The sequence below is a fragment of the Myxocyprinus asiaticus genome, chromosome 10 (assembly GCF_019703515.2).
Source record: "Myxocyprinus asiaticus isolate MX2 ecotype Aquarium Trade chromosome 10, UBuf_Myxa_2, whole genome shotgun sequence".
Classification (NCBI taxonomy): Eukaryota; Metazoa; Chordata; class Actinopteri; order Cypriniformes; family Catostomidae; genus Myxocyprinus; species Myxocyprinus asiaticus.
The window spans coordinates 1,132,974-1,277,152 of NC_059353.1; the positions used below are offsets into that span (position 1 = coordinate 1,132,974).

At 38.8% G+C, this 144,179-nt stretch overlaps 2 protein-coding genes and 1 long non-coding RNA gene across 5 annotated transcripts; 2 read left to right on the top strand and 1 right to left on the bottom strand.

Moving 5' to 3' along the window:
- Positions 1-1,411: 1,411 nt before the first annotated feature.
- On the bottom strand, positions 1,412-5,020 carry LOC127446859 (uncharacterized). The gene is made up of 3 exons (XR_007898255.1): positions 4,925-5,020; positions 2,276-4,555; positions 1,412-2,162 (listed from the first exon to the last, which is right to left on the bottom strand). It is a non-coding gene; the product is annotated as an uncharacterized LOC127446859 (long non-coding RNA).
- Positions 5,021-12,976: 7,956 nt separating this feature from the next.
- Positions 12,977-103,933, top strand: LOC127446843 (activin receptor type-1C-like). Of its 2 annotated transcripts, none has more exons than XM_051708131.1 (9): positions 12,977-13,116; positions 23,430-23,660; positions 35,495-35,737; positions 38,585-38,815; positions 45,021-45,188; positions 63,907-64,063; positions 69,464-69,588; positions 72,154-72,284; positions 103,838-103,933. In XM_051708131.1, the coding sequence occupies exons 1-9, from the start codon at positions 13,053-13,055 to the stop codon at positions 103,838-103,840; spliced, it is 1,353 nt and encodes a 450-aa protein (XP_051564091.1). In that variant the 5' UTR covers positions 12,977-13,052; the 3' UTR covers positions 103,841-103,933. The 2 variants fall into 2 exon arrangements, with proteins under 2 accessions (XP_051564091.1, XP_051564090.1); XM_051708130.1 differs by lacking the exon at positions 103,838-103,933 and adding an exon at positions 77,393-77,533.
- Positions 103,934-108,912: 4,979 nt separating this feature from the next.
- LOC127446851 (cytohesin-interacting protein-like) lies at positions 108,913-126,850 on the top strand. 2 transcript variants are annotated; one of them, XM_051708143.1, is made up of 8 exons: positions 108,913-109,371; positions 113,084-113,133; positions 113,223-113,277; positions 113,551-113,653; positions 114,950-115,043; positions 116,701-116,767; positions 122,067-122,133; positions 123,840-126,850. In XM_051708143.1, the coding sequence occupies exons 1-8, from the start codon at positions 109,210-109,212 to the stop codon at positions 124,253-124,255; spliced, it is 1,014 nt and encodes a 337-aa protein (XP_051564103.1). In that variant the 5' UTR covers positions 108,913-109,209; the 3' UTR covers positions 124,256-126,850. The 2 variants fall into 2 exon arrangements, with proteins under 2 accessions (XP_051564103.1, XP_051564101.1); XM_051708141.1 differs by having other exon boundaries at positions 108,914-109,383.
- The last annotated feature ends 17,329 nt before the right edge of the window (positions 126,851-144,179 follow it).

Here is a 144,179-nt window from a genome sequence, read left to right on the forward strand (position 1 = left end):
AGATGTTTATATTTCGGTTTTCATCATTGTCTCCTGGTTTTAAACAAGCCATTGCGTCTTCTCCGTACCTCTGATCATGGACAGGATAACTCAATGGAATATCCACTCTTCATTTCACTCCACTGGCTACCTGTAGCTACCCACATCAAATTCAAGGCTTTGACTCTGGCCTTCAGGACAGCCAATGGAACTGCACCCTTTTACTTCAATTCACTTCTTCAGGTCTATGCTCCAACTTGCTCTCTGCGATCTATGAACGAGCGGCACCTGGTGATCCCATTACAAAGAGGCTCACAATCTATTTCATGATCGTTCAATTTCTCTGTTCCACTGTGTTGAAATGAACTTCCAACCTCCACACGATCTGCTGTTGCCTTCTCAACATTCAAGAACCAGCTGTTCCTTGACCCACACTAAATGCAATTACTACTGCACTTAACCTTCACTTAATGTACAAAAATAAATCCTTTGTCTCTTTTTTTCTGCACTAACACCTGTACTACTCCAGCCACCTTGAGAGCTTGGCAGTACAACACTGTAGATGTTGTTGAACTTTGTATGACAAATTGCTTGCTATGTTCCTTATTTGTAAGACGCTTTGGATAAAAGTGTCAGCTAAATGACATGTAAAATGTAAATGGAATATGTGCGTCTCTGTGCTGCTTCATGTTTGAAGCGAGCAACAGAACTTCGGCCAGCAACCATGCTCGCTCCGGTACGATTATCGACCGATTAGCGGTCCATTCTGACGAGTGATTCCGATCTCACCACGGTGTTTAGTGTAAAAGTCTGCTCTCATATCTGGGCCAGGAACCACTGTCACATCCGTGTGTGATTTTGAATTCTCTGCTGTAATGCGAGCTCATCCATGAGGCAGCGCTGAGATTGGATGGAAGTGTTTCTTCTCATGAATAATGTGGAGAAATGCTCCTAATCGAATGACATATATTAGCGTACTCAACTACCAATCACAACTCAAAGTGTACGCATATACATTTGTTTTTAAACTGGAAGACCAAAATGTCTCAGGAAAAAAAAAACAAACAAAAAAACATTACCCATGTTACAAAAAACAGGAGTGCAATAATTGTTTTCAGTATCTGTCAGTCATTGTCCAACCCCTACTTATGATTGTTTTCATGCGCTTTGTCTTTGTCCATATATGAAAAACTTTAGGTTGGAGGTCATGAGTAGGCTGTCAGAGATTCTTGGCAGCATCCTAGTGTGTCCCATAATTGTGTTACTTGGAGACGTGTCTACATTAATAAGAATGAATTGAGATGTTTCGAAATGTTTAATCTCATTGACTGTTGCCAAAAAAAAAAAAAAAAAAAAAAAACACATTTTACTCAATTATAAAGAGAGAACAAAAATTCAACTTCAATAAATCACTGACTACTTTGTATCCATGCACTGGAAAAATTAACTGTATCAATACATGATATGTGGTCCCCATTTTTTTTTAATACTTAGAGAACTGAATACTCCTCCTGACATCATAATAAGCCTATGACTACAACTATGCTGTGTTTACTTGTATTAATTGAAATGGAGTGTGTTAGCTTATAACGCTTATTTCGCTAGACCACATTCACTTTTTGCTATTGTTCTTTTTCCCTCTCTTCTCTCTCTCTTTGTTTTTGTCTCTCCATTCTGTTATTGTTTTTGTTCATAAAAAACAAACACTTAAGGCCACGTCAACACTTATTCATGTACATTTAAAAAAGCATTAATTTCGCTAAGTTAATGGCTCTCATCCACACAGGGATGGCACTGAAAATGGAGTTTTCAAACTTAAACCGATAAGTGTGGACGTGGCCTTAAGAACTTTAATGAAATTTCAATCATGCTGTTGAAAGGGTCAAACAGATAATAGTTTATATTATATAACTGTAACAAAGGTTCGTTGTCTGGCAGATACAGGAGGAAGCAGGAGCTGGTTTCCACGATCCAGGTGAGTCAGATTTTATTAAAATAAAACAGAAATCACTTTCCAGTATATATCAAACAAAAGACTGCTTTTCAGCATTAATTGAAACCAAGTCAAGCTTTTCTGCAATAATCATAAAAAGTCTCTGATCACAAATACACAGTCTCTGGTGTGTCACTCTTCTCTCTCTCTTTCTGTGGACTGGGCTGTCTTTTTTCTCCCACGACTCTCACTGTGAACATAGAAACGGTAATTAGTCCTGTCCGGTGTGTCTGTCTAAAAAACAAAAAGGAGAGAGAAATCAGGGGAGTGCAGAAGTGGCCCGCCATAAAGTGCTGCTTTTACCTGTGTGAAAGCCTGTTGGCACAGCTCTGTCCACTGGATTGAGTCTGGAGCTCCCTTTTTGGTGAGATCAGTCAGCGGGCTGGTGACATCCGAATAATTAGGCACAAACCTTCGATAATAGCCAGCCAGCCACAAGAAATGTCTCATCTCCTTTTTTAGTCTTAGGTCTCAGGCAGATCACAATCGCTGCGGTTTTATCAATTTGGGGTCACACCTGCCCGTGCCCCAAGTGGAACCCCATATATCGTACCTCCACCCATCCAATTGCGCACTTCTTCGGGTTTGCTGTGAGCCCCACTGATCGCAGTGACCTCAGAACCGCCCCTGATGCTGCATGTGCCACTGCCAATCATAACTGTAAATAATAATTTCATCCAAATAAGCAGCGGCATACGCAGCGTGCAGTTTGAGGACTCTGTCCATAAGATGCTGAAACGTAGCCGGAGCCCCAGACAAACCGAATGGAAGGGTCACAAATTGGTGTAATCCAAATGGTGTGGAGAAGGCCGTTTTCTCATGGGACATCGGAATTAAGGGGATTTGCCAATAGCCCTTTGTTAACTCCATTGTCGAGTAAAAGAGGACTGCACCCAACCGATTGAGCAGTTTGTCAATATGAGGCATTGGATATGCATTCAATACGACACTGCATTGACTTTTCTATAATCTACACAGAATCTGACCAAGCCATCGCTCTTAGGCACCAGAACCACCGGGCTGGCCCAATAACTGTGGGATTATTCTATTACTCCCATATCAAGCATGGCCTTTAATTCTTCCCGTACTACCTGTTTCTTGTGTTCAGGTAAGCGTTAGGGCCGACTACATACCACTACCCCTGGGGTTGTCTCAATGTGGTGTTCTATGAGATTAGTGCAGCCGGGGAGAGGCGAGAACACGTCAGAGAAACTTTTTTGCAATCTGGCAACCTCTGTACATTGTGACGGCGAGAGGTGGTCTCCACAAGGGACTGGAGTGAACTGATTGGCTTTTAGACTCACCTCCAGACTGAGCTCCCTCTCTGGAACTACCATCACCAAGGATACGGGGACTGCCTCTCTCCATGGTTTTAGTAGGTTGAGGTGGTAAATGTGATGAGACCTATCCATATGCACTAACTCATAGTCGACTTCCCCAACTCACCATGTGACCTCAAAGGGCCCTTGCCACTTCACGAGTAATTTTGGGCTCGATGTGGGTAGTAATACAAGTACTTTATCTCCCTGTGCAAACTCCCATAGCCGAGCTCCCCAGTATACAGCCGGGACTGACGTTCTTGCACCTGTAGTAAATTCTCCTATGATAGACGCCCCAGTGTGTGGAGTTTTGCTCTCAGGTCAAGAACGTATTGAATTTTATTTTTGCTTTGTGAAGGTCCCTCCTCCCAATTTTCCTTCATGACGTCTAACATGCCACGGGGCTCACGCCCATATAACAATTCAAATGGGAAAAACCCAGTGGAGGCTTGTGGGACCTCTCGTACTGCAGATAACATGGGTTCGAGCCACTTATCCCAATTCCGAGCATCTTCGTGCACAAACTTACGAATCATATTTTTAAAGGTCTAATTAAAACGTTCGACCAAGCCATCTGTTTGAGGATGGTACACGCTTGTCCAAATCGATTTGATACCCAATAAATCGTACAGCTTGTGTCGTGTACATGACATGAAAGTAGTGCCCTGATCAGTGAGGATTTCTTTTGGAATCCCCACTCAGGAGATTATTCTGAAGAGTGCCTCAGCAACACTACATGCTGAGATGTTGCAAAGAGGCACTGTTTCCAGGTATTGTGTTGTGTAGTCTACCAGAACCAACACAAAGCGATGCCAAGGCTTCCCCCTCCCTTACGTCATCCTGACGCAGAGATGACGTAGATGGGCCCGGTGCATTGCACACACCACACTGTCCCACTGTATTACATGACCCATCCACACACAACCCCTTTAACAAGTCAGGAAAAGCCGGCCAATTAGTACCTAAAATTAGTTGATGGGTGAGGCGGGAACTAACCACAGCCTCAATGTTATTCTTTTGACGTCGAAATAGAATAGTGACGGTCACTGCAGGATAATCTTAAATATCCCCGTGCACACACCTCACCTTCACCCGATTATTTGTATTCAATGCCCATTTTGAACCAAGAATTGATGAATGGATTGTTCTGCCACCCCATTGTGCCTTGCTTAAGTTGATAGACAGATAACTTCTTTACCAATCACCACGCTGAAGCACATACCCAGTTCACTTTGTTTAATGGATGACTGGAAGTAGGGTAAAACTGAAAAAAGGAATATGATACAAGTTACAAATGTATGAATCTAAATGCTTTGAAGAAAGAAAGTATCTCATAAATATGAGTGCACATAAAATAATACCACATGTATGATCAGCATACATATATATGTGAAATAAACAGACATCTGAAACGTTAGCGCTTTCAATCATATAGTAAATAAATCAAATCAGATTGCATCAGATAAATGATTAATGACAGGGGATTACATCATAGATAACGTGTCTGGAACATGAAATAGTTAGGGCGTGCTAATAGGACTGAAAGATAGTTTTAGACTCAAATGAAATCTTACACTGAACACAAAATACTATCAAATATAGTTAAATAACTTGTTAACATGAATTTACATACCAACGATACCTCTAAAAGACATGAAATGTAGCAGAAGAATTAGGATGAGAAGAGCTGCATGAGAGCCTGATACCTTCCCATAACAACTGACTGAAGCTGGTCTAACATTGATGACATCATCAGTATGCAGCAAACTCTTAAAGGAGCCAACACACATTTGACTTGACCTAATATTAACATATGACCACCAAGGCTTGGTATGTACCTCGGGGACCGGGATCAACATCCCCACCTCCATCACCAGGCACTGTTTGTGGATGTGTCCCGGCTCCCCGTAACTCCAACAGACCGGCCCAAATCTCACGTCCACACCAGTGGCGGCAGCTTCCCCCACCTGAGAGGAAGAATGGGTAGAGCCGGGGGAGAGAGAGACAGGAGTGTTAGTACACCGGGTCACCGGTCTCAGGGGATTGTTCCACCATTTCCGGGGTAAACGGAATAGGTCAGAAAGAAAGGGGTGGAGGAAGGGGAGGGAGAGGGTCCACAGAGAGAGAGAGAGAGCGGGGAGCATTGGCCTCCAGGTATGCCGCTAAATGGTCCTCCGCCAACGGCACTGCTTCATCGCTGGGCTCCTCAGCCAGCACCTACCGCCGGCAGGCGTCACGGAGCTGTTGAGTGAAGGCAAACGGGCAGCTGACTTCGCTCAGCGTCAGGGATCCGAACTGCTGGCGATGCTCTTTGGGACTGCGGCTGACCCACTGCAGGATGGCTTTCTTGAGCTCGGGGTACCTAAGGAGGTTGTCAACAGGGAATTGTTGGGCCACGAGATGGGCCTCCCAGTCAGCAGCGGTAGGAGGTGGACTGCCCATTGCGCCCACGGCCATTCCAGAGCTTGGGCCGTGTGCTCGAAGAGCTCCAGAAAGGCCTCTGGGTCATCTTGTGCCCCCATCTTTGCCAGCATCACGTGGGGGTTCGCTGCTGCTGGGGTCACAGCGTAACCAAGCTCCGCAACACCCATCGGTCATCTTCTTGGTCTCGAAGGAGCACCTCGAAGTGCTGTTGCTGCTCCGCCCGCAGATCCATGAGGGCCTGGTGTTGAGCCTGGTGGATGTTGGTGAGGGATCGGAACACTTCCTCCAGCGGCAAAGATTACTCCATAGCAGCGTACCCTTCCTCCTTATCCTGGATTTCAGCACCAGTGTAACAAAGGTTAATTGTTGGGCAGATAAAGCAGGAAGCGGAGCTGGTTTCCACGATCCAAGTGAGTCAGATTTTATTAAAATAAAACAGAAATCATTTTCCAGCATATATCAAACAAAAAACTGCTTTTCAGCATTAACTGAAACCAAGTCCAGCTTTTCAGCAATAATCATAAAAAGTCTTTGATCACAAATACACAGTCTCTGGTGTGTCACTCTTCTCTCTCTCTTTCTGTGGACTGGGCCATCTTTTATCTCTCCCAACACTCACTGTGAACATAGAAATGGTAATTAGTCCCAATTCATCTCAGGTGGATGTCCTTACCGCTTTCTCTCTCCCCCAGATGGACGCGCGACCACGCCCTCACCTCCACAATAACTAATAGTTCTTACTACAAAAAACATGCATTTGTGCCTCTAATGATTAAAAAAACATCATGAGACACCAAATTGTACTGTATTCATGGAAAGTTCCACAGTTCTATATCATGTTTAACATTTAGTTCATCCATTGGACAGGTACATGTATCAATATATTTAGAGCATTTCTTTATGGCTCAATAGAGACTCAGCTCTTGTATGCATAATGGAGGATTAAATTCTGTGGTGGTTCTTTAGTAACATTTGTCTGTATTTGAAGCTACGTTTCACAATGAAATCTTAATCACTGAAACAAAGAAATATGCTGAGTATTCCGGTCTTGTGTAAACTGAATGCACTCTTTGAGCCCAAATAAATAATTTCATGAATGTATTTGTGCCTGTAAATGTCAGATGTCCTGTTAAACTGTAAATCGAACTGCTTAGAATATGGAGCACGAAATGAGGGGATTAAAAAATGACATGCCAAGTGAGCCTGTAGAAATCTATATTAATGATGGGACATTTGACTTTGAAAGGGTAGAGTTGCACATATGAGGTTTTAGATTGCATATCCATTCCCTTAAAAAAAGACCTGAAAATTGTGTCACTCTAGTCCTTCTGTGAAATAAGTTTTGAGTACATGGTTACAATGAGAGGACAGATTCTGTGTTATTAGATACTTCAAGCAATTATCTCTAGCAATTTAAAGGCAGTAATTATTACAACCTCAAAAAAGATTTATCCTGACTATCACATGACAGAAAATGTACACGTTCCTCTCTTTTGGTATAGATTGCAAACGTTTATATTAAGTGTATTTAAATACTATGTACCTAAGCATTTGATACAATGTACTAATTATGTAAATACATGTTGTTGCATTTTATTACATTTAAAGTACCTGCATTTAATTACATCTTTAGTTACACTGTTGACCTTACCCCTAATCCTAATCCTACCCCAACCCTAAAGTTTAGGGTTAGGGTTAGGTTAGGCCCTGTCTAAAACCTTACCCTTATCACTAAACCCTTACCCTTATCCCTAAACTCTAACACGAAACCTACTCGTAGTTCAACTACAGTAGCAGCAAATGCAAATCTTGTGAGAATTTTGCAGAACAACATGTAGTTACACAATAAGTACATTGTATTATATGTATTTTAAATGATAATACATAGTAGTTAAAGACAAAGTAGTTAATATAAAGCGGGACCAATGTCCGTATGTGTTTGAATGTAAAGTATGTGCAGTTCTGAACATAACACTCTGTTTAAACCTTCAATGTAAACCTCGGGTCTCACCTCTTTAGAATTCCTCAACCTTTCTCTTATGAATAGTGTAACAATATGTTATAGTGTCACAAATATTTTTGCACTTCCACTTCCAATTTTTGTATTATTTCATATCTATGTACAGTAGCAAGAAAAAGTATTTGAACCCTTTTGAATTACCTGCATTTATGTATATAAATATGTCTTAAAATCTGGTGTGATCATCTAAGTTACAATAATGAACAAACACATTAGTTTTACTAATAACACACAAATTATTGTATTTTTCTGGACTTTTCTGTTCTGTATTGTACACATTGAATACATCATTCAAACATTCACAGTGTATGTTGGAAAAAGTATGTGAACCCCTAGGCTAATGATGTCAACAAAAGCTAATTAGAGTCAGGAGTTGGCAAACCTGGCATTCAATTAATGAAATGAGATTGAGGTATGGGTTAGAGCTACTTTGACTCAAACATTTTGAGTTTGCTATTCACAAGAAGCATCTGCTGACGTGGATCATGCCTCGCAAAAAAGGATTGTTTCTTTGTATAACACTAGAAAGGGTTGCAAAGTTATCTCAAAGAGCTTAGATATTCATCAGTCCACAGTTTAACAAACTGTGTATAAATGGAGACGATTTAGTACCGTGGCTACTCTCTCAAGAAGTGGCCGTACAGCCAAGATGACTCAAAGGGCACACCGCAGAATGCTCAATGAGGTAAAAAAGAACTCTAGAGTGACATCTAAATACTTGATGGAATCACTGGAACTGGTTAACATTTCTGTTCATGAGTCTACTATATGGAATACATTAAACAGGTATGGTGTCCATGGCAGGACACCACGATGGAAGCCACTGCTTTCTAACAAAAACATTGCAACGTGCCTGTAGACTTCACAACGCTACTGGGAAAATGTTTGTGGACTGATTAAACTAATTCTGAATTGTTTGGGAAGAACACGCAGCACTACGTATGGCATAAAAAGGGCACCGCATACCAACATGAAAAAAATCATCCCAACGGTGAAGTACGTTGGAGGAAGCATCATGATTTGGTGTTGCTTTGCTGCTTCGGTGCCTGGACCGCTTGCCACCATCGTTGGAAAAATTAATTCTGAAGATTATCAGGATATCCTACAGGATAATGTTAGGGTGGCTGTGCGCCAGCTGAAGCTCAGTAGAAGTTGAGTGTGGCAGCAGGACAATGACCATAAAATTTAAGATAATCCGCTACAGAATGGCTTAAAAAAAAAAGTAAATCCACCTTTTGGAGTGGCCCAGTCAGAGTCTAGACCTTAACCCAATTAGAGATGCTGTGGAATGACCATAAGAGAGCTGTTCACACCAGACATCCTATGAATTTGGCTGAGCTGAAGCAGTTCTGTAAGGAAGAGTGGTCTAAAATTCCTTCTGAACATTGCGCAGGTCTAATCCTCAGTTACAGGAAATGCTTGGTTGAGGTTATTGATGCCAAAGGAGGATCGACCAGTTATTAAATCCAAGGGTTCACATACTTTTTCCACAGCACTGTGAATGTTTAATGGGATGTGTTCAATAAAGACATGAGTGCTATATTCAACAAATTACCTATATATTGTGTTGTTTTTTTCTGCACAATGATGATGAATTACCAGTATCCCATTTGCGTGCACACATACCTGTTCCTCATGCTATTTGTTACTCAAGGTGGAGCTGTTGTTTCAATTATTGAGTTGATTTACATTTGATATTGACAAAAAAGTAACATGGAAGTAAACTATAGCAAGTACAACACATGAACAGTACGATATAGCTATTACCATTTGGGTGTACTACTGAAATGAATGTCTATTTAGACATAATAAGTGCCTGAGTAAATAGCCTACATATGTGTAGCTTATGTTTTATGTGTAGCACAATATGTGTTTGACAGCCAGTTGCGTCTCATAAAATTTCAGCATGGAAGTAATAAATCTTATTTTATTATTTGTTGCATCATCTCTTTAATATATGAAAAATAAAACATTAAAATATAACACAATATATTCTATTTTATTATTTTCTAATTGGCTTGAAAATGTTTCACTATCTGCGCATTTTGCAGATCCATTTAAGGTAAATATATGTGTTGGGTCACAAAAGACCCGAGGTATGGTATAATATTTGGCGAAACACCCATGAATTTATGAGATTATATTGTCTGTCTGAAGCTGACAGCCTTGTGTTTGAAAAGAGTGGGATCCCCAAAGGGGGGTCTGGCCAAAACACCGGATCACAGCCAAATTGGTGCTCTCTACCGTCTGCAATACTTGTTACTTATGAGCAGTTAAGCGACTTAATCTAAGCCAGTTTTGAGCTGTCACAGATGCTGAGATATTTTTAAGCTTGATATTATCGACACATAATCTTGCAGTGTGAGCGATGCAGTGACAATGGCGAACTGCTCTTGTCAATCACATCTTATTATGCATCTGTATGTACAGGAAAGGAAAGCCACAACTTGATCATAATTGTTTTTTATTGTAATAACTTACAAGAAAAAAATATTAACAAATAAATATATAGTGTAAACACTCTACCTGACATTATGCTATATTTTATTTTCCTCCAACTCTTTTTGCAAAACAGACACAGACAGCCTGCCCACGTCTTCACGATTATTATTTCTGCCCGATTTTATTTATTTGTTCTTTTTTGTTTTTCAGCCAAAATCAGTGCACAGACAACTTAGACAGAAAGCTGATCGTGGCCCTCCATATCTTCTTCCTAGAATTTTATATATATTTTTTCTGCCCTAAAAGTGTCTGGGCAGCAAAAACAATAAGTCCTAGAGAAATCAAATTTGGCAGAATGGTCCCAAATCTCCCACACTACTCAAGTACACACACACACACACACACACACACACACACACACACACACACCAATTCATGGGCTTACGTCTTCTAAACGATTTGATGAATAATTTTTTTTTTTCATTATTTTTTTTCATGAGTTTCTTTAGATGATACATGCTACATTTAGTGCAAATTGGACCAATAATCTAGGAGGAGTTATGAAAAGAAGGTTTCTCTCAAAATGGTGGATGAAAATAAAATCTTTGACACTATTTGTTTTGCTTATACTTGTAAGTCTGCAAAAAAATCATGCTAGAGTATTTAGTAACTAGTAACTAAAATATTTAGAAAGCTGAAGTACTATGCCCCTGACAGATCTGTTACATTTTGGTCATTTTATCCACTTTTCCAAACTGTTTAGACACTGTTAATTGTGCTGTGTGTTTACCGTTGTTGATATAGTTAAACTAGCAGTGGATGCCCTCATCGTTGAATTTTTTGATGAGTTACACACTGTTAAATATATAAAACATTCTGTGAATAATGTTTGAACAGCACTATCATGATGATCTGACACAAATTTTGGGAAGACCAGGGGAATGCTGTATGACAGTTTAACAAAAGTATGTTTTAGACCAATTAAAAATGGCAGAAAATTTAGTTCAGTGGTTCCTAACTCTGTTCCTGGAGGCCCCCCAGCACCACACATTTTGGATATCTCCCTAATCAAACACACCTGATTCAACTCATCAGCTCATTAGTGGAGATTCCAAGGCCTGAATTAGGTGTGTCAGAAAGTGTTGGGGGGCCTCCAGGAAGAGGGTTGGGAACCACTGATCTAGTTGAACAGAAACTGACATTTTTATTTGGCATGACCCAAAAATCAAAGAAAAAAAGGAAATGTTGTTTATAGGCCCTTTGGTTTAAAAGTTAAAATGATAAATGTAAGTGCAAATTGGACTGTTTGTGGTGCTTAAAAATTGTGGGGTTTAAAATTGCCTTGGTAGATGTTGAGCTCTTTACCATACAGCTCCATGAGCTGCCATAGACTCCCATCCAGAAGAAGAAACAGCAGAAGAAAAAAGACTCCTATATACTGACGGCGATGTTCTTCTTCATTTTTCACTCATAGCCAGAAAGAAGGTCGAAATAGCTGAGCTACGGTATACTGTTTACAAACATTTGGACACTGCCCATGCCACTGGGGCCAGCGTTTAGAGGAGCATTTATATTTTAGACGTGTGTTGTCCTGTCAACAGACTACGACCCCTTTTCCACCTGGTATTAAGATGCGTTTCGGGTTTTAGACGGGGTCTAAAACACTTTGTGATTGGATCACAGAAACCACATACGAATGCGTATGTAACCACATTGCATTTGAGGTGTAAACAATAATCTGTCCTGAATGCGTCCCGGCTGAGCGAAGCACCTCCCCTCACCTGTCAATCAACCACTGCTAAAACAAGAGTTTAAACTTTGCCGTTTATGAGCGGCTTTAAAAGGAAATAACCGACCGATCGGAAAATGTTATAAAGCGGCTATATACACAATCACGAGAGCTTCATGGATCTTCTTTAATGAGTCTGATATCAACACAGATGACAAGCATGAACACCTGAAGCTCCTTTAATACAGGTAATACAACTTAAATAATCAATAATTCTGCTTGACATGCTGCGTTTGTGCTTAGATTAAATTTAAATTGCAAATGGGAGAAACAAAACACCATTTTTTTCACGCTTTCTTTGACTTTTCCGATTTTGTTGTGCTTTATTATCATGCAGTAACACACTGCCGTAGTGAGTGATGTATGTCGTCACGAAACAGAGACTCTCCCCATCCGAACACAAGTGGTCACAGGAGACGCATTTAAACGACCAGGTGTAAACAGTGATGTGTCTCACCTGACCACTTCTGATTGTATACCAGGTGGAAATGGGGTCTCCATGTAAAACATTTACCAATGTGACATTAAATTGTGTTATCAATGAGTACCTGCCTTATTCTATTAATAAAATGCACATGAAATGCACATTAAAGTAAAGGATATGCAGTAGATCAGTGTTTCCCTACCCTGGTCTTGGAGTACCCCCAACACTGCACATTTTAGCAGGTTCTGAAATCTAGAATCCCTCATGAAAATATTACATAAATATATAAAATAAATAAATTTTAAATTCAGTGCGTATACATCCTTGCATCACAGAATCCTGGAAGTGTTTACTTTCTATGCATGAGGGTTGATGGAGATTCCTGGTCGTGCTGTTTGGCTTAACTGGTGCAACCTCCCTTTCTGTCTTTCCCATTCACTCTCTCTGTCTGTCTCTCTCTCTCTCTCTCCCTTTCTCTCAGTAATCCTCTTACATTGAGCCATAAAGGGGAGGAGCGAGTCTCTCTCTGCGTATTCAGTAGCCGTAGGGTTTATTTAGAGTGGAGCAATGCTTGGAGTGGCTGTGGACACACAACAGAAAAGAGTCGTGATGATTTTGTTCGTAAAGGTGGATGTGATGGTGTGTGGAAAGTGACGGAGGTCATGCCTCATCTCAGGTGTTTGGAAGCGGCGCTTTTACTCTTCACATTTGCGCAACTCACTGCAGGTACAGTTTCTGCACTGCGAGCTCACTCTGTACTCTATTAAACACATTTTCAGACCAAACTGAAAGTGTATTTGCAACATACTGCAACCTATGTTAGTAAAGTCGAGTTCATAGTGATAATAGCATGATGCATAATCTTCTTACAGAACTAAAATGTGCTTACCGCCTCATTCTGCTGTGATTATGGTTAACTAATTGTTATAGATGGACTATGACCATTATGTAATAAAACTGTTGAAGTCAAAAGTTCAGAGGAGATCATAAAAGTGTTCACATGTGGATGTCTTTACTGCACACATTTGGATATTTGCTCATGTAAATGTGTTTCTAAGAGGGAAATACTCACTTTTCAGACATGTGTTCATGACTAAATGACCAAATATGACATTTTTATTTCAGTGCAGTCGGTACAAGCCTATATCTAAGAATGGATGGTTATTTTAGTGAATGTTCAAAGAGTGTTTAGATTTGGAGCTTTCCACAAAATACATAGAACATAATATCATTTATTTACAGTTACAATAAATACCCAACTACAGCTTATAGTGTATATTTAGTGTATAATTGATGTGCCCTGTGGTGTAACATGCTACATTCCTAAAACTATTTTAAACAGTATTTCTAAAAGAGAATGCTAATTCTTTTATAACATCATGCTTGCATCATACAAAACAATTATATATGACAATATATGTAAAACACATATATGAAATACATGTTCATATATGGTTTTCACTGATATGAAAAGTCACATAATTTAAATACAATAAAGTTGGCTGTTTTCATTTATGTTACATATATTTTCCCAAATACTAGTGGAATTTGAATATGACATTTATGCTAAAATATATGAACCATTTATCAGATTTTTGTTTGCTTTATGAGCTCTTATAAACTGAGACTACATGGAATATTTGTAAATTCATTTGAACAAATAAATGAATGTTATTAACATTTAAAATACATTAGTGGAGGAAATAAGGTATTTAGAAATGATAAAAAAGGTGACCAGCTACAGGACTAAAACTTTCCCTTATATATTTATACATTTTAAATGATGTTGATTAAAAAGAAAGCCCATGGACCTGTTATGCGTCAGCTATTTATTTAGTGTTTACTTTCTACTGTTTCATACTCTATACATTCTCACTAGACAACGTATAATAAAAATCATGAAAGTATTATTTTCTTTATTTTTGCATTTATAATTCTTATTAGAGTTATAACGTGGAACTAAAAGTGAATCCTGCTGCGTGATTAATGTCTAAATATTTACAGCACGCATAGACTGTCAGCAGTAAATTCAGCTTGTTGCTGTCTGACAGATGATCATGTTTCACTGTTATTCCTCCACTCACATACATTCATGCTGCTGATACAAGTCTTACTGGCTGGGGTTTTGATTGCGGTTGTAGTTTAGTGGTTGTTTGTGATTGTAGCTAATGAGCTGAAAGGATTCAGTTCTCAGGCTGTGGCATTAGCAGAGCTTTACTTAACTTTAACTTTATTAATCAATAAAGTTATCAAGGTAATGAGCAGTGTTGTGTAAGTTACTCAAAAAGAAGTCCATTATAATCACTAATTACTTCCCTAAAACAAATTCAAAATAATGCCTCTATTTCCGTGTTCATTGTCACACGAAATTCATACATTCAGCACCAAAAGTTTCTCCCTTGTTATAGGGCGCACACTCTTCAGCTGTCACATGAACACAAACAGACATGAACATAATTCATATTTTAATTTTAATTTCATACTTCACATGTTTTCTACATAAATAATATTATTTTAGAAATGTGTTACCCAAGTAATGTACTTAAAAGTTATTTGATAACTGTAATCTGGTTACGATAATTTTAAATGTAATTTGTTACATTACTTTGAACTTAAAAGTAATTATATTACAGTAATTAATTACTTTTCAATCAGATTACACCCAGCACTGGTAATGAGCGAGTTTACATGTACATGAATGCCCAAAAAACTACCAAAAATCACAATTTTCAAAGATTTCGACAATGCAAGAAAAACGTGTTGAGATATGAAATTATCAGATTATTCACTACTTCTGATGTCAAAACATAATGTTTAAAGAAAAACATTGTAATGTGTTTAAATGACTACACATGTTGTCAACTTACTAAGCATAATCAATGTAATATAATATTTGCACATAAAATGAATAAAATATAGAATACAGATTTGAATGTCGAGCACATTTGAACAATCACAATAATGTCTGTTAGCCGTGGTCTTTCAGAGTGCTTGTCAATTGTTTTCTTTTTGAATTTTCAGATATGGTATTTATTTAGACTGTACTGTAACCATCTATGGAGATATTTACTCCATATCTATGTTTGTGTAGCCACAGCAGTGTGTTACGTTGAAGACCTTAGACATGAGATGGAGAAAAGCAGACTGGGTCAGTGGTCTCACACTAATCTCACACTTTGCTAGTGTTAACTCTGTTATAGGTGCTTAAGAAGTCGAGATTTCAACATTGATTTCATTTTAAAAGGTCAATGAAACGAAGCACTAAACAAGTGCAGTAAACATGTGTACTGTACACAGTCTTTCTCTATTAATTCAAAGCCTTCAGAGTCTGTTGTAAAAGTAAAAGGTTTATGTTGTCGACAACTGGCATGGTGTGATAGCAGTTTATAAAGCTGAATGGAAACTAGCAGCTTAGATCAGTAGAGGAGAGTGTAAACATTACCAAGAACAAATGAAAGGTTAGTTGTTTTAGATATTGCTACTAGAATGCAGCAATTAGTACTGTTAAAAGCAGATACTAAAATATCATATTCTACCCACCAACCACCATATAAAAGGAAAATAGAGCAATATCGTTTACATTTCAGTGACTGACTTTGTCACATACTGAACAATAACTACATAGAGGTTAAATTTACAAATGTTCTTCTGGATGTGAAAGATCCAAACTCCCCTCTTGGTCAGAGCAGCATATTTCAGATAGCATCATAAAATTTATGAGCTTGTTTTCTACAGTGCATATGAGCTCTTTAGAGAGAAAGACATTTCAGCCAGATGTAGTGCTTGTGTTTGAACTATATACTATACATCTCTGTGATGCATGTAAAGACAAACGTGTGTTTGAGTTTTTCTACTTTAACTAGTATTAAACAGAATATATATCTTAAATGGATTCGTTTTCATTTTCAAAGACAGAATGCAGGTGGCTATTTATACCATGGAAAACAAAATGATGCTGTTTAAAGTTCTGCTCCACCACAGAAATCAGTTTGTCTTGTTTTAAATGCATGGTTTACAAGTACATTTTACCACACTGATATTGTACGCACCATAATGTGTTTGTAGAGAAAGATTTTAGATACTGTACACCCATCAAATCACCACCTAATATAAAAAGGTAGATTTCCATGGTAACACCATGGAAATAACTTTTATTAATGACATTAACAAACATTATAACATTGTAACCAGTGTTGATCTACTTTCTCAACTAACTACTTTTACATCCTTTGCCATGTACTGAATTCATTGTCTGACAGACAGAGCTTAACATTTGGTTAAAGGTACTATAGTGGAAAAGCTAAAATAATGCGTTCAAAACTAAAATTTAGTTTCAACAAACTAATCTGATGAAAAAGTGTTACGGGAGATCGAATGCTGTGTCTGCTAAAACTTGTGTATGTTTCTGAATGTCTAAACTGCTGGAACTACAGTTGTGACATACTGCACAAGCTCAAGAATAATTCTTTGAGTGGATGTGACGTGAAAAGCACAACGCATCTGATTTTTGGAAATATTTTAGTATTAATGACATTAATATACTCCTAAGCCAAACCCTAAACCTAACCCTAACTATTCAGTAACCAACAGTACAGAGCCCAAAACTGTTTTATTTAATTTACTTTTATGAATGAATGTGATGTGAAAGGCACAGCGCGTCATTTGAGTAGTAATTACTAGGGGTGTGACGATTCGCTCTGACAATGATTCAATTTGATTACGATTCTTTACCTAATGATTATGATGCATTGTGAAATCTGAAATTTGGTCACGACTCGATCCAATTCGATTATTTTGGAACGATTAATAATTATGTAAAAAAAAAATAAAGATTTTACTGAACATTCATAATTTAGATAGCACAGAAATGCACCTGACTTGAGCACTAGAGTCACAGATGCATTTAGGACCAAGGAGGTTTTGCTTATGTGGCTGCATATATTAACAAAAAATGCATTACATGATATGCATTATAGATATTAAAAATATGTTACATTTAGACATATTGTGGTTCATATACAGATGTTACATGCATAATAGATATACAGTAGTAATAAAGAATAACATAACGTCTGATGCAACATAATGACTTGCAAACACACACAAACAGACAGCAAACCGTTAATGAATTGTCATGTGCAGGCAGATAAGATCCATGTTTAAATCGAGCAGGTCATTGATTAAAAACTGTCTATTAGTAACATGTAAATGCTGCTAGACGGGATGTGGTAAGCATGAGTTCCCCATTCATTTTGGGACAGGGAGAGAGGTGTGAGGCGGCTCAATGGAGGTGCTTCCGCTTGTCAAGCTCGTTACGAGAATGCAGGACTGTTTGCGGCACACACTGCGAAAGATGAAAATGCTTTATATTTTCGCGGCTGCTGTGTGTTATTGACCAATCACAGGTGATTGTAATCAATTGGTTCCCTTCAGAACAGTCTGAAATCACTCCCTATTCCCTGTAGCATTCACTATAAAGAGAACGAATGAACAAATGAGCATTTTTGTTCACAGCCAATGCTGCCCACCTATCACATTTATTTAAGATATGTTCTATTCATGTTTTAACTGTTTAATGGAGATATAACACATTTTATGAAGATAAAAAAGCAATATTAGGCTAACATAATATATCGTATTCGGGGAAGAAGGCAACAACAATTAACTTAGTTTTGTTACTTCACTCTTTTTAGTAAAACATGATCAGAATGTAAAATTATTTGGTGGCATTTAGTCCAAACGTGCCCACACAGTGTATGCGTGCAAGAGAGAGAAATTTAGGCTATTGATTTAATTGATTTTAGATGTATAATTTTGGGGATATATTTAATATAAAGAATACATTTATTGAAAATACATTATTTTATATAGGCTACTGTATAGTATGCCTGTTATGATTTCTATTGACCTGTGCTGTGTCAGTGTGCTGCACTATGCGATGCAAAAAAAGTTGTATTTCTATTTATAAATCTTGAAAAAATGATACTGCTGTTTACTTACCAGAGCCAAAACATTCTTTTTTTAAGTATATCTTTCAAGTGGCACGGCTTCGTTTTGCCCAGGTCAAGCAGCGGTGAAAGGGGGAGAGCATGGATAAACACTTGTTGGATTTTGCTCATTCATTTCAGACATGTATTTTCATTACATGTGCCATTAAATTTATAACATATTCGAGTTGGATATAATTAAACTGGAAATGCACATAGGACGTTGTTAAATTCATTACGCCCAGACTGTATAAAGGTATGTGATAAGTGTACCACATTGAAATAAATAAAAGTACTATGTCAATATACAGTATATATTTAATGTGTATATACTAATGTGAGTCAATAAACAACATGCAAGATTATGAAGCACAGAATTTTTTTCAGCAGACTACAATGTAATGGAAACATATTAGTCATATCTGCACAGCAAGTTGATATGGAACATACAAGGCAATATATTTTTAAGTTAACTTATAACTAAATTTTTAAATATGCTCCGAAAGAAATAAACAGTTTTTAAATGCATGACAACAAAGGTAAATCACAATAGTAGTTAAAGTCCAGGTACACTTGCACTGTAATCACCATGGCTGCTTTCTTCACAAGCTAAAAGCAGCTCTTACATTCATACAGATGGGATCATCACAGACTTTTTTTTAATATTGTGACCAAATAAGAGAAGAAAACAACAAAAAAACATTTGTAACGTCTGATTGAGAGATGTTTACGGTGATGTACTGCTGGGTGTATCAGACTCGCCGGCGTACGGAGATGAATTGTGGATAAAATATTAACTGTTCTTTCAATTTATTCTAAATGATTACCATTTGCAGAATGCAGGAGTGGAATGAAAAAATACTGTTTCTGACATTTTGGTTTTAGTCCCTCGACTTTGGTTTTGGACCCCCGATGAAAGACCTTAAAGAAATGTCTGTGTTCACCATCAGTCGTGTGTGTCTGAGAAGCAGAGAAAGGCATGGGGTGACAGTGAGCGCATGTACAGCCACACAGGTGTGCTACAGCACCTCAGATTAGACTAAGCTGTATTACAGAGCTTTCCACTGCAGTCTGAGAGCATGAATCTGCTTACACAACCTAAAGACCTCCTCTCACACAACACAAATAGCTACATGCCATGAGTTCTGAAAATATAGGTTAACAAGATTACTGCTGTCTTCCACAAGTTTATTGAAAGACTTTTGTTGTTAGATTATGTAACACAAAATTGGAAAACAATGACAGATAAGAATCATTTTTTATGCACTGACCAGATGCTGGAAACAGAATATTTGAATAGTTTATTTTGGAAAACATTGTCTTGAATAAGATTATGTTCTTAGAGGCAAGATATTTTTGGACATCAAATCAAGTTCAAGTTTACCTTATAAGCTCATCAATAATGAGTAAAGAAAATTCACTCACTGATTCTTGAGACATGGGACCAAATATGTCCAACAGTTTTACCCGCCATTAGTTTAGAAAATAGAGATATTTCAATTTGACATTAATCAGAGATAATCAAAAAAAAATTTCTAAATACAGCTATACCATTTCATTTTACTTATTTTCCCACACAATTATGACATTCTATGAATAAATATTAAAAATACTTAAACATAAATGGTAGTCTATAGTCTTTTTTTATTGACAACAAGTGGTTGAAACATTTATAACATATATAAGTGAAAGTGTATAAAAAAAAAACCCATCAAAAATGGGCAGAAAAACATAATGATGGTGAATAAAAACAGTTTCTAAAGATGCCTCGAATGTTTTCTTTCTTGTATAAACTCATCATACGTGCTGTAGCTTGTAGAGGTATTATTCTAGGCTTGCTAGACTAGAGAACTTGCTTGCCATGGTTGTTTTGCAAACTTTTTAAATAGTTTTTCTTCTCATCCGTGATTGTCAGAAAGCAGACTAGCCAAAAGATGTGTTGAGCCACCTACTTTCCTGGAGTAAAATTGATTAATGTGTTAACAGTGAGTATTTGTGTCGCTTTTGGTGTGAGTGGGCCATTTGTCTGCAATTCGTCTCTCCTAACAGCATTTCACCAGATGTGGAACACTGTAAACTGTCAAATACACACAGCACTTTCAGTGTCAAAATAAAAGCTCCAGGTGAAGGTAAAGTAAATAGGACATAAATATATTACTTTTATATAAAACAAATATAATCCTCAAAATAATAATTATGGCTTAGTGTTATATTATAATAATAAACTGACTGGGTCCTACAGTAATAGTATTATGTAATATTCAGCTGGGTTCCAAAAAGTAAGTGAAATTTTGCACACCTTGTTCATTCACAAAAAAATGTTTTAGTTAAAATATATGAAGGGAATATAAAAGTGCATATCAATAAAGAATGTGTTCATTTAATGATAAAATGGGGAAACATGTCTTCATTATTTTTAAATAGATATTTATTCTATGCTTTAAAATACTGAATCTACTTGGCTACAATGTCTGTTTGGATGAAATTATGGTACCTCTGATTTAAAAAAAAAAAAAAAAAAATACCTTTTGAGCCATTTCAGAATGAATACATTATTATTATTATTAAGATATGTATTGAATATTGTCAATAGGCTGACATATATCGAGATATAATTTTTGAAGCCATATCACCCAGCCCTAGTTCGGAATGAACGCCCCTAATACACAAAAAATGAAAACGGCTTTAATACAATGAACAGGAAGAACCAAATTTCTGTCAATCTTCACTTTTATAAATACTACTTTTTGCCAGAAGAATGAAGCTGCAATCAATGAAGAAAGCTAATAATTTTCTGTCAAGCATTTTCTTCCCCATATTAATCAGATGCACAGGTAAATGTCTAAACCTGCTGGGCATTACTGCCTGCCGCACCTCCACCGGTGCCTTCAGTTGTCCAGCTACAGGGACTTCAGCTGGGTGCCACCTATCATGGATGTTTCACCGCATTAATCCCAGAACATCTCCTGGTGGTGGGGTAGCGGTCAGGGACGTCACACTGCTAAACCCTTCAGCTGGACACCGGATCCTTTTGATCGCCTCTTTCCCATCGAGACATACCATACAACCCCCTACCCCCCCCCCCCCCCCGAATAACAGTGTTGTTATTTTGGCAGTAGTGATTATCACAACGGAAATGTAAGAAAATCACACTGTGCTGTACTGCAATTTTGTACAAAAATTGCTGCAGTTTTCTTACTGTCATTTAGTGTCTCTTCCAGAACAAGCACTGTCATATGCAATGCAATGTAATGTTCTGTCATGAATTCCACATCAGCAGATGCTTTTTGTGAATAGCAAACTTAAAATTTTTGAGCACTTTTTATAAATCAAAGTAGCTCTAACCCACACCTCCAATCTCGTTTCATTAATTGGATGCCAGGTTTGCCAACTCCTGACTCAAATTAGCTTATGTTAACATTATTAGCTTAGAGGTTCTCATCAGTTTTCAAATCTACACTGTGAATGTTTGAATGATGTATTCAATGTGTACAAGAACAATATAATAATTTGTGTGTTATTAGTTAAAACAGATTGTGTTTGTTCATTATTGTAACTTAGATGAAGATCAAACAAGTTGCAGGTAGAATTGCAGCAAGAAATGCAGGTAATTCCAAAAGGTTCACATATTTTTCTTGCCACTGTATAGCTACAGACAAGGAAAACACACACATTTTGTGAGGAAATGGAAGAAGCAGGAGATTGTACCCAAACATATGTGAACACCTCTGAACATGTTGAACAAATTATTTCAAAATAATTCTTTAATACTTTTCCCCACTGTAGCCTGTTTTGTTCCAGTACTCAAGAATCTGTGAATAAGGATTAAAAGATTTTATTTAATAATGGTGAAATATAATTTTTTTTGCTGTGTCTGGGAATAATCTCAGCCTGGAATGCTCCAATGTATGGCAGCACTTTAAGGCCATACTGCTGACATTGGAGGCTGTTCCAAAAGGTAGGCATCTTAATTTTGCTGCCTCCTAAGTCACGTTCTTTTGGCTGAAATTCCAAGTGTCCAGAGTAGGCCATTTCAAAATGCATTAAGACAGCCTCAGTGAAAAAATAATCCAAGATGTTGGACAGGGTGATAGAAATTGCTTAAATAAATATGCATATATTTAATAATGTATTTCATACTGAAAAGTATAGATAAAATTTAATAATAAAAAAAAAGACTGTTGTACCCAATGTTCATATTTTTATGCGTATTTTGTGCTGTTAGCTTAACAAAATCTTAACGTCAAAATGTTTTTGTGAGTCAATACCCCTGTGGAGCGCTTTTTTTGTGTGACATGTGGGCATGGCGTTATGGTCTATGTAAACCGTACCAAATCAGTCACTACACCCCGTCTACAGTGAACGCGTCCATTGACATGAGCCAAAATGGCTTGAGGATGTCTACACTGGATACGTCGAAGTGAACATTGTAAATGATGTGCAGAAAGCACAGACCAATCAGCCGTGAGGTCGAGTAGACTTCAGCAATGGTTAAATGGGTGATAAGCCAGTATCATACATTATTTTCAACATAAATAAAGTACAATACTGAGAACGTTTACATATGTAAAGTAGATTTTACTTCATACAATATAAATGTATACAATTATATATTATTATTAGAATGGTATTGTTGCTAAAACAGTGTGTACATGTGATTACAAAAAAAAAAAAAAAAAAAAAGAAACATCACAAGCTTTAATGTGATTGTGAGAAATTATATAAATATATATAGAATAAAATTCATGGCAAAGATTGACATGGAGTTCTTTAACAGAGTTCTTGTTATATTTGGTAAGAAAACACTGGAGTAGCTCTGCAGCACATCAGAAATAGAACGGGGCATCTTTCAATGCAATGCACTGTAATGGACAATTGGTCACTTTTGAGGTTCCATGAGATAAGGATGTTGCCTTAGAAGGCAGCTGCCGGTGTATGCAGTAGGTAATGAATAAGGCAGGTCACTAGGTTTTAGGTCAAAAACTCAAGTCAAAGCTGTGAATGTTGAAATTATGCTAAATATTAAATGTAGGCCTATATGTTTTCTTTCAGCCTTAAAATGTATGTGCCAGCTGTGTGTGAACCAAACCTGTGAGACAGAGGCTGGCGGCGCGTGCTGGAACTCTGTGATGCTGATCAATGGGAGGGAGAAGGCGGTGAAGTCCTGCCTGTCTGCATCTCAGCTGAAGGGACAAGTGTTCTGCTACAGCTCCAAAAATGTGTCCAAACGCAACTGCTGCTTCACAGACTTCTGCAACAATGAGACACTGCACCTCAGTACAGGTACGACACACAACAGTGACCCGCTCCCATTCTGAACCAGTCCACTTCTACTGAGAGTGGAGAAAATTATATATACGGCATGGCACACAAAGTTATTTTAGGAAAAAGCCATGGAAGTTCAAATACACGGGCCCTAAAACGTAACTGAAAACTTAAAACACACTTAAAAAATGTATGAGCCGCTTTGTCTTTGCATTACACAAGATATCAACACAAGTAGCATTTATTTTTAAAGAAATATAGGTAACACGACATTAATGTTCCCTCTGTTAAGGGTTTATAAAGGGTTTATTAATGATTAATAAACCATTTACAAATGCATTATAAATCATAGTTATGTGGTAATAACAATATGAATAAAAATAGAGACTTTCATTTAATACAATGTATGCTAAGTGGTGAGCCATTTTACCTCACATGTTATAAATGCTTAATAACAACTATTTGACATTAGCTATGAAAATGTACCTTAATGTAAAGTGGACACATATGAATCATGTATTAAGGAGTTGCCAACATTAGAAACATATGTAAATAAAGTTCAGTATGGTTTAATGATTTAATGAGCTGTAAATGAGCATGAAGACCTGAAAAGTGTTTTTGCAGAGGACTAGATAAAACCATTCTTTTGATATCAACATGACAAGGAAAGTGACAACACGAGTAAAGACAGTACTGTAATTAATATAAACACAAAGTGGGCTGTAGCAAATAATAATGCTTTCGTTTAATGTCACTATAATAGTCAATTTTTGCATTGTGCATTGTGGAATATTATGTTTTTGATTAATATAAGAATGAATAAGTGTTTTGTTTTAGCATTTATAACATGTAAGTTAAAATGGCTCACTATTAAGGCAAGTTTGGCATGAAAGCCGCCCTTTTTATTCATGCTGTTATAACTGCATATCAGTGATTTCTAATGCATTTGTAAATGACTTATTAGTCATTTATTAACCCTTTTATAAACTCTTAACAAAGGGAACATTAATGTAAAGTGTTAATGAAATATAGCACAAACACATTTCTCAAAAATAAGTTTAAGTTTCAAATGATAAAACAGTAGATACAGGCAACTGTTCAAAATGAAGACATGCAGTATTGTGACACTTCGTGTTTGTCAAACATTAGTGGAACATGTTTGTTTGATTGTTAATGTGATGAACTCCACCTGTGGTTACTCTGCTAGGACACCTTTATGAACTTGAGGAGAACTGAGTTCATACCTCCACTTAAAAATCATTGCAAAAATTGCTCAGAAAAGTGAGCCACAAAGAAAAGCTCTAGATCATTTGTTTTGCAGATGGCACTTGCTTTGCTGTTTTTATAATCTTTAACATGTGACTCAAGTGTCCAAAAGTGTGTAAATATTTTTTGGAACTACTGTATTTCCAGTGGTGTAAAAAGTACTCAGAAATTATACTTAAGTGAAAGTATGGATACTGAGTGAAAAATGTACTCAATTAACAGTCCAAGTATCTAGCCAAAAACACACTTGAGTGAAAGTAAAGAAGTATTCACATTAAATTGTACTTGGGTATTAAAAAAGTAAAAAGTAACTTTTTTCCTAGCTAGAATGAAATCAAGAGACGAGATTGTGTGAGAGAGGATGTTATTAAATTTGATTGGTTTGTTAAGTCACGTTTTTACTGTCTCCGACGACGTCATATTTCTCCCCCAGTGGCATTCGCAACCTGGTCAAAGAATCATGTTACAATAACTACATTTTTGCAAAATGATTTTTATGTGGCCTTTTGTATGTAACATGGCAGTTTCCTGGTGGAATGAACACTAGAGGCGCTACAACAACAATTACCTTTATCTCCTTTCACTCAAATCAGAGTAAAACAGTAGATTATCAGTTCATAAACACTAACCTTTCACTCTGTTCCTCACACAATGCTATCTTATAACATATAAACACTTTTACTATTTGCACGGTAACTCAACTAATAAAGCGTTACACTTGTGATACAAAGGACCAGGGTTCGACTCCTGAAGAGCATGCGAGTCCACACGTGAGCCAAAAGTGTCATAAAAGCACCATAAAATGACGCAATTGTGTGTTTCATCTCACATCTGCTTTTTCTGACACTTCAGTTAGGTTTAGGTTTAAGGTTTGGGGTAGGAAGGTTGGTTTTGTTGATTTAAATCTTGATAGAACATTAACCTTAAAAACCTCGTCTGTTCGGGAGAACATTTCACTCTTTTTTAGTGCCACACAGTGGACATTTCTCTTCAGAACTGCCCTGAGACGTGAAATGAATTTTATTTTGCAAAAATGTTGCCACAGTCACGCAGTGTTCATTGAATGGTAGAAGGCATTCACGAACAGCAATGTTAGAGAAAAAAATAAACACATAAAAATAAGCTTTGAAGAAAGTCAATGATGTTGTTGGTTTTGTGAATTGTTTTTTGAGGTTTGCTACCAAACCTGGGTGTTGAGCAGATGGATGAATTCAATTAAATTCATAATTAACATTCACTCATATTCCATTATTTTTATTATCATTATTATCATCATTTTCATTGCTGGTTTTTATAATTATATTATAAATAATAGTTGCCTAACAACAATTTCAAAAATAACAATTCAGCAAATAGGGATTAAAAATTCATAGATATGACTTAAATATGAAGGCAAGTGTATAAATAAATGACATGAACACATTTAATCATAAAATCATTTTGTTTTATATACAGTGGTGTGAAAAAGTGTTTGCCCCCTTCCTGATTTCTTATTTTTTTTTGCATGTTTGTCACACTTAAATGTTTCAGATCATCAAACAACTTTAAATATTAGTCAAAGATAACACAAGTAAACACAAAATACAGTTTTTAAATGAAGGTTGTTATTATTAAGGGAAAACAAAATCCAAACCTACATGGCCCTGTGTGAAAAAGTGTTTGCCCCCTAAACCTAATAACTGGTTGGGCCACCCTTAGCAGCAACAACTGCAATCAAGCGTTTGCGATAACTTGCAATGAGTCTTTTACAGCGCTGTGGAGGAATTTTGGCCCACTCATCTTTGCAGAATTGTTGTAATTCAGCCACATTGGAGGGTTTTTGAGCATGAACTGCCTTTTTAAGGTCATGCCACAGCATCTCAATAGGATTCAGGTCAGGACTTTGACTAGGCCACTCCAAAGTCTTCATTTTGTTTTTCTTCAGCCATTCAGAGGTGGACTTGCTGGTGTGTTTTGGATCATTGTCCTGCTGCAGAACCCAAGTTCGCTTCAGCTTGAGGTCACGAACAGATGGCCGGACATTCTCCTTCAGGATTTTTTGGTAGACAGCAGAATTCATGGTTCCATTTATCACAGCAAGTCTTCCAGGTCCTGAAGCAGCAAAACAGCCCCAGACCATCACACTACCACCACCATATATTACTGTTGGTATGATGATCTTTTTCTGAAATGCGGTGTTACTTTTACGCCAGATGTAATGGGACACACACCTTCCAAAAAGTTTAACTTTTGTCTCGTCAGTCCACAGAGTATTTTCCCAAAAGTCTTGGGGATCATCAAGATGTTTTCTGGCAAAAATGAGACGAGCCTTAATGTTCTTTTTGCTCAGCAGTGGTTTTTGTCTTGGAACTCTGCCATGCAGGCCATTTTTGCCCAGTCTCTTTCTTATGGTGGAGTCATGAACACTGACCTTAACTGAGGCAAGTGAGGCCTGCAGTTCTTTGGATGTTGTTGTGGGGTCTTTTGTGACCTCTTGGATGAGTCGTCGCTGCGCTCTTGGGGTAATTTTGGTCGGCCAGCCACTCCTGGGAAGGTTCACCACTGTTCCATGTTTTCGCCATTTGTGGATAATGGCTCTCACTGTGGTTCTCTGGAGTCCCAAAGCTTTAGAAATGGCTTTATAACCTTTTCCAGACTGATAGATCTCAATTACTTTCTTTCTCATTTGTTCCTGAATTTCTTTGGATCTCGGCATGATGTCTAGCTTTTGAAGATCTTTTGGTCTACTTCACTTTGTCAGGCAGGTCCTATTTAAGTGATTTCTTGATTGAGAACAGGTGTGGCAGTAATCAGGCCTGGGTGTGGCTAGAGAAATTGAACTCAGGTGTGATAAACCACAGTTAAGTTATGTTTTAACAGGTGGGGCAAACACTTTTTCACACAGGGCCATGTAGGTTTGGATTTTGTTTTCCCTTAATAATAACAACCTTCATTTAAGATCTGCATTTTGTGTTTACTTGTGTTATCTTTGACTAATATTTAAAGTTGTTTGATGATCTGAAACATTTAAGTGTGACAAACATGCAAAAAAAAATAAGAAATCAGGAAGGGGGCAAACACTTTTTCACACCACTGTATATATATATATATATATATATATATATATATATATATATATATATATAAAACAAAAGGATTATATACAGTATACACACTGTATTTGCAACACGAAGGATTATTTTTTACTTCGTAACTGTCCAATCTGTAAAAGTAGCAGGCGTTTAGAAACCTTCAGTGTTTCTCACTTCGTGCTCAGAGTTTTGAATGAATACATCACATTCAGTTGGGTGGTCACATACGATCTAGTCGCACAAATATTTCAACGTATCCGAAGCTCAAATCAGATCTGAAAAACTGCCTCTGCAGATGGTCAGAACTCCACACAGCTACCGTACGACACTCCATTTAAAATGACTGACCTCTGGTCTGTCATCTGTCATTTTTTTGGATACAGTAAAAAGGCGGCTTCAGTCCAGTAAGACAAAAGAAAATTATCTGCAAAAATGTAAAGAGTACTTTTCAAGTTACTTGGGTAAGGAGTAAAAAGTACTATTTTTTTGTTTGTAAATATAATTAAGTAAAAGTACTTGTATTCCATTTAAATTGCACTTGAGTAAAGTACAACCCCCAAAAAAGTATTTTTACTCAATTACTTTACACCCCTATGCATGTCCTCATTTAGGGTCTCATGACTGAGTGGAAATATTAAATAATTCTATGCTAAGACAGCAAAAGTAGATCAGAATAAAAAAAGAGCAAATATTACTGGTTGTAACCATGCGATTTCCTCCAAGCAATTGTAACAGTGTGTGGAAGTGTTTGTTTTGTTTTTGACTGGAAGGCTCTTGTGTGCTGAATATCTTAGCTCAGTGAATGGAAACCACAGAGGTCTTTAAAACAGGATTTCCCTGTGTGTGTATGTGTGTGTACGAGAGAAGCCTTGATCCTCTTCTACCAGACGTTTGTTGTAACAGGGCTGACTAGGTTACCAGCGAGCAGCAGAGGGTTATTAATACTGTACGTGTTTTCTAGCAGGACGTTTGATAAGCTCTGAGCAGCTGTTTGTCTAGCACACAGATCCAGGAGAAGATAGATTACTGACCCATTCTCAGGAAACACTGCCCTCTGTGCCTGGCCATTTCAGAAAAAAAGCATTCTTACAATTTAACATTTAATTTGAAAAGGGCTATTGCTGAACTTTGAAGAGATCTTATTTTCCCAACTCAGACCCAAAGTACCAGGGTCGTAAACGCCATAGACGGCCATAGACAAAAACAATTGCCAAACTATTACATTTGGACTATCCCCACTTCCCATATTTGATATGTTGTTACGGTCTTACTGATTCTCGTTATTTATTGAAAAAAGTTCAACATTATTGAATATGATTTAGGTTTGGAGTTTGGGTTTTGTTATTGTGGTGATGAAGTTTAGCAGCGAGATCCTTTAACTGTGTATTGAGAGTAAAAGATTGCTTTGACTGTTCCATTTAATGTGCCCGAAGTCGAGATCCAGCTTATATATATATATATATATATATGTGTGTGTCTCATCCGTTTGTCAAATACGTCAATTAAGTCAAATAATTAATGTGAAATCTCAAGATTGAGAATTTATTACTTCTTATTCTAAGAATTATATCAACACCAACTCCTATTTTATGATATAATATGTACAATAAGCCTCCAGGTGCTCCAGTTTCCCCCACAGTCCAAAGACATGCAGGTTAAGTGAATTTGGTACTCAAAATTGCCCATCTGTGTGTGTTTGTCCTGAGGCTCCAGCACTACCTGTGACCATATAGAGGATAAGAACTATAGAAAATGGATGGACATATAACAAGGACTGTAATAGAATATTAAGAACTATATAAGATGTTACAAATAAAAACAATGGAATTCATAATGAGGGCATTTTTTGCACCCACATTTTGAATTAACAGGACATAATAATAATAATAATGTCTTGCAATTGGACAATTAAAGGAAATCACAGAGGGAGATATAGAAGTTTTAAAATATTTAAATTAAATTTGATGTACTTAATAGTTTTGATTCATTTAATAGTATTAAATTACTTTAATAGTTGTTAGATTGAGAATTATGTGTTTTAAAGGATCTAGTTTTAGTTTTATGTTAGAAACATATAAGAAAATTCCAACAATTCTCTGTACAATCATGTACACATTTCTTTTGGCTTTTAACCATTTTTGACTAAGCCAAATTTAGAGTCATGAAATTAAAGAATGCGTTTCTTGTAATCAAATTAAGATATTGGCTGAAATGTTATTTTCTATATACATATATGGAATGTCACACAGGGAGGTTGTCACAAGGGTACAAGGGAATTGTCCAGTTGGGGCAAGTTGTCCCATGTGGTTTATATGTTGTTATTTTGTTTATTTATTTATGATATATGTTGTAATTATTATTCATAATTTTGTTATAATCTACTATATTGTATTGTGTTATTTTCCAATAACACTGGAAATGTTCAATAGCTTTTTTGTAATTAAGAATAGGTCTAAACTCATGGCTTTCAAAAATTGACCTAAATATTCACTGTAGTTAAAAGTGTGACAACTAGCCTTGGTCTACTCTATCTGTATTCCAGTTCTGTCAGTCTTGGCTGATAGCCTGTCTTATTGTTGTGAAAATGTGCTGGAGTTTATTAGGCTGTAGGTCAAGTGTTATGAAACTGAAGGCTCAGTTGTGAACATGATCACACAGCATGTGAGTGTAACATCACAGCGCATAACACTGTAATTTATGTTACGGTTACTGCAACCCGTCATGTAGCAGGAAGGGCCTGCATGAGACCTGAAAGCCTTTGAAATAATCAGCGTGTAGGAGACTGAAATTCTGTTGATAAGAATGAATGTTTAATAATAAAAAAAAAAAAAATAAAAAAAAAAAGGCAGCCAGACCGTGCATTATCTGACTTGACTCTTATCTCCAAAACTTTTCCTTTCAAACCAGGTAATTTTACAGGAAAGAGTAGCAGACATTCACTAGCTTTATTTCCTTTTTATAGCTGGTCATTGTACATTTATAGCAGTATAAACAACAATTATATTTTTGTATGAGTTGAAATCCCTATTCCTTAGTATAATCATGAGTCTTCCTTTGCCTTAGCAAACACCACTTATTACCAATCCCTAAATTCTTAATAGTTTGTCTTTATTTTTCAAGCAGTCTCATGTATGTTGAGCTGCAGGCAGCTGAACACATCTATCAAACACACCCCTCAGTAATATGTGCTGACCACTTATCTCTACACATACTGTACTTTATAAAGGGTCCCGCATTGGCTAATCGCCCTCTGGTGTCCCAAGCGCACTTACTGTCTGTTGTAGCAGACAAGGGAGGCAAAAGGGAAAATGCGTTTTGAAATCCTCAACTCTGGCTGTTGTCACTGGTGACCCTGTACAGATGTTGTCAGCTTAGCTCCCACTGGGCAAAGGATGTACCAGAACTGACTTTTTCAAAAACTAGATTCAAGCTGCAGCTGCTTATGGTACAAAGTGCACTTAAGAATTCACGAATTCAGATCTTCGAGCTAATACATAATTCTTTCTGTAAATGTTAAGAGCAATTTAAACTAGATTTTTGTGGCGTTTGCACATACAAAACTTTCTGCTACGCTGCCAGGGTGTTCTGAGTGTTTGCTTATGGGCCCAAGTTAAAAGAGTCTCATGATATTCTGGTCTCTATATGTGGCCTGGGGCTGCATGGTTTGAGGCATCATTCATGTCTGTAGAACACATTTTGTGGGATAAGTTACATGGCGAATTGTCATACTAAAGCAATATCACATGAGCAAGAGTGCTGTATGGCCCTACATCAGCACAGCTGTGATTTGGCCACAGGCACGAGGCACGAGTGCCACAGGTAATCACAGCCATGCTGATTTATGGCCATACAGCATGATTGCGAGTGTGATATTGCTTTTATATAACATTTCAATGAACAAGTATATTAAGGACAAAACCGCACTTGTGCATGGAACTACTTTCTTACGCAGCAGATCAGGATCTGCCATTGCTAGTTCAAAATATGCACCCAAGCCTGTGTTACTAATTCAAAAACAAAACTTTAGAACTAGTAACGATGTCTTTGGCTGTTTTTAACAAGTTATTGGAGAAAAAAGGATGTGTGTGTGCGCACATGTGTCTGTGTTTGTGTGTGTGTGTGTGTGTGTGTGTGTGTGTGTGTGTGAGAGAGAGAGAGAGAGAGAGAGAGCGATTGGGCTATTAGTCTGGTTTCCGACCGCATCACAGCACAGAGACGGCACTCATAAACATACTTAATGATTTTCGACTAAATACTGATTCAGGCAAAATATCAGTGCTGATATTTCTAGATAAATGTGCTGCCTTTGACACTGTTGACCACAGCATTCTCCAAGACAAACTGGAAAACTGGGTAGGGCTCTCTGGGACGGTCCTTCGATGGTTCAGGTCATATCTAGAAGGGAGGGGTTACAATGTAAACATAGGGGACTATGAATCTGAGTGGACATCCATGACATGTGGAGTCCCACAAGGCTCAATTCTTGAACCACTACTGTTCAACCTACAGTATATATGCTCCCACTAGGCCAAATTATGAAAAATGAACAAAACTGCATACCATAGCTATGCAGACGACACCAAGATTTACCTTGCCCTATCGCCTAATGACTACAGCCCCATAGGCTCTCTGTGCCAGTGCATTGATCAAATTAACAGTTGGATGTGCCAAAACTTCCTACAGTTAAACAACGACAAGACAGAGGTCACTGTATTTGGCAACAAAGGCAAAATTCCCAAGGTGAACACATACCTTGACTCCAAAGATCTAAAGAAAAAAATCAAGTAAGGAATCTTGGTGTCATTTTAGAGCCAGACCTTAGTTTCAGTAGTCACAGTCTAAAAATAGAGTGAGAATTAGATGTTTTGTATGCAGTCAAGACTTAGAGAAACATGTTCATCACCAGTAGGGTGGATTACTGCAATGGACTCCTCACTGGCCTTCCCAAAAAGACCATTAGACACCTGCAGCTCATTCAGAATGCTGCTGCCAGGATTCTCACCTGAACCAAAAAATCTGAGTATATTATTCCAGTTCTCATGCCTTTATACTGGCTTCCAGTTACATTTATAATTGATTTTAAAGCACTGTTACTCGTTTATAAATCACTCAATGGCGTAGGATCTAAATGAATTGCAGATATGCTTGTTGAATACAAACACAACAGACCTCTCAGATCATTAGTATCGAGTCAGTTCAAAACAAGGTGAGATTGCGTTTAGCTATTATGCCACCCGCAACTGGAACCAGCTTCCAGAAGAGGTCAGGTGTGCTCCAACAGTAGCCACATACATGTCCAGACTGAAAACACATCCGTTCAGCTGTGCATTTACTGACTGAGCACTGTGCTGCACTTACTGATTGCACTGCATCATTTTATTTCTGTATTCCTTTTCTTTTTTTATTCATTTTAATAATTTTCTTATTACCTTTTTATTCTTATTTCTTGTTCTTATATATGATCATGACATTTACAACATGAAAAATTACTATTACAATTTAAAAAAAAAAATCAGATCCTTGGCATTCTAGCTGTCAGTTTGTCCAGATACTCAGGTGACATTTCACCCCACGCTTCCTGTAGCACTTGCCATAGATGTGGCTGTCTTGTCGGGCACTTCTCACGCACCTTACAGTGACACACAAAAGCTCAATGGGGTTAAGATCCATAACACTCTTTTCCAATTATCTGTTGTCCAATGTCTGTGTTTCTTTGCCCACTCTAACCTTTTCTTTTTGTTTTTCTGTTTCAAAAGTGGCTTTTATTTGCAATTCTTCCCATAATGCCCTGCACCCCTGAGTCTTCTCTTTACTGTTGTACATGAAACTGGTGTTGAGCGGGTAGAATTCAATGAAGCTGTCAGCTGAGGACATGTGAGGCATCTATTTCTCAAACTAGAGACTCTGATGTACTTATCCACTTGTTTAGTTGTACATCTAGCCATCCACATCTCTTTCTGTCCTTGTTAGAGCCAGTTGTCCTTTGTCTTTGAAGACTGTAGTGTACACCTTTGTATGAAATCTTCAGTTTTTTGGCAATTTCAAGCATTGTATAGCCTTCATTCTTCAAAACAATGACTGACTGACGAGTTTCTGGAGAAAGCTGTTTCTTTTTTTGCCATTTTTGATCTAATATTGACCTTACGACATGCCAGTCTATTGCATATTGTGGCAACACAAAGACAATGTTAAGCTTCATTTAATGAACCAAATAGCTTTCAACAGCGTTTGATATAATGGTAAGTGATTTTCTAGTACCAAATTAGCAATTTAGCATGATTACTCAAGGATAAGGTGTTGGAGTGATGGCTGCTTGAAATGTGGTCTGTCTAGATTTGATCAAAAATGACTTTTTTCAAATAGTGATGGTGCTGTTTTTTACATCAGTAATGTCCTGACTATACTTTGTGATCAGTTCAATGCCATTTTGGTGAATTAAAGTACCAATTTCATTCCGAAACAGCAAAATCTGTAAATTTTTCCAAACCTTTGGCTGCCAGTGATATATATATATATATATATATATATATATATATATATATATATATATATATATATATATATATTAATCATTTTATGTAAAGCACTTTGAATTGCCATTGTGTATGAAATGTGCTATATAAATAAACTTGCCTTGCCTAATACCACCTGTCACCGACTAGCAATAGCAAGTAACAAATCATATTCATGTCTGTGATGCAAACTGATGCCTATTGGCTATTTAAAAAATGTGGGACAAGCCTTTCGATATGTCCCATGCAAACTTCCTGTTTCAATAGAGTAGAATACAGCAAATTAAGTTTTTTTTAAGAAACTTCCATGAAGATCTTGAGTGTATCTCAATCAGCACTCAAGTTCAGTAGTCAGGGCTCTGATCAGTAAGGCGACCATTTTCTAGGGCTGTCTCAATCACAAAATAGTTCCACTGAAACGTTCGCTCCCTAAACATTCTCAGAATGCACCATAAACACCAGGTCGCATCGTTGCTAACTACGCTCCCTTACCAGAAACGTTGTCATGTCTTCTGAAGTCTTTCAAGTTGTTAGAAGATGAGCACAAGTGTAAAACTATGAAGTCAAAGCCTTACTTTCTCTTTAAAAGAGATGTTGTTTGTAATATCTTCCATCAATAATGTTCATGAAAGGGAAACAATCTTGTAAATATAAGAGTTGTTAGAAGAAGGTTAAAAATACACTACTTACTGTTTTTATTTCTTTATTTATGTCATTTATTTTATAGTAAAACTATAGATTTGAATATCTACCACGAAAACACATGACAATGTCATTAATACAGCGATGTTGTTGATGAATACCAGCTGTGCTGATTGAGTCATAAGTGTCCCAATATTAAGTAGATGAACACTCTTGCCATTCATGGCACCCTGAATTTGTGTTCATGATATACTGATTCATGATAAAGGAAGCTGGGGAGCTGATTGAGACACACCATGTCATGTGTTTGTTTTACATGAATAATGTCTGAACATCATATTATTTGTGTGTGTGTTTGTAGGGCGGCTGTCTGAGGGCTCTGGTTGGACTCAGCTGGAGTTGGCAGCAGTAATTCTAGTGCCGTTGTGCCTGTTGTGTGTATGTGTGGTTCTGGGAGTGTGTGTGGTTCAGAACCTGCGCTGCACACACATTAAAGCTCACAAACAAGATCCAGAAGAAGTGCTGGATGACCAGACTCTAGTGTCAGTGGAAAAATGCCTGAAAGAACTCATCTATGACATGAGCACCTCTGGTTCTGGATCAGGTGAGCAGCGACTCTGTTCATCACAACCACAATATGAGCATACAACATGTTAGTTATCACACGTTATTATGTTATTAGTGTTATTATCGTCATCAATAGATTATTTTGGTAACACTTTACATTATTTTTCCCTTTGTTAAGGGTCTATAAATGGTTCATTAATAACTAATAAGTAATTTACAAATGCATTATAAATCATTAATATGTGGTTTAAAAAAACATACATAAAAAGGGTGACTTTCATGCAATTCCTGGCTCACTGATGTGACATGCATTTTTTTTTTTTTTTTTTTTTTTTGGTCCATCAATAAAATAATTTAAAAATACATTAAAAATGCAAGTCACACAAAACATTTAATTGAATAAACATCTTCTGTGATTAAAGTTTTTTTCTGGGGCTTAAAATAAAAAAAAAATTGTGGTGTAACTGTACGCAGACAGTAAAAAAATTACTCTCATTTAAAGTGGAAATTAAAAAAAATAAAATAATGTTGGCATGAGTAGTGCAGAATAATCTTTTATTCATATTTCTAAAAAATAAGCAGTGAAACAATTTTGTTTTAAAATATGATTATATTTTAAAAACTTTTTTCCACCAAATCAAAGTCATGTGGTGTGCCATCTAGATTTTGTTGTCATGTGACAAAACCGTGTGAAGTTTAATATATATATATATATATATATATATATATATATATATATATATATATATATATATATATATATATATATACATAACATGTATTTAAATGCTTAATAACACTTATTCAACATTAGAAACCTATTATTCTTTATCTTAATGTAAAGTGGACACATGTGAAGCATTAATTAAGGTGTTACCAACATTTGAAACCATGTACATGAAGTTCAGTATGGTTTAATGGTGATCAGGCTTTATTATATGATATACTGTATGCTGTGAATGATCATGAAGAGCTGTAAAGTGTTTTTCCAGAAGACTTTAGGTATAGGACTACATAAAACCATTCTTTTGATATCAACGTGACAAGGAAAGTGACAACACAAGTGAGTCAACACATTACAGTATCTAATATAAACACAAAGCGGATTGTAGAAAAATCACCTAATCCTTTCTTTTAATCTCACTATAATATAATTTTTTTGCTGCATTGTGACATAAAATCATGAATTAGGGCACAAATAAGTGTATGTATAAAGCATTTATAACATGTAAGTTAAAATACTATTTGGCAATTATTGCATGAAAGTCTGCATTTTTATTCATGTTGTTATAATTGCATATAAATGATTTATAATGCATTTGTAAATGACTTATATGTCATTAATGAACCCTTTATATAAACATTTAACAAAGGGAACATTAATATTAAGCAGGGGTGCTCATTATGTCAATTGCAAGACAACAGGCAGTAGAGAGAAAAACTACACAAACAATGAGAATGTTAAAGATTACTTTTTATTTCTTCATTTCGGCTCCCAGGCGCATGGATTTCCAAAAGGCAGGATGGCAGAGGAAGACGTAGTTATATTTATGAGGAAAGCTCTAGCTGATTGGTTACGGTTAGGTTTAGGAGTAGAGTTCGGGTTGGGTTATAATTTCTCTGACCAATCAGTTAGTGCTTTCCTGATAAATATTACTGAATCGTTCAATCAGGTACTGCTTTCCTCATGAATATAAATATAAACTCTTTCACTGCCATCATATGTTTCAGAAACTCTGAATCCTATCAATCTCCACTTTCACATTCTTCTTCTTTGTTTTTGGCGATTCACATTCTTCATGCATATCACCCCCTATTGGGGAGGGAGGAGAATTTATGGTTAAAAGGATTTAAATATTGATCTGTTTCTTACCCACACCTATCATATCCCTTCTGAAGATATGTATTTAACCACTGGAGTCGTATGGGTTACTTTTATGCTGCATTTATGTGCTTTTGAACCTTCAAAGTTTCGGTCACCATTCACTTGCATTGTATATACCTACAAAGCTGAAATATTCTTCTAAAATTCTTTATTTATGTTCTGCTGAAGAAAGGAAGTCAAAAACATCTAGAATGGTGTGAGGGTGAGTAAATGATGAGATAGTTTTCATAACTGGGTGAGCTATCCCTTTAAGTAAAATTTCATTTGGCCTACGTTTTTTCCATTTCTAAACATTTACTTGAATATTTGATACTACTGTTAGAAACTTTAAGCATGGTTTTCTTAATTTGTTTATTTTTCTTATTTTATTACTGACTGTTTTCTTTGTCTTGAATAATTACTTGAAAACTTGAAACAATGTTTACCTAATTAACAAATTAGTATTAGTTTTGGTATGGAGAATCATCAAATTTTACTGGTAATGGTTCGGACTACTAACATGTTGGTTTCATGACAACACTGCCAACAATGTACAGTATATTTAAATCGTGCATGGTAGATCTTACTCTAGTAGCCTTAAGAAAAATGTAATCTCGTAACCCTGATGTTAAGTGTTTCCCTACTATCAATATGTTATTCTGAAATAACAAACTCCTCAAGGGACGAAATCATGTTAATAATATTAATATCTTTAGCACTGGAGCCACATTTTAAAGCGATAGTTCACACAAAAAATTACAATTCTGTCATCATTTAATCGCCCACATTTTGTTCCAAACCCATACCCCATTCTTTTTTCTTTTTATTTTCAGGACACAAAAGGAGATGTTTAGCATGCCAGGCTGCTCTTCTCCATACAATAAAAGTGAATGGGGACTTTATTGGCATTTTTTGATGCTTTTTCTAAAACGTGGGTTTGGAACAACATGAGGGTGAGTAAGTGTGGGACATTTCTGCTGTTGTTCCTGTAGCTGATAGTATGATGTGGTATTTTCTCAGGATTGCCTCTGTTGGTCCAGAGAACAATTGCTCGGACTATCGTGCTGCAGGAGAGCATCGGGAAGGGCCGCTTCGGGGAGGTGTGGAGAGGCAAATGGAGGGGGGAGGACGTCGCTGTGAAGATCTTCTCCTCACGAGACGAACGCTCCTGGTTCCGTGAGGCAGAGATATATCAGACCATCATGTTACGACACGAGAATATTCTTGGGTTCATCGCCGCAGATAACAAAGGTATCACATGACAGGGGTTTTAGTGTTTAAATCACAATGCATATTGTTTTTTTGGCCTTGTTTTCTTTGCGGTTCAGCTAAATAAGCTCAATACAATTAATAATGCCATCAGCATATACAACCCCAATTCCAAAAAAGTTGGGACAGTATGAAAAATGCTAATAAAAACAAAAAGGAGTGATTTGTAAATTATATTCACACTTTGCTATATTGAAAGCAATAAAAGTAATTTCAAATAAGTTGATTGCAACACGCTCCAAAAAAGTTGGGACAGTCGATTGTTTACCACTGTGAAACATCACTATTTCTTCTGATAACACTGAAGACACAAGTTTGTTAAGTTTAGAAAGTGGAATTTTCCCCCATTCATCTATTATGCAGGTCTTCAGCTGCATTATTGTATGGGGTCATATATGGTGTGCTTCATAATGCGCCATACATTCTCAATTGGATACAGGTCAAAACTGCAGGCAGGCCAGTCTAGCACCCGCACTCTATGCTTACACAGTCAAGCACTTGAAATCCGGGCAGTATGTGGTTTGAAGTTGCTGAAAATGCCGGTGCTGGATGGGAGTATATGTTGCTTCAAAATTTGTACATATCTGTCTTCATTCATGGTGCCCTCACAGAAGTGCGAGTTACCCATGCCATGGGCACTGACACACCCCTGGCCTATACAGACACTGGCTTTTGGACCTGACGTTGATAAGAGCTTGGATGGTCCTTTTCCTCTTTGGCTCGGAGAATATGACAGCTGTGAATATAACAGTGGCGAGTGGTGTTAACTAACAATGTTTTACTAAAGTAATCCCAAGCCCATGTTCATGTTCATGAAATCCATTACAGATGAATGATGTTTTTTAAGACAGTGACTTCTGAGGGATCAGAGATCACACACATTCAGAAGTGGTGTTCGTCTTACCCTTTACGCACCGAGATTTGACCAGATTCCTTGAATCTTTTAAATATATTGTGCTTTGTAGAGGGTGAAATGCCCAAAATCTTTCCATTTTGTCTTTGGGGAACATTGTTCTCAAAATGCTGGATTATTTGCTGAAGCATCTGTTGGCAAATTGACAAGTCTTGAATGATCCTTGCTCTTGAAGGACTAGGCTGTTTTTGGAGGCTTATGATATACTATGACACGATTGCCTTGCCTGTTTAACATCTCCTGTTTCACATTGCCTTGTTATTTCAACTTGTCAAATTGTTATTAGTCTTAAATTGGAGTGTGTTGCAATCATCTGATACTGTACATTTTTAAAAAACAATGCAATTCACAAGGTAAAACATCATATAATTTTAGCTGTAGTACTTTCAATATAGCAAAGGGTGAATATAATTTACAAATCACTACTTTTGTTTTTTATTAGCATTTTTCATACTGTCCCAACGTTTTCGGAATTGGTGTTGTAAATCGCATTTATCATGTTATTGTAGACAGCTTATGTGCATTTGTGTAGGATTTCATTTAAGGAGATTAGTAAGTTAAATAAGTTCTTACCCTGCTCATTTGTGTCGTTACTGTTAAAATGTAATGCTTTGGGTTACCAAACCAAAGCAAGCGTAATTTTTTTTTTCTTGTTTTTAAACAGGGCTGACAATATAATGCATTATTTCAGTGCGATTAATTATACAAAAATTATTAACATAATTAATCATTCCCTCGGACCGTAAATACTACATTTTCCCTACCATCTGACAAATTCAAGCTTGAAGCACTGTACCATCTTTGTGTTTTTATGAGTCCCAGTCAGCAGGGGGCAGTAAGCGCAACTCCAGCTGTACAAGCAACAAACCACACTTACTGACAGCAAACAGCTCAGGATGAAGACGTGTTCTTGTGTTCAAACACACCTAGACAGAGTGCAACTCTAAATGTTTCAAACTATGTTTAGCTTGACACAGTAATCTTAAAAGCTGTGTTTATGACACAATGTAACCAAAGTGAAACGCTCCAAAAGCATCTGTCTGCCGCAGGTATTCATTGACCTGTCCTTAGAAAAGCCCTTATAATAAATCTACCTCGGACAAATTGAAAAATGCAATTGCAAGATGGATTGCTGTGAACTGTAGGCCAATAACAGGGTGATGTTCAATGACATTGAGATAAACAATATAATGCCTTCTAAAGCCATGCACTTTTTGTATTGTTTTATCAATGCTGTACTTATCTGCCACAATAATGTAACGTATTTTAATGATCTGAATTATTCTAATAATTATATATATTATATTTATTATTATTTAAATATAGGGTACAAAGGGGCTAAAGGCCCCCTGGGGTAAAAGGCACTTTTGATTTTATTTTCTCCCAAAACACCTGTTTGTCAGTATACACTGCAAAATATTCCTGATCCATGAGATAATTGCGTGCAATGTCTAAAGTTTGATTTTTAGGCAATTTCTAGGTAATTTGTTTGTGGTAATAATTCTAATATTGGATAAACGTTTTAAAATGTTGCAATTTATGTAGCTAATTAGAATCCCTAAAATTAACATTTATTTTTATACAAAATATTTATAATTTTCAGTTTAAAGTTAAAAATTTTTAATAACAGTCCAGCACATCAAAGGATAGTATTTGGGCTAAAAAGCCCCCCTGTTGCTGGGGCTAAAGGCCCCATAAAACATGTTTTTCTTAAGTGGGGTGAATATTTGTTATGAAGAATTTCAAAAGGCTCCCTCGCCACCTTTTTTAATAATAATAATAATAATTATTATTATTATTATAATCAAAATAAATTACCATCTGTTATTATTTCTTTTCACACAAATTATGTTGTTCCATCAATATAAAAAAAGAGATTTATTTTTTTAATATTGGTACACTTTGTGACAAGAAAAAAAAAAAAAGCAATTTTTCCTTAAGGTGTGTCTTTAGCCCCGCTGTACCCTAATAATTTATAATTGTTTAATCATATATTGAATTATTTTTATTTGGGGGCCTTTCTCTACAAATATTTTTGTATGTCATAGACATTGCTAGACCCTAGGGCTTAAGCCCCCCCTAAAAAATCTATGACTTTGCAATCAGCACTCAAATCAGCAACAGCACTGCAGTAGTTTAAAGCATGAAAGTGCTTTGTTGGCTTTTCCCACCTGTAAAGACAATCAACCTGTATAGCAATCGAGCATGGGCTGTGATGGAGCATATGATTGGTTTGATACTATACACCCCTTCACTGAATTAGTTGGTCATTTGTGCTCCAATGAGACAATTCGTGACCAAGCGAGGATCAGTGTCTGATGATTGACTGAAGGAGAGGAGGTTCAGTAGTTCGTATGTTAATGTAATCTTGTATAGAAGAGGTAAGCTTATTTGGCTTGCTGTCCGTATACTGGATGGCTCGGAGCTCGAGACTCAACTCGAGTCCTGATTACCCTTCCCGGACTTTACTTATTTAGATAGATGATGAATCTAGAGAACATGTGGAGATGGGGTGGAGGAGGGATGTCAGGAGAGTTGTCGCAGGAAGCAGGTAAGCAGCGGCTTATTTACTCCTACTCGCGGGCCATGAAATTAACATGCTCCTCCCGAACCTCTGTTAATTAACTCCATAATGTCGTTTGTTTAGTGGCTGGATAAATTATGAGTAAAACTGACTAATGATGACATTATAATGATATCAGGACATAATTGAAACGTATAATGTTTTTAGGCTAATATTGCAGGCTTTTTTTATAGCTTGATAAGTATGCACAAAAGTTTACAAAATGATACATTTGCTTTGTTGTCTTTTGTGGGGAAAACGCTTATGATGCTTTAACACTGCTGAAGTCTCTTAGTAGATCTGTAGACAAGCAAATTTTAATAAAGTATAACTAGACTTGTTTCAGTCATGAATGACTCTGTGCTTCATCAATGTTTAATGACTTACTCAAAACACAAAAAATACATTCATTTATTGTCAATAGGTGTAAAAAGTTTTTTTTTTTTTCCTCTCTTAAAAGTGGAACTAATTTTTAAACAGATTCAAAAGACTCGTGTCACGTGCTAATGACAGACAGAGAAACATCTCCGGAGTTAATTCACTTCACTAAATAACAACTAGGCTAAATGTGACATTTATTGTAATAAAAGTTTTTTGCAGTGTTTGATATAACTTTAGAAGTTGCAAAATTGATTAATGTTCTATAATTTTTTTTCTTCAATAAATGGAGAACAAACAAAGGAATGATTAGGACAGATCAAATGTTTTGCCAATAATTAGACAATTACGATAGTATGGCTATGGTTTTGATTATTTTTTATCTTATTATATGTGTTTATTATAGAAATAAATTACAATATTCTGAATGAATATGAGCTGGCTAGCTTGAATGATGTAAGTTGAGTGTAATTATGTATAACAGATGTTTAAATTGTGTTGTGTTAATTTGATGTTTTAAGTCGAGTTTAATTATGTATAACAGATGTTTAAATTGCGTTGTGTTAATTTGATGTTATTGTAAATTGGTATATGTCTCATCACTGTCACGACTGCTATGTTGATCGGAACTGCACCCAAGAATTTCACACACCATTGCACTTGTGTATATGGCTGTGTGACAATAAAGTGATTTGATTTGATTTGATTTGATTAAACACAGTTTAAAAAAACAAAACACTATTCAGCAACAGAGTGGAATGCATAAAATGTGCAAATATTACAGTGCCATTGGGGCCTGAGCCCCCCTAAGATTTAAATCCTAGAATTGTATTAATTAATTGGCAAATCATGTAGTTAATTTGATTTTAATAAATGTAATCGATGGACAGCTCTAATTTTAAAGCTTAGATGTTTAAAAGCACGGTTAAAGTAACAGTTACAATACACTTTTTTTCTTTTTCTTTTTTTTTTTTTTTTTCCAGGATCTATTAATTTATCCAAACATTAGATTGATTAGATCTAATCCTTAAAAAAAAAAAAAATAAATAATAATTATTCAGTATTATATTATAATAATAAACTTGAATGGGTCCCACAGGAATAATTCAGTATTGTATAGTATTCATCTGGGTCCCAAAAAAAAAAAAAAACAGTGAGTGAAGTTGTAGTTTTTGCACACGCTGTTCATTCACAAAAAAATGGTACTAAAAATAAATGTAGGTAAATAATGCTCTTTATTACACTAATATGTATAATTGTAGATGGGTGCATATAAAATAAAATTATTAAATAAATGTTGTATTTATGAAGTTAAAAAATGTGGAAAATATGCCATCATTATTTTAAACTAGATTTTTACTTCTTGCATTAAACATTTTGAATCTTGGATGGATGTTTAGTTGAAATTGTGTTCCTCTGAATAGTAATAATAATAATAATAATAATAATAATAATAATTTTTTAAGCCATTTCAGAGCAAATACATACTTTTGAAAATATATATTGAATATCATCAATTGCTGAAAAATACAAAGATAACGTTTTTGTTGCCATATCGCCCAGTCCGAGTTTGGAAAGGCTGATTTTATGCAAATGCAGCATGTGAGACTTGAGTCGCTAAAATAATTATCAATATTTCTGGTATAAAACAATAATGAACAATTTATTCACCAGTATTTTGTGTGAACGTTATACAGTAGCCTACACTGTACCAGCAATTTGAAAAACCTGTTCTATCTTTTCTGTTTTATTTAATGTATAGTTCCAAGAAATTAATTTCCCGTTTTTTTCCAGTAATTTACCCTGCAATTTGTTCACCCTCCACCTATGAATACATTTGTCTGCCATATCAAAGTCATTGTGATATAGTCATTTGTCATGTGATAAGAAAACTATTAAACATCATAGAAAGGACCCAGTCAGTTAGTTTCAGTAAGGTCGGTGTTTATAAAAATATAAAATATAATTTGAGCATGGCAGTTTTTTTTCTTCAGGTTGTCAACTGTAATGCTCCCAAGAAAACCCATGAAAATGTATGATATTTGTGGAAAAAAATATTTTTATCCTTAAAAGATTGTTTGAAAATGTTTGTGTACACTTAATGTACAGTATTAAAAGTTTTTCCAAAACATTATATAATAAATATTACATTTCTACATTCTTGGCACATGTGTTTAAAACTAGATTTTTCCTTTCCATCATCTTGGAAATCCTTATTTGCCATGGATCCTACACCAGAGTGCTGTATCACAAATACCATATACAGATATCTGTGTATGTTTGATTGTGTTTTTGAAAAAGCTATGAGCATTGACTGTAACGTCTCTCTTCAGATAATGGCTTGTGGACACAGCTGTGGTTGGTGTCGGAGTATCATGAGCATGGGTCGCTCTTTGATTATCTGAACAGATACACAGTCACAGTGGAGGGCATGATCATTCTGGCACTGTCTATTGCCAGTGGCATCGCACACCTACACATGGAGATCATAGGCACTCAAGGTGGGAGAATATGCAATCAAACTTCATTCATGCATCATCAGGTCTTGTTTCTTTGTTTATTTAAAGATTTATCATCATTCATCAAAAAGGCTCCATTGGTTGTCTTATGACATAGTGCCATTTCATTTAGTACAATTCCATAAAGAAGTCAAGGGGTTCTCAACTTTAAGTTAAAAAAGTTAATTTATATATATAAATATATATACACTGATGAGCCAAAACATTATGACCACCTTCCTAATATGCTGTTGGTCCTCCGCGTGCCGCCAGAACAATACTGACCCGCCGAAGCATGGACTACAAGACCCCTGAAGGTGTCCTGTGGTATCTGGCACCAAGACATTAGCAGCAGATCCTTCAAATCCTGAAAGTTGCAAGGTGAAGCCACCATGGATTGGACTTGTTGGTCAACGGCACACACGTACACGGCTGTCCATGTGATGTAAAAGAAAACGGTACTCATTGGACCAGCGACCTTCTTCCACTGCTCCAAGGTCCAGTACAGATGCTTGCGTGCCCATTGTAGGTGCTTTTGACGGTGAACAGGGTTCATCATGGGCACTCTGATCGGTCTGCGTCTATGCATCCCCATATGCAGCAGGGTGCGATGCACTGTGTGTTGTGACACATTCCTCCCATAATCATGATTAAAATTTTCAGTAAATTCTGCCACAGTAGACCTTCTGTCGGTTCGGACCAGATGGGAAAGTCTTTGTTGCCTTCGCACATCGATGTGCCTTGGGCGTATGTGGTTTGTCCCTCCTCAGACCACTGTCAGTAGGTACTTACCACTGCTGACCAGGAGCACCCCACAAGCCTTGCCGTTTCAGAGATGGTCTGACCACGTCGTCTGGCCATAGGGCTGAAACAATTAGTCGACGTTATCGACAAAACAATTTCATTGTCCAATAGTCGTTTGATGTCATTTAACGTAACATGAGATCACATTAAACTCTAATGATGACGCATGAGAGCAGCACTGCAGCTCACGGCTGACTGTTCAGATGCTCTCTAAACTTTCCAAACAGCTTGGTTTCCACTGAAGCAAAACTTGTGTGCGTTACACACAACATCCCGGTGTTACATCTTTAATGCAGTTATATTTAATGTGTATATTTAATGTGTTATAGCTTTATTAAAGTAAAAAAAAAAATAAGGAAGCAAGTCATGTAAATAACAACAAACTCTGAAATTGGCATTTCTCTGTGTGGTCAGCGCCTCTTCTGTGAGTTGCGTGAATGTCATTTTATCTGAGAATGTTGAATATAATATTAAAAATACAAATATTTAAAAATATCTAAAAATCCTTTAAAAATGGTGCATTCACCTGAGAAGCAGCATATAAGATATTTAGACTTGCTTTTAGAGAATAGATCTTGAATATAAGTATAAATCTTTACTGCACTCGCAGAAGTATAACCAAGTGAAAAAAATACACATATACAAAATACACATATTTAAGATACATTCTCTTAAAGCAAGTCTAAATATCTTATGTTACTTCTCAAGTAAATGTATCTTGTTTTAAGGATTTATAGACAATTCTAAATGGTAAACAAGACAAAAACACTTGATAACAATAGGATTTTTTTGCAGTGAATTTTTTACTGAATTAAACTTAATAAAAAGTATTTTTTCCCTTTAATTCAGTGAATGTCATTTAGTGGTATTTTTAAAAGATGATTTTGTCCTCTGTATTGTTAGTAACAGTGGTGGCCCGTGCATTTTAAGTCTTGGCCTTCATTGCGATTCATGCCATTGTTTCACAATTAATAAGACGCCCTATGCCTATGGACATCATACATTACATCGCGGCCAAATAATAATACCAATTGACATTTTTAAAACACGTCCACGCACGAAAGCCAAAACCAAGAACGTCTAATACCAGGAAAAAGCTATCTAATAATATTTGCGATCTAAATGTTGCTTGCAATACTTTTTTTTGCAAAAAGCACTTACTTGAAGTGAAAATCAGCCCTCCTTTCCTGTTTACATCTCAGGTTTGTAAATCCATAAGGATCTCATTCTCAATGGCGATAGTGGCAGTGATGACAGCTGACTCGTCAGTAAGATCTCGCACTCTTTGCTTTCAAATTACGTACATCACTTAAAGCGTGATTGTGTCACTCAAGGCCAGCTAGTAGGCCTCCACTGGGACATATCCTAAAGACCACACCCACCAAGATTGACTGATGAATCTGACAATCTGACTTTAGGTGCCTATTCACTGTACTGTTGAGGGATTCTGTGGAAATTCTGAAGGCCTGACGGGGTGGAGCTCAGAATCACATGCTGCTTTGGCTAAGGAGCATGGCTTCGGGCATGCGATTTGTGAACCAGTCATCACGCTTCGCTTGTAAGGATCAAGGAATAAATTCTGATTGGATAAACTATTTGTTGTTTGCTATTCATTATTAGATGAATTAGGAGTGGAAAGCGATTGAAAATAAATAGGCAAAAAGGTGAATGAGAATGAATGGATGAAAAAATATTTATTTATTAGACATGTTAGGCCAGCAGAGAAGGCTTTGCTGACCCTGAGAATTCACCACTGGTTAGTAAGCACATTTATTACAATCTTTTAAGTTGGGGCACAAGCTGATTTAACCGACTGGTTAAGAGTTAGTGATTAATCGTTGCAATAATCGCCCAAATAATCTTTCTAATAATCATTAGATTAATCGATTATCAGAATAATCATTAGTTGCAGCCCTTTCTGGCCATAACAATTTGGCCCTTGTCAAAGCTGCTCAGGTCTTTACTCCTGCCCATTTTTCTTGTAGTTTCCCATGTTGACTACAAGAACTGATTGTTCGCTTACCATCTAGTCTACCCAGACCTTGACATGTGACTTGTTAGGAGATGATAAACGTTATTCGCTTCACCTGTGAGCGGTCATAAAGTTTTAGCTTATCAGTGTATATTAGGCTTGGGATCTATGCCTTTTTCACGCATTAATAATCAGAAGATTCTCCCGATGATTATTGATATATATCGATTTTTTTTCCAGATATAAATAGGGCTGCTCATTGCACAATAGTGTTTGTCTCTTCAGATATATTTCTCAACAAAACTTTGGGAAACTGTAAGTGGCAGGGCTAATTAAAGGGGGGTTGCACACCGGACAAGTCTAGTGGATGACATGGCACACTCTAAAATTAGAAGCAATTATTTATTTTCTACTAAGGTATGTACACACTGCCAACACTCAGAGTCAACATCCTGAAGTGCCACGAAGCTCAGCTCGCATAGTTTTCCATTAAATTCGACCCAAATAATTATAAAAATACAAAGATTATTTACTTTATCAAGGTCACTTTATTTATTCATGAAGTACAAAAACTGCCATCTGCGCCGCTTCAGCTACTCCTACGTGTGTGTTTGTGTGTGTGTGATTGTGACAGCAACCGGCTTCAGTAAATGGTATATCGCCCTATTACGCCAGACTGTTAAACAGAGGCCAACTGAGTGAATTAGAAAGCACACCAATTGGGCTTCTAATTTAAATGTCGACTAATTTTAATACATCGATGCCTCACAAATATATCGATACAATAACGTGCTGATCAATAATCAATTTTTTATGGCATCCCTAGTGTGTGTGTGTTTATATATATATTGTAGAACATGTTAATGTAGGACAACTCGAGTTCTCTGTCTGCTATAGAAAAAGAAAATTTCTCATAAAGCAAATATAATCAGAACAGATGCACTGAATTATGTCTTGGTTAACATTAAACTAAATCTGACAGGATTTAGTTTAATGTTCAGATTCAAAAACACTGCAAAGTGTAATTCTGCCATGTATTGCAGTTAGTGTGTATAGGCAATTGTAATTTGCACTATTCATTAATTTCAGACTTTTTTCAATCACACGTTCACACGTTATCATCATCATCATCATCATCATCGTTATTACTGTCATAATAAAATATTGGAGAGTGTCTTTCCTCTGCTTGCTCATGATCCAAAGTCAAACATCACCAGCTAACAGTTTATGGCTGATTTCTATGTTTATGTTTCTGTTTAAGGAGGATTTTAAAGGAGAAAAAAGTTTTGATTCCAAAAAGAAAACAAAATCTAGTTTTAAAGAATAGATCAATAGTGTGTCTTTTCAATTAATTCTTCCTAATTAGTGTTGAACATGTTACATTTGCCAGAATGTCTCCCTCACCCAGATATTTGTTCTCAACAATAATTGATCAAAATCAGATAAATTCTTCATTGAAATTAAAACACATTTGCAATTAATTTGGTATTTATGTGTACAATTTGGATTTGTTAATAATGATCAGGGATGCAAAATCACGAGAGGTGAAAAAAAAAGAGAAAGTCTTGTATTGTTGATTGTTGATTTTTGTATTGTTGTATTCAAAAATGTTTTCTTAAATGATGAAGGTTTAAGTACCGTTCGCCTGGGGGAGGGGTAATTTTTTCAGCTTCAATACGGAATGGAACAACATACAGGACGTCCTGACTAATATAGTACAGTTTGCATTTGTAACCAAACCAGGGGATTTCTACGCTGTACCAGCAATGATGTGCAAATCGTGTTAGTATTGTCAGCTATTCCTGCTCCCACCAAATGATGAGGGCCTCGGATTTCTTTGAGCACTAAGGCTAACTCATTTTAACACATTTTAATATTAACTAATTTTAGCTAACTTAGCAAATGTGATTTCTGTGTGGCTCTTATTACTTTCAAATTCTCAGGTCCTTGGATAATGAAAGCATCTTCACAGCTGGAAGGCAGAAATTCTACTGAACTTTAATGTTGTTTCACTTTTCTCTTTTAAAGAGCGAATAATTTCCAAGAAAATGATGCATGTTCTTCCGTGGCCATTGTGATGAAGCAGCTGTTTGCCTCGAGAGCAGAGTGCTGATGTGAGACAGGTGTTATTTGCGCATGCGACAGTACGAGGTGCTCCTGACTCAAGTGAGTCATGAGAGAGAACCCGAACAGAACGCGCATCTAAACCATCTCTCACTCTAAATAAACAGCTGTCTGTATCACTTTATGTCAGGAAAATTCACTATTTCTTTTGTCAGAAATTAAAACTTGTAATCCTGACAGTAATCCCATTTTTTAAATGTAACTGTAATCTGATTACGATAGGGTTTTATGTAACTGTAACGGATTACAGTTAACTCCTGATTGTATCCTGATTACCTTAAGCTGTTACAAGTAATCCGTTACTCCCAAGCCTGTGTGTGTGTGTATATATATTATAAATTGTTTATTTATACATTTAGTTACAAGATTTACAGATCATATGCGTCAAATAGATTAAGTCTGCTAGCACAGATAAGATCACTACTTGTCCTCCATTAGTAGGGATACACACTTTTAAGTATGACTTTTTAACTACTACTAGATATCTAATGTAACTTCAAACTGATAAATAAATAAATACAAATGTATAAATAAATAGAGAAAGGGTCTATTTGAATAATAAAATAAATTAAGGATTTTTTTATTTATTACATGGTTCTCTGGAATTTTCCAACACATACCATTTCAAAGCAGCTTTACAGAAAATTATGCTTTAACAGAAAAAGAATCTTATAGCAGAGTCATAATAGTGTGGTTTAAAAAAAAACATGATTGTAAATTGTACCTTCAAATAAATAATAGAAAATAATTATATTTTTATTTAGACCCCCAGTGAGGGAGGAGTTGCGTGGCGCCATGTGAGGGTCGGACGTGTGAATGCCGAGCTCTGTGCACTTTGCTAGTTTTTAATTCTTTTTGTGTCATAAACCGGTGAGATTCGATACACCCTGTTCTATAACTGTTCTATGAAGTCAGTATGTCAAAGAATTCAAAATCCTCGGGCTCTGGAGATATTAAAAGACACTTACATGCTCAAGCTGATACTCCAAATAGGGCCGCAGACCAGGGACTCGGTTTGGATGGTGCGGCGGGAGAGATTCAACGTCAGCTGTCGAGCATGTCGGTGATGCTGGCGAAGGACATTGCAGACTTGGAGGATCTTGCTGTAATACGTCATACAATTATGGCCATGGAGACGAAATTCTCTGAGTTGGTTACAAGATTAGGGGATGTCGAGAAACGGATCAGTTATCTGGAGTCATCGAAGAGGGAATTAGCTGCTAACCCACTAGCAACCAAGGTAGATTTGCAGTGCATCTGGGAAAAGTTGAAAGACCTTGAGAATTGTAAACGGCGGAACAACGTCCGAATTGTTGGAATTCCTAAGAATGAAGAAGGCCGATATATGGTGAAATTCCTAGACGAGCTCTTCCCGAGTCTGCTCGACATAACAGGCCAAAAGCTGGAAATCGAGCAAGCTCACAGGGTCCTGTCTTGGAGATCCATGGGGGGAGACAGACCCCGATCAATTCTGGCCAAATTTCTGAGATCATCCGATAAAGATCTTGTGTTACATGAGGCAAGGAGTAAAGGAAGGCTTTCTTGAAAGAACCACAACATTTTCTTTTTCCCAGACTTTGCGAATTCAACAAGAGAGAAACATGATCAATTCAAGGAATGCAAGAAACTCTTTTACACTGATGTTTCCAGCCAAACTGAGAATAGATACTAAGGATGGCCACAAAATATTTACATGCCCACAGCAAGCATTAGCTTTTAAAAAGTCAACGGAATGAGTAGATCAGGGTGTGATTCTTACGTTGCAGCAAGTGAACCTCACTCACTGAACATTCACTTGACCGTCTGAGGAAAATGGGCGCCTTCTTTGTTTCTTTTTGTGCTGGTTCCGCCTAGTGGCTGGAGTTTGTTTTGTGGAATAACACTCCTTCGAGACAGTTGTGGATGAATCTGCACGTTCTTTGTGCTTATATTGGATGGAGTTTGTTTTGTCTTCTCCCATATCAGGGACCCCCACCCCCCTCAACAAAAGTGAAAGTGGTCTGGTCCATCAGCTAGCATGCGGTCCAATCTGAAGCTGTGTCCCAAATGACACACTATACACTATACACTTTTAAAATATACTATGCACTCAGACATGTAGTGTATGAATTTTCAAAATGTAGTATCGTCCCAAATGGGAACACTTATCATTCCCTATCTGTCACTCACTCGACGTTGTGTCAATGTAGTGACACTAGGGGTCACTCTTGGGAGCCCGAGACACCTCTGGTCTTTGATAAAAGGCCAATGAAAATTGGCGAGTGGTATTTGCATGCCACTCCCCCGGACATACGGGTATAAAAGGAGCTGGTATGCAACCACTCATTCAGATTGCTCATTGAGATGAATTCCCACGACTGTTCATTCACCTCTGCTGGATCTGACGGCACATTTCAGTGGCTTCTCCCCCCTCTACACTGGTGCACTGCGCCCCTAGGCACTTCGGCAGAAATAAAAGAGTATATTTCTCTGAAAGAGTATATTTCTCTAAAAGAGTATATATCTCTAAAAGAGCGGCACAGAACGTCTTTTTAAAGATGCCTTTCCTTTGTGTGTTATTCCTGGTTGCACTCGTTATCTCTCACCTTCTGATGGTCACGATCACTGTCTTTCGTGTCTGGGCACTGCTCACGTGGAGACAGCGTTCGTGGATGGGTCATGTACTCATTGCGAGAACATGTCCATGGCAACAATGCAGTCGCGGCTTACCTTCGTAAGAAAGCAAGCCACCCCAGAGGCTCCCCGCCTCGGTCCTTCTACCCACGGCTATGAGGCCAGCGTGGCTAGCACTGGGGGCGATTTGGGGATCCCAATGGGACCATCTCTGCCGGGTATCCCCCCATGGACCTCCAATTCCCCAGCACGCTCGTCTGCCCCAATCAGGCTTCCGGATGAGTCCGCCGGCTCATCTCATAGCGAGTTCGACCTCTTATTCGGAGCCCGCGAAGGTGATGAGCTCTCGACGTGTCCAGTCGGACGCGGAAGCCTCAGCTGGGCTCCTCCCTTCGGGTGCGGTTGCCCAGTCACAGGCTGACATGGAGATGACAACATGCTTTCCCGGCAGCCACGAGCGTCAGGCCGCTCAAAGCCACGCCACGCCCCCGTTCCTTTCTTTCCGGAAGTGCACGAAGAGCTGACAAGGTCATGGGAGGCACTTTTTACTGCCCGGTCCCGATCTTTCAGCTTCCCCGCCCTCACTATCAGCAGCCAAGGGCTATTCGGCAATCCCCCCGGTGGATAAAGGCGCTCGCGGTGCACCTATGCCTACAGAGCGCCACCACCTGGCGCGGGCGCCCAAAGCTCCCGTCCAAGGCCTGTAGGTTTACGTTGTCTCTGACGGCCAAGGCCTACGATGCCGCTGGACAAGCCGCCACCACCCTGCACGCCATGGCTCTCCTGAAAGTCCGCCAAGACTCTAAAGGAACAGCTTGAGGGTAGTTCCGCCCCCGGGATTGATGCAGGAGCTGCGCTCGGCGATCATCAGGTTCCTTAGAGGCTCGAGGAGGTTGAATCCTCCTAGACCACGCCTCATTCCCTCATGGGACCTCTCCATGGTCCTGTGGGGAGCCCTGTTTGAGCCCTGGAGTCAGTTGAGCTAAAGGCAGTCTCTTGAAAACTGCCCTACTGACTGAGCTCATGTCCATCAAGAGGGTAGGGGACATGCAGACATTCTCTGTCAGTGACATGTGCCTGGAGTTTGGTCTGGAATACTCTAACGTGGTCCCCGACCGAGCTATATGCCCAAGGTTCCCACGACCCCATTTAGGGATCAGGTGGTGAACCTGCAAGCGAAGCTGCCCCAGGAGGAGGCAGACTCAGCCTTTTCATTGCTGTGTCCGGTGCGTGCTTTGCGCATCTACTTGGATCGTACGCAGAGCTTTAGATGCTCTGAGCAACTCTTTGTCTGCTTCGGAGGACAGTGGAATGGGAGCGCTGTCTCCAAACAGAGGATCACCCACTGGGTCGTTGATGCCATCGCTTTGGCATGCCCCCTTGGGGCTTCGGGCACACTCCACCAGGAGTGTGGCGGCCTCCTGGGCCCCGACCAATGGCATCTTTGGCAGACACTGGTAGAGCAGCGGGCTGGGCAACACCCAATACCTTCGGGAGGTTCCTCAATCTCCGGGTTGAGCCGGTTCGTCCCGTGTGTTGTCAGGTATGAACAGGTTAGTAGGCGGGACAACTGGCCGGGTGTACCGCTTGCGCATAGTGCCTTCCCCCTCCTGGAGGGGAAGATGTGCGCTTTTACCCCCCAGCCGAGTTCACGAGGTCGTGGACCCTGAATGTCCTTCCTCCTTAGCCCTGTGACAGGTGAGTTCGTGGAGAAACTCGATGCCGGCCCAGTATGTGTGCTATTAGGCCCTGTACTGGGTTAGATGCTCCACATGCGCTGATTGCCTGTTTGTAACCCCGTGTTGGGCCTCATGTAGTCAGATAGAGGACAAAGGCAGGCCTAACACAGTGTAAAACTCAGGCCCCCACATAACAAGTCGTAAATCTTACTGATAAAAACTGCACCAAAATCAAACAAAGGGAGTCCAAAACAGACTACAAATCCCATGAAGCCTTGCTCACTAAAGGATTGAACTCTCAACTCCTATTGGATGAGGCACACAACAGAACGCACCTCAACCATGACATCATCAGGAGTAGAAATACCTCTGAAATGCTTCCGGGATTTGCTTACAGCAACTTTGCTCGCCGTGCGTAGATGCAGCTCATCGCTGCTTTCAGGTGTATCCTTGTGGCACAAGGAAGTAACGTCCAACTTGAAACTGTGGCCATACAATCTTCATCTCGCTGGATGAGTTGAGAACACTCTTAACGGATCCGAAGGAGACCGCCGAGCAATCCGCATCTTCATCCGTTTGCCTGCAGAAGTGAAGAGATAAAATATTTCTCTTCCATCTTCAATCAAATTGACGTCGTTAATTTCTCCGCCAGCCCGCCGAGAATCAGCAGCCGTACCGCCCACCGACAGAGCGAGGAAACCCTCCCGTCATCACCCGAGCCTTGAGGAACCGAGTCGGAGTTAAAGGACGGATGAACACACATTCTGCATCCTCATGCGATTCAAGTAAGAGGTTTACGTCTGGGCAGAGATAGAATATTATAGTGTGTTATTCTTGTGTACCAAGGTTTTTGCTTGTAGAGTTTACGGACCGCCATGTCCGCTCATTATTAATACTCAGGGTATTAATTATCACAAATTTGATTTGCTGTATTGTGGTCCAACCACACTGGGCTGTTGTGCATTTCCGCCATCGCAGGTGAGACCGGCAAACTGAGTTTATCCATTAAAGAATCAAAGAACACGGAACGGTTTACGAGCCGTCCACTGCGTCTCTGAGTGATAAACTAACAGCTGCTTTCTCTCCCACGATCGTGAAATCGGCTTTGGGGCCGTCACTAAATTCTCTCTCTCTCTCTCTCTCATACTAACCACACACACACACACACACACATGCGCGACCCCTCACAAACATTCTGGCACACATTTTTGGCTCATAGATAGCTTCGTGATAAAGCTCAGCTTTGTCCCTAAGCTATCGTACAAGCGGATACACGCGGTAACTGGTAGATGCCATTGACTGGTTTCTCTCCGCCCACATTCGCGGCCATATTCCCTGGCTGGAAGTCTCGCGTGACATACTCTCCACGAGAGTCACATCCGCCATTTTGTGCGCGTCCCTCCTTACACACACACACTCACTCTCACACACACACACACACACACCCTCATGTGTTATAGGATTCTTTTGATTTCCATATCTAATCATATCACTGTTTAGTTTGTAGTTGTGAGTCGGAAGTTTATTGACTGCATTGTATTAATTATTAACTGATATTACTGCATAAATAAACTTTGTTTATATTACAAAGAGAAGTGTTTTGGTTTGTTTTGCATACACCTGTGTCATGCTGATGGGATGTCAGTGCTCGGATTCAAGCCTTCATTCATTGTTTTTTTTCCCGAAAATCGATATTCTAAGAAAACAATCTAATATTGAGACTGTTATACTATCTGGTTATTAGTCCCTGATTCCAGGGTGGTGCTCCGTCAATGTTAATCCTTATTAATATTCTGTTGTTTTTTGATAATTGATAATTATCTTTGATGATTGTTGAATTTGAATGATCAATAAGCTAGTGTTAATTTTAATTAATGTTTCATCGATGTTAACAATTAACGATTATCTTTGATAATTGTTGATTTAAAGGATTAGAAAAAGCTAACATTGATTCTCATCAATGTTCTATTGATTTTAATAAATAATTATCTCTGACATTTACTGGAGCCCCATATGAGGTTTTAATGAGTTAGATTCAATTAATTAATTAAAATATTAATTAATAACTAAAGAAATAATTATTAATTATTTCTGATAGGAACACTGATCTAAACAACCAGTAAAGCCCTACACCCGTGTGATGTATTTTCCGCAACATGGTTTCGCTGTTGGTAAACCCGTGTCTTCCTTGGGCAGAGTTTCCCTCTGCCACCAGTCGCCGTGTTTGTGGAGCTCCGTCCCCTCTGGGTAGGACCTACCACGGGGACTTTTCCACATGCGACACTGCCAACAAGACTCGATAAGACCATGTGACGTATTTCCACACAATTGCCTCCCCCTTTGGGCAGGATGCGGTCTCCGCGGTGTCTTCACCTTTGGAATGGACACCCCCCTCCCCGACGCGGACATTTATGGCCCCCAGCTGAACGATTTCCATTCTTTTTTGGGGAGAAAAAAAGAAGAGAAGAGGCCACAGCTGGGGCAGCCTGTCCCCATTTTGGGCAGTCGACTTGTCCCCGAGGTGTGGGGGACCGTACGATGCTCGTAGGAGCGTTGGGGGAGGTTACGTGATGGTTTGCCTGTCTCGCACCGCCAGTCCATGTAACACAGTTCAGCAAGTTGTGAAATTTCGTATAGGGACCCCTAGTGTCACTACATCGACATAACGTCGAGTGAGTGACAGATAGGGAATGTCCTGGTTACTTTCGTAACCCTGACGGTGGGAACGAGACATTGTATCCCTCCTGCCACAACTCTGAACTACCCGCTGAAATGGCCGGGACCCGGTCTCAGCTCCTCAGTACAAAACCTGAATGAGTGGTTGCAAGCCAGCTCCTTTTATACCCATATGTCCGAGGGAGTGGCATGCAAATTCCACTCTCCAATTCCCATTGGCCTTTTCTCAAAGATCAGAGGTGTTTGGGGCTCCCAAGTGTGACCCCTAGTGTCACTACATCGACACAAAGTCTCATTCCCTCCATCAGGAAATGGAGGTTACGAAAGTAACCAGGACGATTGCTATCAAATATAACAGCTAAGTTCTTTGCTGTAGAAGATGACGTGAGTGTACATCCATCGAGAGTCAAATTATATTTTAGCGTCCTATTTTTGGAGGGTTTTGGTCCAATAATTAGTACCTCTGTTATGTCAGAATTGAGTAGAAGGAAATTTCTAGCCATCCAATCTTTGATATCATTGATACACTTTGCTAACTTGGAGAATTGTGAAATTTTGTTAGGTTTTGAAGAAATATAAGTTTGGTATCGTCTATATAACAGTGAAAACTAATTCCATCGTTCCTGATATTGTCTCCCAGGGGAAGCATATATAAGCACAAAAGGAGAGGCCCTAAAACTAATCCCTGTGGCACTCCATACTTAAATTTAGTTTGATCTGACAATTGCTCGTTTACACAGACAATGTGGTACTAGTACTAGTACATAAAGTATATCTATTCCTAAAATCTACAATTGATTTACAATTAGTAAAAATGCTAATATTTGATATCTGTACATTTATTTTAGTTAGTTTTGGTATTTCATATATCTGGAAATGTATTTTAGAAATCATTAAATTGAAGAGTCATTAAAGATATGTTAAAAATGCATCCTTACTGGTAACAATAACATTAAATATATCTGAAACTAACATTGGCACTAGTGAAAACCACATTACAGATATAAAAAATTACCTTTTTAATAGATGCTTTACTTCAATTTTTTAAATCAGAAAACAGTTTTCACTAGTAACAATGTAATTATTGATATAAAAATTATCCTTGTTTACTAGTAAGAAGTACATAGCTGATATGTGTATTTAAAGTTTCAACTAGTAAGAAATTAATTATAGATTTTTGAAATTTCATTGAGAAATTTTACTAGTGAAATACTACTAGTAGTAATTATGTTTTTTATTTGTTGAAATTCCATTTTTGATATCAAGAATAGGTATTGGTAGGAGTTACGATGTAATTTTTGATATCAAGAATTAAAGATTTTACTAGTGCAAACCTAAATACTAATACCAAAATAAGCATTTTAAACAGTAGTAATTCCATTGTTGATGTCAAGAATTAGCATTGTAACTTGTGAAAATTTAATTATACATATCTATAGTTCATATCCTGCACATGATTAAATGTCAAAAGGGTTTGTGAAAGCAGGCCTACAGTACAATGCAAGTAGCAGCATTAAACCTTTGCAAAGTTTGAAAAGCTGATAAAACTTTTTCTGATGTATTATTTACAAAGTAACAAAATGCAGCTCATGAGTTTCAGCAGAATGCATTCATTAAGGGTAAAAACTCATTTACCACGGTTGACTGCAGTAAATCCTCTTAAAGGCCAAAGCTGGTCATCTCTCAGAATAGCTGTTACGCTGTGAATCTCAACAGCCAATCAGATTAGCCGCCATTCATTCATTTTGCTCAATTACTCAATTCTGTTTCATGTTGCTTGGAAGTCACTGTATTTACTTACTTGCTATATTTACCAAGTGAAGATTTACTGTAGATGAATGTGATCCCTCTAAAGCAGTGGCACTTAACCTGTGCCAAATTTCCTTTATTCGCAGGAGTCACATTTTAGAAACACCCTCTAAATGCACACTGAGTGTGAGTGCTTTATTCCATGGTGTCACTTTAAATTAGTTTCTTACCTTTATTTTTCTTACTTTTCTTATTTTTCTTTTTTTTTTCACCTTCATTTTCTGAGTTTAGCATAAGCAAACTAAAGGCCGAAACAAACTTCACGCAAGTACGCAAACGCAGACACGAGCGCTTGGCCAATGCATGGCCAACGTGTTGTCCCATTGTACATACATTATGTGGTTACAAACCTCAGACCACAAGAGGGCAATAGATTTTTTAGGCGTGACCACGAAACCGGTGCTACATCCGAAACCAGGAAAATGCTGCCTTCGGAGGCTGTATACAGATGCAGGATGAAAATAAGCTGCTTTTCAAACTGATCGGAGACCAATTCCTTAAGAGTTACATTCATTCAAAACAGCTGTCAGTTAAGCCATTAACTGTTTAGGCAGCAAGTCAGCTGCCTATGTTTTCGGATGCAGCCCAGATGTGGCAGATGAGTCGATAATTGAGGAGTGGGGAGAGACATGGAGAAAAAACAAGTTTGTGTGAATGGACTGAGGACAAAAAGTCATATACCATTTTCATAAAAATTCAACTTAAATTGCTGCCCGAGTCCATCATGACAGCTGTTGATTGAAAGAAGAAAATCTGCTCTAGCGCCCCTTGCGGCAACGCTGAGAATGCAGTGTGTACTTGTGTGATATGAATTAAGCGCTGACACATTTCACAACGCAACGACACATGAAATCGAGCTTGCATAGCAAGGTGCGTCTGCGTTCACGTACTTGCGTAGAGTATGTTCGGGTTAAGTACTTGCATTAAGTGTTCTAGGTACTGACAACTATGTGACATTTCAGAATGCAAGACCAACAATTCTGGGCCCATATTCACTAAAAATGTTAAGGCTAAAAGCAGCTCCTAACTCAGAAATGTAGGAGAAAGTATTTAAAATTATGGGCGTGTCGCTCCTAATTTTAGGACTTGGATATGTTTAATCTAAGAGTAATTCATGAAGCGTTTAAACGCTAAAAGTAGCTCCTAAACCCACGACAACTTAGAGGTCCTCCTGAGGACTTCTAAATCCTTAAGAGTTACTCACAAACGATCCGAAGCATGGCTGCTGTCATTAATCTACATCGCAATCAAGTCATTGCATTCACACACATATAAATACTCACATAAATATATGTATATACGAACTGAAACAACACAATTACACCAGAGATAAAGGTTTTGACAAATCTGCAGTCCCTGGCCACATGCAAAATGCAACTGTGTACCACGTATTAAGAGTTTCTCAGTCGTTCTTCAGCTGAATCATCAATTAAACTATAAATGCCCTCTCCAGACCGCACATTATCCTTCAATTCATATGTTTTTCTGTGGATGTGTTCTCGCTTCAGAGAAATAAGGCAGCATTTATGAACATCGCTGGGCTACCCGGTGTATTGATGCAGTACACTGGATGCACGTTTGTATTATTTCACCAACACAGGATGATGACGTGTTTGTCAACAGAAAAACACTTTCAAACATAACTTGCGCATCCTCATGAAGTGGTACTTGACTATATTCTTTTTAGCTTTATGTATACATACAAACACTATTATTTCTAAACCTTTCCATTAGAATAATCTAATCTAATCTAATATAATATAATATAATATAATATAATATAATATAATACATAGTTCTACTTCCCGCTGCCTGTTTAATAAATTTGCCAACAAATAGAAGTTCCTTGTCTACCAATCACTTTGGGCGCACTTATGGAACGTGACATCATTCATAGTTTTAAAGGAATTTTCCGGGTTCAATACAAGTTGAGCTCAATCTACAGCATTTGTGGCATAATGTTGATTACCACAAAAAATTATTTTGACTCGTCCCTCCTTTTCTTTAAAAAAAAAAAAGCAAAAATTGAGGTTACAGTGAGGCATTTACAATGGCCAATTTTTGGAGGGTTTAAAGGCAGAAATGTGAAGCTTATAATTTTATAAAAGCACATACATGAATTCTTCTGTTAAAACTCATGCATTATTTGAGTTGGTTAAATGGTCATTTACATTACAGTCATTTTAGGGTTTGTTGACATTACGTTTGTGATTATCGTCATGGCAACTAGGTTGTAAACTGGCTTTAACTTTACACAGAAATGTTTGTAAGTGATTTTATCACACTAAAATCATGTTAGCATGCATATTGTTTATGTCTTATGGTTATACTTTTGAAACAGTGAGTATTTTAATGTTTACGGATTTGCCCCATTGACTTCCATTGGAAGTGCCTCACTGGAACTGTAGATTTTTGCTTTTCTTTAAAGAAAAGAGGGGCGAGCCAAAATAGATTTTTGTGGTAATCAATATTATGCCACAAATGCTGTCGACTGAGCTAAACTTGTTTTTAACCTGGAATATTCCTTTCAGCAAAGGCTCTTTGGAGAACTCCTAGCAGTAAGATAAAAATCTTTGGGAACACGGGCCCTGATTTATTAGTTAGCAATTAGAGTTAATGGTTATTGCACATGTGAAGCATTAAACTTGTTAAAAACAACAATGAAGGAAAATGTAAGACACTGGCTCTGTCCCAAAACCTAGTGAACTGCCTAGACACTATTTCATATCCACACTACCAAAGACACAAACATTGTTCCATAAGATAGAGAGCAAACATGTTACTTTACATACCTTGTTTTGGCTAAATTCTATGGTAACATCATATGCAGTCTTCGCAGATAAGACAATCTCAGAATGCACTGAGAAATTTTTTTAGCACAACAGTAAAAATCTTATTTATTTTTTCCATTGGGGAATTGATTTTTAACTATAACTTAAAAACCTCATCAATTGTATGTGCTTCTGTTGAAGCCATCAGTCCGCATTATTTCAACTTTAATTTTTAAAAATTGTGTTAAATAGCAGAATTCCTGGTGAAGAACTACGACCCCAATTCCAAAATAATTGGGACAGTATGAAAAATACTAATAAAAACAAAAATGAGTGATTTGTAAATTATATTCACCCTTTGCTATACTGAAAACATTACAACTACACATTATATGATGTTTTTCCTTCTGAATTTCATTGTTTTTTTTATGTACAGTAATTTCAAATCGGATGATTGCAACACACTCCAAAAAAGTTGGGTCAGTCGAATGTTTACGACCGTGAAACATCACCATTTCTTCTAATAACACTTATTAAGCATTTGGGCACTGAAGACACAAGTTTGTTAAATTTAAAAAGTGGAATTTTCCCCCATTCATCCATTATGCAGGTTGTAATACAATTGTATTACAATTGTATGGGGTCTTTGTTGCCATATTGTGCACTTCATAATGCACCACACATTCTCAACTGGAGACAGGTCAGGACTGCAGGCAGGCAGAAGATGTGCTAGATTTAGCACCCGCACTCTCTGCTTATTCAGCCAGTATGTGGTTTGAAGTTGTCCTGCTGAAAATGCCAGGACGTCCCTGAAAAAGATGGTGCTGGATGGCAGTTATGTTGCTCCAAAAGTTTTACATATCTGTCTGCATTAATGGTGCCCTTGTTATGGTAGCCAGCTGTCTTACAATTTATTTTGAATCCGACAGTGCATTAAAAAAGATATATAACTTTTTATAAAATTCAGAATGGTGTAGAGGCAATATGGCCGATATGTGAAAATGTTTTTATCGTTGCAATCCTCATGGCCCAAGGAATCCAATACCAAGCTCATGATTTTTGGACATATGGTTCAAAAGTTACGGGCAAAAATCCACGATTCTTCATCATAGGTGGTGCTGTTTCCAAACCTTACATATACTCTCAGATCATGGCACAGATGAAGCATACCAAGTTTCGTTTTGATATGACAAAGAAAAGAATAATAAAAAAAAAAGAAATATGAGTTTGTTCTAGAAGTCCCAAATTTGCTATGGGGACTATTCATGCCCACCCCATCAGTGTGACAAATTTCATAATTTCCCTACGAACGGTTCTATGGGCTGCCAAAGACTCCCACCCAGAATAATAATAATTTGGCCCCTAATATATTTATTTATTTATTTATTTTTTTGATGGAAGTTTGACACTTCCAGATAAGACATTAGTTATATGAGAGGTGGTGGCACAGTGGGTTAAAGCACATAACTGGTAATCAGTAGGTTGCCGGTTCAATCCCCACAGCCACCACCATTGTGTCCTTGAGCAAGACACTTAACTCCAGGTTGGTCTGGGGGGATTGTCCCTGTAATAAGTGCACTGTAAGTCACTTTGGATAAAAGCAGCTGCCAAAATGCATAAATATGACCCAGTGTGATTACTGAAGTGTATATGACTCTTCTGTCATCTACTGCAATGCTCATAAAATGTGGTGTTTTGAACATATGAGTGGCTTCAAATGTTCACTATGTAGTAAAGAATAATCAATACAAAATGTATTATCCATAAATGATTTTAAGTTCAGTCATAAAACTCTACATGGCACAAGCTGATAGGTCTTTGGCAAGGTCCTTTGACATGTAATCTGTTATTCAGTAAATCTGCATGCTCTGTCTGTGTCTAACATTTAAATTGCCTCAGCTGTTTGCAGATAAGCCAGTTTTACTGCAGCACACAATGAGTTTTCTCTCTGAAACCCTCCTCCTCCCCAGCATCACTTGTCCAGATCTGCCTCACAGGGATTGTGTCTAATTTTGCAGCAACAGCAGCAGCATGTCTTACATGCTCAACACAGCATGTCTGTGTATGTTCTAGCACTAGCAATTTCCATCCTTGCTCTGCAGCACCAGTGTAATCAGATCTAGTCCACCAAGACCAAACCTACTAATATGTCATATCCATTATAAAACCTTACAGAGTTGTCATGACTGAATTAAACTGTTTGTTTTTATGGAAATGCATTTGAGAGGAGTGTGTTGTGTGCAGTTATTGAGTTGTGTATTATTATGGAACAGGGAAGCCCGCCATCGCTCACAGAGATATCAAATCAAAGAACATCCTGGTGAAGAAGAACGGGATGGCTGTGATCGCTGATCTCGGTCTGGCGGTCAAACATGACTCCAGCACCAACAGCATTGACATTCCCATCAACCACAGAGTTGGCACCAAGAGGTTAGAACAGCTTGCTCATACCAAAGTCATATTGAATGCTTGCATAAAGTTTATATAAACTGAAAGTAACAGTTTTACTCTTCTCGTTAAATCTTCCATTCGAGTGAGCGATTGAGCGACTCGGTTTGTATGCTGCAAATCATGTGTCAACCTGCACCAATTGTGAAAATAGACAAGTTCTGTTTAAGAACAGAAGTGTTAGTGATCACAATATGAGAGAAGCAGTTATTTTGAGCCTAAACGGCTGATTCCGGTACTGCTTGTAATAAGAAATGTAATTGTCAGTAAAACTCTGACATGTACAGTATGACAAAAATGTTCTGCCATTACAATTATTTACCGTGTGCCAGTTGCTAAAACAGAAGACAGGGATTACTCTGCTTATGAGCTTCATTTGTGTGTGGGTCTATGAGTGTGTTAGAAGTTTTTTTTTTTTTTTTTTTATTATTGTAAAGATATCATGAGTTACAGAGATAGAGGTTGGGTTGCACCAATAAGGATTAATCTTAAACTTAGATTAAATCAAGGATTATCTGATAATTCTACTGCACAAAACTTTAATCCTTGTTTGAAAATAATCAGGATAAACCATCATTTTGATCCTGATTTAAATTTCACAGTAAATCTATTTTTATCTTGTTGCTCCTTTAAACTCTGATTTAAATGTCATTAAGGGATTAACTTTAAACTTGCAGCTATGGTGGTTTAAATAAAAAATAAAAAAACGGACCTACGGTTAAACATGAATGACTGGGTAAGCAAACAGTGTCTTCAGCCCTCTGAGAGATGTTTATTGTATTGTTAATGTTTATTATCACCTGAAATCTTGCTACAATGCATGCTTTTAAATCCTGGGTGCGAGTGTGATGGCTCATCTTTATGGCATCGTGATTACCCACTTTCCAATTCTGTACATGCGGGGTCACCTTTGTGCATGTATCAGAATGGGGCAGACTTGGGTTTCTTGAGGAAAGCTTTAATTCGGTATTAGTGGTTACAAGCAAATGGTGATCGTTATTGCTCCCCTTTCATGCTTGCTTCAGTCAATAGCTTGGACTTTTTATTTCTGGCCACAATAGTGGTGCTGACGTGAGGGGATCGATCCAAAACCCATGCCATTTGTGTATTGTTTTATATCATCTGTCCTTTTTTGACCTCGGCGCTGTAAAACATGTGTCATAACACTTCTTGAGGTGATAATCTTTTAATTATGAAATCAGTGTGGCAGTTGATGTTTGAGGCTGTTACAGGCGCTATGGCGGATGGATATGGAGATTGTTGAATAAAAGGCTTCAATTTGGGTCATTTCCTCACACCAAGGGCGTAGGTTTGGTTTGAAAGTTGGTAGGGACACATAACACAGATAATATTTTAAATGTTGGTATTAAGAAAATGTGAGAAGGTAAGTCTGGTAATATAGGCAAAATATCATTATTACGTCATATAACAAGTATAATTTCTTACAGTATTTCTCTGCCCCACCATATTAAATATTAGCCTGTTGTTTTAAGAATTTCTAAAGAATAAGGGGGCCTGGGTAGCTCAGCGAGTAAAGACGCTGACTACCACCCCTGGAGTTTGTATCCCAGGGTGTGCTGAGTGACTCCAGCCAGGTCTCCTAAGCAACCAAATTGGCCCGGTTGCTAGGGAGGGTAGAGTCACATGGGGTAACCTCCTCGTGGTCGCTATAATTTGTTTCGCTCTCAGTGGGGCGCGTGGTGAGTTGTGCGTGGATGCTGCGGTGGATGGCGTGAAGCCTCCACACATGCTGTCTCCACAGTAACACGCTCAACAAGCCACGTGATAATGAATGAATGAATGTTACATTTATATAGTGCTTTTCTGACACTACACTCAAAGCGCTTTATACTGTGAACAGGACTCTCCTCAACCACCACCAGTGTGCAGCATCCACCTGGATGATGCGAAGGCAGCCATAGTGTGCCAGTACGCTCACCACACACCAGCTATTGGTGGAGAGGAGAGAGTAGAGTTATAAGAAGAGAGAGTAGAGTTACAGGAAAGCGGGTTGACGGTCTCAGATGCGGAGGCAACTGAGATTCGTCCTCCGCCACCCAGACTGAGGCGAGTCACTACGCTACCACGAGGACTTAGAGTGCATTGGGAATTGGGCATTCCAGATTGAGGAGAAAATAAATTAAAAAAATTATAATAATTCTAAAAACTAAACAAATTATGAACTGACCACTGCATGTTTAAGAGGAAAAATTTAATATGCGATAAAAACTTTTTTTTTTTTTTATCACAAATGCCTTATTTTATTGACAACACATTATTTTCGAATCCTGATGCTCTTCTCCAATGTGCAAAATTAAATGTTTATTGGGAGTTATTCCTGCGTCGTAAAATCCTGCACCTCTGACACAATCATTCAATTTTGAAGGTGTCTTCCTGAAGAGGGCGTTTGCTGGCCAAAAAAGCAAAACAAATGTTTTACTTTTTGACTGGAAACCCTTTTTGTACACTAAAATCAGAAAAAAAGGATTGCTCACAGGCACGGTCAAGCAGAAGGTTTTATTGAGATTTGGGAACTGTTCTCTAAAATAATTAATATGGATTTACAAGCAACACTGTGTGTGTATATATATATATATATATATATATATATATATATATATATATATATACATATATATATATATATATATATATAAAGAAGAGGTGGGACAATGATTTACACATTAATAATTATACTAAAGACATTTAATAGAATAAGTATTTTTTGTTTTGTAAAATTGTCCAAATGTTGGTCGGGACATTTCCAGTTTTCTGAAAGCTGATAAAAATTAGGCTTCACTTATGCCTCACACAGAGCTATCTGAAGACCTGGAATAAAGTGCACAAATAAAACGGATTACTTGTATTATTGTTTTATGGTGCTTTATTTTAGTTTATTTTATGGCATTTTGTTTATTGAGCTGCAGCATATTCTGAAAACTCCTTTTGTGTCCCACGACAAACTATTACAGAATTTGTATTCATTTTAAAAAAATTTAAGTTTAGTCTTGTTTACACGGCCGGATATACAGTATGCATGGGCGGGCTGAGCTCACCCAAACATAAGTATTGCCCACCCCATTAGGCAATTATATAAATAAATAAATATATATATTTTTTTTACTATTTGTGCATTGGTTAAAAGCAATTTGGAGGTGGGCTCTGTGTTACAAACTTTGGGGGTGGGCTGTAGACCACCACAACCAATCACAAAATAGCACCAGAAATTTGTAATATTTTTTTGTAATTATATAGAGATATATAGAGAGATATTTTCATGGAAATGTATGCAAAAATCACCAACACTGAAACTGAGAAAAATGGATTTAATTATTTTGATTTGATTTTGTAGTTACTTTTCACACCATGTTTTCTCTGAATGTTAGCATATGAAAATGCAGTTTTTAATATGAGTAGTAAGTATAAAATATAGGTATAACAGACCTTATGATCTTCACATTTATGCCAACAGCTCCCTTTCATAGAACTATTATACTATTAACTAATCTGCATATTCTAGTCATATTCTCTCCAGACATGAAAATAAGTCATGTCTTATGACCCCTACCACTTTCCCATATGCCCACCTTTGACATCTCCCAGTCCACCCAAACATAGCTGACAAGATCCAGGCCTGCTTGTTTAAAGTGATTCAGTCCTTTCAAACAAGTTGAATAAAGCACCAGAAATCACACAGAACAGAAAGAAACTGTTAAGATGTCATGTTAGGTAAATTACATTTTTACATTAAATTTAGTCATTTAGCAGACACTTTTATCCAAAGCGACTTACAAATGAGACACATAGCAAGCAATTTGTCATACAAAGTTTAACAATATCTACAGTATATGACAAGTTCTCACAGTGGCTGGAGTAGTAAAGATGCTAGCACAGAAGAAAGAGACAGACAAGGATTTATTTTATTTATTTTTGGTACATTAAGTGCAGGTTAAGTGCAGTAGTAAGTGCAATTGGGTCAAGGAACAGGTGTGTTTTCAGCTGGTTCTTGAATGTTGAGAAGGCAACAGCAGATCATGTGGAGGTTGGAAGTTCATTCCACCACAGTGGAACAGAGAAATTGAACGAGCGTGAAATAGATTTTGAGCCTCTTTGTGATGGGCCACCAGGTGCCGCTCATTCATAGATCGCAGAGAGCAAGTTGGAGCATAGACCTGAAGAAGTGAATTGAAGTAAAAGGGTGCAGTTCCATTGGCTGTCCTGAAAGCCAGAGTCAAAGCCTTGAATTTGATGTGGGCAGCTACAGGTAGCCAGTGGAGTGAAATCAAGAGTGGGGTGATATGAGCCCTTTTTGGCTGATTGAAGACCAGGCGTGCTGCTGCATTCTGGACCATCTGCAGTGGCTTAATTGTGTTAGTTAGAAGGCCAGCCAACAGAGCATTGCAGTAGTCCAGTCTTGAAATGACCAGAGCTTGGACCAGGAGCTGTGTAGCATGTTCAGAGGAAAGGTCTGATTTTCCTGATGTTGTAAAGTGTGAATCTGCAAGACCGGGTGGTTGATGAGTTGTGTGCATTGAAATTAAGCTGGTCATCTACCACCACTCCCAGGTTCCGGGATGTTCTGATTGGTGTTAGTGTAGATGAACCAAGATGAAATGTGAGGTTGTGGTCAACAGATGGGTTGGCTGGGATCACGAGGAGTTCTGTCTTGGCAAGTTTGAGCTGAAGGTGTCGTTCTTTCATCTGTGTAGCAGTGTCAGGAAAAGCCATATGCCTCAATGACCGGTCCGAGTGATGTTGTGTACATCGAGAAGAGGAGGGCTCCAAGCACTGATCCTTGAGGAACCTCAGTGGTCAGCTGGTGTGTCTTGGACACCTCTCCTCTCCAGGAAACCTTGAACGATCTGCCAGTGAGATATGACGCAAACATCCAAGTGCAGATCCTGTAATTCCCAGGTCAATGAGTTTGGACAGGAGGATCTTGTGGTTCACTGTGTCGAAGGCAGCAGACAAGTCAAGGAGGATGAGGAAGGAGGTTTTGGAGTTAGCTCTTGCCAGTTGCAGGGTTTCAGCTACTGACAAGAGGGCAGTGCATCAATTGCGTTAAATAAATGTAATGGCATTTAACATTTAACTAATCTTTTGATTATAAATGCAATAAAATTAACTAATTCCGTAATTTCAATATTCATGGATTCAGTCAGTATACGTAAACATTTGTACATTCTAATATGTAAAATGATTATGTTTTAGATGGTGTCAATACGTCAGTATTATATGTTTCGGTGTCTATGCAAACATGCATATGTACATGTTGTAGAACTTTACGTAAGAATACATATGAATCTTCACGAGATCACGTTGGTTGTTGTGGTGTGAGTACATTACTCTAATGTGTGTGTGTGTGTGTGTGTGTGTGTGCAGGTACATGGCACCTGAGATCTTGGATGACTCTATAAACATGAGCAGCTTCGAGTCGTTTAAGCGGGCTGATATCTACTCGCTGGGTCTGGTGTTCTGGGAACTCGCCCGCAGATGTTCTGTCCAAGGTGCTTTACTGTGTTATAGTGGACTTTAAGCACAGAGTGATCCAATCACAATCAATACACACTAGCAGTGGACTGATTGAGAGAGACGATTATTCTCTTCTTATTTAGGACGCCTTGTGTAAATAAGAGTTAACATTAAAGTGAAATAGTTTGCATCAATATCTTTCATAAAGAAATATTTTTTAAACACCTGCTTAAAGGCATCATATTATTTGAAATCACATTTATCCTTGATCTTTTAAGATAAAAGAGCTTGATGCAAACATACTATGAAAACATAATGTAACTTTCAGAGCTCAAAACTTCCTCAACAGTTCAAAAAGAGCATTGCTTGAGACTAATCTGCAAAAACTGGATGTTCTGTTCATGTCAGACAAATGAATACATCAACACATGACCTGCCACATTTATGTACATGTCAAAAGCACCTATTTTCTATCTAAACTCTGCCCTCCCAAGTTTAAATCTGAAGTCTTGTAGATACTATTATTCCTAAACATGAGAAAAATGAACAATAAGAGTAAAATGTGATAAACCTTTTTCTGGTTGTGTGTAGCACCTGCCACTCTTCAGATCCTTCTGAACAATCCCAGAGTTAGAAACAAGCAGCTGAAGTTTATTTTTAACAAGATCCCATATCATTTCTATCTGATCTTAACAGCTTGAACGGCACATTTAAAAAAAGATAAGATAAACATATGTAGCCTTATCTTTATTCTTCATTAACAGTACAACAAATGCATACAAACTAAACTGCACAGTCAAAATTAAAGTAAAATATATTGGTAATAATAAAGTAAAATTTACCAATTTGCCTCCACCATGATTATTTAATTGACATTCTCCAACACAGAAAGTCGGGGCTCAAAGAAAATCCCCAATTTCCCACTGGTAATTACGAGTGGTGCTGTTCATGTGTGCTCATCTCATAAATACGATCATTCCGACATTAATTGAACCCACCAAATGATAAAAATGTATGATCCCTGTTTTACTGAAATATCAAATCCATATGTACAAAGAACATCTAATTCAGTCAGGACCACTTCCATCAAATTAATACTTTGATTCGCTTATAGATAATTGAAGAAATCTGTTGCTGTTGGCGGTATGGTTCTATCCTGGACAAATTCCCCGCCCATCCAGACAGCCATGCATGGACAGAGCAGGGAGTGCAGCAATAGCCCCCCAAGGGGGAAACAAAACAGATCCAGCAGAATTATATTGCAACATTGTGTTTATTTATTTTCATTTCTGACAGTGCAACACTGTACAATTTTGCATAATAGATTTAATAGAACTTTAGATACTGTATATCAAGTTGGTAAATCAAGAACACGGCACAATAATTTCAAACTGACAATGTATTGTAGTCTAAGAGCACAGAACAACGAGACAAATGTAGAGAAAACTAAAGGCAAAGCTGTCATACAAGAGGTGAAGCTGGGGATGGAGGAGGGTGTTAAGTGGTGCTTGCATCCAAGAGATGGAAAGACAGCTAAAGCAATGAATAAATGGAGGTGTAAGGAGGCCAAACAGTTGGAGTGGAAAAAGGAAATGACATGCTGTACAAAAAGTTGATGCATAATCCAAAAATGGCATTTTATTGGAAGGTGCAAAAATATTTACAGTGCAGGAGAAAACAAAAATAATAAAAACTGTACAAAAAAGAGAAAACAAAACAAAACAGCAACAATGTGCTAATTTGGCTAAACCAAACAGCCCAAGTTTGCAACACTGCTCAATCCACAATCCGAACTGAATGCATTCAGCCAGCAAGCACATTTATAGGCTACAGGGCATACCAATTTAACAGGAATAAACTAAAAAGTTTGCAACAATCAAATAAAATAATATAAACACCCAACACAACAAGACTTAAACTTCCCAAACAGGTAATACAACAACCATTAACAAAAGAAAGTTTAACAACAAATTAAATGGCCAAAAACATCTGTTCCTAAATTCTCCCCTCTGACATCACACCAAAATGGTAGCTTCCACAGGAAGTGATGAGGCTGTTGCTTTAAAAAGCAGTTTAACACAGATTATGGGTTTGGTTGTACAGAATGTGAACCAGGAAGTTTAACTGCTACCAGGTTTGTGGAAAATGTGTGGAAAAATAAAGGTAATTGTCACATGAATTATTGTATGTTCTGGCATTTTGTTCTTTTAGAAAAACAGTGACAAACTATAAGGAGCTGAAAACTCAGCAGTAACAATCTTAGACTGAACAACACAAAAACTCCATAACACCTTCCAGATGTTAATTTGCCGGCAATGCAAACCATACAAGTGATATGGTTGTATGTTTGTAAGTCCAAGTTTATACAGTCAACAGGTTAACCTGTGACAGGAGGACTTAATAGAACCACTCTGATCAGCTGATTGCAAGCTTGATGGATGTGACCTGCCTGAACTGACGCTATGCTTGATTTCAGTCAGGACTACTGAATACTTGACTTGAATACTTTGGTTAAACTGTTTGGTTAAAGTAAAAGTGAACAAATGAAATGTTCCATCATTATTCAGAATCAATAGTGATTAAAGCTTTGTGTTCTGCAGGGATTCATGAAGATTTCCAGTTGCCTTATTATGATCAGGTGCCATCAGACCCATCGGTGGAGGACATAAGGAAGGTGGTGTGTGAACAGAAACTGCGCCCCAACATACCCAACCAGTGGCAGAGCTGTGAGGTGTGTGTGAGAAACCCACCATAAGTGTGGCTTTTGTAGTATTCACTCACATGTGAAATCTACTGAGTAATTAGCAGGATTTAGTCATGTTTGGAGAGGGATATTACACAACCATTTAATATGCTATTCCATATTATTTATGATTAAATAAAGAGTTCACCCAAATATGAAAATTCTGTCATTTACTCCACCTAATGACATTTCAAACCTGTATGACTTTCTTCTATCTGAGGTTTTTAGAAGAATATTCATGCTGCTCTTTTCCACACAATTTATTAAAAAGGTCATAAAATATCTTGCTCTAAAATTTCATTTGCACTTTTGCCAGGGGTCTGGGTAGCTCAGCAAATATTGACGCTGACTACCACCCCTGGAGTCGCAAGTTTGAATCCAGGGTGTGCTGAGTGACTCCAGCCAGGTCTCCTAAGCAACCAAATTGGCCCGGTTGCTAGGGAGGGTAGAGTCACATGGGGTAACCTCCTCATGGTCGTGATTAGTGGTTCTCGCTCTCAATCGGACGTGTGGTAAATTGTGCGTGTCACGGAGAGTAGCATGAGCCTCCACATGCTGGGAGTCTCCGCGGTGTCATGCACGACGAGCCACGTGATAAGATGCGCGGATTGACGGTCTCAGAAACGGAGGCAACTGATCACATAATCCTCCACCCGGATTGTGTTGAGTAACTGCGCCACCACGAGGACCTACTAAGTAGTGGGAATTGGGCATTCCAAATTGGGGATAAAAATGAGAAAATAAATAATGATTTGCACTTTTGCATATTCAAACATACCGCATTGTGAACAGTTATGTGACACGGAAAAAACAATTCTGTTTGTTATCATTGACGTCAAACCTGCATGACACTTCTTCACTCCAGTGTTGGGGAGTAGTTAACTAAAAATAGCGATGCTACTAACTTTACATTTTTCAGTAGCATGACAGTAATTAAAGGCGCACTATTGTCTTTGTGTCTTCTTGGACTTACACTGACACCTAGCGGCTTGGATGCAGCAGCATTTAAAATCAATACTCTTCAGTTTAAGATGTCATTATAGAAATGTAGTATTCACAGTCAGCCATGATTACTTTAATCAATGTGTGAAAGTGTCAATCTCAGTAACCGTCATGTTATTTAAGTGAGTAGTATTCAGCTGGTCATGTGATTCTAACATGGCAGCCCCCATGTGCGGACCCTCTCCATGTAGAATAAAACAGCTTTTATAAGGTTACTGATATGACTGGAGTCTTCATTTTAATGAGTGCTCATGATTTCCTACATATATTGCAAAATTACAATTCATGTCTTTAGGAGCTCAACTTTGTTTAATGAGGAAAAAATTACTGAGTGCACCTTTAAGTTATTTTCACAATAGTGTAGCTTTTCCAGTAACAAGCTACATTTTTCAATAAGAAGTGCTGTAGCATCTCAAAATTCTTCATTTGTCACATTGTATTGTGAACGCAGCAGTGGAGCCGAGGAGGAATCATCACACTCACCTAAACAGTCCTCTCTCTTATGTAGCACTGGTTAAAAATAAATCATTTAAGTGAATCAGTTCTTCACTTACAGACAGTTCCTGTAAATGAATCAGTTAAAATAAACAATTCCCTCATATTTAGCATTGGGAACTGTGATTGCTTTTAGTGAGTCGGTTCATTTGGACGGTTCATGTAAATTAAATATTCACAAAAATGATTCACTGATTCACTTGAGCACTGTACATCCTTAAAGGGACTTTGTCTTCTTTTTTGAAACAAAATATTCAAGTAATTGCTGCTGTTTATTACTATACTTTGATTCAGTTACATAAAATAGGGTGTTTTCTTGTGTATATTAAGAATAAATATGTTCACTTTAATGTTGTCAACCTATTTGTTTAAACCTAACAGAAATGAACCATGGTTTTACTATAGTAATATTGTAGAAACCAGGTTTAATTTTGTGGTTACCATTGTTTTTTTTACTACAAATACCAAGCTAGTTACGCTATGGTTACTGTTGTAGAATCAATGTTCATTTTTTTTTTTTTTTAAGTGAATGTCAGTCTAATTAAAAACAGTTTATAGTATCAGAACTTCTGATTTAAATAATATCTGACTGTTATACAGTATATCTAAAAATATTTTCTTCTAAAATAAAAGTAGTAATTAGTACATTTTTGTTAGTAGCTTGTAATGTAGCTATTTTTTTTAAAGAGTAGCCTGACTGTTGTTTAACTACATTAGGTTATGAATAACTTGTAGCTTTGTAAGCTACAGTTTCAAAGTAGCTTCCCCAACACATCTTCACATGACATATTTGAATACGCAAATGTGATTTGAGAGCTATGGCGAAGGGAAAGATTATCAGTAAACAACAACTTCAGTTTCAGTCTTTCCAATCTTATGACTTCAGAAGACTTCTAGTGCAGTTGTACAGACTTCTTTTATGATACTTTTATGGTGTATTTAAGGTATACATTTTTATCAGTTTGCGTTCCCTGGGGATCAAACACATGATCTTGGCGTTGCGAGTGCCATGCTCTACCAGTTGAGCTAAATAAACCTTTGTAGGGCTTTACTGGTTGTTTAGATCAGTGTTACTATCAGAAATAATTAATTATTTCTGTAGTTATTAATCAATATTTAAATTAATTAATTGTATCTAACTCATTAAAACCTCATATGGGGCTCCAGTAAATGTAGTGTGCTACGTTTAGGAGCAAGTTTGGTTATTAGCAATAATTAATAATTATCAAAGATAATTATTAATTACAAAAATCAATAGAACATTGATGAGAATCAATGTTAGCTATTTTAAATCCTTTAAAATCAACACTTATCAAAGATAATTGTTAATTGTTAACATCGATGAAACATTAATTACAATTAACACTAGCTTATTGATCATTCAAATTCAATCAAAGATAATTATCAATTATCAAAAATCAATAGAATATTAATAAGGATTAACATTGACGGGGCACCACCCTGGAATCAGGGGCTAATAACCAAATAGTAAAACAGTCTCAATATTAGATTTGTTTTCTTAGGAAAATCGACATCCGAAGAATATCGATTTTCGGGAAAAAAAACAATGAATGAAGGTTTGAATCCGAGCACTGAAATCCCGTCAGCATGACACAGGCTTATGCAAAACAAACCAAAACACTTCTCTTTGTAATATAAACAAAGTTTATTTATGCAGTAATATCAATTAATAATTAATACAATGCAGTCAGTAAACTTCCGACTTACAACTACAAACTAAACAGTGATATGGTTAGATAGGGAAATAAAAATAATCCTATAACACATAAGGTGTGTGTGTGTGACAGTGTGTATGTGTGTGTGTGTGTGTGTGTGTGTGTGTGTGTGTGTGTGTGGTTAGTGAGAGAGAGAGAGAGAGATGATTAAGTGACAGCCCGAAAGCTGATTTCGCGATAGCTGGAGATAAAGCAGCCGTGTTCATCACTCAGAGACGCGGTTTTACGAGCGGGGCTCGTAAAAGTCCCTTGTTATTTGACTCTTTAATGGATGAACTCAGTTGCTGTCTCACCCGCGATGGCGAAAATGCACAACAGTCCAACTTGGTTGGACCACAATACAGCAAAACAAATTCGTGATAATTAATACCCTGAGTATTAATAATTAGCGGACATGGCGGTCCATAAACTGTACAAGCAAAAACCTTGAAACACAAGAATAACACGCTATAATATTCTATCTCTGCCCAGACGTAACCTCTTACTTGAATCGCATGAGGACACAGGTAGAATGTGTTTTCCTCCGTCCTTTAACTTTGACCCGGTTCCTTGAGGCTCGGGTGATGACGGGAGGCCGTTTTCTCACGCTGTCGGCGGGCGGTACGGCTGTTGATTCTCGGCGGGCTGGCGGAGAACTCAGAAATGTCGACTTGATTGAAGATGGAAGAGAAATCTTTAATCTCTTCACTTCTGTAGGCCAACGGATGAAGATGCGAATTGCTCGGCGGTCTCCTTCGAATCCGTCAGAGTGTTCGGTTGAACACAGAGTAATCTCAACTCATCCAGCGAGATGGAGATTGTATGGCCACAGTTTCAAGTCGGACATTACTTCCTTAAGCCACGAGGTTGCACCGGAGAGCAGCAAAAAGCTACGTCCGTATTCGGTGAACGAAGTCGCTGGAAGCAACTTTGGAAGCATTTCAGAATTATTTGAAGTCCTGATGATGTCATGTTTGAGGGACGTTCTGTTGTGTGCCTCATCCAATAGGAGTTGAGTGTTCGATCCTTTAGTGGGCAAGGCTTCATGGATTTGTAGTCTGTTTTGGACTCCCTTTGTTTGATTTTGACGCGATTTTTGTCAGTAAAATTTACGACTTAGAAGGAGGGGGCTTGAGGAATGTTTTTGACTGTTAGGCCTGCCTTTGTCTTCTATCTGAATACATGAGGCCCAACACCTTAAAGGGGTCATGAAAAGCTGTTTTTTTTTTTTTAAATACTTTTATCAACCCTGAGGTCAACCGATAATGTTATTAAGGTTTTTTTGCACCAAAATTTAGTAATATGTGATCATTTTCCACCCTGTCTCTGGCCCTCTGTCTGAAACGGTCAGTTTCAGCCTAATGACCTCCCTAAAACTTCAATGTAAATGGCCACTGTTATGATTGGCTAACATCGTCCCCTTTGGTGATCAGGAATAGAGAGACCTGTCCGTCCTGCTCTCTCACTGTTTCTGAACTGAAGCACCAGTGGGCGGGGCCAAGGGTAGGATGATTTTAAGTAGGTGTTGATGTTTTTTCGCTGTAGAGGTGGTCATTTATTAATGTACCCCTAGTGATGTAGGGTAGTCACAGAAATCGTGAATGACTCATTTTTCCAGCTTGGTTTCAATAAATGCATTTATTGCATTGTGAAACAATTTTGAGTTCTAAAATTTACAGTATGTTTTTATAGTAGAAAGACCTCATATGTCAAAATATCAAGGAACATTTTATTCCTCATGACATGACCCCTTTAACATCTCTGTTTGTGTTCCATTGAATAAAGAAAGTCATACTGGTTTGGAGTAACATGAAGGTGAGTAAATGATGACACTATTCCTTTCAGGATGTTTTGTGTGTAAGTGTATTGTTGTATTTGTTCCAGGCTCTGAGAGTTATAGGTAAGATCATGCGGGAGTGCTGGTATGCCAATCCAGCTGCTCGCCTGACTGCACTGCGTGTCAAGAAGACTGTATCTCAGGTCACCGTTGTCAAAGACGTTAAAGAATAACACAGCAGCCTGATGTCAGGTGGCAGCGTTAATGGGACATTTTAAATGCTCTAAACGTCTGTGATGCCAAAGAGTTGTGTAGTTTAGAAGGGAAATACTGTCCTGTAATGACACTGCATTTATAGAATGAATGAAGGAGAGTTGGTTTAGTTTCTTAGCCTGTAGATGGCAACAGATGTGTACAGATATACTGCTACCTCAGCCCTTCCTGTAAGTGCCAATTGCTTCGAGTTGCACATTTTGCTTTATGCCATAAGTGTTTTGTTTGGTGTCATATAAATACATGTTTGTTTAAATACACTGGTGGCCAAAAGTTTGGAATACTGTACAGATTTTGCTGTTTCGGAAGTAAATTGGTACTTTAATTCACCAAAGTGGCATTCAGCTGATCACAAAATATAGTCAGGACATTACTGATGTAAAAAAACAGCACCATCACTATTTGAAAAAAGTCATTTTTGATCAAATCTAGACAGGCCCCATTTCCAGCAGCCATCACTCCAACACCTTATCCTTGAGTAATCATGCTAAATTGATCATTTGGTACTAGAAAATCACTTACCATTATATCAAACGCTGTTGAAAGCTATTTGGTTCATAAAATGAAGCTTAACATTGTCTTTGTTGTTGTTTTTTAGTTACCAGAGTATGCAATAGACTGGCATGTCTTAAGGTCAATATTAGATCAAAAATTGCATAAAAGAAACAGCTTTCTCTAGAAACTCGTCAGTCAATCATTGTTTTGAAGAATGAAGGCTATACAATGCTTGAAACTGCCAAAAAACTGAAGATTTCATACAAAGGTGTACACTACAGTCTTCAAAGACAAAGGACAACTGGCTCTAACAAGGACAGAAAGAGATGTGGATGGCCAGATGTACAACTAAACAAGAGGATAAGTACATCAGAGTCTCTAGTTTGAGAAATAGACGCCTCGCATGTCCTCAGCTGACAGCTTCATTGAATTCTACCCGCTCAACACCAGTTTCATGTACAACAGTAAAGAGAAGACTCAGGGGTGCAGGCCTTATGGGAAGAATTGCAAATAAAAGCCACTTTTGAAACAGAAAAACAAAAAGAAAAGGTTAGAGTGGGCAAAGAAACACACACATTTTACAACAGATAATTGGAAAAGAGTGTTATGGATCTTAACCCCATTGTGCTTTTGTGGGATCAGCTAGACTGTAAGGTGCGTGAGAAGTGCCCGACAAACAGCCACATCCATGGCAAGTGCTACAGGAAGTGTGGGGTGAAATGTCACCTGAGTATCTGGACAAACTGACAGCTAGAATGCCAAGGATCTGCAAAGCTGTCATTGCTGCACGTTGAGGACTTTTTTGATGAGAACTCTTTGAAGTAGTTTAAGAAGTTCTGAACATTCATTTCAAATTGTTATAGTAATTTTTCACATTATTAATGTCCTGACTATACATTGTGATCAGTTGAATTCCACTTTGGTGAATAAAAGTACCAATTTCTTTCCATAAGAGCAAAATATGTACATTACTCCAAACTTTTGGCCACCAGTGTGTGTATGTGTGTATATATATATATATACAGTATAATATATAATGCTATATATTATTACTGCTCCAATTCAAACAATTGATAAAAAAATCAGATTCACTTTTGAAATAATGTCAAAGTTGAAATGGTGTTTAAAAAAATATGTTTTTTATAAATGGTCAAGGATACAGAAAAAATATATAGGGACCCCAAGAGAGGACCAAAAATGGACAATTTATTTTTGTTGTATTTCAAAAGGCCACGTGTTGCTGTTTGACATCAGAAAGTGTAATGTGGTCTGCATAAGGAAACTGTCTTTTAGCCTGGCTCTGTGCAGGTTGTGGTTTACTTACACTTACTGGAGGATATTTTTCTACTATTTTATAAGCTTTTGACTGCTCTGTGTAACTGTAGAAACCTGTAAGGTGATTTCCTGTAAACGCTGTTATTTCTGAATGTAAAGGAAATAGTGTTTTGCAGAAGTGCAGATGTCTGTGACAAATCTTGACATCTCTCTCACGGCTGCTATATGCAGAAGGAAAACAGAGTAACTGATCGTCCAAAGCCTTTTAACCAGATGCTTCATCTAGAGGACTTCAGAATGCCAATGTGAAATTTATATATTTAAATACTTAAGTTCAAATTGTACTCTATTGCACTATACAAAAGCTCCAAGCAGCTGAAATGAATGTTAATCAACATTTAACAGATGTGAAATGCATTTTGCAACTATTTAAATAGCCTCCCATATGATCTATTGTAACAATAACAATCTGTATGAAACCAAACATAAAGTCTTGTGTAAATACATTTCAATTAACCATGAGAGTATACTGGAGTGTTGTTATTTGTTGAAAGTTAATAGTTGCATTGCATTGTGATTGTGTCATGACTTGTAAGGTTCCTGTGTATATTTTGTAGAGTTCTCTTTTCTGAACAGTGCTGTGCAGCATATGCTTGTAAGTGACATCAAATGTCTGTTTTGCATTACATTGCCTCTGTCGATGTGACACTAACTAAGCCTGTTTGGATGAGTCTAATTCTGCCTAATGTAATGTTAATAACATTATCAGAACCAAATGAAGTATAATGCATGCGATGAATGTTCAGATTGAGTCTTTATACTGTCATTAGACAAAATATTGTCTATAAACAATAGAATGCTTGCCATAAACATGCTAATTCAATGTCGATTTAATCATGTTCATTCAGTCTGAACCAAAGAAACATTGTTTAGATTCAGTTTTGCCTGATGGTTGAGAAGAAAGTCACAATACAGTTTTCTCTAGATCTACTGTAAGTCTTAGATGAGGTCTCGAGATGTTTGGGGTCAGAAAAAATTGTAACGTGTAACTGGTCCTGCTCGACCCGCTCTGAGCAGGATTCGAAACAGCATCAGCCGGTATGGGAGGTGGGCACGCTAATGAGGAGGCTAAAGTCTACAACCTCTAGCATCTGTCGCTAGTGCGCCTCTTTAGGCCAGGGGAGTGAGGTTTACACATATACCTCACAGCTATCACGTACCAGCTGGCTCCCGTTACACATGCACCATTGGTAGGAAGAGATGGCTTGTTTTGTGACATGTTAAAGCTTATTATATATGTAACATATTGCCAATTTCCTTTGTGATAAACAGAATTCTCCAGATTATGTATTGCGTATTAAGCAACCTGGTCTCATAGAATCCCGTTACTATACATAGATTTTCGCAAAATAATTTTTACGTGGCTCGATGTACGTCTCCCTGCAAATTCCTGGTGAAATTAACACTAGAGGTGCTACAACAATGATGACTTTTATTCACTTTTACTCAAATCACCAGTAAAACAGATTTTCAGATCATAAACACTTAGGGGCAGATTTCTAAGAATGAATTGCGCCAGCTAAAAGCTGCGCTAACTGCGCTCGTTTAGTGCCCGATTCACAAAAGGAATTATGCAGATCATTCAACGGTGCAAAAGCGCCCACAAAATCGCTGCTGAACGCAAGTTGCATGCGCAATTCTGATCTTGCGGTCCGATTCTGAGCGTAATATAGCCAAGGATGCCACAGATCACAGTATTTGACCCACCCTGCCGGGACTGAACAGCATCACTTTGATCCAGACACCTGGATCATCTCTTAAACATGCAGAATGTGCGCTTGAGGACACCGCACATCTGGATATATGCCAGGTTATAATGTGAGGTTTTAAAATCATTTGAAGAGTATTTGATTAATTACTGCTGAAATGATTGGTTGAAAATGTTCACAGACATCTCTTTTAAATCAAATTTATTTTACCGCCTATTTTCATGTAAATTGAGTTTTGTGCATGAAGCGCTAACATTAATGAGCCTAATTTACATAGAAAAGAGGCATGTTTCTGTGGGAAGGAATGACAATGACTTCATTTAAATATTGAAGATGCAGCGCAATTTCAGGCGCTGATTGCACCCGCTAAACGTGATTGCGGGTGGTTAGTGAATAAGACGCTGAAATACCCCACGCAAAAGTTGCGCAACTGTTAAGTGAACCTGCCCCTTACTTTTTGCCCTGTTCCTCGGTAGTAGACATTTTTACTACTTTAAATTTTAATGTTTGCATTTCATAATCAACTACATTTGCAAGCTTGTTTGAAAGTGATTAAAAAGTGTGGTGGCTCAACTGAGTCAAAATGGGAGGCTAAAGTATAATAGCACCATAAAACGACATAGTTGCTTCAGCAATTGTGTTTTTCATCTGACATTTGCTTTTTTATGACACTAAAAAAGTAGGTAGGTTTTGTTTATTTAGAACTCAATAGAGCATAGACCTTATTCACAGCAGTGCCATGTTTGATTTTTGATGGGAATGAAAACGAGGTTGTGAAGGACAGACTTAGGCTACGTCCACATTAATCCAGATACATTTGAAAACAACGTTTTTGTTTTCGAAATGCTCTCCATATACTGCATTTTTAAATGTTTTGCAAAACTTGCTCATCCACACAAAACTTATGAAAATGCTTAAATCCCCTTACTGTGCATGCAAAAAATTGCCGCTCCATGTACGGGGTGAAACGCAATTGTCCTTGTGTTTCGTCGCGGACAGCAATTCAAAGTACACTTTGAAGGAATGCATTGAGAAGATTGTACAAAGTAACGTATCTTTAACAACGCTCTCAAAGTGACAGACAATAACGGCGCTACAATATGGGCAACCATATTGATTGTTTTGGGTTGAATGGATCACATGACTGTGTCACACAACAACAAAAACATAATTGTTTTCAGATATCTTCGTCTTCCCTGTCCACACTACAATGCGAAGATGGCGTAGTCAAATTTACCCACTTGGGAGAGTGTTTTCGAAAAGCTTCGTTTTAGCTGTCAAAAACGCTGTGTCAGTGTTTATGGAAGGCCTAAAACGTAGAGAAAAAGATGCGTTTTGAAACGAAAACATATTAGTGTGGACATGACCTTACCGTCTCTAAAATGGCATGCACTGTATAAAGCCTCTAGATCATATCTCATTTTACACAACTCATGTTTTGGGAGTTTTTTTAATTTCTTGGAAAGATGTTTTACTTATTTTTCAATGTTTCGTAAGCAAAACGATTCAAAACACTTTAAACAGCAGTACAACCCACTTTAAGTCTATCTCTTACGGCCTCGTCATTCTCATCCAAAATTAAAGATGCCACTACTGTAAATAAGGTCCATTAACCTTAAAAACCTCATCTGTTTGGGAGAACATTTAACTCACTTTTAGTGTGCCCAATGGACATTTCCCCTCAGAACTGCTGCGATACGTGTAATGAACCGCATAATGTCATTTTGCCAAGATGTGTCTGTATTCAGACTTTCCCTAAAGAAGCCTGAGCTGTTTGTAAATGTGCCGTCTGGATTTGAAGGAGACTTTCATATGAGGAGGGTGTACTGTATATATTTCCACTGACATACTGTACATGTCTTTTGTGAGTAGCATTGTGTTTTTGTCTTTGTTTTAGAGTATTTATTTAATTCAAAATGTGAACCATACAACAATAAACTATTTTTCATGATTCATCTATATACATTTCTAATTTCTTTATTTGGCATTTGCAAAAATTTTAATTTCCCTATTATTTCTAGTGTTCTCTGACCTGAAGTTACCTTGTGCTGTTAACCATAAAACATCCTTACTGATGACTCAACCGGGTATTTCTTCCTCAACAACCTGCAGATGTGACAGTTTCAGGCACATTTAACTGTTAGACTGTTGAATGAGTCATATAAGTTTTTAATGTGCATATGTGCATGCATGCATAGTGTATTTGTGCATTAATTTAGTATTTGTATTCTGGACGGCAACCTAATTAATCATATAATGGAAAATACGTTACATATCTGCAGTTTGGTCAGACATTTCTCTGAAACAAACAGGCCTGTTGACATGATGCATGAATAGTGTCAGATATCTGAAGATCCTATGAGGTTATTGAGATAACTGTGGCTTCCTTCATTCATGTTTGCGTGCTGACAGCAGTGATCTGATAGCACCGTGTAACACATTTTTTTTTTTTTGGTTCCTGGGTAGTAAGTGTTATTTCCTAATTGCTTATGCCTCAAAAGTATAGAACATGGCTATTATTCCCCACAAACTTTGCTTTTGTGACCAGGACAGTGATATTTTGAAATGTACCTATTTTCCAGAACATTCCAGATAGATTCAGTGCTGAGTAAACTTGGAGTAACTTCTAGAACTTTCCAGTAATATAAATAGTAGTATAAAATACAGGGGCCTTAAGCCCACCAGTTCAGTTTAGTTCCAGCTGCCTAAGTGGATACATATCAAGACCTTGCTGGATGCCTTGAAGTATGATGAGTACGGCTGGGAGGTCATGGGAGACTTCATAATGGTAGCATTCCTGATGGGTCTCCAAGGCAGTTTTACCAAGTTTCCCTGCTATCTTTGCCTTTGGGACAGCAGGGACACCAAGGCGCACTACCACAAGCGGGACTGGCCACAGAGGACTGAGTTCTCTGTGGGGAGGAACAACGTCATGTGGGAGCCACTGTTGGACCCCCGGAAGGTGCTGATGCCACCTCTTCAAATTGGGCCTTATGAAACAATTTGTCAGAGCTCTAGATAAGGAGTCGGCAGCCTTCAAGTACCTTCAAGACTTCTTCCCTAAGCTGTCTGAGGCAAAGGTCAAAGCCGGTGTCACAGATAAAGAAGATCCTGGAGTGCAATGAATTCCCCAAGAAGCTCACTAGTAAGGAGAAAGCGGCTTGGAACAGCTTTGTCGCAGTGGTTCGGGGCTTCCTGGGCAGTCACAAGGCCGAAAACTATGTGGAGCTGGTTGAGACTCTGGTGAAGAACTATGGCACAATGGGCTGTAGGATGTCCTTTAGAGTCCATATCCTTGATGCTCATCTTGATAAATTCAAGGAGAACATGGGAGCATACTCGGAGGAGCAAGGCGAGCGCTTCCACCAGGATATACTGGACTTTGAACGCCGCTACCAAGGACAGTATAATGAGAACATGATGAGAGACTACATTTGGGGGCTGATTCGTGAAAGTGTTTTACAGTATAATCATAAATCTAAAAAAACTACTCACTTCTAAATCTTTTGTAGTCATTTTTTTATTACTTTAGTATAAATACATGTTAATTTGGATTCATATGTTGTTTTTTTCTGACATTATGTGAACAAAAAGACACAAATTCGCCTGTTTTCTCATTGGAAATAGGTAAATTTCAAAATATCACTGTCCTGGTCACAAAATCAAAGTTTGTGGGATATAATAAGCATTTTCTATACTTTTGAGGCATAAGCAATTAGGAAATAACACTTACTACCCAGGAACAACAGGATGAGCATGGAAGATGTTGCTTATGTTACTGTAGACCTTCACCACATCACTGAGAATTCCAAGACAATAAACACATTCAAAGAATGAGAAATCTAGAATATGACATGATTATGATTATGTTCTGTTTAACCATCAAATTTCTTTATTCCCTCTGATAAAATTAAGCTCTTTAAGGGTCGATCACAATACACCACATTTAAAAATCTGAACAGAATCTAACAATAATATGTATTACACACTTACCAACTATGTAAATGGCTACAGACAAAAACTGTGCATTACAGACCACACGACTGTATGTGTGAAAGTGACTATTAATGCTGTCTACACAGGAAAGCCACCTTTTCACTGTCTTCGACATTCACATATTCATATATGACTGTCGAATTTTTCCCTACTAGTGACAGTCGTGATGAACTGTCAATTTGCTTGCAGTGGATTTTATTCATTGTAAGGGAAAGCCACCAAAGGTTCGCTACTACGCCTCAGAATTACATTGTTGATTTTGTTGAGCATGTGAATGAATTCAAGGAAATTCATGACTAATATTCACTATTTATTATTGTTATAATCAGAATCAGAATGAGCTTTATTGCCAAGTATGCTTACACATACAAGGAATTTGTCTTGGTGACAGGATCTTCCAGTACAGAACAATACAAAACAGCAACAAGACTTTTAAAAAATATTAAAAAATTGAATAAAAAATATTTAAAAGAAAACAAAGTATATATAGAATACACAATAGACATATATATATATATATATATATACACACATACACATACATATACACATATACACATACATACATATACATACATATATATATATATATATATATATATATATATATATATATATATATATATATATATACATACATACATACATACATACATACATACACACATACACATACGTAGTGCAAATCTAAATACAAATAGGTTATACAGTGCAAGGGAATGTAATGGCAGAAGAGGTTGGATGTGTTGGATAATATAAAAAGACTAAGCTGTATATTACACATTAATTATTGCTCAATGGGGCGGTTTTAACTGTTCATGAGATGGATAGCCTGAGGGAAAAAACTGTTCCTGTGCCTGACGGTTCTGGTGCTCATTGCTGTGAAGCGTCGGCCAGAAGGCAACAGTTCAAAAAGGTAGTGGGCAGGTGAGTGGGGTCCAGACTGATTTTTCCAGCCTTTTTCCTCACTCTGGAAATGTATAGTTCTTGAAGGGAGGGCAGGGGGCAACCAATAATCCTCTCCGCAGTTCGAACTGTCCTTTGTAGTCTTCTGATATCTGATTTCGTAGCTGAACCAAACCAGACAGATATTGAAGTGCAGAGGACAGACTCAGTGACTGCTGAGTAAAACTGTATCAGCAGCACCTGTGGCAGGTTGAACTTCCTCAACTGGCAAAGGAAGTACAACCTCTGCTGGGCCTTTTTCACAGTGGAGTCAATGTGGGTCTCCCACTTCAGGTCCTGTGAGATGGTAGTGCCCAGAAACCTGAATGACTCCACTGCTGCCACAGTGCTGTTTAGAATGGTGAGGGGGGACAGTGTTGGGGTGTTCCTCCTAAAGTCCACAATCATCTCCACCGTTTTGAGCGTGTTCAGCTCAAGGTTGTTTTGACTGCAGCAGACAGCCAGCTGTTTAACCTCCCTTCTGTATGCAGACTCATCGTCATCTCGGATGAGGCCGATGACAGTGGTGTCATCTGCAATCTTCAGGAGCTTGACAGAGGGGTCCTTGGCGATGCAGTCGTTGGTGTAGAGGGAGAAGAGTAGTGGGGAGAGCACACATCCCTGGGGGGCACCAGTGCTGACTGTACTGGCTGGAAGTGAATTTCCCCTGTCTCACAAGTTGCTGCCAGTCCGTCAGAAAGCTGGTAATCCACTGACAGATAGATGTGGTAACAGAGAGTTAGTGTAATTTAGTCCGGAGAATAGCTGGGATGATGGTGTTGAAAGCCGAACTGAAGTCCACAAAAAGGATCCTTGCATATGTCCCTGGTCTGTCCAGATGTTGCAGGATATGATGCAATCCCATGTTGACTGCATCATCCACAGACCTGTTTGCTCGATAAGCAAATTGAAGGGGATCTAGAAAGGGTCCAGTGATGTCCTTCAGGTGGGCCAACACCAGTCTCTCAAATTACTTCATGACCACAGATGTCAAGGCGACGGGTCTGTAGTCATTAAGTCCTGTGATTTTTGGTTTCTTTGGGACAAAAATTATGATTGAGCATTTGAAGCAGCAGGGAACTTCACACTGCTCCAGTGATCTATTGAAAATCAGTGTGAAGATGGGTGTCAGCTGGTTAGCACAGGATTTAAGACATGCAGGTGAAACGCCATCTGGGCCTTGTGCTTTCCTTATCTTTGTTTTCGAAAGACATGGCGCACATCATCTTCACAGATCTTAAGTGTGGGCTGAGTAGCAGGAGGGGGGGGAGGGAGGCTGCATGATGTGTTGGTATTTGTGTGAAGTGAAGGTCAGAGCGGATGTGGGGTGTGAGATTGGGCCTTTCAAATATACAGTAGAACACATTCAGGTCATCAGCCAGTTGTTGGTCCACCACAGGGTTGGGGGTAGGAGTCCTGTAATTCATAAGTTGTTTCATGCCACTCCATCCTGATGCAGGGTCGTTAGCTGAAAACTTGTTTTTCAGCTTCTCAGAGTATCTTCTTTTAGCCATTCTGATTTCCTTATTCAGTGTGTTCCTGGCCTGATTGTACAAGACTTTATCCCCACCTCTGTAAGCATCCTCTTTGGCCTGACGAAGCTGCCTGGGTTCTGCTGTAAACCATGGTTTGTCATTGTTAAAGGTTAAATAAGTCCTAGTTCACACCAGGCATCCTAAGAATATGGCTGAGCTGAAGCAGTTCTGTAAGGAAGAATGGACAAAAATTCCTTCTGAATGTTGTGCAGGTCTAATCCGCAGCTACCAGAAACACTTGGTTGAGGTTATTGCTGCCAAAGGAGGATCGACCAGTTATTAAATCCAAGGGTTCACTTACTTTTTCCACAGCATTGTGAATGTTAAATTGGATGTGTTCAATAAAGACATGAAAGATTATAATTGTTTGTGTGTTGTGACTTTTACAAACATGATATTTTTGATATTTTATGACCAATTAATGCAGAAAACCAGCTAATTCCAAAGGGTTCACATATTTTTTCTTGCCACTATATATGTCACATATTATATTATTAAACCGCAGATATAAATGGTTAAACTAATATCTGTGTTCTATTTTCTCCAGCTAGCTCACAAGCTTACCAGTTAGCCTATTCACTTTGTGCACCAAAGATGGGCAGCAATCTTGAAAATGTTGTCTTGGAACTTGGAACGATTGTATATAGATATCTATGGTGATGACGTCAAAGTTTAATTAGCTAACGACGTGGATTTACAGGATGTAGAGTTGCAAAAAGTTATCATGAGTATTTTAAAGTGTTCATGGGATATCATAACAACTAGAAGCAGTGGGGGTAGATTTCAAACCTAAAAATTGAGCAGAATAACACGTATAACAAATGCTTGTATCATGAGAATGTGCAGTGTGTCATCAGGGATGGGAGGGTTACTTTTGAAATGTATTCCACTACAGATTACAGAATACATGCTTTAAAATTTAATTTGTAACGTATTCCGTTAGATTACTCAAGGTCAGTAACGTATTCTAAATACTTTGGATTACTTCTTCAGCACTGGTAGATTTTTTCACTTGTTTTGACTATAAAAACCCTGCCAGTACAGTAAGACAAAATACACGTTAAAAATACATTCTCTGAAAAACCGAAATATCTTATGCAGTGTTGTTTCTAAAACAAGATCAATCTAATTGATCTTGTTTTAAGGATTTTTTTTATATTTTTACAGGAAAACAATATAAGAATTATTATCAAGAATACAGTTTTTGCCCTAATATCAAAGGTCTTACTAGAAAAAAAAAAAATTATGATCTAACATGAATTTTCTTGATAAAAAAATATGATCGTGCTTGGTAACGTGCATGTAAAATGGCTAGAAATATCATTTTATCTTTTATACACGTTTATACAAGGTTTACTTCTATTTCTTCTGCTCCAAACTTACTTCAAACTTACTTCTCTGTCTGCTCATATGAATGTAACACATCATAAGAAAGTGTTTCACCGCTGTTCAAATGCACTTTGGATCACATCATTTATATGTATAAATGTTTCCATCTGAAAGGACTAAATATTAAATGAAACAAATGACAATAAAATGCAAAGTAATCTCTTCAGTAATCAAAATACTTTTTGAATGTAACTGTATTCTAATTACCAATGATTTAAATTGTAACTGTAGTGGAATACAGTTATTACTACAGACTACAAATCCATGAAGCCTTGCTCACTAAAGGATCGAACTCTCAACTCCTATTGGATGAGGCACACAACAGAACGTCCCTCAAACATGACATCATCAGGAGTTGAAATGCCTCTGAAATGTTTCGTGAGTGGCTTCCAGCGACTTTGTTCACCGAATATAGATGTAGCTCTTTGCTGCTCTCAGGTGCAACCTCGTGGCACAAGGAAGTAACGTCCGACTTGAAACTGTAGCCATACAATCTCCATCTCGCTGGACGAGTTAAGATTACTCTGTGTTCAACCGAACACTCTAACGGATCCAAAGGAGACCGCCGAGCAATTCGCATCTTCATCCGTTTGCCTACAGAAGTGAAGAGATTAAAGATTTCTCTTCCATCTTCAATCAAGTCGACATTTCTGAGTTCTCTGCCAGCCCGCTGAGAATCAACAGCCGTACCGCCCGCCGACAGAGCGAGGAAACGGCTCTCGTCATCACCCGAGCCTCAAGGAACCGGGTCAGAGTTAAAGGACGGAGGAAAACACATTCTACCTGTGTCCTCATGTGATTCAAGTAAGAGGTTTACGTCTGGGCAGAGATAGAATATTATAGCGTGTTATTCTTGTGTTTCAAGGTTTTTGCTTGTACAGTTTACGGACCACCATGTCCGCTCATTATTAATACTCAGGGTATTAATTATCATGAATTTGTTTTGCTGTATTGTGGTCCAACCAAATTGGACTGTTGTGCAATTTCGCCATCGCGGGTGAGACAGCAACTGAGTTCATCCATTAAAGAGAAAAATAACACGGGACTTTTACGAGCCGTCCACCGTGTCTCTGAATGATAAACACAGCTGCTTTCTCTCCCACTATCGTGAAATCGGCTTTAGGGCTGTCACTTAATCATCTCTCTCTCTCTCTCTCTCTCTTACTAATCACACACACACACACACACACACACACACACACACACCTTATGTGTTATAGGATTATTTTGATTTCCATATCTAATCATATCACTGTTTAGTTTGTAGTTGTAAGTTTATTGACTGCATTGTATTAATTATTAATTGATATTACTGCATAAATAAACTTTGTTATATTTCAAAGAGAAGTGTTTTGGTTTGTTTTGCATACGCCTGTGTCATGCTGACGGGATGTCAGTGCTCGGATTCAAGCCTTCATTCATTGTTTTTTTTTTCCCGAAAATCGATATTCTTCAGATGTCGATTTTCCTAAGAAAACAATCTAATATTGAGACTGTTTTACTATTTGGTTATTAGTCCCTGATTCCAGGGTGGTGCCCCGTCAATGTTAATCCTTATTAATATTCTATTGATTTTTGATAATTCATCATTATCTTTGATGATTGAATTTGAATGATCAATAAGCTAGTGTTAATTTTAATTAATGTTTCATCGATGTTAACAATTAACGATTATCTTTGATGAGAATCAATGTTAGCTTTTTTAATCCTTTAAATCAACAATTATCAAAGATAATTATTAATTATTAAAATCAATAGAACATTGATGAGAATCAATGTTAGCTTTTTTAATCCTTTAAATCAACAATTATCAATGTTCTATTGATTTTAATAATTAATAATTATCTTTGATAATTATTAATTATTGCTAATAACCAAACTTGCTCCTAAACGTAGCACACTACATTTACTGGAGCCCCATATGAGGTTTTAATGAGTTAGATTAAATTAATTAATTTAAATAATTAATAACTAAAGAAATAATTATTAATTATTTCTGATAGTAACACTGATCTAAACAACCAGTAAAGCCCTACAAACACAATTACAGAGATGTCAGACAGAGTGTTAGCCACATAATCACCATTTACTGTCACTGTCACAGATCCACCTGACCTTCCCGCCACAAACACTCAACCTTCCCGCTCCCCTGAATACTGATCACCCGCACCTGTCTCCAATCACCATGTCAATAAGCTGCTCTATATAACACTCCACTCTCCCTTCAGTCTTCGTCTGGTATCAAAGCAGTATACAGACTCACAGTCTTCAGACGCCATTCCAGCGTGCTCCTTCGACGATTCCTCTCCAGCGCTACTCCGAAGTTTTTTCCAAGTCTCCTCTCCTGCGTCTCCTTCCCTTGGTGTTATCCTCCAACCCAAGTAATACTTCTACCTGCAAATACAATAACCTCCTTCAAGTACTGTTGTCTGTTCCAGAACCAATCTGCTCATTCACCACACACCTGCCATTTGCTGTCTGTGTTTGTGTTTGTTCAAATAAATACCTGCTTTTGGGTTCACCACCATCTTTGAGTCTGGGTTACTGTTACAGTCACTGCATGTTTTTTTCCTTAATATTTTAAAAGGAAATGGTGACTGAGACTGTCAGTCTCTAACATTATGTCTAATATTTCTTTTTTGGGTTCCACAAAATACACAAAGTCACACAGGTTTGGAACAACATGAGGGTGGGAAATTATGACAACAATAATTTATGGTTGAACTATCACTTTAAGGACTTTTTTTTTGTGTGTGGATTTTTTCCCGTTTTTCTCCCAGTTTGTAATGCCCAATTCCCAATGTGCTTTTTTTTAAGTCCTCGTGGTCCCGTAGTGATTTGCCTCAATCCGGGTGGCGGAGGACGAACTCGTCTGAGACCGTCAACCCATGCATCTTATCACGTGGCTTGTTGAGCGTGTTGCCATGGAGACATAGCGCGTGTGGAGGCTTCATGCTATCCACCGCGGCATCCTCGCTCAACTCACCCCACCGAGAACGAACCACATTATAGCGACCACGAGGAGGTTACCCCATGTGACTCTACCCTCACTAGCATCCGGGCCAATTTGGTTGCTTAGGAAACCTGGCTGGAGTCACTCAGCACACCCTGGGATTCGAACTAGTGAACTCCAAGGGTCTTTTACCACTGAGCTACCCAGGTCCCCCACTTTAAGGACACTTGTCAGATTTGGATGAATCTGTCAATAAGAAGAGATGTTTGGAAACCAGTTTCTAGTAATTATTACTGTAAACAATATTCCACAGGCCCAATTATATATAATGCTGAATAAAAAGAAGCAAGATCATGCTTTATTAATGCTTACTGTCACTATTTCAAAAGTCCTGTCACTTTTTAAAGTCCTGTATGGATTCTTAGATCAGTGTGGTTACAGTATTTTCAGTGTCGAAAGTATTTAGATCATTAGTTCTGTACATTAAGGGTAAATGGCAACTTATCTCTGTATTTGGAAGTGTGTTGGGCTTATTTAAGTTCAGAGCTCTGTTGTCCATGAGAAAAATGCGACGCATTTGCTGTGCAGGTGCAGATATACTGTCAGCTTGTGCTCCAGAAGTCAAGCACAAGATCCGCAAAGCATAAAACATTTACACTTAATCGGTGTATTGGAACGCTTAACCAAGGAGCTCTGAGCACCCAATGGTCAACGGACATAGAAAGGAAGTCCCGCCTTACAGTTAAAAGAGCCAATCACCTTTTAGATACAGACATCACCTGTCAATCAACTCTAGAATGTGCATGCACATTAGCTATACAAGCCAGGAAAATTTTGTTTTTTTTAGAATAATATGAGGTAAAAAAATCACAATTTATGATAAAAGTATTTATCAGATTTTATTGCTGATTTGAAATTTGTTCTTTGATCGTAATCTTGCAAACTGTTTTTGATATTTTGGTCTTTCTCCATTCAAGTAGATAGGAGCTGCACTGGCAACGACAGTGGACTGACTTGCTAGGAAAGACTTAGACTTAACACAGATGTTTACATGGATTTAGGAACTGTTATATTGCAACACTGATTTAAAAATGTATACTTTGTTCATAAGAGCCCATAAGTACATTTTTCCAAAAAGTTACTCAAGTAAATGTAACGGAGTAAATGTTGCACGTTACTACACACCTCTGGTCATAGCTGTCCGAATGTGATCTGCCAGGTCCAAATTACTTCAGCGGGTGTCGGAAAAACGAACATTTAGAGTGACAGAAAAAAACACCTCACTAGCATTTTCACGTATTAGGGGGGTTGTGTAGACTCACACCATCAACACTTGGTGAAAAATACTTTCTGTGCTCCCACATGTAATCCATTTTGATCGACTCCTCTCAGTAGCTTCAATACAAACATGAATACAAACATGAAGTTAGACCTTATGTAGAATTATGATTACAATCTGGAAGAGCGGAGCACTGAAAATGGGTGAATTAGCTTAGCATAGTTTCTTCTCCTATTCATTTTCATCACGTTTCTCATCACTGTCACCACCTAGTGATAAGGCAGTATGATTGCATTCTATAGAAGTTGTGTTAATAATTTTACATACTGTTCAGTTTTAATCTTTGTGGATAGAGAGTACTAGGTATAGGGGTAGGGTTATGATTAGGTTTAGATGTAAGGATAGGTGTAGTTGTAGGGTTGCTGCAGGACTCCAGATAAACGGACCTCAGCATTTCACTGGTTATTTGAAGGGGGCATGCCCTGTAATAGTCTTGCAAGACACAGACAGACCCTTCTCCATTCTATTGGTGGTATGCTGCAGAGCTACTCCAGCCACTTTATTATCCAGTCCATCTTAAATAAAATTAATGTACTTGCCAGGGGAGGTCACGTGATGCCATGCGAGAAGCAGACGTGTGAGCGACTGGCTCTGCGCACTTTGCTAGTTTTTTAATTATTTTCATGTTTAATTCGGTGAGATTTGATACACCCAGTTACATATTTGCTCTTTGAGGTAAACATGGCAAAGAAGTCAAAATCCTCATACTCTGGAGACATTAAAAGACACTTACGTGCTCTAGCTGAAACCTCTGGCGGGCCTGCAGACCGAGGACTCAATTTGGATGGCACATCGGGAGAAGAAATTCAGCGTCAACTGTCCAACATCTCGGTGATGCTGATGAAGGTTGTTGCTGACTTGGAGGATCTCGCTGTAATACGTCGATCGATTATGGTGATGGAAACAAAATTCTCTGAGTTGGTCGAAAGAGTGGCAGAAGTTGAAAAACGGATCAATTATCTTGAATCATCAGAAAGGGAATTATCCGCTAATCTGCCTGCGTCAAAAACAGATTTGGAATCCATTTTGGAAAAATTGGAAGATCTCAAAAATAGGAATCGAAGGAACAATATTCGAATTGTTTGAAATTCTGAGCATGAAGAGGGCAGAGATATGGTGAAATTCCTAGATGGTCTCTTCCTGAGTCTGCTCGACATAACAGGCCATAAATTGGAAATCGAGTGAGCTCACAGAGTCCCGGCTCGCAGATCTGCTGAGGGAGACAGGCCCAGATCAATTCTGGCCAAATTTCTGAGATCATCCAATAAAGATCTTGTGTTACACGAGGAGCAAAGGAAAGCTTTCTTGGAAGAATCACAATATTTTCTTGTTCCCGGACTTTAAGAATTCGACAAGAGAGAAACGCGATTGGTTCAAGGAATGTAAAAAACTCTTACATCAACGGAAGATCGCTTTTGCATTGATGTGTCCTGCCAGACTGAGAATAGAAACGAAGGATGGTCACAGGGTATTTACGTACCCCAAGCAAGCACTGTCTTTTATAAAAACAATGGGTGAGTAAGCCATTTGGGGTTTTTCATGTAGCTCCAGAGTGGATTAACTCGCTGTACTTACTCTGGCTGTCTAAGGAAGCTGGGCTCCATTTTTGTTTCTTTTTGCATTGGCTCTGTCTAGCGGATGGAGTTTGTTTTGTGGAATGACTCCTTCAAGAAACTTTTGCATGGACGGATGATCACTTTTACACTGAAGTTCCTGGCCAGATTGAGAATGGATACTAAGAACGACTGCAAAATATCTTCATGCCTACACAAGGATGTCTTTTATAAAGTTGACGAACTGAGTAAGTCATGGCGTATTTTTTATGCAGCCTCTGAGTGAATTTGACTCACTCAATACCATCCGAGAAACCGGGGCACCTGTTCTGTTTTTTTTTTTTGTTTTTTTGTGCTGGTTCCGCCTAGCGGCTGGAGCTCGTTTTGTTGAATAACACTCCTTAGGGACAGTTGTGGTTGATTCTGTTTGTTCTTTGTGCTTATGCCTCCTGTTGGCTGGAGTTTGTTTTTGTGGAATATTTTAAGGGGCATTAGAATGATTACGTCATCTGCCAAACTCATAACAACTGCCTCACTGAACACTTATCTGTCTGTCCGAGGAAACTGAATGGCTTTATATCAGCTGGAATTTGTTTTGTGGAGGAACACACCTTCGAGTCAATTCTGAATAGAATGAATCTATATGTTCTTTGTGTTTATTCTGCCTATTAGCTGGGGTCTGTTTTACAAAGTATTTTCTGTTATGTAATTTTGCCTTACAAAATTTGTGCAGATGCACCGGACTTGAGCAATCCGATGGCAAAGATGTCACGGGGACTCTCGTATGCGTACATGGACCTTTTGAGTTTAGAGGGATTGATGCTGGTTGGCGATGTCGTGCGCAGGGTTAATGCGCACATTTTTCTTTTTTCTGTTTGTTTGGTTCGGGGGGGGAGTTCGGGGTTTGATTGTTGCAATAATGTTGGAATGTGGTCTGTATAATCTTGTTTTTAACACACGATTTATTTTTTCTATTATATCAAATGTCAAATGTTAATATGAGTGGATTATCTCTCTCCACATGGAATGTGAATGGGTTGGGGCACCCTATAAAAAGAAGGAAGGTTATTTCTTTTCTTAAGCGTAAGAAATGTGATATAGTGTTTCTTCAAGAAACGCACCTTTCCCAGCAGGAAGCTGAAAAATTGGGAAGATATGGGGTGGACATGTTTTCTTTAGTGCAGGCTCAAGTAAGAGCAGGGGGGTCGTTACATTGATAAGTAAACATCTACAATTCAAATTTCTCAAACAGATCAAAGATAAATCAGGAAGAGTCATTATTGTTTTAGCAGAAATTAAGGGGCAAAGTTTGATTTTGGCTAACATTTACACACCTAACGCTGATGAGCAGGGTTTTATAGCTGGCACCCCTCATGATATAATATTAGGAGGAGATTTTAATCTATTGATGGATTCAGAATCAGAATGAGCTTTATTGCCGAGTATGCTTACACATACAAGAAATTTGTCTTGGTGACAGGAGCTTCCAGTGTACAACAATACAAAAACAATATAAAAACAGCAGCAAGACATAGATAATAATAAAAAATAAAAACTAGTTATACACATACGTACAGACACACACATACATACATACACACATACACATGGGTAGTGCAAATCTAATACAATCTGTTATGTACAGTGTAAATACAAATCTGTTATGTACAGTGCAAATGTTTTTTTTGTTTTTTTTCAGAGGGATGAAATGGCAGAAGAGGTTGGATGTGTTGAATACATATAAGAAAGACTAAACTGTGTATTGCACATAGTTACTGCTCAATGGGGCAATTAACTGTTCATGAGATGGATAACCTGAGGGAAAAAACTGTTCCTGTACCTGACGGTTTTGGTGCTCAGGGCTCTGAAGCGTCGGCCAGAAGGCAACAGTTCAAAAAGGTAGTGGGCAGAGTGAGTGGGGTCCAGAGTGATTTTTCCAGCCTTTTTCCTCACTCTGGAAGTGTATAGTTCTTGAAGGGGGGGGGGGGGCAGGGGGCAACCAATAATCCTCTCAGCAGTCCGAACTGTCCTTTGTAGTCTTCTGATGTCTGATTTCGTAGCTGAACCAAACCAGACAGTTACTGAAGTGCAGAGGACAGACTCAATGACTGCTGAGTAGAACTGTATCAGCAGTGGCTGTGGCAGGTTGAATTTCCTCAGCTGGTGAAGGAAGTACAACCTCTGCTGGGCCTTTTTCACAGTGGAGTCAATGTGGGTCTCCCTCTTCAGGTCTTGTGAGATGGTAGTGCCCAGGAACCTGAATGACTCCACTGCTGCCACAGTGCTGTTTAGAATGGTGAGGGGGGTCAGTGTTGGGGTGTTCCTCCTAAAGACCACAGTCATCACCACCATTTTGAGCGTGTTCAGCTCCAGGTTGTTTTGACTGCACCAGACAGCCAGCTGTTTAACCTCCCTTCTGTATGCAGACTCATCGTCATCTCGGATGAGGCCGATGACAGTGGTGTCATCTGCAAACTTCAGGAGCTTGACAGAGAGGTCCTTGGCAATGCAGTTATTGGTGTAGAGGGAGAAGAGTAGTGGGGAGAGCACACATCCCTGGGGGGCACCAGTGCTGATTGTACAGGTGCTGGAAGTGAATTTCCCCTGTCTCACAAGCTGCTGCCTGTCCGTCAGAAAGCTGGTAATCCACTGACAGATAGACATGGGAACAGAGAGTTGGTGTAATTTATTCTGGAGTGTAGCTGGGATGATGGTGTTGAAAGCCGAATTGAAGTCCACAAAAAGGATCCTTGCATATGTCCCTTGTCTGTCCAGATGTTGCAGGATACGATGCAATCCCATGTTGACTGCATCATCCACAGACCTGTTTGAAAGGGTCCAGTGATGTTCTTCAGGTGGGTCAACACCAGTCTCTCAAATGATTTCATGACCACAGACGTCAGGACAACAGGTCTGTAGTCATTAAGTCCTGTGATTTTTGGTTTCTTTGGGATGGGGATGATAGTGGAACATTTGAAGCAGCATGGGACTTCACACTGCTCCAGTGATCTATTGAAGATCTGTGTGAAGATGGGGGCCAGCTGGTTGGCACAGGATCTAAGACATGCAGGTGAAACGCCATCTGGGCCCTGTGCTTTCCTTATCCTTTGTTGTCGAAAGCCGCAGCTCACATCATCTTCACAGATCTTAAGTGCAGGTTCAGTAGCAGGAGAGGGGAGGAGGGTGGTTGCAGGAGGTGTTGGTGTTTGTGTGAAGTGAAGGTCAGAGTGGGTGTGGGGTGTGAGATTGGGCCTTTCAAATCTGCAGTAGAACACATTCAGGTTGTCAGCCAGTTGTTGGTCCACCACAGGGTTGGGGGCAGGAGTCCTGTAATTCGTAAATTGTTTCATGCCACTCCACAATGATGCAGGGTCGTTAGCTGAAAACTTGTTTTTCAGCTTCTCAGAGTATCTTCTTTTAGCCACTCTGATTCCCTTATTCAGTGTGTTCCTGGCCTGATTGTACAAGACTTTATCCCCAACTCTGTAAGCATCCTCTTTGGCCTGACGAAGCTGCCTGAGTTCCACTGTAAACCATGGTTTGTCATTGTTAAATGTTAAATAAGTCCTAGTAGGAATGCACATATCCTCACAAAAACTGATATATGATGTAACAGTATCTGTGAGCTCGTCCAGATTGGTGTCTGCAGCCTCAAAAACACTCCAATCAGTGCAGTCAAAGCAGGCTTGTAGTTCCAGCTCTGCTTCGTTGGTCCATAGCTTTACAGTCCTTAATGCAGGTTTAGCAGATTTTAATTTCTGTCTGTAGGTTGGAAGAAGATGAACCAGACAGTGATCAGATAGTCCCAAAGCTGCTCTAAGGACAGAGCGATATGCATCCTTTATTGTTGTGTAGCAATGATCCAGTATATTTCTGTGTCTGGTTGGGCATGTGATGTGCTGTTTGTATTTGGGCTGTTCATGTGTGAGGTTTGCTTTGTTAAAATCCCCAAGAATAATAATAACTGAGTCCAGGTATTGTTGTTCCATGTCTGTGATTTGATCAGCCAGCTGTTGCAGCGCGGCATTCAAATACTCATTTGGCGCAATATACACACTCACCAAAATAAACGAGGAAAACTCCTGTGGCGAGTAGAAAGGCTTACAGTTAATAAAGAGCGCTTCCAAATTAGGACAGCACATCTTCTTTAATGTTGTTACATCTGTACACCAACTTTCATTGATGTAAAAGCATTTTCCGCCGCCTCTCGTTTTCCCTGTTAACTCCGCAATGCGATCCGCTCTGAACAGCTGAAAGCCCGGCAGATGTAACGCGCTGTCCGGAATGGCTTCACTCAGCCAGGTTTCTGTGAGAGTTTGAAAAGTCCTTGTTTGTGCGGGTGAGGAGATGAAGTTCGTCCATTTTGTTCGGGAGAGAGGGAGATTCGCTAGATGAATGCTCGGCAGCATTGTTCGAAATCCCCGCCGACAGAGTTTGACCAGCACACCAGCTCGTCTCCCTCGCCTGCATCTCATAGCGCGTTTAAACAACACAGCCGTGCCTTCAACTAAAATGTCAAACAAAACTTCCGAATATTCAAAATCCGGGAAAAGATTGACTGGTGTATGCTGTCGAATGTTCAGCAGTTCGTCTCCGGTAAAACTGACCGAAAAAGATTACTAAACACAGGACAAACAAATAAAAATGACAAAACAATAGAAGCGCTCCACACCGAGGCGGCCATCAGCGGTGCCATCATGATGTATCTCAGTCCTTTATCATAGTGAAGCAAAAGTGTGTAAGCCCACTAGAGCAACTGTGACACTTCACAGGATGTGTAAAAATCTTGGTCTTGTGGATATTTGGAGACTTTTGAACCCATCTGGTAGAGACTATACATTTTTTTCATCAGTCCATAATATTTATTCTAGAATAGATTTGTTTTTTTTATATCTAAGTCCCTCATTTCATCTGTTGTTGACTGCTCAATTGGAAACTTCTTAGTCTCAGATCACACCCTGGTGAGTTTAGAGGTGTTGCCACATACAGAGAAAAAGAAATCATATAGTTGGTGCTTTAATGTGTTGGGCCTCATGTATTCAGATAGAAGACAAAGGCAGGTCTAACAGTTGTAAAAGCCTGACCACACACTCCGTCATAAATCTTACTAATAAAAAACGCGCCAAAATCAAACAAAGGGAGTCCAAAACAGACTACAAATCCCATGAAGCCTTGCTCACTAAAGGATTGAACTCTCAACTCCTATTGGATGAGGCACACGACAGAACGCCCCTCAACCATGATGTCATCAGGAGTAGAAATACCTCTGAAATGCTTCCGGGATTTGCTTCCAGCAACTTTGCTCACGGTGCGTAGATGCAGCTCATCGCTGCTCTCAGGTGTAGCCTCGTGGCACAAGGAAGTAACGTCCGACTTGAAACTGTGGCTATATAATCTCCATCTCGCTGGACGAGTTGAGATTACTCTGTGTTCCACCGAACACTAACGGATCCGAAGGAGACCGTCAAGCAATCCGCATCTTCATCCGTTTGCCTGCAGAAGTGAAGAGAAAAGATTTCTCTTCCATCTTCAATCAAGTCGACGTCACTGATTTCTCCGCCAGCCCTCCGAGAATCAGCAGCCATACCACCCACCGACAGAGCGAGGAAATGGCCTCCCGAGCCTCGAGGAACTGAATCGGAGTTAAAGGACGGATGAACACACATTCTAGCTGCATCCTCATGTGATTCAAGTAAGAGGTTAACGTCTGGGCAGAGATAGAATATTATAGTGTGTTATTCTTGTGTATCAAGGTTATTGCTTGTACAATTTACAGACGGCCGAGTCCGCTCATTGCTAATAATAATACTCAAGGTATTACTGTAATGTACTGGTATCAATAATGAGATCTACTGTGTTGTAGTCCAACCACATTGGACTGTTGAGTATTTCCGCCATCGCGAGTGAGACCAGCACAATGAGTTTATCCATTAAAGAATCAAAGACCGCGGGATGGTTTACGAGCCGTCCTCCGCGTCTCTGAGTGATAAACTAAAAGTTGCTTTCTCTCCCACGATCGCGAAACCGGCTTTGGTGCCATCACTTAATTCTCTCTCTCTCTCATACTAACCACACACACACACACACGTGACCCCTCACAAACATTCTCGCACACATTTTTGGCTAGTAGATAACTTCGTGATAAAGCTCAGCTTTGTCACGAAGTTATCGTACAAGCGGAGACATGCTTACGGGCAGACGCCATTGACCAGTTTCTCTCCGCCCACATTCACGGCCATATTCTCTGGCCGGAAATCTCGCGTGACATACTCTCCACGAGAGTCACGTCCGCCATTTTGTGCGTGTCCCTCTTTACACACACACACACACACACACAATCTCTCTCTCTCTCTCTCACACACACACACACCTTCCTCATGTGTTATAGGATTATTTTGGTTACCATATCTAATCATATCACTGTTTAGTTTGTAGTTGTAAGTCAGAAGTTTATTGACTGCATTGTATTGATTATTAATTGATATTACTGCATAAATAAACTTTTTTATATTTCAAAGAGAAGTGTTTTGGTTTGTTTTGCATACACCTGTGGCAAATGCTGACGGGATGTCGGTGCTCGGATTCAAGCCTTCATTGTTGTTTTTTTTCAAAAATCGATGTCGATTTTCCTAAGAGAACATCTAATATTTAGACTGTTATACTATCTGGTTATTAGTCCCTGATTCCAGGGTGGTGTCCCGGCGATATTAATCCTTATTAATATTCTATTGCTTTTTGATAATTGATAGTTATGTTGAAATTGTTGAATTTGAAGGATCAATAAGCTAGTGTTAATTTTAATCAATGTTTCATTGATGTTAACAGTTAATGATTATCTTTGATAATTGTTGATTTAAAGGATTAAAAAAAGCTAACATTGATTCAAATCAAAGTTCTATTGATTTTAATAATTAATAATTATCTTTGATAATTATTAATTATTGCAAATAACCAAATCCGCTCCTAAACGTAGTGCACTACATTTACTGGAGCCCCATATGAGGTTTTAATGAGTTAGATTCTATTATTTAATTTAAATATTAATTAATAACTAAAGAAATAATTATAAATTATTTCTGATAGTAACACTGATCTAAACAACCAGTAAAGCCCTACAAATGTATCTCTTTTGCAAAATCCTGATTTCCAACAAATGTTAAAGACTGAAATCAGTGTTTATATGGTGACCAACTGGTCCTCAGTATCCTCTGTGGGCATGGCTTGGGAGGCACTTAAGGTGGTTCTTAGGGGTCGGATCATACAGTATGCCTCATTCATCAAAAAATCCAAAGCACGAGAACTCGTGGAGTTGTAAGGGAATATTAAAAGTGCAGAGGCAGAGCTGAAGCACAGAATGTCGTCTGATGGCCTCAGAGAATTGACACGACTGCAATACAGATATAATACTATTTTGTTGCGGAAAGTGGAGTTTTGGTTATTCAGGGCAAGACAGTCATTTTTTGAGTCAGGTGACAAAGCAGGAAAGCTTTTGGCTAGATATATAAAGCAGAGAGTGTCTTTTTCTACGATTCCCTCAGTGAAATCTGCTGGTGGTGAAATTTTTACCTCTGCCATTGATATTAATAATGCCTTTAAAGAATTCTATCTTGATCTTTATAGTTCCACGTCTTCATCTACTGATGAAGATATTAGAAACTTTGTGGAACCATTAGAACTTCCTAAATTGACAACTGAGCAAAAATAAAAACTCTTGATTCTGAGATAAACTTGGAGGAGATTGATGAGAAAATACTGGTAGGGCCAGATGGTTTTGCCACTGAATTTTTCAGATCTTATGCTATAGAATTGGCTCCACTTTTGTTAGAAGTTTATACAGAATCATTAAAGAATGGAAAGCTTCCGCCAACCATGACACAAGCCCGGATCAGTCTGATCCTTAAAAAGGACAAAAATCCAAGCGAGTGTAAAAGTTACCATCCAATTTCCCTGGTCCAGCTAGATGTAAACATTTTGTCAAACATTTTGGCTCTTCAAATCTCTTATACATATAGATCAGGTGGGGTTTATTCGGGGCTGTAGCTCTTCTGATAACATTAGGCATTTCATCAATATCATGTGGTCAGTAGCGAATGATCAGACTCCAGTCGCTGCCATCTCACTTGACGCCGAAAAGGCGTTTGATTTGGTAGAATGGGATTATCTTTTTAAGATTTTGGAAATTAATGGGTTCGGGAGTACTTTTATTGGATGGATTAAGTCACTTTATAGACACACTGTAGCAGCGGTACAAACAAATGGATTAATTTCAAATTATTTTACTCTGAATAGGGGCACTCGGCAGGGTTGCCCTCTTTCCCCATTATTGTTCTGTCTTGCCCTGGAACCATTAGCAGCCGCGATAAGAAAGGAGAATGATTTTCCAGGGGTGGTGGCGGGAGGTATGGCGCATAAGCTTTTGCTTTATGCAGATGATATTTTATTATTTGTCTCTGACCCTACTAGATCTATGCCTTGCCTCCACAGAATTATTAATTCCTTTTCCAAGCTCTCAGGATACAAAGTCAATTGGTCTAATTCCTTTAGCTCTGACAGCGTACTGCCCAGTAATGGCCTTCCAGCCGGGCGCCTTCCAGTGGCCCAAACAGGACATTAAGTATTTGTGTATTTTATTCCCAGCAAATTTGTCTGATTTAGTTAGAGTTAATTTTGACCCTTTAATTAAAATATTTTCAAGTGATGTGGACAGATGGGCTTCATTGCATTTATCGATGATTGGGAAGGTTAATGTCATTAAAATGAACTGTATTCCAAAATTCAACTATTCAACCTGCTACAGTCACTCCGTATAGATGTCCCCCTCTCTTATTACAAGCAGTTTGATAACATAGCATAGTCCTTCATTTGGAATGGTAAACGTCCCAGACTACATTTCAACAAATTACATAGGCCAATTGACAAAGGTGGGTGTGGCAGTGGGGGCGTGGTCAAGCATCCATCCGGAGAGAGAGAATGTGGTAAGGGTGCTTGCACCTGAGCTAGATTATGTTTAACACCTGTTTCTAATTCCAGTGAGCATGGGGAGAGTGGCATATAAGCAGCCACGCCACCAGCAGAAGGGAGAGAGAGAGTCTGGCACAAGGAAGGCCACGGTGCTCCTGAAGCTGTTACATTTATTCTGTTATGTTTGTGAAGCTGATGTGTTGAAGTTACTATGTGCCTGTGAAGCTGATGTGTTGAAGTTGCTATGTGCCTGTGAAGCTGATGAGTTTGTGAAGTTGTAAAGCACTGAGGTGGCTGATTAAAAGTCTTACCTGAGCCTGAAAAACCCGCTTCCCTGTGTTCTTCTTTCACTCTAACTCCCTTACAGTGGGCTATGCCTACCCAAGATTTTGTTGTATTATTATGCATTCGGTCTCAGGCATTTGGCTCATTGGTCGCTTCCACCTGAAAGAGCCCCTCCCTGGTTTTCTATAGAACATGAAGTCCTTGCCTCTATTTTGCCATTGCAAAGCATTTCTATCAAACTAACCAGAGAAGTTAAGTCACACCCCGTTATCTCACATTTGCACAAGATTTGGACAAGAGTGGCCAGAGTATTCAATTCGGACATTTATTTAAATGTTGCCTCGAGCATATGGTTTAATCCAAAATTATGTATTTTAAATGCAGTAAGTAACAATTGTTAAATCAAAAACAGCTGGTATTAAGTGTGAACGTGGAATATGATGATAAATATTGTTATTTACTGTATGTGGATTACATTTTTCTAAGGGTTACTGCTTAAATTATTAGAGTTCTGGCAAACCTGCCACAAATTCCCCACTCATTATTTTCATTAAAGGTTTGCTAAAGGTTCACCACTACCGGCAAACATTTACGCCTAATCGCAAGCTCATTTGCATGTGACAGTAATGAGTGGGAAACTTGCAGCAAGTTTGTCAGAACTCTAGATTTTTTGTTTAAAGAGGCATATTGTATGTCTGACGGTAGTTTAAATGTATTTATTTAATTGATTGATTGACAGTTTTGGAGCTGTCGTTGTAATAGCACAGCTGTCATCTGCTGCACGTTGGATATTCTATAAATAATCTGCTTTCTGCCTCCTTTTTATGAATGGAATCCACATAAAAGCAGCTGTTCTAACAACTTGATTATGATTGGAAGGTATATGCAGTTGATAATGTGTAATTTGTAGAGCGTTCAAAATTAACACGATAACGCATGCGATTAATTTTAAAATGTTTAACGTGTTAATTTTTCTTTAATGCAACTAACATACTTCCCAGTATGACATTAGATGACATTAGACTCACCACAAATATTCACACTACAGCAATTCCGTGTCAGTGATCAAATGATGGGGAAAGGACCTCTTAACGCTATCTGTTCAACAAAACAAGCCCAGATGGGACTTGTAACAGAAATTCAAGTACTTTGCAGCCTTTGTAGGGTGCAACTTAATTACCACAGAGGCACGTCAAGTCTTAACAATTACCAAAACGGCAAAACAAATGATAAATGGCACTGTTGAGGGACCGCTACGGCCAGCTAGCTTGTTGGAGTCTAGAGGGTCTCCGCTTAAAATTTAAATCATTTTAACTTTGAACCATTTGCCGCAGATCTTTTGAAGCATCAGCTAATGATTACTGGACAATTTGGATAAAGATTCATTATGTGGGAGGTGCCAGCGTTAAAAGCAGAACAAGATATTCTGCAGCGCATTTCATGTGGAGTTCAAAATGGCACTTGACGATGGCACTGATGCCCTGATTCGAATCATGAATGCTGCTTTACGACTGCTATAGCAAAGTGGATAGCAACAGTCTTCCAGCTGATTAATATTGTGGATGATGAGAGTTTAAGAGATTAAATGCAAATCCGCAACATATGGGGACTAGTTCTTTCAATTAGTTAACCTCCCACTTTGGAAAACATTTAATGTCACTTGAATTGGTGCTATTTCACTGCATTTCTATCTTTATACTTTGAAAGGTTTTGTTTGGAAAATGTTAATGAAGCATTATTGTTATATATTGTTTTCTTTCCAAAGAAGAAATGAAATACATTTTGACAGGAAAAAAGTATATATAGAGTCAAATTTCAGCACTTTCAAAATCTGTGAATAATTGAGATTAACTATGAAAAATTATGCGATTAATCTCTATTAAAAATTTGAATCGACTGACAGCACTGATAATTTGTAATTTTCATTATGGATTTATGGCACTAATGCTAATGACTTACACTACCGGTCAAAAGTTTTGAAACTCTTATTCTTTATTATAATTTTTTTTCTTCACATTTTAGAATAATATTAAAGTCATCAAAACTATGGAATAACATAAATGGAACTATGTGTGGCGGAATGATCCGCCCCTCTGGCTCATCATCGTCGCCCCGCCTCTTAGGGCTGCCCTTCAGCCAGGCTCACGACGGGAGTTGGGCGGGAGAGCCAGAAGAGGTGCATAATTAATAAGCCTCGTTTGATCAGCAGTGAATGAAGCACACCTGATGGGTATAATGCTTCATCACCGCTGTCTTTAAAATACAGTACGCACCTGTTCTCGGGGAGCAGGCTTCAAATCTCCATGTGTGCACACACTGGCATCCTCGCACGACCACGACCAGGGAGGGATCGGACGAGTGGACGCGCTGCCGGACCCGTTCTTCAGACCCCCGGACGTTGTAATGAGTCGCCGGGGGTGAACAGCTCACCTTGCCGCCGACGGGCTAGATGCCGGGCCGCATTCCCCTCACGCTTGCTGCAGGCCTGGGAAGACAGGCCGCCAGTGACGCCGCCGCCCCACGCGCCGTGGACTTTGGAGGGGAGCGTGAGCAGCCGACTGTCCCAGCACATGCCTGAATTTACTACCCCGCCCTTTCACGGAGCCCCGTTCACCGCGAGGATGCCAGATTCCCCCCTTTTATTATGAACACTATTCCCCCTTGGACACTTTATTACCACTTTTGGACATTTTTACATTTATTATTGTTTCCAGAAAATGCCTCTGATGCTTGACGCCACACCCACTGTATCTGTCTCTTGCTCACCCTGTCACACTATGGGAATTATGTTGTGACTAAACAAAATCCAAAATAAATCAAAACTGTGTTATATTTTAGCATCTTCAAAGTAGTCACCCTTTGTCTAGAATTTGCAGACATGAACTCTTGACATTTTCTCAACCAACTTCTTGAGGTATCACCCTGAGATGATTTTTAAACAGTATTGAAGGAGTTCCCATCTATGTTGGGCACTTATTGGCTGCTTTTCTTTACTATTTGGTCCAAGTCATCAATTTCAAAAAAAAATTTAATTTTAGTTTTATAATGAAAAATTAATATGGTGGCACAATTGTCTACAAAACTAATTTCAAATTTTTAAGCATACGCCTTCAGATCAAAAGATTTTTAAGATCATGAGAAACATTTCAGTCAAGTGTTTCAAAACTTTTGAACGGTAGTGTATATTATTTGTGGCCAGAATCAAATGACATGATCTTGGAAAATTTTCATAATACTAGTTTCATAATAGAGTTATAAAGTTATCCTCAAATTTGACACTGTAAAACATGGTCAGACTTGTGGTAATTGCGACTGCAATTTCATCTTTATATCTCATAATTGCAAGTTTATATAACAAAATTCCAATTTTAGTTTTCATAATTACGACTTTATATAATACCGACTTAATTTCTCGTAATTGTGACTTTAGCCTATGTCTTACAATTTCTAGTTTATATCTCACAACTAATTCTTATTTTGCAATTGCTACTTTATTTCCCATAATTATAACTTTATAACACACAATTGTGACTTTATATCTCAAAATTGCAACTTTAGTTCTCATAATTGTGACTTTAGCCTCTATCTCACAATTGCATTTATGGTGCTAAGGCTGATGGCTAATACTATTCGTGGTCAGAATAAAATGACATGATCTTGGAAAAATTTTCATAATACTAAGAGAATTCAGGTTATCATCCTCAAAATTTGAACATTGTCAGACTTGAGGTTTTAGCTCCAATGTGTTTCTACTTTATGCATCGACAAGGTCCGTGTTTTATATTATTTCATAAAAGTATGTTATGAAAATAAATTGCTGCTAATTGAATATAAATGTAAACTTTTCTTCATTTTTTTCTTCATGACTTTTATTCATTCTGACTTTTGGACAACAAACTTCCAAGTGTTTACTTTCAAAATAGACCACAATTATGCTTCAAATACAAAGGAGTGATGAACTACAGCCACAATTTTTTGTGTGTTTAAATAAGACTTACATATATACAAATTGAAAACATTCCGAAAAATAAATAGTCTTACCAGCAATTATGACTGTTTTGATGAATGTGAGGTGATAAGGTGACCAAGTAAGTGAAGTAGGTTTACAAGGTCATTTTATTCACTTGCCGCTGATCCCCTAGCAATTTCTAGAAGTTTTCCATGAGCTATGTACTTTGAGTATCCCTGGTCTATTGTTTCAATGGTAATAATGGGAATTGTAATGGTTATAACAGAAATTATAATTGTACCTGTGGGGCTCCACTGATGTTGGCTTCTATTGGTGGCATGTTAAGTCTAGTAGACACCGTTAGATACCAGTACATGTCTGTAATGGAAACCAATACAACTCATTAATTCCTAAAAGAATAAAGTCCAAAACATTCTATACTTGTAATCTTATTTGAATGGAAACTACTAGAATTTATATAGTTTTTTTTTTTTTTTTTTTTTTTTGCAGCAGCAGTGTTGGTGGTGCTTTAGTTGTTGTTACTCAAATTGCACAGATGCACTTCAGCTTTAGTCAGGGCTTTTATAGGAAGGAATTAGAAAAAAAGAAAACATGTCACTGAGGCTGATAAAGTAGCTGTTCTGTTTGTGCTTGTAAGTTTTTACTCTCAAACACCAGAAACATCTGTTTCTAGACTCATCTGTCCTGAAGGGCAAAATGGCACTTATGAATCAGTCTGTTTGCTCTAGTGTTGAGGGTCTCTGTTCATCTTCCTTTCACCATGGCAGCTTTCAGACAGCTTTTCTGTGTAAACCACAAAACAGAAGTGATTGTTCACAAATGGAGAGAAGTGAAAGACATGCGGCGCTGTGGAAATAAGAGAGAGAGATGTCTGATCTGACAACACTGTGGTTATTCATGCATGTCTTTACACAGACTACTCTAAAATGCTTAAAAGAGATGAATAACAAAAAGAGGAAACAGACAGAATTCTGTCCACACCACACCAGATGAAGGTGAAGAAAATGAAAGAATAGATGAGACCGAGAACCACGAAAGATGCAAGTCAACACACACCCACACACTGATGGTCGCTGTGTCTGTTCCTGGTGCTCACATGGTGTATGTATATCTGCTGTACGTACTACAGATGAGTTACACTGAAGTCTGCAGTAGTGTGCTGGGGTTCTTTGAATAAGGAGCCATCATGACCTCCAATAAGAACCTTAAAGCACCTTTGAAGCAGCAGAGAAGCCTGGACATACTAGACGGATATCAGAAGAAGAAAAGCATGCTGTGGCGACAATGTTCTTTCAACAATGGCAAAAATTCGAACAGTGAAGAGACCAAAGCCGGGACGTTATCACGGGTACGCAGTCAGGTGGGACAACCAACATACAGTGATGGAAATCTGAATATCTATTTCAATGGCAACATGAATGCTGAGAGTTGATAATCATATAGATAAAACATAAATCATATAAATAAATAATTTTGTCAACATATAATAAAAGAATGCTGATGTTATTTCCATTTTATTTCTTTTACAACCCCAATTCCGAAAAAGTTGGGACAGTATGAAAAATGCTAATAAAAACAAAAAGTAGTGATTTGTAAATTATATTCACTCTTTGCTATATTGAAAGCACTACAGCTAAAATTATATGATGTTTACCTTGTGAATTGCATTGTTTTTTGAAAATGTATAGTAATTTCAAAGCAGATGATTGCAACACACTCCAAAAAAAGGTGTGACTAATTTAAAGTAATTTAAGACTAATAAAATTGTGACAAGTTGAAATAACAAGGCAATGTGAAACAGGAGATGTTAAACATTTGAGGCAATCATGTCATAGTATATGAGGAGCCTCCAAAAACAGCCTAGTCCTTCAAGAATTTGCCAACAGATGCTTCAGCAAATAATCCAGCACTTTGAGAACAATGTTCCCCAAAGACAAATTGGAAGGATTTTGGGCATTTCACCCTCTACAGTGCACAATATTGTTAAAAGATTCAAGGAATCTGGTCAAATCTCGGTGCGTAAAGAGCTAGACGAAAACCACTTCTGAATGTGTGTGATCTCTGATCCCTCAGACGTCACTGTCTTAAAAAACGTCATTCATCTGTAATGGATTTCATGAACATGGGCTTGTTACTTTAGTAAATGTTTGTTAGTCTACACCACTCGCAGCTGCATCCACAGATGCAAGTTAAGACTTTACTATGCAAAGCATAAGCCATACATCAACACGGACTCGGTCTCATCTTAGATGGAAAGTAGAACAGTGGAACTGTTTTTTGGTCCGGCGAGTGCACATTTCAAATAGTTTTTTTTAAAAACACAGCTGTCGTGTTCTTCGGGCCAAAGAGGAAAAGGACCATCCAAGCTGTTATCAGCATCAGGTCCAAAAGCCAGTGTCTGTATAGGCCAGGGGTGTGTCAATGCCCATGGCATGGGTAACTCGCACATCTGTGAGGGCACGATTAATGCAGACAGGTATGTACAAATTTTGGAGCAGCATATACTGCCATCCAGCACCGTCTTTTCCAGGGACATCCCGTAAATTTCAGCAGGACAATTTCATACTACATACTGGCTAAATAATCAGAGAGTGTGGGTGTTAGATTGGCCTGCCTGCAGTCCTGACCTGTCTCCAGTTGAGAATGTGTGGTGCATTATGAAGCGCACAATACAGCAACGAATACCCCATACAATTGTGCAGCTGAAGACCTGCATAATGTATGAATGGGAGAAAATTCCACTTTTTAAACTTAACAAACTTGTGTCTTCAGTGCCCAAATGCTTAATAAGTGTTATTAGAAGAAATGGTGATGTTTCACGGTGGTAAACACTCGACTGTCCCAACTTTTTTGGAGTGTGTTGCAATCATCTGATTTGAAATTACTGTAAATTATAAAAAACCATGAAATTCACAAGGTAAACATCATATAATGTGTAGTTGTAGTGCTTTCAATATAGCAAAGGGTGAATATAATTTACAAATCACTCCTTTTTGTTTTTATTAGCATTTTTCATACTGTCCCAACTTTTTCGGAATTGGGGTTGTAATTACTGCTTTATATCTTGCAATTACGACTTTATTTTTCAAGACATAAAACTGCAATTGCAAGATATAAACTTGCAATTACGAGAAATAAAGTCACAATTGTGCGATAGAGGGTGCAGTTGCAATTGCTAGAAATAAAGTTACAATTATGAGAAATAAAGTTTCAATTGCAAGATATAAAGTTATAATTGCAAAATATACAGTCACAATTATGATAAATAAAGTCCCAATAATGAGCCATAAACTTGCAATTATGGGCTATAAAGTTGCAATTAGGAGATATAAATCACAATTATTTGAAATTAAGTCGCAACTGCGAGATATAGGCTTAAATCGCAATTACGAGAAATAAAGTCACAATTATTAAAAATAAAGTCGCAATTATGCAATATAAACTTGAAATAATGAGATATAAAGATGCAATTGTGAGATGTAGGCTAAAGTCGGTATTACGAGATATAAAGTCACAATTACAAAAAATAAAGTCATAATTTTGTGATATAAATTTGCAATTGCAAGATATACGCTAAAGTATCAATTACGAGAGAAAAAAGTCGTAATTGAGAGATATAAAGTCGCAATTACAAGAAATAATGTCACAGTTGCGAGAAATAAAGTTGTAATTGTGAGAAATAAAGTCGCAATTGCGAGATATAAAGTTGCAATTACGAGAAACAAATTCGCAATTGCCTGATATATAGTTGTAATTACGGAAAATAAAGTCGCAATTGCAAAATATAAAGTATAAAAATATAATTTAGTTTACAATGGCAATAAAGAGCTTGACTTGATAAGTAGTTGCGAGTTATTAACAAGTAATTGTGAGATATAGGCTAAAGTCACAATTACGAGAAATGAAGTTGGTATTATGAGATATAAAGTCATAATTATGAAAAATAAAGTTGTAATTTTGTGATATATACTTGCAATTACAGTATTTAAAGAGGCAATTGCAAGATATATGCTAACGTATCAATTATGAGAGAAAAAAGTCGCAATTGAGGGATATAAATTCGCAATTACAAGAAATAAAGTCACAATTGCAAGATATAAAGTTGCAATTATAAGAAATAAAGTCGCAGTTACGAGAAATAAAGTTGCAGTTGCGAGAAATAAAGCTGCAATTGTGAGACACACTAAAGTCACATTTATGAGAAATAAAGTCATAATTGCGAGATATAAACTTGCAATAATAAGATATAAAGTTGCATTTACGAGAAATAAAGTCGCAATTGCGAGATATAAAGTTGCAATTACGAGAAACAAAGTCGCAATTGCCTGATATATAGTTGTAATTACGGAAATAAAGTCACAATTGCAAAATATAAAGCATAAAAATATAATTTAGTTTACAATGAAAATAAAGAGCTTGACTTGATAAGTAGTTGTGAGATATTAACTAGTAATTGTGAGATATAGGCTAAAGTTACAATTACGAGAAGTGAAGTTGGTATTATGAGATATAAAGTCGCAATTACGATAAATAAAGTCGTAATTTTGTGATATAAAGTTTTTACAGGATATAAAGATGCAATTGCAAGATATAAGCTAAAGTCTCAATTGCGAGAGAAAAGTCACAATTGAGATACATAAAGTTGCAATTACGAGAAATAAAGTTGCAGTTGTGGGACAGACTAAAGATGCAGTTGCAAGAAATAAAGTCGCGATAGCAAGATAAAGGCTAAAAGTCGCAATTACAAGAAACTGAGCCACAATTGCGAGATACAGTATATACAATAGTCACAATTATGAGAAATAAAGTCACAATTCAAAATATAATGTCACAATTGCGAGAAAGTCAGAATATCCTTTTTTTTTTATTATTATTTATTTATTTTTGGTGGGATCAAGGCACCATAGATTCCTGTAGGATTTAGAGCTGCAAAAACCTTAAAGACTATTCCAGACCTAATTTGATTGTTTACATGCATTCCTGGTGAACTGTGTGTGCAGTTTCAATTTCATATGGTTTCTCAAGATCATTGAATAAATCTGAAAATGTTTGCTTTGCAGCTGAGCAGAACACACTCCACGTCTCTAGTGGATTATACTGATCCTCAGAGGTAAAGACACTGTGACATAACTGCAACATTTATGAAGTCCATTTCTGACATACAAATGTTTGATGGATGTCTCTTGATTTTTTGCACAGAACAATGATTATATTGAAGAAACAAGACAATGAAGCCTTTGGATTTGAAATTCAGGTATGTTTTTATACACATGTCATGAGCAGTTTTAAACTGCATCAAATCCATTTATTTCATGTCACAGAGGTGCAATTTCACATTAAATATACTTTGCCCCCAAAATATATGGTTACTGAGGCCAGACGTAAAAATGTCCTTGCATTAGATAACAACATTATAATATAAAGTTGTAATTATGCTGTACATGCACATCTACTTGCGATTGTAGGTTTATTTCTAAAGTTTCTGCTGATGTTTTGAGTACTGATGCTATAGGATGTGTGTCTGCAGACGTATGGTCTGAAGGTCAAGAATAGCAGTATGGTGGAGATGTGCACGTTTGTGTGCAGTGTGCAGGATGGCAGCGCAGCAGAAGCTGCAGGTCTGACCACTGGTGAGCAGGTTTTCCACTTGTTTACTCACTCCACCCATCTGACCTGACCCTGTTTACACTGCACTTTCCTACCTGCCTACGCCACAACTACAACAGCAGCTGGTGCATCGCTCTGTTTCTCACGCTCTGGCTTTCATGCTCTACATGGTCAGCTATCGCAAGCTTTCTCATGACCAAAGACACAAAATCAACACCATCTTTCCATCTTTTTTTAATCTTTCACTTAAAAATTCAATGAAATGCACTATAACCTTTCTCTCAATTTCAATAGTGGCATAACAAATGTGTGCTGCCAAAGTGTTTTGGCATATTTACTATATGTACAATGAGAAATTGTGCATAAATAAGCAAACAAACAATATTGTTTTCTTAGTAAAATAATAATAGTGAAAATGCATGACAAGTTATCAGTGTTCAGTGTTATTTGTTACTGTAATCTAACCACCTTTGTAGTTAAAAAAAAGTTTACAAAAACACATTACATTTTGAATACTTGTAATCAGATTACAGATACTGACTTTCAATGAAGTTAATTACTTTTAAGTGCATTACATGAGTTAAACATTTCTAAATAATATTATATACATAGAATACATTTACATCATGAATTATATTTATATGTATGTTTGTTTGTGTTTCTGTGACAGCTGAAAGGCATGTTTAGACAAAAATATAGACATTTATTTGAATTTGTTGAGCGGAAAAACAAACATCTGTGAAATGCTTTTTGGAAAGTAACTTAAAAGTAAAATAATTAGTAATGTTTTAAAAATTTTCGAGTTTTAAAATTGACAAAACCTACCTCCCTATCCTAATCCTTAAAAGTGTCATTAAAGCAAATGTGAGATGAAAAATGCAATGTGTGGTGCTTCTATGATACTTTAGACTCACGTGTCACCTTGCATGCTCTTCAGGACTCGTACCCAGTCCTTTACATAGCAAGTACAAAGCTCTCTCAGTTGAGCTACTGTGCAATTTGATAGCACTCAAACAGAGAAGGATATAGCTGCAGGCAGAGCTCCTTTTGGGGCAGCAAAGATATCCGCCATCAAAGATATAGTAAGCCCCTAACCCTTTCCCTAACTGTGTGTGGAAGTTGGTGCAACCCCCTTTTGGAGTAACCCCGACCTATTTTGGAGATTCCACCACCATTTAGAGATTTCCGGCCTGCAACTATACCTACTTGCTCAAACAAGCTTGTAAGTGTAGTTAATAAGGAGCCACATACAAAAAGTAACGTGATTCTGTGAGACCAGGTCTAAAATCTCTCTCTCACTCTTTCTCTCTCTCTGACAGGTGACATTATTTTATCAGTAAATGGAGTCAGCATTGAGGGATCTACACATCAGCACATTATTGAGTTGATTCGAGAATCCACTAACATGCTGAAGTAAGTATGAAAATCAGACACAGAATAGGTAAATGAATTAAGACCCTGAAAAAATTATAAGACAAAAACGAGAAATGAACACATCTCTCAACAACTCATCCCATAGACTTACATTTTTTTCCTGGCAGATGATAAAATGGGCAAAGACTTGCATAGACTTCTGTTGAACCTACACTATACTGCCAAAAGTATTCGCTCACCCATCCAAATAATTGAATTCAGGTGTTCCAATCACTTCCATGGCCACAGGTGTATAAAATGAAGCACCTAGGCATGCAGACTGCTTCTACAAACATTTGTGAAAGAATGGGCCGCTCTCAGGAGCTCAGTGAATTCCAGCGTGGTATTGTGATAGGATGCCACCTGTGCAACAAGTCCAGTCGTGAAATTTCCTCGCTACTAAATATTCCACAGTCAACTGTCAGTGGTATTAGAACAAAGTGGAAGCGATTGGGAATGACAGCAACTCAGCCACGAAGTGGTAGGCCATGTAAAATGACAGAGCGGGGTCAGCAGATGCTGAGGCGCATAGTGCGCAGAGGTCGCCAACTTTCTGCAGAGTCAATCGCTACAGACCTCCAAAGTTCATGTGGCCTTCAGATTAGCTCAAGAACAGTGCGTAGAGAGCTTCATGGAATGGGTTTCCATGGCCGAGCAGCTGCATCCAAGCCATACATCACCAAGTGCAATGCAAAGCGTCGGATGCAGTGGTGTAAAGCACGCTGCCACTGGACTCTAGAGCAGTGGAGACGTGTTCTCTGGAGTGACGAATCACGCTTCTCCATCTAGCAATCTGATGGTTGAGTCTGGGTTTGGCGGTTGCCAGGAGAACGGTACATGTCTGACTGCATTGTGCCAACTGTGAAGTTTGGTGGAGGGGGGATTATGGTGTGGGGTTGTTTTTAGGAGCTGGGCTTGGCCCCTTAGTGCCAGTGAAAGGAACTCTGAATGCTTCAGCATACCAAGAGATTTTGGACAATTCCATGCTCCCAACTTTGTGGGAACAGTTTGGGGATGGCCCCTTCCTGTTCCAACATGACTGCGCACCAGTGCACAAAGCAAGGTCCATAAAGACATGGATGAGCGAGTTTGGTGTGGAAGAACTTGACTGGCCTGCACAGAGTCCTGACCTCAACCCGATAGAGCACCTTTGGGATGAATTAAAGCGAAGACTGGGAGCCAGGCCTTCTCATCCAACATCAGTGTCTGACCTCACAAATGCGCTTCTGGAAGAATGGTCAAAAATTCCCATAAACACACTCCTAAACCTTGTGGAAAGCCTTTCCAGAAGAGTTGAAGCTGTTATAGCTGCAAAGGGTGGGCCGACATCATATTAAACCCTATGGATTAAGAACGGGATGTCATTTAAATTCATATGCGTCTAAAGGCAGATGCGCGAATACTTTTGGCAATATAGTGTACATTGGCAAGAACCACTCACATTTTATTCAGATAATGTGAAAATCGATAATGCTTTTAGATACCGATAAGTCTGTAGAAGCCTACTCTCACTCGGTGTACCACATTCAACAATATTTAAATTCATTCCAAGAATCTGGACCTTCATGTATGATCTTTAACTGCTAACTTTCTCTCTCTCTCTCTCTCTCTCTCTCTCTCTCTCTCTGTGTGTGTGTGTGTGTGTTTGTGTGTGTAGGTTGGAGACCGTCAGTGGGAGTGTAGTGAAGAGAATTGAATTAGAGAAAAAGATGCGCTATCTTAAGGTGTGTATTTGTGTGTTTCTGTGTGGCTGTTTGTGTCGTTGTGAAACCGTGCCGTTCTGTTCCGATCCAGGCCAGTTGGCACAGTTACGGTTTCTTTTTCTACTTTGGTGCTGCGAAATCAGACAAGTACATAACAAATATGTCAATTGGCAACAACGTGAGAAGTAAATGTTGGAGTGTGTGCGTTATGGAGGATAATCACATATTCCAGTTTTTAGGACTGCTTTTTTCCCTGTATTCCCTATCTGTCACTCATTCGAGGTTGTGTCGATGTAGTGACACTAGGGGTCACTCTTGGGAGCCCTAGACACCTCCGGTCTTTGATAAAAGGCCAATGAAAATGGCGAGTAGTATTTGCATGCCACTCCCCTAAACATACGCCAAGAACCTGCGAAAGGCTTCGAAGCGCCCCTGAGATGAGTGACCCAGGGGTGACGAAACCCGCTGCTCTGGAGCTGGTAAGCAGACCACTCCATCCCTGGTCGAGGACTGGGAGGAGAATCTTTTGTTACCTTTGCATTTAATTGCGCTGCATGCCCAAGTGGCCGCAGTACCCAAGAGTTCAGCAAGAGCAGTTTCCTTGTTCCCTGGGTCACATATCCGGTGTGCACGGCTGTTATCACGACCACCATCCACCACTCTATTTGGCAGGTTTGGCACTCCAGCGGCGTTCTCCCCACACCTGAGCACCCAGCTGTGGCACAAATCCACCCCCGATGTGACAGTCTCACGGGTCACGAGGACAGGCCTCTTCCTCCCCTGTCCCAGGCTGTTCCGGGGGTAGTCACAAGGAGCCAGGTAAGTACTTCGATGTCCCTGAACTCAGCACAGCCACGACACGGTGTGGCACCGCGAGGCCCCACCCGCCAGTACGTCTGATGAGATTGTCCCTCCGGCCGAGATGAAGAAGGGGTTTTACAGCCCCTACTTCATTGTACCGAAAAAAGGTGGTGGGTTGCGGCCAATCTTGGAACTGCGAGTACTGAACCGGGCTTTACACAGACTCCCATCCTAGATGCTGATGCAAAGACGCACTCTAGCGAGCGTCCGGCATCAAGATTGGTTCGTGGCGGTAGACCTGAAGGACACGTACTTCCACATCTCGATTCTACCTCGACACACACCCTTCCTGCAGTTTGCATTCGAGGGTCGAGCGTATCAATACAAGGTCCTCCCTTTGTACTCCTCTGTCCTTGTTCCCACGCGTCTTCACGAAGGTCGCAGAGGCAGCCCTTGCCCCGCTAAGGGAAGTGGGCATTCGCATCCTCAACTATCCCGATGGTTGGCTAATCCTAGCTCACTCTCGGGATGTGTTGTGTGCACACAGGGACCTGGTGCTCTCACACCTCAGCCGACTAGGACTTTGGGTCAACTGGGAAAAGAGCAAGCTCCTCCCGGTTCAGAGTATCTCTTTTCTCGGTTTGGAGTTGGACTCAGTCTCGTTGACAGTGCGTCTCACGAATGAGCGTGCACAGTTGGTGCTGACCTGCTGACCTGTTTCAGTGGTTCCACTGAAATTTTTTCAGAGGCTCCTGGGGCATATGGCATCCTCTGTGGTGGCCACTCCGCTCGGGTTGATGCATATGCTTCAGCACTGGCTTCAGACTCGAGTCCCGAGATGGGCATGGCACCACGGGACACATTGTGTGGTCATCACGCCGGTCTGTCACCGCCTCTTCAGCCCTTGGACCAACCTCGCATTTCTACGGGCAGGCGTTCCCCTAGAGCAGGTCTCCAGGTGCGTCGTGGTCACAACAGATGCCTCCTAGATGGGCTGGGGCACCATTTGCAATGGGCATGCAGCCGCCGCCTTGTGGACAGGCCCGTGGCTGCGTTGGCACATCAGCTGCCTCGAGTTGCTGGCAATTCTGCTCGCCCTGCGGAGGTTCCGGCCATTGATCCAGGGCAAGGACGTGTTAGTTCGGATATGTCAACTGCCAAAGCAGTCTGCGCTCTCGTTGTATGTCACAACTCGCCCGCTGTCTCCTCCTCTGGAGTCAGCAGCACCTTAAGTCACTGCGAGCAACTCACATCCTGGGCGACCTCAACACTGCAGCGGACGTGCTGTCACGGCAGGTTACCCTCAGGGGAGAGTGGAGACTCCACCCTCAGGTGGTCCAGCTGATCTGGAGTATATTCAGACAGGCACAGGCCCAAGAATCCTCCCACTGCTCACTCTGGTATGCCCTGACCGAGGCATCTCTTGGTATAGACATGCTGGCACACAGCTGGCCCCCTGGACTGCGCAAATATGCATTTCCCCCAGTGAGCCTACTTGCACAGACACTGTGCAAGGTCAGGGAGGATGAGGAGCAGGTCCTCCTGGTAGCACCCTACTGGCCCACCCAGTGAAATCCCCTGAGGAAGGACCTTCTTTCTCATGGACGGGGCACCATCTGGCACCTGCGACCAGAACTCTGGAATCACCATGTCTGGCCCCTGGATGGGACACATTAGACCTAAGCAGCCTACCACCCGCGGTGGAAGACATGATAACTCAGGCTAGGGCCTCCTCAACGAGGTGCCTATGTGCCTTTAAGTGGTGTCTGTTCGCTAAGTGGGGGTCTTCCCGTCAGTCGGATTGGTGCTTTCCTTCCTGCAGGAGAGGTTGGAAGGGCGGCTGTCCCCTTCCACCTTGAAGGTGTACGTAGCCGCTATAGCAGCACACCATGACACAGTGGACGGTAAGTCCTTAGGGAAGCACGACCTGATCATCAGGTTCCTGAGAGGTGCAAGGAGGCTGAACCCCACCAGACCGTGCCTCGTTCCCTCATGGGACCTCTCTGTAGTTCTTCAGGGTCTACAGAGAGCCCCATTTGAGCCTTTGCAGTCAGCTGAGCTTAAGGCACTCTCCTTGAAGACTGCCCTCCTGACTGCGCCTACTTCCATCAAGAGGGTAGGAGACCTGCAAGCGTTCTCTGTCAGTGAAACGTGCCTGGAGTTCGGTCCGGGCTACTCTCACGTGATCTTGAGACCCCGACCGGGCTATGTGCCCAAGGTTCCCATGACCCCTTTTAGGGACCAGGTGGTGAACCTGTGAGCGCTGCCCCAAGAGGAGGCAGACCCAGCCCTGTTGTTTCTGTGTCCGGTGCGTGCTTTACGCATCTATTTGGATCGCACGCAGAGCTTTAGGATCTCTGAGCAGCTCTTTGTCTGCTTTGGTGCACAGCGGAAAAGAAGCACTGTCTCCAAGCAGAGGATCACCCACTGGCTCATTGACGCCATAGCTATGGCATATCACGCCCAGGACATGCCGCCCCTGGTAGGGCTATGAGCCCATTCTACCAGGGGTGTAGCGGCCTCCTGGGCCCTGGACAGGGGTGCCTCTCTAACAGACATTTGCAGAGCAGCGGGCTGGGCAACACCCAACATTTTTGCGAGGTTCTACAACCTCCGGGTGGAACCGGTTTCGTCCCGGGTAGTGGCACGCAATACAAATAGATAAGCCTGGGATAGCTGGCCGGGTGTATCGCTTGCACATAGCACCTTTCACCTCCCCTGAGCTGAAGAAATGCACCATTAACTCCCAGTAGTGTTCAAAAACTATGTTCCCTGGTTGACTTCCTCCGAGCCCTGTGGCAGTCGAGGTTTTGGAGAGACTCGCTGCCGGCCCAGTACACGTGCTAACTAAAAGCCCTGTTCTGGGATAGGTGCTCCACATGTGGCGGTTCCCTATAGGCAACCCCATGCGATGTATATCTTCCGCTAATTCGTTTCCCTGTTGGCAAACTGCGTCTTCCTTGGGCAGAGGCCCCTCTACAACAGTCTTCATGTTTGTAGTAACTCCTCCCCCATTGGGTAGGACCTACCATGAGACTTCTCCACATGATCGACAAGACCATGTGATGTATTTTCCACTTAAATATCCCCCCTCTCTCTGGGCGAGGTGTGGTCTCCGCGGTGTCCTCCCCTTGGGAGGGACACCCCCCGACTAGACCCCGACTAGGTCGGATAATCCCCCTTTTTTTTAGGGAGTGGAAAAAAGAAGGGGAAAAGAGGCCACGACTGGGCTAGCCTGTCTCTATCTTTTGAGTATTTGACTTGTCCCCAAAGGGCCGTTCGACACTCATAACTATGTTGGGGGAGGTTACGTGTCGGCCTGGTGTGCTGGCTACGAGGCACACAGTTGTCTGCCCATCACACACTGCCAGTTCCCTTAACACAGTTCAGCCAGTTGCGGCGTTTTGTATAGGGACCCCTAGTGTCACTACATCGACACAACATCGAGTGAGTGACAGATAGGGAACGTCATGGTTACTTGCGTAACCTCCGTTTCCTGATGGAGGGAACAAGACGTTGTGTCCCTCCTGCCACAACCCTGAACTACCCGCTGAAATGGCCGGACCTTGTCTTGGCTCCTCAGCATAAAACCTGAATGAGTGGTTGCATACCAGCTCCTTTTATACCCGTATGTTCGGGGGAGTGGCATGCAAATACCACTCGCCAATTTTCATTGGCCTTTTATCAAACACCAGAGGTGTCTCGGGCTCCCAAGAGTGACCCCTAGTTTCACTACATCGACACAACGTCTCGTTCCCTCCATCAGGGAATGGAGGTTACGCAAGTAACCATGACATTTTACTCTGCTATAGCTCAAGAAAGACCATCATATGCTGAGGGGTTGTGAATGCCACTGGACACAGACACACATAAAGTTTAAAATTCCCAGACTAGCTTAAAATGTCATTTACTGACAAAATATTATATGAGTAATATATTGATATATTATATGAGTTTTAATGAGCTAGATAGCGTAATCTACCTCCCTAAAGAAAAGGAAAATAATGTACTATATACCAGATAAACCATCATCATACAATCCAGAAGACATGCTAAACATAAAATAATTATTTTTAATAACTTGTATTAAATTCACACAAATATTAGCGAACTTGGCCAGCTACAGAGAAACAACTGTAACCTTGGCGTTGGAAAATTGACAATCGTGATTTGCCACGTACTAAAACCATTCCACCAGCATGGTTGAGCATGGTTCTTTGGTTTGCTAACTGTGGTTTGAAATCCATTCTGAGAACAGTTTGTAATGGTATCATTCACAACCATGCTCAAGTGAAAATGCTACTGAAACTGTTCCTCACTTGCTCAGAACCGTTCAGCCTGATGATGGGAAAACACTTAAAGTTAACACACCCTTACTCAGAAAGTCACACAGCCCAAATCTCTGCTGTACTGTATGTGTTAGCATCATTGCTGAGGCAGCTAAATGAATAAATGCTGATGAACATACAGAGAAATGTAACAGTATGACTCATGTTGATTTTGTATTTTTCTCACACAGCAAACTCTTCGTGAGAAATGGGTGGAACTGCAATCTCTAACGCTGCAGGAAAAGCGTCTTACACGAGGTGAGATAAAAAATAAATAATTTAGGGTAGGATATTTATGGATTTTCAGCTTGTTTATTTTTTATGATATTCAGCAAAAAGCAACAGATACAGTATATATAGTTCTCTGATAGAGTTCCAGTAAAGAACTTCAGGTTATGATGAGATAGGTGGGTTTTATCTCGTTTTGGTTGATAATACTTAATAACAGAAATGAATGGAGCAGATCACACTAACAAAAAAGTAGTAAAATGTACCGTGGTACTACCTACTCTTTTTTTTTTTTTTTACATGTACCATGCTAGTACCCAGAGATGAACAGTCTTAACAAACTGTTTTACGTAAATTATTTGGACTTCCTACCATTCCCAAAGTTTTTTCCAATCTCATTACTGCAAAAGCTACACTATTGTAAAAATACTCTAGCTGTCATGCTACTGAAAAATGTAAAGTTAGTAGCATCACTTCTCCCTAACACTGTTTAATACCTGGCCTATATATCATTGAAGGTAACAGATAAAGCAAGTGTTTTCCTTGCAACCTCAGTTGTTTTATTGGTTCCAAAAGCAAATGTATGGAACTTTAAAAGACTTGAAATGCACACAGATGAAAACATACTCATTCTCAAAGACACTATTGTCCATTTAATGTGGCCCACTATCTGATCATCTCATATCTCCTTGTGTGAGCTCCTTTAGCTCAACTGGCTAAGCATGACACTAGCAACACCAAGATGAAAATGAACATAAATGTGTACCTTCTAAGAGAAAAATGTTATTGCTCAGTTGTTCCTCTCATAGCTGAGGAGACTTGATGGAGTTATCCATTTTGTTTCATTAGAAATTCTGGATTTGATTAAACAAAGTTTGTAGAATAATAACATGTTGGTTTTGTCTCCCCCTATAGCTTTCAAGTTACATCCACCAAACTCTGTTAGCTAGCTAGCGATTTGTCATACTGTTTTGTCTGTAGCATCAACCTTCAAATTTTCAAAACTAGTTTTAACTTTCAGACAAGGCTTAGTCAAGCCAACAATGTTTGTTTGCTAATTTAGGTATCGACTTTGTATCATATTTGCCTCAGATATTTCTCCTAAAATTCACATGAGAAATAAAAACAAGTGATACATTTGTTGACATACATTTTAATAGCAGACTTTGGCATCTTGGTAAATTTGAGCCCTGTCTGAGACATTATTGAAATCTCTTCTGAAACTCTTACATGTGAGATTAGTGTTTTTGTTTTGTTTTGTTTTGTTTTTTCATCTGAGAAGCAAAGTCTCTATTTGCTCTACATTTAAACACAAACACATTTTTATTAATAACCTGTATTAACTTCACCCAAATACTAGCAAAATTGGCCAGCTACAGAGAAACACCTGAGTTACCTTGCCGTTGGCAAATTGACAATCGTGAGTCTCCACGTACTAAAACCATTCCACCAGCACGATTGAGTATGGTTAGCTAACCATGCAGAGTATTCCATGCCAAGAACGGTTTGTAATCGTACCATGCAGAACCGTGCTCAAGTGGAAATGCTACTGAAACTGTTCCTCATGTGTTCAGAACTGTTCGACCCGATGGTACTCTACATTTAATCTTATCGCGGTCTAGAGGAAGTAATTGAGACATTAAAGAGATCTCATTTATGATTTTGCTACTGTAAATGTCTGATATTGCACAAGCTGATGTTGAATGACTTTAGGTTTACAGGTGTCTCTATTGCAGGTAATCTTAATGAGAGCACTCAGCATCTGTCTGTGGATTCTCTGATGTCTCTCTCATCTCCCACGGGTCGCTCTGGCCAGCGATTCTCCAGTGACAGCAGCTGTCGGAGCATCATGACAGACGACAGTGAGGATGGAGCCTTCACGTCATCTGTGTTCGATGACTTGAGTCCTTTCAGCCCCACTGAAAACGCAGGCTTCTTTCAGCTGGAGTCAGGGCCATCGAGAGCCCTGACCCGAACAAGCAGCATCAGCTTTACCAGCAGTAACAGTTCACTGTCCCCGTGCTGGGACAATTCATCTTCATCCGTGTTTGGAACACTGCCGAGGAGAGGCAGAAGAGGAAGCGTACGTAAGCACCTTCTGAAGTTTATACCTGGACTGAATCATTCCGTAGAGGAAGAGGAGGCCTGTTGAAACATCATTTACACCACCAATGACTGTTGATTTGACTGACTCCTTTGTAAGGACATTAGGCAGTAGAAGGTTCATGCCAGTTTGAACTTGCACGGTGAATGATTTCATAAACATTTATGAGTTTCCTGCTGTAGGTTTTGAGAGAAAAAAAAAGGAGTGGAGTGTCACGTGAGCATTACAGACTGTCATTTGTGCCAATTTTTCTGGACAAAAAGCATTATCACTTCTCAAAGATTCAGCACTGTAATCAGTAACTGGCATTAACAACCTTAAGAACGTTAATGCCAAAATTAACTGTGCAAACCGCTTCCGCTGCCCTAGTTCAGTGGTTTACACTTCAGTCCTGCATTCTTCTGAACGTTATAGTTCCCACTCGAGCTCTGATGTAACTGACTAGTTCTCATGGTTTGGTGTAGCATGTGAATGAGGTTTGCTGCTTCAGTGGATGTAGCATTATTGTAAAGACACAAAAGTGCCCAATCAGCATTGTGCTCTTGAGCAAGACAGCAAACATCAAAGGGAAATAATAGGTTGATAAATATGTTATTAAAGCCCCAACACTATGATTGTTAACTGTCCCGTATTAGCTGGGTTGTCCATATTTTGGCCAAAATGAAGACGTCTATCAACTATTGTTCCATATTAGCTAGGAAGTCACAAATTTTTGCCAAATAGAAATGTATCACCTATTTCCATGTTTTAAGTGGCTAAATTATTTAGGGGATCTGACTTTGAAAAATCCCGTTTGAAGCGACCAAAATTCTCAAGCTTTTGGCAGCCATACCCCCACTACCCTGAGCTTAATACTGTGTCCTAACCAAACACAACATGATAAACCAACAAAATATTCATATAAATCTTTTTTTGTGCTAAACAGACAAAACATTTTGCCAGGTGCTTGGTTTCCATTTCTGCAGTGTTGTGCTAGGTAGCTTTGCCCAACAAGCTCTAAAATACCTGGAGAAGGCTATCAATTATCATTCCCATTCATTCCAATGGTATCTGCTCGGTTCCCCATATTATGCAAAATGGAGGCTGCAGTCTTTGCAACGGCATCAATGGCAGCAAATAGGGGAAAATGAACGCTCAAAAAGTCAATTTCACGCTTTAAGAGCCCTTCAAAATAATGTGTCACTGGAAAAAAATTACTATAACGTATTGTAATAATTGTGATTTAAATGTTTCTTGGGGGGAAAACATGGCTACTTTTGAATGGCTGTCAATGGAGAACATGCTCTTTGCCATCATAGTGTGTAGTTCCAGGTAGAGATATACTTCTGATACTTTATGTTGTTTCAAGAATATCGATTCTTGCATAAATATAATGTAATAAATATCCACTGCCACAGATTTGCAAAAACAATAAGGGGGTATATCAAACTTGAATTGCTCTGATGATAGGAACATTACTTATTACAGAATTTATGTACAGGTTGGGGGCATGATTAATTGCATGCATTCTTTAGTTTTTTTGTAGTTATTTTTTAATATAATTAATTACGCTAAATTAATGCTTTAAATCGACAGCCCTAAAATGACCCATTTTATCCCAAATATTCCCCCAAAAAAGAATCAATTTAATAGATGTATCAGTATCGGTATAGTTATCGATACTGGCCTTAATAGTACTTTGTATCAGATCAAAAACAAAAAGTGGGGATGCCCATTCCTATCAGCAGGGGCTAAAGGGGACCTGCTAACCAGCCAATTCCTGACTCATTGGTGTAATATTCTGCTCCACATGACTGTATATTAATAAAATAAAAAACTTTTGTTCAAATGGCTTTGATTGTGCTGCATCGTGCTATATTTTCATTTTCAGTGTGGTCCGACAAATTACTTGTTGCTGAAAACATATCACGTTGCACCTGGTTAGGAAGCCATGTAACCTTAAACCAAACCCTAAAATCTGACTGTTTAATAGGAATGTTGTTTCTGGGGGCAACAATTACCTTCACCCCCCCAACACCCACCCCACTTCTAAACATCATTTGCTGTGCAATAAAATACCATGTATAGAACAGAGGCACTTTACACAATTTATCTTCTTATTTCAAATCTTTAAGAACTCACTTAACTGTGTTTATCACATTATCTTAGATCAAACCTGTTAAGCCACTGACTATAAAACAGAACTGATCAAATTGCTGTAGTGAGAGGACAGAGATCAGTCAGAGCTGAGAGTGTCAAGCTCTAAACCGCAGAGGTAGAGCACAAAACTTCATAACAGGATGTGGTGTGAGGTGCTGCTTTACCAACTATTTTTTGCTTTCTTGAATGATCCCTTTAACGGATAGTTTCACTTAAACCTGAATGTAAATATACGAATAGTACCTGCAACAGCACCTCTTAAATGTGAAAAACATTCAGTGTGTTCGGGGATGTCATTCATGGTTTTTGCTTGTTTGTGTTGATGCAGATGGAAATAAAATAGGCATGTGGAGGGAGAGATTTTCTCAGAAAATTTGTCTTCCAGTTGTTGCTGCAAGTCACCAGCACATAACACAGTGCAGGGGTTTGACACAGACTCTGCTCCTGGTTCATTTCTCCTCTTTATGTTTCATTTGAATCCTTTTGTTGTGATAAAATAAACAGTATCAGATGGATTGGGGTCCAGGCATCATATTTTGCCACTGCATAACAGGCACTTAAATAAATCCCACTCAACAGCAAACATATTCGTGACCCAATGAAACAATAAGCATCCATATGAACATAGTGACTATTTGCACTAGGTGTAAATGGCACCTGCCACACAGCATGGTGCACTCCAATATTCTGGCAGAAACACAAAAATAGAAGACAAACTGCATCCCTATTGTCGTTGCAATGGCGTGGGGTGTAACAATGGTGTGGATTAGGGCTGTGTTGACACAATCAAATATCAATATATCGTGATACTTTTTCTCATGATATTGTATCGATACTTTAGATCCATGTATCGATACTTATATTCAGCTATTTGTGTATTCATATCATGTAAACACACAACAAATTTGGCACACTGTTACTTCAAAATCAATTTAATGAGCTCACCAAGAGACAAAAATGTAATGTTTTGAGCTACATGCTCTTAATCAGACATCAGAATATAATTGACATATACCCAAATGAATTGGAATTGAAATTAGAATTGATTCGTAATCTAATCAAATTATGATATCATTATGTATGGCAATATATCGAATCGTGATGTGTATTGCAATACATATCATACCATGAGGTGCTAGGCAATACCCAGGCCTAGTGTGGATGTGCTTTTTTTGCATGGATGACCTGGGTTCGATTCTGCCTTTTTGTTCCATCATTTCCCCATCCTGTTTCCTGTCTCCACTCATAATATTTACTTTAATACAACTTATAATAAATAGAAATGAATATAAAGGTTGATTTCCTAGCAGTGATTTGGAAGGTCAGGGATTTTGATTTAATCCGGGTAAATTTAAACATGCTTTTACCATGGTAATATGGTAGTAACCATGTTTTTTGGCAGAAGCCATAGTTTTAATGCAATTAACCATGGTGTTATTACAGTAATATGGTGTTAACATAGTAGCCATGTTTTATTTTGTGGTTACTATAATTTTACTGCAAAATACCATGGTGATGCTATGGTTACTCAGTAAACCATGGTTAATATTTGTAAGGTAAGGTTAGGGTTAGGTTTAGGTGTAGGGGTTGGTTTAGGGTGTCTGTGGGACAGGTTGCAGTGATGCCACTATACTGTATGTTAGTATTTAATAAGGGGTGCAAATAGTATATGTCACTATTTGCACTTAGTGCAAAATAGATGATTTGTGTTGCTATTTACACTTAGTGCAAATAGCCTCTGCCATCAATAAATGCACCCAATAATAATCATCATATATTATCAATAATAAATATCAATCAATATCAATAATAATCATCACAAAATGCACTCTTTATCTATGGTGTAGTCACTGTTACTCAGAGTACACTGTATATGGACCAGATAAGACAAATGAAAACTGTGGTAATCTTTTACATCACCAGTACATAGTTACATGTTGTCATTTGTTGCTAAGTAAAAGCATAAAACATATAAAACTGGTGTTACATTATGTAAACATGTAAATTCAGATTTATTGCAGTCTTTGCGATGTTGCTGGCTAATTCACAGGGAATAGTGCCATCTGTGTCCCCATGACTTACCATGACTTATGACTGATATACAGTAACTTACAGGGGGAAAGAAAATACTGTTTAGTGTGTAATGCAAAGTACATTTTACAATGAAAATTTTTATACTGGTCAACCAGCATGGTCTTTATGGTGAAGCTGGTAAAGAAACGTGAAACGCTGGTTAAGAAATGTTTTCACACATGAACTGCCCAAATACAAACAGCACATTACATGCCCAACCAGAGACAGAAATATACTGGATCATTGCTACACAACAATAAAGGATGCATATCGCTCTGTTCCTAGAGCAGCTTTGGACTATCTGATCACTGTCTGGTTCATCTTCTTCCAACCTACAGACAGAAATTAAAATCTGCTAAGCCTGTATTAAGAACTATAAAGAGATGGACCAACAAAGCAGAGCTGGAACTACAAGCCTGCTTTGACTGCACTGATTGGAGTGTTTTTGAGGCTGCAGCTACAGACCTGGACGAGCTCACAGATAATGTTACATCATATATCAGTTTCTGTGAGGATATGTGCATTCCTACTAGGACTTATTTAACATTTAACAATGACAAACCATGGTTTGCAGCGGAACTCAGGCAGCTTCATCAGGCCAAAGAGGATGCTTACATTGTTGGGGATAAAGTCTTGTACAGTCAGACCAGGAACACACTGAATAAGGGAATCAGAGTGGCTAAAAGAAGATACTCTGAGAAGCTGAAAAACAAGTTTTCAGCTAACAACCCTGCATCACTGTGGAGTGGCATGAAACAATTACGAATTACAGGACTCCTACCCCCAACCCTGTAGGGAACCAACAACTGGCTGATGACCTGAATGTGTTCTACTGCAGATTTGAAAGGCCCAATCTCACACCCCACACCCACTCTGACCTTCACTTCACACAAACACCAACACCTCCTGCAACCCCCCTCCTCCCCACTCCTGCTACTCAACCTGCACTTAAGATCTGTGAAGATGATGTGAGCCGCATCTTTCGAAAACAAAGGATAAGGAAAGCACAGGGCCCAGATGCCATTTCACCTGCATGTCTTAGATCCTGTGCTAACCAGCTGGCCCCCATCTTCACACATATCTTCAGTAGATCACTGGAGCAGTGTGAAGTCCCATGCTGCTTCAAACGTTCCACTATCATCCCCATCCCAAAGAAACCAAAAATCACAGGACTTAATGTCTACAGACCTGTCATCCTGACATCTGTGGTCATGAAGTCATTTGAGAGACTGGTGTTGGCCCACCTGATGGACATCACTGGACCCTTTCTAGATCCCCTTATATTTGCTTATAGAGCAAACAGGTCTGTGGATGATGCAGTCAACATGGGATTGCATCATATCCTGCAAAATCTGGACAGACCAGGGACATATGCAAGGATCCTTTTTGTGGACTTCAGTTTGGCTTTCAACACCATCATCCCAGCTATTCTCCAGACTAAATTACACCAACTCTCTGTTTCCATGTCTATCTGTCAGTGGATTACCAGCTTTCTGACAGACAGGCAGCAGCTTGTGAGACAGGGGAAATTCACTTCCAGCACCTGTACAATCAGCACTGGTGCCCCCCAGGGATGCGTACTCTCCCCACTACTCTTCTCCCTCTACACCAACGACTGCATCGCCAAGAACCCCTCTGAAGTTTGCAGACGACACCACTGACATCGGCCTCATCCGAGATGACGATGAGTCTGCATACAGAAGGGAGGTTAAACAGCTGGCTGTCTGGTGCAGTCAAAACAACCTGGAGCTGAACACATTCAAAACAGTGGAGATGATAGTGGACTTTAGGAGGAAAACCCCAACACTGTCCCCCCTCACCATTCTAAACAGCACTGTGGCAGCAGTGGAGTCATTCAGGTTCCTGGGCACTACCATCTCACAGGACCTGAAGTGGGAGACACACATTGACTCCATTGCGATAAAGGCCCAGCAGAGGTTGTACTTCCTTCACCAGTTGAGGAAGTTCAACCTGCCACAGGCGCTGCTGATACAGTTCTACTCAGCGGTCATTGAGTCTGTCCTCTGCACTTCAATAACTGTCTGGTTTGGTTCAGCTACGAAATCAAACATCAGAAGACTACAAAGGACAGTTCGGACTGCTGAGAGGATTATTGGTTGCCCCCCCCCCCCTTCAAGAACTATACACTTCCAGAGTGAGGAAAAAGGCTGGAAAAATCACTCTGGACCCCACTCACCCTGCCCACTACCTTTTGCAACTGTTGCCTTCTGGCCGACGCTTCAGAGCTCTGAGCACCAGAACCGTCAGGCACAGGAACAGTTTTTTCCCCCAGGCTATCCATCTCATGAACAGTTAAAGCTCATTCTGATTCTGATTCTGAAACTTAGTAGCAATATCAGCAAACCAGTATCCCAAACAAAACACAACATACACTATTTTCAACAGAATATCAACATTATCATGCTTTTGCTACAGTTGTGGCCAAAAATATTGCCACCCTTGTTAAATATTAGCAAATAAGTTTGTAAAAAATATGTCTTTATTGTTTATCCTTTTAATCTTTCATTCAAAATATTCACAAAAATCTAACCTTTAATTGAAGTGAACTAATTGAAAGGAGGAAAAATCTCACGATTAAATAAATATTTTTCTCCAAAACAAGTTTGCCAAAATGATTGACACCCCTAGAAAATATATCTGAAGTATATTCCCAATCATATTTTACATTTTTAGTACACCCGGGTGACAAGGAACATGAAATTGTTCAGCCATGACTTCCTGTTTCACTAAATTCCCTTTGGTCATCCATCACAATGGGTAAGACCAAAGAATATTGTTATGATGTGTGGCAAAAGGTTGTTGAGCTTCACAAAATAGGAAGTGGCTATAAGAAAATAGCTAAAGCATTGAAAATACCCATTTCCACCACCAGGGCAATAATTAAGAAGTGCCAATCAACTGGAGATGTTAAGAACCGGCCTGAAAGAGGACGTGTGTTTACATTGTCTCCACGCATGTGAGGAGGGTGGTTCAAGTGGCTAAAAATTCTCCAAGGATCACAGCTGGAGAATTGTAGAAATTAGTTGGGTCTTGGGGTCAGAAAGTTTCCAAAACTACAATCAGACTTCACCTACATCACCACAAGTTGTTAGGGAGGGTTTCAAGAAAAAAGCCGCTGCTCTCATCCAACAACAAACTCAAGCATCTTCAGTTTGCCAGACACTACTGGAACTTCAAATGGGACCAGGTTCTATGGTCAGATAAAACCAAAATAGAGCTTTTTGGCAGTAAACACCAGAGACGGGTTTGGCGCACACAGAAAGGGAGCCATATGGAAAAGTATCCCATGCCCACGGTTAAATATTGTGGATTTTTTAAGTTGTGGGGCCCTGTGGGGTGAACTGAAGAGGAGAGTCCACCAGCGTGGACCTCAGAATTTGAAGGACCTGGAGAGATTCTGTATGGAGGAATGGTCTCAGATCCCTTGCCATGTGTTCTCCAACTTCATTATGCATTATAGGAGAAGACTCAGAACTGTTATCTTGGCAAAGGGAGGTTGCACAAAGTATTGAAGGAAAGGGTGCCAATAATTGTGCCACACATATATTTAACAGAAACTATTTATTTATTTATTTATTTATTTTATTATTATTATTTTTTTTTTATAAAACTTGTGTTGTGTTTGCAATTGTTTGATATCCATTAGAGGATAGATTTTTGTGAATATTTTGAATGAAAGATCAAAAGGATAAACAATAAAGACATATTTTTCACAGCCTTCTTTGCTCATATTTACCAAGGGTGCCAATATTTTTGGCCACAAAAAGAATATAGTTTCTGAGAAAATGCAGAATTTGTCTTTGTTTGTCTTTGTTTCTCACTTCTGTTTCAGTGTGACATTTCCCTTTTTTAAAATTGTTTTAAAATATCTTTCTGACATCATATTTGAGAAAATGAGATCATCTTCTTGACCACATGGTTCAAACACAACTACTGCATGTTTACTCTTCAGTTGGCCTAAATATTTTATAAAAAATCCTGGTGTCATTATTACACTTTTTTGCACTGAATATTGAATTGTGATTAAACATTATGGTGTTGAAGGTCAATGTACAAAGCATAGTTTAAAAAGAAAAAACTTGATTTAGTGATTTAGTGCGAGGCACATCAAAATGTCTTTATTTTTTATTTTTTTTTTACCAAAAGTTTAAATATCAAGGGTTGAAATTATATTGCACTTTGGGTTAGGTTTAATAAATAAATAAACATATCTGTTATCCTCTAATCTGAACTTTGATGAGCCAGCATCCGCTGCAGACAACAGGATGTGGACCCTTTCAAGCTGAGTGTCTCTCCAATGTCCAGCAAAACCCCACCCAAGATCTCCTGAATACGCACTGTAAACCCCAGATGAATGACAAATATAGTATTCTTATACTGCAGAATTTATAGAGGAAACATCCAGCACTTTCTTTCTTCTGCTGAACACAAAAAAAGATTTTTAGAAGAATATTTCAGCTCTATAGGTCCATAAAATGCAAGTGAATGGGTGCCAAATATTTGAAGCTCCAAAAAGCACACAAAGCCATCATAAAAGTAACCCAATGACTCCAGTGGATTAATTAATGTCTTCCAAAGCGAAACGCTAGCTGTAAGAAATAGAACAATATCTGAAATCTTTTTTACTACAAATGTTCGCTTCTGGCCAGCTCGTTGAGGGTGGATTTCAAACTGCCTCTCACATAACATAAGCGCATAAGCCTCCTCTGCACAGAGTTTCATACGTACCCTGTAGATACCTTATCAGCAGCTGTTCCTAATGTCCGCAATGTTGTTTCCACACAAAAGCAGTTTATGCAGCGGTCTGAGGCATCTCCTCCATTCACTTGCATTCAAACTGATTCAAACAGCTCTCCTTGTTAACCGTTCCAAGATGGCGCTGCAGTTGACGTATCTAAACCAGCCAAATGAGGCATCAATGTATGAATATCTATGCTTCTCTGTTGTAAACAACACTGCACTATTTTTTCATATTTTACATGTCAGTTCTCGTGTGAACTTGCCAACGCGCTTAAGTCACGTGAGAGGCTGTGTAACATCGACCCTCATTAATTTTTAGTAAAACAATTTTTCAATATTTATCAATTCCTTACACCTAGCATTTAGCTTCAGAAGACATTAATTAATCCACTGGAGTCATATGGATTACTTTTATGATCTTCTACAAATGTGCTTTTTGAGCTTCAAAATTTTGGCATCCATTCACTTGCATTTTATGGACCTACAGTGGTGAAATATTCTTCTACAAATCTTTGTTTGTGTTCTGCAGAAGAAAGTAAGTCACACATCTGGGATGGCATGAGGGTGAGTAAATGATGAGAGAATTTTAATTTTTGGGTGAATTATTCTTAAGGTTTCTTCCATTCATACAGTAGCCTATGTATAATACTGGGCTGTGGAAGTATGGAAATTATGTAGTGAAAAAAGTTCAACAAATAAAAACCCTCTTATATTTGAGCTTTTTCAGTTTAGCCACTTTTTGTCTAGACTACAGTGCAGCACACTTCAGGCATTCTCTCAAGGAACTTCTGCATTCTGGGATGTTTCCATGTATGCAGGTGTTCCTATGTATGCTGGAAATGTATGTGTATCCCATGTAATAAATAAATACAAATTGTGTTTCAATATTGGTAAAGAAATGTATACATAGGTACACTTTATATCTTTATTTTTCCCTACAAACTGTATGTCATAGTGGAATAGACATGCAAAAAGTATTTATTGTCTTTACTGCATTTTGAAAGAAAAGGACTTTAGCAGAAGCATCAAGATCATGGCAGTATTTAAAGTTAAAGAGGTTTATATTGAAAATTCAGTGAACAGCACCCTCTAGTGCATAGGCGGAGGGTAAACCAATTCCAGGGTGAGACCAGAGATCTTCTATACTGAGAAAACAATCTCCACGATTTTACCATAAGAGTTACGGTCAACTAGCATGTTATGCCAGTAAATCACTGTTTGCGGATACCATACAAATGAAACTCTTCAGACGGGCTCTGGTAAGGATATCCATCCCCCAACCACCTTAAAAGTTCTAAATAATAATAATAATAATAATATAAACATTTAAAATACATTTCTTGCCTTTTGGAGTAATACATTCAATACAAAAGATTTTTTCAATTTTCAGGTACTACCTACTGTGGAAGATTCACACTCCATAAAAAAAATAAATAAATACTTAGACCAAGTGTAAGTAATTGATGGTCAACAGCTCCAGACTAATGTTGCGCTCACATACCCATACTTTTCTATTATCAAGGAGCGGTTGTATCAAGTGACACAGGACACTCAAACCAAAGAAAATGCAACTCAGCTGCTAGTACCAAAGAGCTGTTGGGAAACACTCTTCCAGGCGGCTCACTATAACCCAATGGCTGGCCACTTAGGTCATGAAAAGACTTTGAACCATATAATGGCCTGTTTCTTTTGGCCGGGCATTCACAAGGACGTTCGCAGATTGTGCGCGGCGTGCCATGAATGTCAGTTGGTGAGTCCACCGGCCACCCCAAAAGCGCCATTGCACCCTTTGCTGTTGATCGAGGTCCCCTTCGAGAGAATTGGCATGGACCTCGTCGGGCCATTAGAGTGGACTGCATGCGGCCATCGCTTTGTATTAGTTCTGGTGGACTATGCAACACGATATCCGGAAGCAGTGCCCCTGCGCTACATCTCAGCAGTGTTGCAGAGGCACTCTTCAGAATTATCTTCTAAGTGGGGATCCCAAAGGAAATCCTCACTAATCAAGGCACAACATTCATGTCACGTACACTCCGCAAACTATATTAATTCGATTCGCACCAGCATTTATCACCCGCAAACCGACGGGTTGGTCGAACGATTTAATAAGACCTTAAAAAACATGATTCGTAAGTTCGTACATGAAGACACTAAGAATTGGGATAAGTGGCTCGAACCCCTGCTGTTTGCAGTACGAGAGGTCCCGCAAGCTTTCATGGTGTTTTCCCCATTTGAGCTACTGTATGGGCACCGGCCGTGCGGCGTGCTTGACGTCATACGGGAAGCTTGGGAGGAAGGACCTTTGAATAGTAAAAACCAAATTCACACTTTGGGGCATGTAACACAGGAGAATTTGCTCCAAGCGCAAGAACGTCATAGCCGACTGTACGACAGGGGAACTCGACTACGGGAATTCGCGAAGGGAGATAAAGTGCTTGTATTGCTGCCCACCTCGAGCTCCAAATTACTTACCAAGTGGCAAGGACCCTTTGAGGTCACACGACGAGTCGGAGATCTCGATTATGAGTTTAGGCAAACGGATAGGAGAGGGGCACGTCAAATCTACCACCTCAATATCCTTAAACCATGGAGGGAGGCGGTGCCTGTAGCCTTGGCGATGGCAGTTCCGGAGAGGGTGGTGCTCGGGCCGGAGGTATCTCCCAAATCAATTTCATTCACCCCGGTCCCTTGCGGAGACCACCTCTCACTGTCGCAGCTTACAGACATTGCCAGGTTGCAAGTGGATTTCACGGACGTGTTTTCACCCCTACCTGGTCTCACGAACCTCATAGAGCACCATATCGAGATCACCACGGGGGTGGTGGTTCGTAGCCACCCCTATCGTCTTCCTGAACACAAGAAAAAGATTGTTCAGGAAGAATTAGAGGCAATGCTCGAAATGGGCGTAATATAGGAGTCGCACAGTGATTGGGCCAGCCCGGTAGTTTTGGTACCGAAGAGCGACGGCTCGGTCCAGTTTTGTGTTGACTACAGGAAAGTGGATGCGGTGTCCAAATTTTATGCTTATCCAATGCCACGAATTGACAAGTTACTCGATCGGTTGGGCGCAGCTTATTTTTACTCGATGCTGGACTTAACAGCTTAGAGGTTATTGGCAAGATCCCTTTAACTCCAATATACAGAGAAAAGATGGCATTTTCCACACTGTTCGGATTACACCAATTTGTGACGCTTCAGTTGGCATATGCCGCCGCATATCTAGACAACATTATCATTTATAGTAATGATTGGCGGCGGCATATGCAACACCTGAGGGCTGTCCTGAGAGCGCTGAGACAGGCGGGACTTACGGCCAACCTGAAGAAGTGTGCAATTGGTGGGGTGGAAGTTAGGTATCTGGGGTTCCACTTGAGTCACGGGCAGGTGCGTCCACAGGTTAACAAAACCACAATGATTGCAGCCTGCCCGGCGCCCAAGACCAAAAAGGAGGTAAGGCACTTTTAAGGGCTGGCTACTACCGAAGGTTTGTGCCTAGCTACTCTGATGTCACCAGCCCACTGACCTGACCTTACTAAAAAGGGGGCTCCTGATCTAGTCCAGTGGACAGAGTCGTGCCAACAGGCTTTCCTTTAGGTAAAGTCCACACTGCGTGGGGGGCCGCTTTTACATGCACCTGATTTGGCTCTCCCCTTTATTTTGCAGACTGATGCATCTGACAGGGGGCTGGGCGCAGTGCTCTTGCAGGAGGTGGGAGGGGAGGAATGGCCAGTACTTTTTATTAGTCGCAAGCTCTCCTTCAGGGAGACAAAGTACAGTACCATCGAGAAGGAGTGTCTTGCAATTAAGTGGGCTGTTCTTACACTCCGCTACTACCTGCTGGGGTGGGCCTTCACAATCTGTTCCAATCACACTCCTCTGCAGTGGCTCCACCGCATGAAGGATACTAATGCGTGGATCACCCGTTGGTATCTGGCTCTTCAGCCCTTTAATTTCGAGGTGATCCACAGGCCGGGGGCACAGATGGTTGTGGCTGACTTTCTCTCCAGAAATGGGGGGGAAAGTAGGCAGGCCGGATGTTGCCCCGACCTGAGTCAGCGGTGGGGGTATGTGGCATGGGGGGTGTGGTCAGTTGTCAGTCTGCGGGAGAGGGAGAGCGGTAAGGCTCGTCACCTGGGTCGTAATTATCTCTAACACCTGTCTCTCATTATAGTGATGGTGGAGGGAGACCTAAAAGTCATGCCAGAGCATCAGAGAGGAGAGAGAGAGTGACCAGCGAGTCCAAGCCAGAGAGAGTTACTATTATTGTTACATTTTGTTTTGACGGTTACTGTCAAGTGTGGACAATTTAATTATTAAAAGATCTGACATTGAACATGCTTTGTTGTCTCCTGACTCCTCCATTGCCCACGAACTAAGGTCGTTTACATCAGCGCTATACTCCATCCATTCAGTTTGCTGCTACTTATTGTTCAATAAAATCTGTTATTATTGAATCCTGCTTCTGGGTCCTCGCCCCACTTCTGACAGTTTTATCTGCTATTAATATTTGTATTGTACTACACATAAATTTGAGAGGTCAAACTCGTGATATGTCTGATATGAGTTCAATAGAAGAACTATTACTATAATATGAAATTAGATTTTATATTATATTGTACAGCCTCAGTTGATAATGCAAGTATTCCATAATACTACAATAGTAGGCTACTACAATAGTACACTGTGGAGGTGAGGGCGTGGTTGAGCGCCCGTCTGGGGTGAGAGAAAGCGGTAAGGACATCCGCCTGAGATGAATTGTGATGAATTGCCATCTCTATGTTCACAATGAGAGTCAGGGGAGGTAAAGGACGGCCAGTCCACAGAAAGAGGGAGAGACAGACCAGGGTCTTCGTGTCTGTTCTCTGAGAGAGAGAGTAGTGTTGTGTGAAGCTGAAAAGTGGACTTTTTATTTGAGTGACGCTGAAAAGCAGTCTTGTGTTTTGAGTGATGCTGAAAAGCTTTTATTATTAATATCGGTTAATAAAATGGACTCAAGTGAACTGTGGAAACCGGATCCCACTTCCTCTTTGTCTGCCCAACACGAACCTTTATCAAATACACAAAATTGAAATATTGAAATAATAAGTTTCATTAATAAGTAAAGTTATAGAGTGCTGAGTGACTCCAGCCAGGTCTTCTAAGCAACCAAATTGGCCTGGTTGCTAGGGAGGGTAGAATCACATGGGGTAACCTCCTCGTGGTCGCTATAATGTGGTTCTTGCTCTCGTTGGGGCGCGTGGTGAGTTGTGCGTGGCTGCTGCGGAGAATAGCGTGAAGCCTCAACACGCTATGTCTCTGTGGTAACGTGCTCAACAAGCCACGTGATAAGATGTGTGGGTTGACGGTCTCAGACGTGGAGGCAACTGAGATTCATCCTCTGCCACCCGGATTGAGGTGAGTCACTACACCACCACGAGAACTTAGAGAGCATTGGGAATTGGGCATTCCACATTGGGGAGAAATTTTTTAAAATAAAAGATAAAAAAACAAGTAAAGTTATAATAGAGAGATGGTTACATGCTAAACAAATGTTCATTACTGTGCTATGAAGTCAGTACATGAGATGATTATACATTTCATGGGGAACTACCTTATAGTAACCTAACTTGTACCTACAATGACTCTTAAACAGACTTTTACTAGTATCTGCTAAAGGGACTATGGAAAGCGATAAATTGTGCTTTTCAGCAACTGGGGTAAAAGAAATGAGAAAACATCGACACACACACACACACACTTAGGGAATCTCGAAACTACAGCAATATTATAAAATACTCAAGTCATAAATATAAATAAATATTAGTAAACACGATCGGTTAAAGCAGGGGTCGGCAACCTTTTTGACATGGAGTGCCATTTTTTATTTTTCTGGTCAATGGCTGTGCCAAAATTGTGTGGAATCTTAAATATTTCTTATATTATGTCATACTACATTTTTCAAAATCACACAGAGGGGTAATCACTAGCACGCAAGCAACAGTGAGAGAGGAGCAGGCTATTTTATTTATATGCAGTTTTTCGCACCTGCATTCCAGTCTACATCTTGATGTAATCCTTCCTCATGATCATGCAGCGTGTTTTCATCAGCTGAATGGGAGACTAAACACTATTAAAGTGTGACGAGACTCGTGCTGCGCGTGCAAGCCGCATCATAAGCCGATCAACTATTTTGGTGAATCACACCTGTAAAATCCTAAAACTTTATTTCCAGGTTTAATTTACATTTTTAATACTCAGATTTTTATCAGATTGTGTTTTCTCTTTTATTCTTTTAATGTAATTTTGAGTGTGACCATGGTTTAAGGAGGGTGTACCTGTATGCAAAATCTCAAAGATAGTGGTATTTTCCTTATTACATCACGTGTTGTTCTGAAAGCAAAAAGAAACAAATGAAACACGGAATATAGGCTGTCATCCACGCAGCCTGACCAAAGCAAAGAGGGTAATTAACCGAAAGTGATGCGCTGCTGGCTCGTGATGTGCGAATGGCTTGCACGTGCTGAACGAGTCTGTTTGGTATACTGCAGTCTTTTCACATTTTAACTTTTTGTTTAGCCTCCCATTCAGCTCATGAAAACACTCTGAGTGATCATGAGGAAGAATTACATCAAGATGTAGATTGGAATGCAGGTGCGGAATTTCATATGAATAAAATAGTCTACTCCTCTCTCGCCATTGCTGGCGTGCCAGTGATTACCTCTCCACGTGCCAATGCTGGGACGCGTGCCATAGGTTGCCGACCCCTGGGTTAAAAGGATAGTTCACCCAAGAATGAAAATTCTCTCATCATTTACTCACCCTCATGCCATCCCAGATGCATATGACTTTCTTTCTTCATCAGAACACATTTGAAGAAAAATAGAGAAATATCTCAGCTCAGTAGGTCCTTATAATGGATGTGGATGGTAACACGATTTTTGATGCTCCAAAACGCACAGACAATCAGCATTAACATCATCCATACAAATCCAGTGGTTAATTGAATGTCTTATAAAGCGATATGATCGCTCTTGGTGTGAAAAAGATAAATATTTATGTACTTTTCAACTATAAATAATATGCAGGTTCATGAGATGGTTGAGGTACGAGCAATGTATGATTAATTAAAGCATGACAACCAATATAAGCTTCAACAACCCTACCAGAAAACATATCCAAGCACTGTAGCAAGAAAACAACTTTGCCAAAAAGTTAACAGATAAACATCCATCCAGACTTCTGCGATGCTGTCCTGAACTGTGTGATTCTGAACTGAATGTAGTTTCTCCAGCCAGAACACGAGACAGCTGGTTCTTCTTTTCTGTGTTTATGGACATGATGTCAAGACGCAAGGATGACTGACATAAGCCTGCAATTTTGTGTCAAATCCGACTCGACAGCTCAAAATACAAATCGTTTTTGTAGGCTCACCGTAGTGAATCAGGGTAAGGGACATTGTTTTGAACACTGATTTTTTTTATTATATTCAATCGATAATGCCATTAAATCTTCCATAGTGCAGCTTTAAAGGGGTCATGAAGTACTATTGTTTTTAATGTTATATTTTTTTTTTTTGCACCAAAACAGTCATAATTTAATAATTCAGTATATGATCATTTTCCACCCTGTCTCTGGACCTCTGACTGAAATGCTCAGTTTTGGCCTAAGCGCCTCCTTAAAACTTCAATGTATAGGCATATTGTTATGATTGGCTAACATCATACAGCCCCTCAAATTCAGCAAACTCAATTGGAAGAGAATGAACTAGCTCCTCAACATTATCCAACTTTTTCCTGAATGAGGAAGTGTTCCATGATTTGCCTGTTTCCCGGGCTCCAGTATTTTCACCCGCATCGGCGTACATTCTAAGCGGGTTAAGTATTACATTTGTAGAAATTGTCAAAAACATGTGGCTCTATAGTGCCGATACTTCACAGAGTTGAGATAACCTTTTTTTTTTACAGTATGCAGATGACATGAAGTGATGGTCCGAGGTTAGTTATGTTGATATCATTAAAGGAATGTTCTGGGTTCAATACAAGTTGAGCTCAGTCGACAGCATTTGTGGCATAATGTTGATTACCACAAAAATGTATTTTGACTCGTCCCTCCTTTGCTTTAGAAAAGCAAAAATCTTGGTTCCAGTGAGGCACTTATTATGGAAGTGAATGCCCAGCAAACACAGAACATTGTCTCAGCGCAGCCAACTTTCTGCCAGCGTTGCGACAACGTGGCCAAAAGGTTGGCGATTATACGCTGTGTAATGGAGGTTGTCACCACGCTGTCACAACATTGCTGTTGTGCATCATTCAGAGTCACCGATAAAGGTTGTGCTTTACACTTCATTGTCCTGAAGAGCGTATATCATTTAAATTTCAACTGACAGTTGGGCCATCTGAAGCTGATCTGCTGTGATTCATCGAGGATATGGGAGTATTTAAATTTGTATATCAGCGAAATAATATTAAAAATATTTAAAAACGAAACCTATGACATTTCTAAGATGATTATAATTGAATTTCTGAGACATACATGCCACCGTTATATATATTGGTGTATCTTAAAGTGCATATTCTGCCTTTTCTGTGATCTGATTTTTTTGAGTATTATGATTTTGGTTTTGAGGCATTTTCAGTCTGATGTTGCAATAAGCCATTTAATGTATGTAGAAATGTGATTAAACGTGATTAAACGTGATTTTTTTTGTTGTTGTTTCTGATAAAAACGTACCATCTTTTAAATTATTTCAAGGTTTCCACAAAATGTAAACGATGTTGTAGTTTGACCAATCGCTGGGAACGCTGTAAACTTTTAAACTTTTAAAGTTGTAGCAATTTGTTTTATGTACATCTGAATAAACTTTCTGTTAAATAATGTCTTAAAATTTAAAGTTATGGAGCAGATGCATAATTTTTTACTTTTTTTAGTGTTATGTACAAGGATCTAGTGTTTTGCACCAAACAATGATGTAAAAATATATATAAGACAAAATTATCTATTTGGTGGGCAATATAGCAATTAATCAGTGTTATTGTTTTCTTTTTCTTTGCTCAACAGCCAAATGTTTTCCAGGCGAGGTAAGCTGGTCAAATTATTTGAAGTATTTTCTTAAATACAGTCATCTTTAAAACTAATAATGTAACTAATTTTACAACATTAATGTCTTATCTTCAAGAATGGAAAACAAAAGATCATTTTGCTGGATTTGAGAATAATTGCAGGATTGTGTGGTAAGTGTAAGTAATAATGTAGAAAAGCATATTCACACAACTCACAATATACAGTGTGACAAAGGGTTGTAGGCCAGTAATTTACTAATATTTCATTGATCCATAGATGCCAGTGGACAACATAGCAGCTATACAGTACATGCAGACAGCACACATTCAGTCATGCCACAACATTTGGAAGGTAATGCTTTCCTTTTTTTGAAAAGGGTACATGTCACATTTTTCTTAATGTCATAGGTATTAAGACATAGACATAGACAGTTGGACAGCCATACAGTTATTAGCACATATTAATATAAGGGCAATATTATTTATAGTTTCTCCAACACACCAAACTGGGTTGTCCAGAGTAAAGGATGGAGAGTTACGGCACATTTAAAGGTAACACATTAAGTTGAAAATTATGTTAAATTCATTTTATCAAGTTTATTACACAACTTTCTAGAAATCCCAATTCAAATTGGTCAACCTTGGCATTCAGTGATCAAATATTTCTGAATTATGTATACACATCTGGGCTCAAACTTATATGTATTCAGTCATCCAGGTATTGCTGATAATATTTCATGTCTATTTATATATTATTTGCTAAGCAGCCATGTTATAAAGGGGTATAAAGTACAGTCAGCCAGACATTAATTGTTAAATAAATGCCTTTAGGGTGATACAAGATACCAATGTGAAGCGGAGGAGTCCTGATCACCCTGTCGGAGTTTATTTCGCTTTGTACTAATAACTGACTATCCCTTACATAAGTTAAATGGTTATGAGGGAGATGATCATAACAGAATGTCTCTTTTGTAGCATCAAGAATGCAAGTGTGGCGTCAGGATTATTTTTTAAATATGAACTTTTGTGTTGGATTGTATTAAAAGGAGGCTTTAACAAGAAAGGGCACCGGGAACTGGATTCTTCAAACACACGTAGGGAACTTTTAATTGACCACTTCTCTGGTTTACAGCTTCACAATAACACATCAGCTTCACAGTAAGGCTCTCGACCCAGTCTCACTCTCTCTCGATCTGGCGCTGACATGGTCCTTTTATGCTTTATGTCTCTACATGTTTATTGTATTATTTAAATTTCACACGTGTTACCCTGATGGTGTTTAGTGTTTGTGTGAGTGACACTGAGCACTGTCTCTACATGTTTATTGTATTATTTTAATTTCACACATGTTACCCTGATGGTGTTTAGTGTTTGTGTGAGTGACACTGAGCACTGTCTCTACATGTTTATTGTATTATTTTAATTTCACACATGTTACCCTGATGGTGTTTAGTGTTTGTGTGAGTGACACTGAGCACTGTCTCTACATGTTTATTGTATTATTTTAATTTCACATGTGTTACCCTGATGGTGTTTGTGTGAGTGACACTGAGCACTGTCTCTACATGTTTATTGTATTATTTTAATTTCATACATGTTACCCTGATGGTGTTTAGTGTTTGTGTGACACTGAGCACTGTCTCTACATGTTTATTGTATTATTTTAATTTCACATGTGTTACCCTGATGGTGTTTAGTGTTTGTGTGAGCGACACTGAGCACCGTCTCTACATGTTTATTGTATTATTTTAATTTCACATGTGTTACCCTGATGGTGTTTAGTGTTTGTGTGAGTGACACTGAGCACCGTCTCTACATGTTTATTGTATTATTTTAATTTCACATGTGTTACCCTGATGGTGTTTAGTGTTTGTGTGACACTGAGCACTGTCTCTACATGTTTATTGTATTATTTTAATTTCACATGTGTTACCCTGATGGTGTTTAGTGTTTGTGTGACA

What these genes read in the sequence shown, in the direction of transcription:
- LOC127446843 (XM_051708130.1), top strand. Translation starts at nt 13,053, where the DNA reads ATGCCTCATCTCAGGTGTTTGGAAGCGGCGCTTTTACTCTTCACATTT. An exon ending in GACACTGCACCTCAGTACAG is followed by an intron (nt 23,661 to 35,494) that starts GTACGACACACA and finishes GTGTGTTTGTAG; the next exon opens with GGCGGCTGTCTGAGGGCTCT. An exon ending in CACAGAGTTGGCACCAAGAG is followed by an intron (nt 64,064 to 69,463) that starts GTTAGAACAGCT and finishes GTGTGTGTGCAG; the next exon opens with GTACATGGCACCTGAGATCT.
- LOC127446851 (XM_051708141.1), top strand. Translation starts at nt 109,210, where the DNA reads ATGACCTCCAATAAGAACCTTAAAGCACCTTTGAAGCAGCAGAGAAGC. An exon ending in AAAAGATGCGCTATCTTAAG is followed by an intron (nt 116,768 to 122,066) that starts GTGTGTATTTGT and finishes TTTCTCACACAG; the next exon opens with CAAACTCTTCGTGAGAAATG. An exon ending in GGAAAAGCGTCTTACACGAG is followed by an intron (nt 122,134 to 123,839) that starts GTGAGATAAAAA and finishes TCTCTATTGCAG; the next exon opens with GTAATCTTAATGAGAGCACT.